Raw genomic sequence first — 144179 nt, 5'->3', positions numbered from 1 at the left:
GCTAGTGTTGCCGCCGGGGTAAGTGGGGGACCTTCACCTCCCGGCTTCAGGGACCCCAGGTCACATGAGCTATTCCTATCCGCCTTAAAGAGGGGAGAGAGGTCGGTCACTATAGAGGGTGAAAAGCGCGACCTATCCTTTTGGATAGATAGGTTTGGCACAGGGGCCTTCCGAGAGCAAAGGCAGGGAGAAGAGGCATGGTCGCTTCCTACAGCCGGGCAGGGGGGGTCCAGAAGGAATGTGGTTCGTCTCCGATGGGGAGGCAGTGAAGCCTGCCCTAACCGTGCTAGGGTGGTGGAGCTTCTCCTCGGGATGGAATTCAGGGTGAGTGACATCTTTGCCCTGATCCACCCCTTTGGGACCTCCCTGTTTGATGTTGGCTTCGTGAGACCAGAGGGGCTCGAGCTCTTCTGGTCAAAATACGAGCTGGCTCAGACGGAGCCCGAGTGGCGGGATTTTGCAGTTCAAGCAATTACCCGCCAGAATGACACTAAGAGAGTGACCGTTCTGACTAGTAACGAGTCTCTCTCTTATGTTGACATCATGACCTGGATAGGCAGGTATGGGGAGATTCTCCATCCTCCCCAGAAAAACAGGGACGCACACGGTATCTGGTCAGGGGCCTGGACTTTCATGGTAAAGTTGAAACGTGCAAGTAATTCCGTTACCCACATCCCTTCTTCTGCGTTCCTGGGAAGGGACAGGATTCTGGTTTTCTACCAGGGGCAGCCGAAGGTCTGCCACAGGTGCGGGGACCCCACACATTTCAGCGCACAGTGTAAGGTGCTGGTGTGTGCGCTGTGTGGGGGCAGAGACCACCCATCCTCCTCCTGTGGCAGCATTCGGTGTAACCTGTGTGGTGCTTTAGGGCACCCATTCAGTCGTTGTCCCTTATCCTGTGCCAACATCGGCCGAGCCCAGTCAGAGGGCCAGCGGGCCCGTCGCTCCGGGGGCGAAGCTGGTGGCAGCAGGGAGGAGGAAGAGCTACGGGGTCTCGGCGGGGTTCCTGGCCAGCCAGGGCAGGAGGGGAGTCGAGCTGCTGAGGCCCCAAGGGATAGCGATGTGGATGAGGAAACCAGAAGGATGGAGAGAGAAGAGGTGGCTGCCAGTTCTGCCGGATCCTCCCGTGAAGAAAGTGCGGACGAGGAAAGCGAGAAATGGCAAAAGCAGAAAAAAAAGGGTAAGGGAAGAACAAGAAAGAAAAACAGGGGTTCTTCCTCTCTAGAGTGGGATGACTCGGTCCCACTCACTCTGGTGCAGATACCAAAGGAAGGCCCCATCAGTTCCCTTACGGTCGACCTCTCTAACCGGTACCAAGCTCTCAATAACACCTCCTCTTCCCTGCCAGAGGGAGAGGCTGGGGGTGAGGTACCGGAGGTGGTGGCGGAGATAATTGAGGAAGGAACCCCGGGGGACGCTGGGTCTCTTTCTGTGGGGGACCCGGTTTCTTCCGGGAAGGGGGCCACCCTGAAGCTGGAAGGTGAAGGTAAGGATGAGTGTGGTGATATGGATGTTTCAATTTCATTAAAAAGAAATAAAGGAGAGACCTCTTCTTCCGACAGGGAGGAGGGGGAGAGTAAGAGGAAAGCCATCCAGCTCGATCACCAATGATGGCGGCACTCACCCTGTTGACGCTGGCATCCATTAATGTTGCCAGCATTAAGTCAGATGCGGCTAGGTTTGCGGCCTTTGATTTTCTCAGCCGAGTTGAAGCTGACATTTTATTTTTGCAAGAGACCAGGCTGACAGATTTGTCGGTCATGAACCAAGCCAAGCGTGAGTGGAGGTGCGGAGCCTTCTATTGGTCTCTTGCGGCCGAGCCGTATAGCGGGGTGGCGGTCCTTTTTAAGACCGCACAGGTAGAATGCAGACGGGTTATCGAGCTGGAAATGGGGAGGTGCCTGATCTTGGATATTCTTATGGGAGGTCAAGAGTTGCGTCTTATTAACATCTATGGACCCCAGTCAAAGGAGGGGCGCAAAGACCTCTTTATGAGAATTAAGCCTTTCCTTTTTACAAGCCGGCAAGTGGTCTTTGGAGGAGACTTTAATAATGTCACGAGGCTCTGTGATAGAGGAGGTTCCAATAACCAGCCAGGCTATGATAGCGTCGCGTTAAATAGAGTAGTTAGTGAGGCACGCCTTGTGGATGTCCACGTTCGGCACACCCCAGGGCACACGGGATTCACTTGGTTTAGAGGTAGTTATTGCAGGTCTAGGATAGATAGGTTTTATTTAAAGGAGGAAGCCGTCTCCTCACCGTTATCGGTGGTGGAGGTGGAGTTCTCCGACCACTGTATGATTCTTTTTTCTCTGAATGTCACAGAGACCCCTCGGATGGGCAAAGGTTTATGGAAGTTGAATTCGTCACTCCTGGAAGAAGCGGAAATAAGACGGTCCTTTGAGGATTTTCTTCAGAGCCAGGAACCACTACTGGGCCTATGCAGCAGTAAGTCAGAGTGGTGGGAGATGTTCAAACATCGGGTAAGAAGGTTCTTCCGACAGATCTCCAACCTCAGAAGCCTGAACAGAAAGCGTATGTATCAGAGCCTGAGGAGGAAACTCGAGCATTTGGTCTCGACTGGAGGTAGCCGCGAGGAGATCTCCAGAGTGAAATCCTTGCTCAAGAGATGTCAGTATGATAGGCACGCATCTTTGGTTCTTGAGAGGGACTTTGGGAAGTACCGCTCGCCTGACCCCTACAAGAACTGTAAGATGTCAGTGAGTTGTAAATTGGTTACGGGTCTGCTAGACAGTACAGGCTCCCTGAAAAGGTCCAGATCAGGGATCCTGGAGGTCGTCAGATCCTTCTACTCACATCTCTTGGGCGGGAAAGAACTTAATCGGCACGGAATCTCGACTTTCCTGGCAGAAACCGTTCCCGAACCAGGAGTAGACCCCTCTTTTGGCGTTTTGACAGAAGCAATTACGGAAGATGAAGTCGGACTGGCGATTGATGGGCTCCGGTCCAAAAAGTCGCCAGGCCCAGACGGCTTAACATCTGAGTTTTATAAATCCTTTAAGGAAGTTTTAGTTCCCCTCTTGACCGAGGTTTTTAATGAATGTCTATCCTTGGGCGTTCTGCCAGAGTCAATGAGGAAGTCGGCCCTAATAATTCTGTCAAAGGGTAAAGATCCGCTCCGTATTGAGAATTGGCGTCCCATAGCGCTCCTCAATACGGACAGAAAGATTCTGGCAAAAGTGCTGTTCAGTAGGTTGGTGAAATTTGCACCCCAGCTCCTTTCTGGGGCTCAGCACTGCTCTGTTCCCGGTCGAAGCACGTTTAGCGCCGTGCTGAGTGTCCGGGAGGCTGTGGAACGGGGCAGGGCGGGTCTCTGGAAGGGGTTTTTACTTTCCCTGGATCAGGCTAAAGCTTTTGATCGAGTAAACCACGAGTACCTTTGGTCTGTCCTTTTGAGATACGGTCTGCCGGTGGGGTTCGTAAAATGGTTAAAAACATTGTATTCAGGGGCTGAGAGTTTCCCGCTCGTGAACGGTTGGGTTGGCCGTCCTTTTGTAGTCGGGTCTGGAGTTCGTCAGGGATGCCCTCTGAGCCCCTTGCTTTACGCGTTCGCTGTCGATCCCTTCCTCAGAAGGGTAGATGGGGGACCGTTGGCGGGGGTGAGGATGGACCCGGGGGTCCCGGACCTGGCCTTGAGGACAGTGGCGTACGCTGATGACGTTACTATCTTTGTCTCCTCTCAGGAGGAGGCGGGGTGGGTGATGTCGGAAGTTGTCCGCTACTCGGAGGTCTCCGGGTCAAAGATCAATCGGGAAAAGTGTGAGAGTCTCTGGCTGGGAGGGGGAGATCCTGCTTTTGATCTTCCGGACGCTCTCCCAGAACCCCAAGATTCAGCTAAAATTTTAGGCATCGATTTCGACCAAGGGAATTATCCCGAGAAAAACTGGGAAGGCAGATTGAGGAATGCCGCTCAAAAGGTGGATCAATGGAAAGGGTGGTCTTTGACCCTGAGAGAAAGGGTTTGCTTGATCAAGACTTACCTGCTCCCTTTGTTAATGTACCTGGGAAGTGTTTGCATTTTGCCAGAACCTCTTTGGTCACGGGTCTACAGCCTGTTCTTCCAGCTGTTATGGGGGAATAGGCTGAACCCAGTCAAGAGGGAGGTTACTTACCGTACGAGGAGACTAGGCGGGTTGGGTATGGTCAACCCAGTGGTATTCCTCGTGAATACATTTTTGAAAGCTAATATCGCAAACCTCTGGAAAGAGAGGGCTCCTCCGTGGGTATCCTCCTGTAAGGGATGGTTTCGGCCGTTCTTCCAGGAGTGGGAGACAGGAGGGCGTGTGAAGGACTTTCGTACACCGCACGGACATCTTCCGGCTTACGTTGCACCGGTTCTGAAGGTTTTACGCCAATGGGGGCTGACCGTGGGGGAAGTCAGGACGCTGGCCAGGCGTGTGCTGGACCAGAGGGTCTTGGCAACCCACTTTCAGAATCCATTGGCCCTCAGAGACTGCCCAGGTGGGGATTTGAGGGTGGGTTTGTCTCTTTTAAATTCGGTAAGAATCCCCTCAAAGTATTGGGACTTGACCTGGCACTGCTTCCATGGTAAGCTATATGTGGGGGACAACTTGAAGCACAAGAACACCGAGGACAGAGGTTGTCCCCGGGAGGCATGTGGCAATACTCTGGAGAGCATGGACCACTTCCTGCTTCATTGTCCCTTCAATATAGAGGTATACAAGAGGGTAGGGGCTTCCATCGGTTGGCCTCGGCTGGCTGACCTTACCTACGCTGAGTGGTGTTATGGAGCATTCAGAGATCTGGGTGGCAGGGACCGCTGCACTTTATTTTTAGTAAGTCTAGTGGTTAGGTATCACACGTGGAGCGCACGGTGTGTAGTATCGACGCAGCATAAAATCCTCCTCGAGGACGAGGTAAGTAGGAATATTCTCGGTGACCTGGTGAAGGTGCGTTCTCTGGAGTTTGAAAGGTTGGGTAGGCCTCGAGCAGCCTTCCTTTGGAGGGGTTTTTGCTTTGGGGTTCCCTAGCCTGGAGAACTGTTTCCCGGTGGGGGGCTGGATTCTTTCACCCTAGCTTTTTGTTTTGTTTTAAGTTAAAAGTTGAATAAAAGGCTTACGGGACCCGAACCAGGGCTGGAGGTAATGGTTATATTTTTGTTATTTATATATTTTTCTGTATATTTAGGCTGTGGATTATTATACATTATATGGGTTTGTGGGTGGTATTATGTTTGTTTGTTTTTTTTCGTGGGTGGTTTCATGTTTCATGGGTGGTATGTGTTTTCGTGGGTGGTATCTTTATGGGTGGTATTATGAGTTTTTGTGGGGGATTAGTATTACGTTCTGTGTATTTACAAAAAAATAAAAAAAAAATAAAAAAATTAAAAAAAAATTAATAAATAAAAAAAAAAAATGTATGTATATATATATATATATATATATATATATATATATATATATATATATATATATATATATATATATATATATATATATATATATATAGGTATGTATGTGTATATGTGTATATGTATATGTTCATAAGCATGATTGGCAGGTATTGGCAGCGGACCAGGGGATGGGTAGAGGGTAATGTGTGTGTAGTTTAGAGGGGAGGGGGGGAATAAATAATAATAAAAAATAAATAAATAAATTAAAAAAAAAAAAATTTAAAAAAATAAATAAATAATAAAATTAAAAAAAAAAATTTTTTTTAAAAAATAAATTAAAAAAAAATAAATTAACATTTAAAAAAAAAAAAAAAAACATTTATATATATTCTTGTTTTACTAATGTGTGTTTTTTTTTCTCTGTTTAGTAGGTTGGACTATGCAGCACCACGGGATTATGGAATAGGTTGTCTAGTTTTTGTTGTGATATGTTTTCTTATGTCAATTTGGTAGTGTAAATGGGACGTGTGAGATTGGGGATGCGGCCAGACCGGTAAATTTTCACTCCTCTACAGGTTTTTGTAAAAAAAAAAAAAAATTTTGTAAATATGAATATGTATTATTTCTTGCAAATATTTCTGTTAATTTCTGTTATTTTTGCAAATGTGTGTGTATATATGCTTCTCGTGATTGTATTTGGCTAATTTTTCTGTTATTTTGCTATTTTTGTTATTACGCCCTGTAATGTTTTTTACTTTTATAATAAAAAGATTATCACTGTGTTATCTGTGCTTTGACATAGGACTGCAGAATTTATTTGCAAACGTTTCTTATCTGTACAGTACCTACATTTTGCAGTACAGTGGGGATTCAGGAGGCAGGCAGCGTTCAGCCGGCACTTTGGGGATTCAGCTGCTGTAATGTGTCAGGAGGCAGGCAGACACAGCAACGTTCAGCCGGCACTGTGCACTGTGGAGAGGGGAGGAGTAGGCACGCACTGATGCAGGAGAAGCAGGAAGTGACCGGCGTCAGCTGTGCGCCCGCTCACTGAGTGGCGCCCGAGGTCATGGAGCAGTCGGCACCCTTACCTGAGGAATGCAACTTTATTTGAGGCACCGCCGCTGCCCTGACACATCAACTTAAGTTGAAAACAGTGTAACTTAACCCTTTCCAATCCACTGTCTGACGTCTAAAGACATTCTGATTGAAGGCTGCACAGCTTCCGATATCGGAAGACGTCCGGCAGGGTATTCTTACTGTATATTACTGGCGGCTCTGTAGTTGGGGGGCCTCTCTAGCATGTCTAATTCCGCAGTACTGGCTCTAGCTAGTAGGTGGTACCATTGTATAATGGCAGAAAGAGAAAACCCCCTAGAAAACCCTGAATCCCAAAATTGGATTGCAAAGGGTTAAGAGCAATGCTACTCAAGGTTTACTGTACTCCATTTGACAATCTCTTAGCCGTATTTTTGGCGTTGGCATTTTTATTTTACAAGCCACACCTTTAGGTAGGAGGAGGTCTATGCAAACCAACAATCTCCAAAACACCTGCCTTTGGTAGCTGTATGCAGTCAATCTGCAGTCACAGGCCCCTCACTAGCCAAGCCAGGATCCTACTGCACACTGATAAGGGGGGAAAACCCCAAAACAGCTGTCTGTTTATGGATTCTGGCTTGGATTTCAATTTCCAATCATTGCTCTACAGACCTACAGGGCCAAGCATTGATTTGCAGGAATGCTGCCATGCAATAGGTGGCGCTGCAGAGGTATTGTTCTTATTTGCATATTAACCAGAGGAGCATGGATGGCATTATAAGTCTCTTCACTCACCTTCTTGGTGCTCTCCCTAAGGAAAGATGTTATCCCTCCTGGTCTGCAGTCACTGAAATGAATAGTCTGGCCCCTAGCAAGGAGGTACATTGTCCAAATGGCCTGGGTTGTGACAGGTGTGTACCATGCAGCTCAGTACAAACTGGGTCGCAGCAGTGTTGAACCCTGGGGCAATTCAAACGGAAGACACTGTGCCACACATTACCTCCTTAGATAATGGGTTTACTCTTGGCTCACGTGTGACATCATGGAATAGAGCGTGCGGGGAAAGCACAAAAGTTTATCCTTCATCCATACCCAATCAATGTTCTGTTCACTCTTCTTTCTTCTGACAGTCTTCCTTGTCTCCCTTTGAGCCCAGTTCCTGCATATAATAATCTTTATTTATATAGCGCCAACATATTCCGCAGCGCTTACAAAGACAGGGGGACTACAGAAAGACAAAAGTACAAAAATTACAGAACCACGGTTACATGTTGTAACTAATTTAAGGAAACAATAGGGGTGAGGGCCCTGCTTCAACGAGTAGGGGTGATACAGAAGGCAAAAGGGGCTGGAGATATGCATGGTATGGCGAGGTGGAGAGTGAGTGAAGCTATGCACATAGACAATGGTCAGACATTAAGCCATGTGGATATCCCTATGTTGCATATTAAGCAACATAGGGATATCCACACCTGCTTTGAGTGCAACCAGGTTAACAGCCGTTACCTTAGTTAAGGGCAGTCAGGCTGCTGCATCTACTCTCCGATTCTTTAGAGTCTCAAGAGTTACATCCTGGGTGTGAGCTTGGCGGACCTTGATAATAACTACCTGTGTGGAAAGATCCAAAGCCTGGTACAAAAAATGGATTATACCTACCTGATAATCAGGGTATCAGGAGTCTCCTCGACAGCACCAATTGAGATTGCCTCCTCCTGATAGGACAGGAACACACTGAGAGGTTAAAAGCTCCCCCCCTTCCCCACTTTCCTCAGTGGATTCTAATGAATTGCCGGGGTAGGAGCTCAACTTAAATTTCTTCCCTTAACCGGGGTTTTTTGTTGATTATAAAATTATATTATATTATATATTTATTTGTTTTTTTATATTATATTCTATAGTTTCTTTTCTATCCATTTAGGGGGGGAAGGTACGGGTGCTGTCGTGGAGACTACTGGAAACCTGATTATCAGGTGGGTATAATCCACTTTTTCCCCAGTCGTCTCCACGACAGCACCAATTGAGATGTACCAACTAAAGTTTATTAGGGTGGGATTGCTGCCGAGAGGACTTTGCGGCCGAAGGCCATGTCCTCGTCCTGCTGCACTTTACCCTATAATGTTTAATGAACGTGTGGGGTTTTTTCCAGACTGCGGCCTTGCATATCTGCTCGACCGAAGCTGAGCTATGTTCAGCCCATGAGGATGCTACTGCCCTTGTAGAATGGGCTTTAAGAGCTAAGGGGATTTCCTTCCCGAGGGCCTTATAGGACTCTATGATGGCCAGGCGGATCCACCTGGCTATGGAGTTTTTTGCCGCTTTGTTCCCTTTATTTGGGCCACTGAACTGGATGAACAGGTTGTCGTCCCGTCTCCAGTGGCTTGTCGCATCTATGTAGCCTAGGGCTGCTCTCCTGACGTCCAGGCAGCTTAGGATTTTTTCTTCCTCGTTTTTAGGTTTGCTAAAGTATGAGGGAATTATTACGTCCTGGGACCTATGAAAATGTGATGCCACCTTTGGCATGAAGGCAGGGTCCGTTTTAAATACTAATTTGGAGTCCGAGATTTTTAGAAATGGGTGGCGAATGGACAAAGCCTGAAGCTCGCTAACCCTCCTCGCAGACGTGATGGCTACTAGAAAAACGGTCTTGATCGTAAGCATTTTTATCGGTAGTGCTTGGATCGGCTCGAATGGTTCCGCTGACATGGCCCTTAGAACCCAATTAAGGTTCCAGTCTGGAACAAGTTTTATGGGTCTAGGTCGTAATCTAGCTGGGACCCCCACCGGTTGGTCAGGATTCTGAATGCCTCCAGGGAGAGAGACCATTCTCCTGGGTCTATCTGCCTCCTGCTGAGGAAGTCCGCTTTTTGGTTTAGCGTCCCTTTTAAGTGTGTTGCCATGATCGAAAGGATCCGGCCCTCTGCCCAGTGGAAGATTTTCTGCGAAATGGTTTGCAGGGCAGGAGACCTTGTGCCCCCCTGGTGCCGAATATGGGCGACCGTGGTGGTATTGTCCGACAGTATCTTTATATGCTGGTTCCGTAGCGAGTTTCCTAACTGCTGTAGGACCCGCCATACGGCCTGTAGCTCTCTGTAATTGGAGGATTGTTCTTTTATCCTTTGGGACCACGGGCCCTGAAAGAACTGGTTCCCCACATGCGCTCCCCATCCCCAGGCGCTTGCGTCCATTGTGATGTGCGTGGCTGGGTTTTGTAGCCAATGAACCCCTTTCTGCAGGTTCGCTGGGGATGTCCACCAACGCAGGGATGTTTTTACTGTGTTTGGGATATACATTTTTGTCCCTAGCGAGGACTGCTTTTTGTCCCATGTGGATAGGACGGAGGCCTGTAGAGCTCTGGTGTGAGCCTGGGCCCATGCTACTCCGGGAATGCATGACGTAAGGCTTCCCAGGAGAGACATGGCTTCCCGAATTGTGCATGATCGTTTCTGTAGGAAGGATCTGACCAGCCTTTGGATTTTTTGGATTTTTTCCTCGGGCAGGCAGGAGCATTGTAATTCTGAGTTGAGCGTTATGCCCAAAAACGTCTTCTTCCTGTCGGGGTCTAAGCTGGATTTTTCCCAGTTTATGATCTATCCTAGAGACTGGAGGAGTTCTAGCACTATCTCTAGGTGCTTTGTTAGTAGTTTCCTGGACTCTGCTATTATTAAAATATCATCCAGGTAGGGTATTATTAGGATCGACTTTTTCCTCAGGTAGGCAGCTACCTTTGCCATAATTTTGGTAAAAATTCTGGGTGCTGAGGAGATCCCGAAAGGCAGGCATCTGAATTGGTGGTGCTCTATTCCTATGCCCATATCCACTGCGAACCTTAGGTATCTTTGGGACCCCTCGTGGATCGGTACTTGGAAATAAGCGTCTTTCAGATCGATGGATGCCATGTAGGCCCCTTTGGGAATCAACTTTATCGTTGAAGAGATGGACTCCATTTTGAATTTTCTGTACTTGACACAGGTGTTCAAAGGCTTCAGATTCACTATCATCCGCTGTTTCCCGCAGGGTTTTCTTACTAGGAAGAGCCTGGAATAATGGCCCTGAGTTTCCTCGTTTTGCGGTACGGGGGATATTGCGTTTAGATGTTGCAGGTCCCGAACGCTCTGCCTTAAGTAAGTGTAACTGTTGCCCTCCTGTGAAAATGAATTTCCTTCTGGGGAGGGACACCAGTTCTATCCGGTATCCCTGCTGTAGGATCTTTGGGATCCATGGGCCTTCGCAAATTGCGGCCCATTGGTCCACAAAGTTCCCCAGCCTTACCCCTACGGAGCTGGCGTCAGGGTCTCTGCTTGGGCTCCCCCTGGTGGGGATTAAAGAGGATATTTCTCCCTCTTCCCCCCTTGGGGTAACTCCAGCGGCCTGTCTTGCCCTTGCCTCGGTAGGCCTCGGGCTGTTGCCCTGGGGTTCGGAAGAAGGTCTTCCCTCTCTGCGGCTTTTCTTCCGGGAATCCCTTCTTTTTGTCGGCTGCCTTCTCCAGGATTTTGTCTAGGTCTGGTCCGAACAAAAACTGACCGTAGAACGGGAGGGCGCATAGTTTATTTTTTGAGGGTAGGTTGCCTGACCATGATTTCAGCCATAGTACTCTTCTGGCTGAGTTAGACCGGGCTGTAGCTTTTGCCGAGAGTTTAACCGTTTCGGCCGCAGCATCCGCTAGGAAATTTGTTGCCATACGCAGGATAGGTAGGGAATTTAGGATCTGTTCCCTTGGCGTTTTATTGGTTAAGTGTAGCTCCAGCTGTTCGAGCCATACCCCCAGAGTGCGCGCTACGCAAGTGGCTGCGATCCCTGGCCTAAGTATGTTTGCCGCTGCCTCCCATGATTTTTTTAGAAGGCCTTCGGCTTTGTGATCCATGGGATCTTTTAATTGTGCGGCGTCCTCAAAGGGCAGGCTCGTCCTCCTAGCTACTTTGGCCACTGGGACGTCTACCTTGGGTATCTCTTCCCAGCTTGCACAAACTTCCTCCTCGAATGGGTACCTTTTTTTTACCCCTCTAGCGGAGAAGAAACCGGCGTCTTGTTTCTTCCACTCCTTTTGGATAATTTTAATGATGTTTTTGTGGACAGGGAAGGTATGTTTACGTCTCTCCCCTAGTCCCCCGAATATCTCATCTTGCAGGGTGCGTGGTTCTCTGGGCTCTTCCATTTTTCATGTAGCCCTGACTGACTTAATCAATTCTGTTAAGTCGTCCTGATGGAAAAGGTATCTTTTGTAGTCCTCATCGTCTGAGGACTCCTCGGCCGCCTGTTCCTCTTGTTCCGATCCGATAGAACTCTCGGAGTCGGAAGGCTTGTCGGGAACATACGCCTTTTTCTGGCGTTTCTCTGGCGGCGCCAGCTGTGACGTTAGGGCTGATCGAACCTCCTCCTTCACCAGCTTCCTAACGTCATCCATGAATCCCCCCGATTCCTCTTTGACTAGCCTAGCTACGCATGCCTTGCATAGAGGCCTCTGGTACGTAGCTGGCAGTCTCGTCCCGCACTCCACGCATTTTTTGGGTTTTGTTCTGGGGGGGATGTCTTTTTTTATCCCCCTGACAAAAAAAGGGAAAGTATTTTTTGCGGGTAAATATGCAATTTTTCCATATACAATACATTGGATTTTGCATTTTGTATTTTTTGCCGCACTGGCTACTTACGGCTGCTGAGGCTGAGGTTTCAGCTATCTCTGGGGCTGGAGCACTCATTACTGTACCGGTGCTGCAGACACCCTGCGACCTGTAGTCCTGGTCCACCTTCTGGCTTCTCTCAGGTTCCTTATTTTGAATTTTCGTGCTCCTGCGCTAAGCCCCGCCCCCTCCATGTGGCTCCTGATGCGAGCGTGATGACGTCACCACGCTTGACACGTGACGCGACGCCTCGCCCCCCCCCCACCATCAAAGGGCTTCCTGGAGCGCCGCGTTGTGACTATACAAGGAGGAGGAGGGGGACTGAGGCTCCCGCTTTGTACCCCCCATGGGCCGCCGCGGGAGGAACCTGGCCCGGGGGTTACCACCCCATGTGGCGTCCCGGGAGTCGTCTGGCTGGAAAGGGAGGACAGACTGACCCACTGCCCTCCGATCCACCCGTGAGTATGCTTTGGCTGGCTTCTCCACCAGCCCCTCTCAGAGATCCTGCCTCCTGGCAGGACAGGAAGACACTGAGGAAAGTGGGGAAGGGGGGGAGCTTTTAACCTCTCAGTGTGTTCCTGTCCTATCAGGAGGAGGCAATCTCAATTGGTGCTGTTGTGGAGACGACTGGGGGAAAAAGACACTGCTTCTGTGTTCTGGATTGGTTTACCAGATGATCCAACAAAATTTCCACTGGGTCACAAGGGTGCAAAATCGAATGCGATACCAAAAGCGTACCTTGAGTTGTTGCAGACAAACCAGTCTACACATTGTAGCGAGCGCCATCATCTCCGAGCCTCCTGAGTATAGTCTCAGGAAGGGAGTATATCTTTCCTATGATTACCAATATTGGTAATATCAATGCACCATCATGATATCTGGAAAAATCTACAAAAAAAACTTAAAATCTTCATTAGGAATTGGTTCATCTTTAACATGGTCAAATGCAATCATGTTGACCTAGGACATCGTGTTGTTCTGTGGGCTCTATTGATTTAAAATCTAAAATATTTTTAGGCTGCTCAGTGTTTACTGTGTCCTTTTTTCCCCCTTAGAAACTACGTTGATATATTACTTTTGCTTGGATTCACTTATGGCCACAGCCCGTAGTAAGGCGTGAATTGTTACTTCAATGGCTGCCTCTTGTGTGGGGTTTAAGGGGTACTGAAGCATGCGAGGAAGCACAGTCCCTTCTTTGAGCTTGACCAAAACAGATGGGACCAGAAGCTTCCCCATTTCTGTCTTGCTAGTCTCCCATAATGTCTGTGGAACTTGAGTAAAGGCCCATTTAGATGCACAGTTAATCTTTCAAACAATTGTTTTAGCAATCTTTTTGCATAAAGTGTTCGTGGCCACTGATGGCGATTAACACTTTATCATCTTCATTTGAATGTAAAAGGGCCTTCATGACCTGTTTGCAGATCCCAGGGTGTGATTAATCACACGCCCAGCTGTGCACACAGCTGCATTATTCTCGTCGCGGGTATCGGCAGAATACAATGTTAACTGCCGGCTACCCAAGAAGATAATAGCCTGTGGTCTGCTAACAGATAAAGGTGTTTGCTTTATCTCCAGTAGCTGAAGGAAGGATTTTAAGTTCACCTTAAAATCATTATTCAATAATTTGTCAACATCGATCATAATAAGCCCAGCCTTAATTGTGTTGTGTTTTACTTGTTTTACTTATCAGTTTCTTCTTTAATTTTGCTATCCAAAGTATTTTATTGTGTTTCACAAATATATGATTATGCCTATGCTTACAAATATGTATACTCAAATGTAAATCATATGTAACCTGTCAATCTCTCAAATTTTTTCAATAAAAATTTAATGTTCAAAAAAAAAAAATTATTATTCCGAAAAGTGCCCACGTTTACATGTAACTTAAATTCAGTCGTTTAAAGGAGTTTTGAGCGATAATCGTTGTGTGTAAATGGGCCTTAAACTGGGCTACATCTGCAAGGGGTATGGACTTATTAGCTTTTTTCAAGAAGACAAAAACTTTAAACAACCAAATTAACTGTTCATTCGCCTCAGAGCTGATGTCTTTCAATCACACACACATTGGATGTTATTGAAAGACATCTAACTGAACAATCAAGAAACAGAACTATATACAAAGACATTTGAAACAAGGCTAAGACACGCCTCACTTGTAAGAATAATAATTTACTAGCGTACCCGTCGCACGTTGCTGCGAAGACAGACATACATACATACATTCGTTTTTATATATCTAGATGACAGCAGCAGCGACCAATGAGATTTTGTAGGCCGCTGCTTCCGTTGTGTGGAACATCCAATTTATCCGGCTGCTGTGGCTTCTTGGGAAGATAGCCTAGTACATGTTTGCCCACTTCCAACTCCAATGGAGACTGACTGTAAATGGCTGGCGTGCTCTAGTATTTATGGTTCCAAGCTGTACGTGTCATTGCATACAGTCTATCTATCTATCTATCTATCTATCTATCTATCTATCTATCTATCTATCTATCTATCTATCTATCTATCTATCAGGGTTATTGCATACAGTCTATCTATCTATCTATGACATCAGGAAATGAGAGAATTAGATTCCGTACGTAAAATTTGAACGCTAATTCTTTGGCGCTTTGAATTGAATAATCAAGTTGGGACCCATTAGCTTTTCCCATTTATGACATAATCAATGCTCATGCCAAATTTCAAGTTTCTATGACATTGGGAAGTGAGAGAATTAAATTCCGTACATAAAATTTGGACGCTAATTCTTTTGCGCTTAGAATTGAATAATCGAGTTGGGATGAGACATAAGGCCTTGCCCATAAGCATTCCCCAACCTCCAAGAACTGAACCTACCTACCTGAATGAGATTTTGTAGGCCGCTGCTTCCCCCTTGCGGGCTGAATAAAATAGCCGTTGGGTGGAACATACAATTTATCCGGCTGCTGTGGCTTCTTAGGAAGATATCCTAGTACTTGTTTACCCACTTCCAACTCCGATGGTAATTGGCTGGCGTGCTCTAGTGGTTCCAAGCTGTACGTGTCATAATAGAGCCTTAATGACATCACAATGCAGCTTTATAGAACATGTTGGGGCATGTTCAAGGGCGTCCGATGTTGATGACATCAGTGATGACATCACAATAGCAGGTGGCTTACTTATTCGATCTACGTGGGGGGGTTGTAACTTTCGACGACGCTCGCGCGCGCGCCATTTATCGTAGGATAGTTGTACTATGCCTATAATCTTCCCAGGAGTGTACTCAACAACTTCCCAAAGTTTCATGGCGATCGGATGAATGGTGTAGTAGCGCATAAAGGACAAACAGACACACACACAGACAGACAGACAGACAGACAGACATACATTCAATTTTATATATATAGAAGAAGATTTGTTATCACTGGTTATTAAAGTTTAACAAAGCAGTGATGTCTTAGTTAGAGGCAAGATTTCTCTCCAGCCAATTGGAATGAAGTGTAATGAGACTTCTGTGAAATGGCCTTGAGGACGGCCCTTCATTCTTGTAACAGGACAGAAATATGAGCTAAAGAAAGTCAGTGAATAGCTGTAAAAAGAGCAGGTTACAAAACATAAACTGGAGGACCGGAAATCTTATAGTTTCCCTCACACTACCATACAGTGTTACTATGAAAGAAACAGACACTTTCATTGTTTTCTAGAAACCAAAGTCTTATTGATTTAGCCCAAACACTTCCTGGTCTTTGGTACGTGTCTGTACGATCCGTGTGTGAGCCTTCTCATGATCCACTTGTCTCTGCACCGGAGTCTCCTAGAACTTTTCCCTTCTTGCCCCCCGGGCACTCACATGATGCTGACGTCACGAAAAGCTGCAGTCACAGTAAGGCTGGGTTATCACACTGTGTATTCCCAGCGGAAATGTTGCGGTTCAGCTGCAGCGAAAAACTGCGAGATTTCTGCCAGGAAAGCGCAGCTTCAAAATCGGCGGGACCTAGCTGTGGGTTTTGGAGCTGCTTGGCTGTACACTTTTCCATTGCGGCCAGCGCTCCCATAGAGAAGAGCGCGGCCAGAATTTCCGCTGCAAATCTGCCCTGTGTGAACCCAGCCTAAACAAAGAAGCTAAATAGATGTAAAAAAATGCACAAACTCAGTGTTTTTCATGGACCAAAATTCCATATGCGTGTGTGAACGAGCCTTTAGGGATGTAGTACATATTGGGGTGCAGGCACCCTCAGTTCTCAGTGGTGTTCTCAGATGGATAGATGAAGGGAGGCAGCATCTGTTATGTCTGCCTTCTTTTTCTTTACCTCTCAGTCTGCACTGTATGTGAGTCTTCATCGCTCTCTTGGTCTCATTAGTCAGGGCCTCTATGAGTGCAGTCTGTACTGCGTTGTCTTCTCATCCATCAGTATACTGAAGGACAGCAGTCTTTCAATGCAAATATAGATGCTTCAGATGTGGAAGATACATGACTATGGGGGTGGCCATCTTGTCTGTATATAACTGTGGGTTGGCTTTCTTGTTGGCACATAACTATGGGGGTGGTCATCTTGCCTGAACATTACTATGGGGGCGGTCATCTTGTATTTTCATGACTATAGAAGCAGCCATCTTGTCCATACATGACTATGGGGTGGGCCATCTTGTCTATGCATCACTATGAGGGCGGCCATGTTGTCTATGCATGATTATGGGGGCGGCTATCTTTCCTGAGCTACATTTGCAGCGTCCTAGAGCAGGCCTTCAGCCAAGGAGACAGCAGGGTAGAGAGATAACCTTGTCACGGGGCTCTACCGTCTCCTCTCTAAGGATAGCTCGAGACCTGAACTCGTTACTTCTGGGGGAATTCATGGGGATAGTAACCATGGTTACCTAGAGTCCAGTTTTTGTAACTCGCGACGCCAACATTCCATCCTCTGCGGTGGATCACTCTGACATCCATTCCGGGAATAAAATAGTCCACGCACAAACTATAGTTTTCTAAGTAAGAACGGGGAAAGTTCAGTTCTACCCATTTACTTAACTTCTCTTCATGGCAAATGAGCAATGCAACAGTCTGAACATTAAAACAGCACTTCTGAGAAATGTGCTGGAACAGAGAGGCTTCTCTGGGGATTAACTCAGCTGAAGTCTTAGTTATCTGCCGGTTCTCTCTCTCTCTCCACTGTCAGTCACTTACACGTCTCGCGCTAAGGCCTGTATCTGCACGGGCGACAGCAATATCGCTGCTATGTTCACGCAATTTTGTATCATCAGTGATGCTTTTTTCTTGTTAAAATGGAGCATTGTGTCCCTGCTACACACAATTTTCTCACATGACAAAATCGCATGATTTTGTAGCAAGAAAGTTAATAGGATTTTGTAATGTGACTTTCATGCTATGCAATGCAATTTTAACAAGTTCGTACTAGGCGATACGATAAACAAAGAGGCTTCATAGGGAAACATTGGCTACAAAACATAGCAAATCGCAAGCATGCCGTGATTTTGTAGTCTCGCACTGTAGCAGGCTATAAAATATCGCTCATGTGGATAAGCTCATAGGAAGGTATGGGCTCTACCAGGGACGTACCTAAGGGCTCAGGGGCCCGGGTGCAAAAGCTCAGCTCTGGGGCCCCTCCTGGGCCTCCACCCCACACTCCCCCATACCCATAACTAGATCGTGTTGCAAACATAATCTAGCCCCTTGGCGTAATCTTTCGAAACATGACGCGTTTCCTGCACATGAAAATTCGTAGCCCCGCAGGCCACTCTCTCTCACACACACACACACACATACACACACACACTGCTTTTTACCGCTATTAGCGCGGTGTCCCGAGCGCCATACTAACCGCGGTACAACACTTCCATAGATTTTAAGGAGCTTACTCAAATCCGTGCTCAAACATGGTGTTTCTAACGCTGTGATTTTCGAGAGTTGGCTGTTCTATTTTTGCATTTTCGTGATTTTTAACACATCTCATCACCTATCACAATGATGGGGTGCATTAAAAAGCGCTGTCAAATGCTGTAACCTGTGTAGAAAATGCTGCTCGAAATTCCAGTAAAAAATGCCACAATTTTGAAGCTGCACTTTCTGAACACATGTGTGAGAGCGGCCTTAGGGTGGTTCATCTTTTTGTTGCACTTTAGAACCACAATGAAGAAAAACACATAAAAAACCTGCATGCAGTATTTAAAGACCACATACGTTACTAAGGAACTGCAGACACAATTAAAAACCGCATTTGTGTGTAAAGTGTGCAAACAAATACAGTAAATCCAGAGAGATGTATAACTTATACCAGAGAGATAGATTAGATAGATAGATAGAGACGCAATGCTACATTTTTACCAAGAAACAAAGATCATTGATGCTAAAAAATTGCGTGTACATAGCTACTTTGTAGCAGCGATATTCCTGTCGCCCGTGCGGATACAGCCTAGGCGGGAAGCAATATCGCTTCTATGTACACGCAATTTTTTAGCATCAGTGATGCTTTTTTCTTGTTAAAAAATGTAGCATTGCGTCACTGCTACTAGAGATTTTACAAAATTACACACATTTTTCGCAAGAAAGTTAATAGGACTTACTAATGTTAAAATCGCATCGCATAAAAGTCACAAGTTCGTGCTGTATGATGGCTCCATAGGGAAACATGGGCTACAAAACATAGCAAATCACAGCTGTTTAGAGCATGCCGCAAAATTGTAGTCTCACAATGTAGCAAGCTACAAAACATCCGTCATGTAGATGAACTCATAGGAAAGCGAGGGCTCTATAAACGTGAGATTGAAAGCGATATTGCATCGCTACAAAATCGCCCGTGCGGATACAGCTTTACAATGATGCTTTGCTGTTCCCAGAATGCACAGGGGATATGCAAATCCACTTCCTGCAGCTCCCATCTCAGGTTTGGCAATGTTCTCCGAGCAGCTCTATATACATGCGATTTGTAGCACTGTCACATCGCTACAAAAGAAGGCTGAGAGGAGACTTAATAGCGGTCTACAACTATCTGAACTATCTAAAACTATCTGTCACAATGCAGAGGGATCAGCCCTATTCTCATCTGCACAAGGAAAGACTAGAAGCAATGGGATGAAACTGAAAGGGAGGAGACACAGATATTAGACAGGGTGATCAATGAGTGGAACAGGTTACCACGGGAGGTGGTGAGGGTATTAGTGTATCTTGACGCCACCAGGAAGCTAGAGGTTTGACAGGGAGACCGCCCTTGTCACACCCCCAGCTCCCGATAGGCCCAAGAGACAAAGGTCGTTGCATTGATGACTGGCTGCCCTGCTTCCGTAGGCTGACGGTGACTTCAATGTTACCTGTCTAAGCTGCCAGTATTCACATAATACTGTACGCCTAAGATTGGAAGTAATCGACAGCCTAAGGCAGCAGGGTAGCCAGTCATCAATGCAGACGCTGCAGCAATCACTGTGAGCGGAGCGCCCGTCCCCAGCAGACGGCGCCACAGAGCTGAGTAGCGGCAGCCGGTGCAGCACCTCTGCTCCCTGACGGCCGCTCACCAGCATGTTGCCGCTGGTGCTCCGCCAGCGGCACGGCGGACGGAGGCTGACTGCTGCGGCCCAGCAGACGCCGCAGGCTTACTGTTCTGTGAGGGCTGATCCACCCCCTCAACATTGACAAAGTAGCCGCTGGCCATGCATCTGCTGCTCCGCTGGGCGCACAGCCGGCCGGCCGCCCCTTCGCTGCTTTGTCCCGCTAGCCGCTGCAGCCTCTGTGTTTCTTGCCGGCTACTCACCGGTGCCAAACTTGCCACTGGCCACGCATGTGCTGCTCCAGCGCTGGGACAGCCGGCCAGCCCACTGCCTTCTCCTCTTTGCAACGTCCCGCCTTCCATCCTGGATTCATGGTTAGTGGACTTGCAGGACCTACTGCCCAAGCACATAAGCAGCCAATCACTGACAGGGGGCGTCACCCCCCCTGTCAATCTTGACTCCACTTCCTGGTGGCGTCAAAATACACTAATACCAGTGGTGAGTTCTCCTTGAATGGAAGTGTTCAAACAAAGCCTGGACAAATATCTGTCTGGGATGATTTAATGAATCCTGCACTGAGCAGGGGGTTGGACCCGATGACCCCGGGCGACCCTTCCAACTCTACCATTCTATAAACTTGTGTTACAAAATCACTTGTGCAGATATTGCCCAGCAATTACTCTTCCCACAATACACAGGGAATATATAAATGGTCTTCCCGCAGTTCTCAACTCAGATTTAACAATGTTGTGCAAGCAGCTAGACCCACCTACTCCCAGCAATCTTCTCGCTTACAGTGATTCTTTGCTCTACCCAGAAAGCACACGGAAGATACAAATAATCTTCCTGCAACTTCCATCTCTGGTTTGGCGATGTCCTCTGACAGCTAAACCGTACTTATCCCAACAAACTACCTGCTTACAAAGATTCTTTGCTTTTTCCACAATGCACAGGCTGTATCCGCACTAGCGACAGCAATATCACTTCCATGTATATGCAAATTTGTAGCGTTAGTGATGCTTTTATCTTGTTAAAAATGTAGGATTGTGTCGCTGCTACTAGCGATTCTGTAGCAAGAAGGTTAATAGGACTTTGTAATGTTAAAATCGCATCACATAGCATGAAAGTCACAAGTTCGTACTAGGCGATACGATAAACAATGAGGCTTCATAGGAAAAAATGGGCTACAAATCGTCCCTCATGTAGATGAACCCATAGGAAAGTATGGGCTCTACATACATGCCATTTGTAGCACTGTCACATCGCTACGAAAGAAGGCTGAGAGGAGACTTAAAGGGGTTGTCCCACCGCCCAAACTGAATTGTTTTCCTATTAATGCCCTGTAGAGTAAAAAGCATTACACATAAAAAAATGATATTTTGCTCACATTTTTGTTCTCCTCAGCGGGCACGCTGTCTGACGCTGGTCACATGACTGGAATACCGACGTCATTATAGAGACGCACGCTGTCATGGAGAGAGCGATATCGGGCTGTAAGTGATGGCCCGATATAGCTCTCCCCCTCCGGGAGTTTCTTCACTGCTTTGAGTGGAGTTGGCAGCCTCCCGGCCCTATTCAAAGCAATGAGAGAGCAGGGTGACCTCCTGCTACTGCTGTGACAGCTGTAGCAGGAGATTCCTTCATCTCTCCGGCATGTCCCCTCATCACTGGACACTGGGACAATGATGCGTCAGTGTCCAGTGATGAGGGGACATGCTGTGGGGATGAAGGAATTTCCTGCTCCAGCTGTCACAGCAGTAGAGGAGATCGTGATCTCTGTCATTGAAAGTTAAAGTACAACAAAACATGTGCCCACACACACGTCCCCACAGTGTCCCCTACATATAAGCCCCCCCCACAGTGCCCCCCTCCAGTACCACCCCCCAGTGCACCCTCCCACAGTGCCCTCCACAGTACCCTCCTACACAGTTCCCTCACAGTGCCCTCCAAAGTATCTCCCCTCAGTGCCCCCGTCTACATGCCCCCACAGTGCCCCGCTCCTCCACACTGTCCCTCCACAGTCCCCCCCCCTCAACAGTGCCGCCCCAAAGTGCCCTTCACAGTCTCCCCCCAGTGACCCCACCCCACAGTGCTCCCCTCCACATGCCCCCCACAGTGCACGCTCCCACAGTATTCCCTCCACAGTGCCCACACACAGTGCTCTCCACAGTACCCCCCTACACATGGCCCCATACAGTCCCCACCATAGTGCCCGCACCCCCTCAGTGCCCCCCACATGCCCGCCAGCCCTCCCCTCCACAGCATCCCTCCACAAACCCCCCACAACAGTGCCTCTCCCACAGTACCCCCCAGTGAACCCCCCGCACAGAGCCCTCCAAAGTACACCCTTCAGTGCCCCCCCCACAGTATACCACTGTACAGCGCCCCCCCCCACACTGTCCACACACAAGTACACTAACAGTAATGCCTCGCCACTCCACCCTACAAGTACAGTGAAACCTATAAATAGATAACACAGGAACCACCATTTACAACAGACACAGCTCACCTCCTCCCTCCCTGCACAGGCAGGATTACACCGTGTGTGATAAATTACTGTGACAACCCCCCTGGTCAACCCCCCCAGCACGACAAATTACTGTCACAGCCCCCCCTCCCATCCGACCTGACAAATTACTGTGACAACCCCCACTCCCCCCCCCCCCCGCTCTTCACCCGGCAACAAGTCTATGTGACAGCCCCCCCCCCAGCTAGAAGTCTATGTGACAGAACACTCCACAGCGACAAGTCTATGTGACAGCCCCCCCACCCCGACAAGAAGTCTATGTGACAGCACCAAACAGTGACAAGTCTATGAGACAGCACACTCCACAGCGACAATTCTATGTGACAGCACACTCCACAGCGACAAGTCTATGTGACAGCACACCCCACCGCGACAACTCTATGAGACAGCACACCCCACAGCGACAACTCTATGTGACAGCACACCCCACCGCAACAATTCTATGTGACAGCACACCCCACCACAACAAGTCTATGTGACAGCACACTCAACAGCGACAACTCTTTGTGACAGCACACTCCACAGCGACAAGTCTATGTGACAGCACACCCCACAGTGACAAGTCTGTGACAGCATCCCCACACCCCGCAAGAAGTCTATGTGACAGCACAAAACAGTGATAAGTCTATGTGACAGCACCCTACGGTGACAAGTTTGTGTGACCCCCGTCCCGGCCAATACATTATCAATGCGTTCCCACCCACCCCCCTCCGCCGCCGTCAACCTGACGTACACTTTGAGAGCCCCAACACCCCCTGACAGTGCCTCCTCCCCCTCTCCGCAGGGTCACCCGTCCAGCACAGTGACAGCCCCCCTCCACCCCTCAAGGCACCCGACCAGAATAGTGACAGTCCCCCTCCCCAAGGCACCCAACCAGCAAAGTGTCAGCTCCCCCCTCCTCCCAGGCACCTGACCAGCATAGTTACAGCCCCCCCCCTAAGGCACCCGACCAGCACAGTGACAGCCCCTCCCCCTTCCCCATTACACTCACCCTCCTTGACAGCTGGGCACTTGCAATCCTCACTGCAGCAGACCTGGGCTGCAGAAAGCTACTGGGCATGCGCAAAGAATATCAGGCTCATCCACAGTAGGAGGATCATCTACTGCGCATGCACGACTACTGGAGAAGACGGCTGGAAGAACTAGTCGTAGCCAGGGAGACGGGACGGTCAACACAGGGTTGGGGCACCCGTGTGGGTGAGTACATAACCTCTGTATGGCCAATTTACAATGCACAATGTATATTACAAAGTGGATTGTAATGGCCATACAGGAGTGCACACACCTACTTCACACATTGGGACAACCCCTTTAATAGCGGTCTACAAATATCTGAAGGGTTGTCACACTTTAGAAGGCTCAGCCCTATTCTCATTTGCGCAAGGAAAGACTAGAAGCAATGGGATGAAACAAAAGGGAGGAGACACAAATTAGATATTAGACAGTGAGGGGGATTAATGAGTGGAACAGGCTGCCACGGGAGGTGGTGAGTTCTCCTTCAATGGAAGTGTTCAATTCAAATAAAGGCTGGACAAATATCTGTCTGGGATGATTTAGTTAATCCTGCACTGAGCAGGGGGTTGGACCAGATGACCGTGGAGGTCCCTTCCAACTCTACCATTCTATAAAATTGTGCTACAAATTCACTTGTGCAGGTACAGCCTGCTGGCAAATGTTTACTTTTCTCACAATGCATAGAGAAGATGCAACTGATCTTTGTGCAGCTCCCAACTCAGACCTGACAATTTCTTCCCAGCAGCTAAACCCTCCTACTCCCAGCAATCTTCTCGCTTACAGTGATTCTTTGCTCTACCCAGGAAGCATACGGAAGATACAAATAATCTTCCTGCAACTTCCATCTCCGGTTTGGCGATGTCCTCTGGACAGCTAAACCTGACTTATTCCAGCAAACTACCTGCTTACAAAGATTCTTTGCTTTTCCCATAATGCACAGGGAATATGCAAATCACCTTCCTGCAGCTCCCATCTCAGGTTTGGCGATGCCCTCCAAGCAGCTACACTCGGCTAATCCCAGCAATCTTCCCGCTTAGGCTGTATCCGCACTAGCGACAGTAATATTGCTTCCATGTATATGCAAATTTGTAGCGTAAGTGATGCTTTTTTCTTGTTAAAAATGTAGGATTGTGTCGCTGCTACTAGCGATTTTGTAGCAAGAAGGTTAATAGGACTTTGTAATGTTAAAATCGCATCACATAGCATGAAAGTCACAAGTTCGTACTAGGCGATACGATAAACAATGAGGCTTCATAGGAAAAAATGGGCTACAAGCCATCCCTCATGTAGATGAACCCATAGGAAAGTATGGGCTCTATATACATGCCATTTGTAGCACTGTAATATCGCTACAAAAGAAGGCTGAGAGGAGACTTAAAGGGGTTGTCCCACCGCCCAAACGGAATTGTTTTCCTATTAATGCCCTGTAAAGTAAAAAGCATCACACACTACAGCATTACACATAAAAAAAATTATATTTTGCTCACCTTTTTGTTCATTTTCTTCCCTTTATAAAGCTGGCTTGAAGAATTTTTTAAAGATGGCGCCACTGAATAGTTCCCATGATGTACTGCTGCCTCTCTCTCCTCAGCGTGCGCGCTGTCAATGACACCGGTCACATGACTGGAAGACCGACGTCATTATAGAGACGCACGCTGTCATGGAGAGAGTGATATTGGGCTGTAAGTGACGGCCCGATATAGCTCTCCCCCTCCGGGAGTTTCTTCACTGCTTTGAGTGGAGTCGGCAGCCTCCCGGCCCTATTCAAAGCAATGGGAGATCAGGGAGAGCAGGGTGATCTCCTGCTACTGCTGTGACAGCTGTAGCAGGAGATTCCTTCATCTCCCTAGCATGTTCCCCCATCACTGGACACTCTGACAATGATGTGACAGTGCTGTCAGTGTCCAGTGATGAGGGGACATGCTGTGGGGATGAAGGAATTTCCTGCTCCAGCTGTCACAGCAGTAGTAGGAGATCGTGATCTCTGTCATTGAAAGTTAAAGTAAAGTATAACAAAACATGTGCCCACACACACATGTCCCCACAGTGCCCCCTACATATAACCCCCCCACAGTGCCCCGCTCCAGTACCCCCCCCCCCCACAGTGCACCCTCCCACATTGCCCTCCACAGTACCCTCCTACACAGTTCCCTCACAGTGCCCCCTATATATAACCCCCCCACAGTGCCCCGCTCCAGTACCCCCCCCACAGTGCACCCTCCCACATTGCCCTCCACAGTACCCTCCTACACAGTTCCCTCACAGTGCCCTCCAAAGTATCTCCCCTCAGTGCCCCCCTCTACATGCCCCCATAGTCCCCACTCCTCCACAGTGTCCCTCCACAGTCCCCCCCTCAACAGTGCCCCCCCCCAAAGTGCCCTTCACAGTCTCCCCCAGTGACCCCACCCCACAGTGCTCCCCTCCACATGCCCCCCACAGTGCACGCTCCCACAGTATCCCCTCCACAGTGCCCACACACAGTGCTCTCCACAGTACCCCCTACACATGGCCCCACACAGTCCCCAGCACAGTGCCCACACCCCCTCAGTGCCCCCCCACATGCCTCCCAGCCCTCCCCTCCACAGCATCCCTCCACAGCCCCCCCCAACAGTGCCTCTCCCACAGTACCCCCCAGTGAACCCCCCCAGTGCCTACCACGCCTAGAGCCCTCCAAACTACACCCTTCAGTGCCGCCCCCACAGTATACCACTGCACAGCGCCCCCCCTCCCACACTGCCCACACACAACTACACTAACAGTAACGCCTCGCCCCTCCACCCTACAAGTACAGTGAAACCTATAAATAGATAACACAGGACCCACCATTCACAACAGACACAGCTCACATCCTCCCCTCCCTGCACAGCAGGATTACACAGTGTGTAATAAATTACTGTGACAACCCCTCTGGTCAAACCCCCAGCGCGACAAATTACTGTCACAGCCCCCCTCCCATCCGACCTGACAAATTACTGTGACAAACCCCTCCCCCCCCTCTTCACCGTGCAACAAGTCTATGTGACAGCCCCCCCAGCTACAAATCTATGTGACAGCACACTCCAAAGCGACAAGTCTATGTGACAGCACACCCCACAGCGACAAGTCTGTGACAGCACACCCCGCAGCGACAAGTCTATGAGACAGCACACTCCACAACGACAACTCTATGTGACAGCACACTCCACAGGACAACTCTATGTGACAGCACACCCCACAGCGACAATTCTATGTGACAGCACACCCCACCGCGACAATTCTGTGACAGCACACCCCACCACGACAAGTCTATGTGACAGCACACTCAACAGGTACAACTCTATGTGACAGCACACTCCACAGCGACAAGTCTATGTGACAGGACACCCCACAGTGACAAGTCTATGTGACAGCATCCCCACACCACGCAAGAAGTCTATGTGACAGCACAAAACAGTGATAAGTCTATGTGACAGCACCCTACGGTGACAAGTTTGTTTGACCCCCGTCCCGGCCAATACATTATCAATGCGTTCCCACCCCCCTCCCCCTCCGCCGCCGTCAACCCGACCTACACTTTGAGAGCCCCCAACACCCCCTGACAGTGCCTCCTCCCCCTCTCCGCAGGGTCACCCGTCCAGCACAGTGACAGCCCCCCTCCACCCCTCAAGGCACCCGACCAGAACAGCGACAGCCCCCCCTCACAAGGCACCCGACCAGCACAGTGACAGCCCCTCCCCCTTCCCCGTTACACTCACCCTCCTTGACAGCTGGACACTTGCAATCCTCACTGCCGCAGACCTGGGCTGAAGAAAGCTACTGGGCATGCGCAAAGAATATCAGGCTCATCCACAGAAGGAGGATCATCTACTGCGCATGCACGACTACTGGAGAAGCCGGCTGGAAGAACTAGTCGTAGCCAGGGAGACGGGACCGTCAACACAGGGTTGGGGCACCCTTGTGGGTGAGTACATAACTTCTGTATGGCCAATTTACAATGCCCAATGTATATTACAAAGTGGATTGTAATGGCCATACAGGAGTGCACACACCTACTTCACACATTGGGACAACCCCTTTAATAGCGGTCTACAAATATCTGAAGGGTTGTCACACTTTAGAAGGATCAGCCCTATTCTCATTTGCGCAAGGAAAGACTAGAAGCAATGGGATGAAACAAAAGGGAGGAGACACAAATTAGATATTAGACAGTGAGGGGGATTAATGAGTGGAACAGGCTGCCACGGGAGGTGGTGAGTTCTCCTTCAATGGAAGTGTTCAATTCAAATAAAGGCTGGACAAATATCTGTCTGGGATGATTTAGTTAATCCTGCACTGAGCAGGGGGTTGGACCAGATGACCGTGGAGGTCCCTTCCAACTCTACCATTCTATAAAATTGTGCTACAAATTCACTTGTGCAGGTACAGCCTGCTGGCAAATGTTTACTTTTCTCACAATGCATAGAGAAGATGCAACTGATCTTTGTGCAGCTCCCAACTCAGACCTGACAATTTCTTCCCAGCAGCTAAACCCACCTACTCCCAGCAATCTTCTCGCTTACAGTGATTCTTTGCTCTACCCAGGAAGCATACGGAAGATACAAATAATCTTCCTGCAACTTCCATCTCCGGTTTGGCGATGTCCTCTGGACAGCTAAACCTGACTTATTCCAGCAAACTACCTGCTTACAAAGATTCTTTGCTTTTCCCATAATGCACAAGGAATATGCAAATCACCTTCCTGCAGCTCCCATCTCAGGTTTGGCGATGCCCTCCAAGCAGCTACACTCGGCTAATCCCAGCAATCTTCCCGCTTAGGCTGTATCCGCACTAGCGACAGTAATATTGCTTCCATGTATATGCAAATTTGTAGCGTAAGTGATGCTTTTTTCTTGTTAAAAATGTAGGATTGTGTCGCTGCTACTAGCGATTTTGTAGCAAGAAGGTTAATAGGACTTTGTAATGTTAAAATCGCATCACATAGCATGAAAGTCACAAGTTCGTACTAGGCGATACGATAAACAATGAGGCTTCATAGGAAAAAATGGGCTACAAGCCATCCCTCATGTAGATGAACCCATAGGAAAGTATGGGCTCTATATACATGCCATTTGTAGCACTGTAATATCGCTACAAAAGAAGGCTGAGAGGAGACTTAAAGGGGTTGTCCCACCGCCCAAACGGAATTGTTTTCCTATTAATGCCCTGTAAAGTAAAAAGCATCACACACTACAGCATTACACATAAAAAAAATTATATTTTGCTCACCTTTTTGTTCATTTTCTTCCCTTTATAAAGCTGGCTTGAAGAATTTTTTAAAGATGGCGCCACTGAATAGTTCCCATGATGTACTGCTGCCTCTCTCTCCTCAGCGTGCGCGCTGTCAATGACGCCGGTCACATGACTGGAAGACCGACGTCATTATAGAGACGCACGCTGTCATGGAGAGAGTGATATTGGGCTGTAAGTGACGGCCCGATATAGCTCTCCCCCTCTGGGAGTTTCTTCACTGCTTTGAGTGGAGTCGGCAGCCTCCCGGCCCTATTCAAAGCAATGGGAGATCAGGGAGAGCAGGGTGATCTCCTGCTACTGCTGTGACAGCTGTAGCAGGAGATTCCTTCATCTCCCTAGCATGTTCCCCCATCACTGGACACTCTGACAATGATGTGACAGTGCTGTCAGTGTCCAGTGATGAGGGGACATGCTGTGGGGATGAAGGAATTTCCTGCTCCAGCTGTCACAGCAGTAGTAGGAGATCGTGATCTCTGTCATTGAAAGTTAAAGGAGATGTCCCGCGCCGAAACGGGTTTTTTTTTTTTTTAAACCCCCCCCCCCCCGTTCGGCGCGAGACAACCCCGATGCAGGGGTTAAAAAAACCACCCGCACAGCGCTTACCTGAATCCCGGCGGTCCGGCGTCTTCATACTCACCTGCTGAAGATGGCCGCCGGGATCCTCTGTCTTCATGGACCGCAGGGCTTCTGTGCGGTCCATTGCCGATTCCAGCCTCCTGATTGGCTGGAATCGGCACGTGACGGGGCGGAGCTACACGGAGCTACACGGAGCCCCATAGAGAAGAGGAGGAGACCCGGACTGCGCAAGCGTGGCTAATTTGGCCATCGGAGGGCGAAAATTAGTCGGCACCATGGAGACGAGGACGCTAGCAACGGAGCAGGTAAGTATAAAACTTTTTACAACTTCTGTATGGCTCATAATTAATGCACAATGTACATTACAAAGTGCATTATTATGGCCATGCAGAAGTGTATAGACCCACTTGCTGCCTCGGGACAACCCCTTTAAAGTAAAGTATAACAAAACATGTGCCCACACACACATGTCCCCACAGTGCCCCCTACATATAACCCCCCCCACAGTGCCCCGCTCCAGTACCCCCCCCCCCCCCACAGTGCACCCTCCCACATTGCCCTCCACAGTACCCTCCTACACAGTTCCCTCACAGTGCCCCCTATATATAACCCCCCCACAGTGCCCTGCTCCAGTACCCCCCCCACAGTGCACCCTCCCACATTGCCCTCCACAGTACCCTCCTACACAGTTCCCTCACAGTGCCCTCCAAAGTATCTCCCCTCAGTGCCCCCCTCTACATGCCCCCATAGTCCCCACTCCTCCACAGTGTCCCTCAACAGTCCCCCCCTCAACAGTGCCCCCCCCCAAAGTGCCCTTCACAGTCTCCCCCAGTGACCCCACCCCACAGTGCTCCCCTCCACATGCCCCCCACAGTGCACGCTCCCACAGTATCCCCTCCACAGTGCCCACACACAGTGCTCTCCACAGTACCCCCTACACATGGCCCCACACAGTCCCCAGCACAGTGCCCACACCCCCTCAGTGCCCCCCCACATGCCTCCCAGCCCTCCCCTCCACAGCATCCCTCCACAGCCCCCCCCAACAGTGCCTCTCCCACAGTACCCCCCAGTGAACCCCCCCAGTGCCTACCACGCCTAGAGCCCTCCAAAGTACACCCTTCAGTGCCGCCCCCACAGTATACCACTGCACAGCGCCCCCCCTCCCACACTGCCCACACACAACTACACTAACAGTAACGCCTCACCCCTCCACCCTACAAGTACAGTGAAACCTATAAATAGATAACACAGGACCCACCATTCACAACAGACACAGCTCACATCCTCCCCTCCCTGCACAGCAGGATTACACAGTGTGTAATAAATTACTGTGACAACCCCTCTGGTCAACCCCCCCAGCGCGACAAATTACTGTCACAGCCCCCCTCCCATCCGACCTGACAAATTACTGTGACAAACCCCCCCCCCCTCTTCACCGTGCAACAAGTCTATGTGACAGCCCCCCCAGCTACAAATCTATGTGACAGCACACTCCAAAGCGACAAGTCTATGTGACAGCACACTCCACAGCGACAAGTCTATGTGACAGCACACCCCGCAGCGACAAGTCTATGAGACAGCACACTCCACAGCGACAACTCTATGTGACAGCACACTCCACAGCGACAATTCTATGTGACAGCACACCCCACCGCGACAATTCTGTGACAGCACACCCCACCACGACAAGTCTATGTGACAGCACACTCAACAGGGACAACTCTATGTGACAGCACACTCCACAGCGACAAGTCTATGTGACAGGACACCCCACAGTGACAAGTCTATGTGACAGCATCCCCACACCACGCAAGAAGTCTATGTGACAGCACAAAACAGTGATAAGTCTATGTGACAGCACCCTACGGTGACAAGTTTGTTTGACCCCCGTCCCGGCCAATACATTATCAATGCGTTCCCACCCCCCTCCCCCTCCGCCGCCGTCAACCCGACCTACACTTTGAGAGCCCCAACACCCCCTGACAGTGCCTCCTCCCCCTCTCCGCAGGGTCACCCGTCCAGCACAGTGACAGCCCCCCTCCACCCCTCAAGGCACCCGACCAGAACAGCGACAGCCCCCCCTCACAAGGCACCCGACCAGCACAGTGACAGCCCCTCCCCCTTCCCCGTTACACTCACCCTCCTTGACAGCTGGACACTTGCAATCCTTACTGCAGCAGACCTGGGCTGAAGAAAGCTACTGGGCATGCGCAAAGAATATCAGGCTCATCCACAGAAGGAGGATCATCTACTGCGCATGCACGACTACTGGAGAAGCCGGCTGGAAGAACTAGTCGTAGCCAGGGAGACGGGACCGTCAACACAGGGTTGGGGCACCCTTGTGGGTGAGTACATAACTTCTGTATGGCCAATTTACAATGCCCAATGTATATTACAAAGTGGATTGTAATGGCCATACAGGAGTGCACACACCTACTTCACACATTGGGACAACCCCTTTAATAGCGGTCTACAAATATCTGAAGGGTTGTCACACTTTAGAAGGATCAGCCCTATTCTCATTTGCGCAAGGAAAGACTAGAAGCAATGGGATGAAACAAAAGGGAGGAGACACAAATTAGATATTAGACAGTGAGGGGGATTAATGAGTGGAACAGGCTGCCACGGGAGGTGGTGAGTTCTCCTTCAATGGAAGTGTTCAATTCAAATAAAGGCTGGACAAATATCTGTCTGGGATGATTTAGTTAATCCTGCACTGAGCAGGGGGTTGGACCAGATGACCGTGGAGGTCCCTTCCAACTCTACCATTCTATAAAATTGCGCTACAAAATCACTTGTGCAGATACAGCCTCAGGCAAATGTTTACTTTTCTCACAAAGCATAGGGAAGATGCAATTGATCCTCCTGCAGCTCCCAACTCAGCCCTGAGTTTTTCTTCCAAGCAGCTAAACCCACCTACTCCCAACAATCTTCTCGCTTACAGTGATTCTTTGCTCTACCCAGGAAGCACACAGAAGATAAAATAATCTTCCTACAACTTCTATCTCCTGTTTGGCGATGTCCTCTGGACAGCTAAACCTGACTTATTCCAGCAAACTACCTGCTTACAAAGATTCTTTGCTTTTCCCATAATGCACAAGGAATATGCAAATCACCTTCCTGCAGCTCCCATCTCAGGTTTGGCGATGCCCTCCAAGCAGCTACCCCCGGCTAATCCCAGCAATCTTTCCGCTTAGGCTGTATCCACACTAGCGACAGTAATATTGCTTCCATGTATATGCAAATTTGTAGCGTTAGTGATGCTTTATCTTTTTAAAAATGTAGGATTGTGTCGCTGCTACTAGTGATTCTGTAGCAAGAAGGTTAATAGGACTTTGTAATGTTAAAATCGCATCACATAGCATGAAAGTCACAAGTTAGTACTAGGCGATACGATAAACAATGAGGCTTCATAGGACAAAATGGGCTACAAACCATCCCTCATGTAGATGAACCCATAGGAAAGTATGGGCTCTACATACATGCCATTTGTAGCACTGTCACATCGCTACAAAAGAAGGCTGAGAGGAGACTTAAAGGGGTAGTCCCACCGCCCAAACTGAATTGTTTTCCTATTAATGCCCTGCAGAGTAAAAAGCATCACACACTACAGCATTACACATAAAAAAAATTATATTTTGCTCACCTTTTTGTTCATTTTCTTCCCTTTATAAAGCTGGCTTGAAGAATTTTTTAAAGATGGCGCCACTGAATAGTTCCCATGATGTACTGCTGCCTCTCTCTCCTCAGCGTGCGCGCTGTCGATGACGCCGGTCACATGACTGGAAGACCGACGTCATTATAGAGACGCACGCTGTCATGGAGAGAGCGATATCAGGCTGTAAATGACGGCCCGATATAGCTCTCCCCCTCCGGGAGTTTCTTCACTGCTTTGAGTGGAGTCGGCAGCCTCCCGGCCCTATTCAAAGCAATGGGAGATTAGGGAGAGCAGGGTGATCTCCTGCTACTGCTGTGACAGCTGTAGCAGGAGATTCCTTCATCTCCCCGGCATGTCCCCTCATCACTGGACACTGGGACAATGATGCAACAGTGCTGTCAGTGTCCAGTGATGAGGGGACATGCTGTGGGGATGAAGGAATTTCCTGCTCCAGCTGTCACAGCAGTAGTAGGAGATCGTGATCTCTGTCATTGAAAGTTAAGTAAAGTATAACAAAACATGTGCCCACACACATTTGTCCCCACAGTGCCCCCTACATATAACTCCCCCCTCCAGTACCCCCCCACAGTGCACCCTCCCACAGTGACCTCCACAGTACCCTCCTACACAGTTCCCTCACAGTGCCCTCCAAAGTATCTCCCCTCAGTGCCCCGCTCCTTCACAGTGTCCCTCCAAACCCCCCCCCTCAACAGTGCCCCCCCCAAAGTGCCCTTCACAGTCTCCCCCCAGTGACCCCACCCCACAGTGCTCCCCTCCACATGTCCGCCACAGTGCACGCTCCCACAGTATCCCCTCCACAGTGCCCACACACAGTGCTCTCCACAGTACCCCACTACACATGGACCCACACAGTCCCCACCACAGTGCCTGCACCCCCTCAGTGCCCCCCAGCCCTCCCATCCACAGCAGCCCCAACAGTGCCTCTCCCACAGTACCCCCCAGTGAACCCCCCCCCCAGTACCTACCACGCACAGAGCCCTCCAAAGTACACCCTTCAGTGCCGCCCCCACAGTATACCACTGCACAGCACCCCCCCTCCCACACTGCCCACACACAAGTACACTAACAGCAACGCCTCGCCCCTCCACCTTACAAGTACAGTGACAGCCGTCCTCCACTCCGCAAGGCACCCGACCAGAACAGTGACAGCCCCCCCTCCCCAAGGCACCCAACCAGCACAGTGACAGCTCCCCCCTCCTCCCAGGCACCCGACCAGCATAGTGACAGCCCCCCCTAAGGTACCGGACCAGCACAGTGACAGCCCCTCCCCCTTCCCCTTTACACTCACCCTCCTTGACAGCTGGACACTTGCAATCCTTACTGCAGCAGACCTGGGCTGAAGAAAGCTACTGGGCATGCGCAAAGAATATCAGGCTCATCCACAGAAGGAGGATCATCTACTGCGCATGCACGACTACTGGAGAAGCCGGCTGGAAGAACTAGTCGTAGCCAGGGAGACGGGACGGTCAACACAGGGTTGGGGCACCCATGTGGGTGAGTACATAACTTATGTATGGCCAATTTACAATGCACAATGTATATTACAAAGTGGATTGTAATGGCCATACAGGAGTACACACACCTACTTCACACATTGGGACAACTCATTTAATAGCGATCTACAAATATCTGAAGGGTTGTCACACTTTAGAAGGATCAGCCCTATTCTCATTTGTGCAAGGAAAGACTAGAAGCAATGGGATGAAACAAAAGGGAGGAGACACAAATTAGTTATTAGACAGTGAGGGGGATCAATGAGTGGAACAGGCTGCCACGGGAGGTGGTGAGTTCTACTGCAATGGAAGTGTTCAATTCAAATAAAGGCTGGACAAATATCTGTCTGGGATGATTTAGTTAATCCTGCACTGAGCAGGGGGTTGGACCAGATGACCGTGGAGGTCCCTTCCAACTCGAGTATTCTATAAAATTGTGCTATAAGATCACTTGTGCAGATACATCCTTCTGGCAAATGTTTACTTTTCTCACAATGCATAGAGAAGATGCAAATGATCTTTCTGCAGCTCCCAACTTGATCCAAGCAGCTAAACCCACCTACTCCCAGCAATCTTCTCGCTTACAGTGATTCTTTGCTCTACCCAGGAAGCACACAGAAGACACAAATAATCTTCCTACAACTTCCATCTCCGGTTTGGCGATGTCCTCTGGACAGCTAAACCTGACTTATCCCAGCAAACTACCTGCTTAGAAAGATTCTTTGCTTTTCCCACAATGCACAGGGAATACGCAAATCACCTTCCTGCTGCTCCCATCTCAGGTTTGGCAATGTTCTCCGAGCAGCTACACCCGGCTAATCCCAGCAATCTTCCCGCTAAGGCTGTATCCACACTAGCGACAGTAATATCGCTTCCATGTATATGCAAATTTGTAGTGTTAGTGATGCTTTATCTTGTTAAAAATGTAGGATTGTGTCGCTGCTACTAGCGATTCTGTAGCAAGAAGGTTAATAGGACTTTGTAATGTTAAAATTGCATAACATAGCATGAAAGTCACAAGTTCGTACTAGGCGATACGATAAACAATGAGGCTTCATAGGAAAAAATGGGCTACAAACCATCCCTCATGTGGATGAACCCATAGGAAAGTATGGGCTCTACATACATGCCATTTGTAGCACTGTCACATCTCTACAAAAGAAGGCTGAGAGGAGACTTAAAGGGGTTATCCCACCGCCCAAACTGAATTGTTTTTCTATTAATGTCCTGTAGAGTAAAAAGCATCACACACTTCAGCATTACACATAAAAATGATATTTTGCTCACCTTTTTGTTCATTTTCTTCCCTTTATAAAGCTGGGTTGAAGAATCTTTTAAAGATGGCGCCGCTAAGTAGTTCCCATGATGCACTGCTGCCTCTCTCTCCTCAGCGTGCGCGCTCTCGATGACGCCGGTCACATGACTGGAAGACCGACATCATTATAGAGACGCACGCTGTCATGGAGAGGGCGATATCAGGCTGTGAATGACGGCCGATATAGCTCTCCCCCTCCGGGAGTTTCTTCACTGCTTTGAGTGGAGTCGGCAGCCTCCCTGCCCTATTCAAAGCAATGGGAGATCCGGGAGAGCAGGGTGATCTCCTGCTACTGCTGTGACAGCTGTAGCAGGAGATTCCTTCATCTCCCCGGCATGTCCCCCCATCACTGGACACTGGGACAATGATGTGACAGAGCTGTCAGTGTCCAGTGATGAGGGGACATGCTGAGGGGATGAAGGAATTTCCTGCTCCAGCTGTCACAGCAGTAGTAGGAGATCGTGATCTCTGTCATTGAAAGTTAAAGTAAAGTATAACAAAACATGTGCCCACACACACATGTCTCATAGTGTCCCCCTACATAACCCCCCCCCCCACAGTGCACCCTCCCACAGTGCCCTCCACAGTACCCTCCTACACAGTGCCCTCCAAAGTATCTCCCCTCAGTGCCCCCCTCCACATGCCCCTAAAGTCCCCTCCTCCTCCACAGTGTCCCTCCACAGTCCCCCCCACAGTGCCCTTCACGGTCTCCCCCCAGTGACCCCACCCCACAGTGCCCCCCTCCACATGCCCCCCCCACAGTGCACGCTCCCACAGTATCCCCCCCACAGTGTCCCTCCACAGTGCCCCCTCCTACAGTGCCCACACACATGCCCTCCACAGTACCACCCTACACATGGCCCCCCACAGTCCCCACCACAGTGCCACCCACAATGCCCTCCAAAGCACCCCTTCAGTGCCCCCCACATGCCCCCCAGCCCTCCCTTCCACAGCATCCCTCCACAGTCCCCCCCCAACAGTGCCTACCCCACATCCTTCCCCGCACAGTGCCCTCCAAAGTACACCCTTCAGTGCCGCCCCCCACAGTATACCACTGCACAGCGCCCCCCCTCCCACATTGCCCACACACAAGTACACTAACAGCAACGCCTCGTCCCTCCACCCTACAAGTACAGTGACACCTATAAATAGATAACACAGGACCCACCATTCACAACAGACACAGCTCACCTCCTCCCCTCCCTGCAAAGGCAGGATTACACCGTGTGTGATAAATTACTGTGACAACCCCCCTGGCCAACCCCCCCAGCGCGACAAATTACTGTCACAGCCCCCCTCCCACCCGACCTGACAAATTACTGTGACAACCCCCCTCTCCCCCCCCCTCTCCCCCCCCCCCTCCCCTCTCTTCATCCGGCAACAAGTCTATGTGACAGCCCCCCTCAGCTACAAATCTGTGTGACAGCACACTCCACAGCGACAAGTCTATGTGACAGCACCACCACCCCCGACAAGAAGTCTATGCGACAGCACCCAACAGTGACAAGTCTATGTGACAGCACACCCCACCGCGACAAGTTTATGTGACAGCACACTCCACAGCGACAAGTCTATGTGACAGCACACCCCACAGTGACAAGTCTATGTGACAGCACCCCCACGCCCCGCAAGAAGTCTATGTGACAGCACAAAACAGTGATAAGTCTATGTGACAGCACCCTACGGTGACAAGTTTCTGTGACCCCCGTCCCTGCCAATACATTATCAACACGTCCCCCTCTCCGCCACCGTCAACCCGACCTACACTTTGAGAGCCCCAATACCCCCTGACAGTCCCCCCTCCCCCTCTCCGCAGGGTCACCCGACCAGCATAGTGACAGCTCCCCCCTGAGGCACCCGACCAGCACAGTGACAGCCTACCCCCTTCCCCGTTACACTCACCCTTCTTGACAGCTGGACACTTGCAATCCTCACTGCAGCAGACCTGGGCTGAAGAAAGCTACTAGGCATGCGCAAAGAATACCAGGCTCATCCACAGAAGGAGGATCATCTACTGCACATGCACGACTACTGGAGAAGCCGGCTGGAAGAATTAGTCGTAGCCAGGGAGACGGGACGGTCAACACAGGGTTGGGGCACCCGTGTGGGTGAGTACATAACTTCTGTTTGGCCAATTTACAATGCACAATGTATATTACAAAGTGGATTGTAATGGCCATACAGGAGTGCACACACCTACTTCACACATTGGGACAACCCCTTTAATAGGGGGTCTACAAATATCTGAAGGGTTGTCACACTTTAGAAAGATCAGCCCTATTCTCATTTGCGCAAGGAAAGACTAGAAGCAATGGGATGAAACAAAAAGGAGGAGACACAAATTAGATATTAGACAGTGAGGGGGATCAATGAGTGGAACAGGCTGCCACGGGAGGTGGTGAGTTCTCCTTCAATGGAAGTGCTCAATTCAAATAAAGGCTGGACAAATATCTGTCTGGGATGATTTAATGAATCCTGCATTAAGCAGGGGGTTGGACCAGATGACCGTGGAGGTCCCTTCCAACTATACCATTCTATAAAATTGTGCTACAAACTCACTTCAGATATAGCCTTCTAGCAGCTTTTTACTCTTCTCACAATGCATAGAGAATATGCAAATGATCTTTCTGCAGCTCCCAATGACTTTCAAGCAGCTAGACCCACCTACTCCCAGCAATCTTCCCGCTTACAGTAATTCTTTGCTTTACCCAGAAAGCACACGGAATATAGAAATAATCTTCCTGCAACTTCCATCTCCGGTTTGGCGATGTCCTCTTGACAGCTAAACCTGACTTATCCCAGCAAACTACCTGCTTACAAAGATTCTTTGCTTTTCCCACAATGCACAGGGAATATGCAAATCATCTTCCTGCAGCTCCCATCTCAGGTTTGGCGATGCCCTCCAAGCAGCTACCCCCGGCTAATCCCAGCAATCTTCCCGCTTAGGCTGTATCCACACTAGCGACAGTAATATTGCTTCCATGTATATGCAAATTTGTAGCGTAAGTGATGCTTTTTTCTTGTTAAAAATGTAGGATTGTGTCGCTGCTACTAGCGATTTTGTAGCAAGAAGGTTAATAGGACTTTGTAATGTTAAAATCGCATCACATAGCATGAAAGTCACAAGTTCGTACTAGGCGATACAATAAACAATGAGGCTTCATAGGAAAAAATGGGCTACAAACCATCCCTCATATAGATGAACCCATATGAAAGTATGGGCTCTACATACATGCCATTTGTAGCACTGTCACATCGCTACAAAAGAAGGCTGAGAGGAGACTTAAAGGGGTTGTCCCACCGCCCAAACTGAACTTTTATTTTTTTTCCTATTAATGCCCCGTGGAGTAAAAGCATCACACTCTACAGTATTATACATAAAAAATGATATTTTGCTCACTTTTTTGTTCATTTTCTTCCCTTTATAAAGCTGGCCTGAAGAATTTTTTAAAGATGGCGCCGCTGGGTAGTTCCCATGATGCACTGCTTCCTCTCTCTCCTCAGCGTATGCGCTCCCGATGACGCCGATCACATGACTGGAAGACCGACGTCATTATAGAGACGCACGCTGTCATGGGGAGAGCGATATCGGGCTGTGAGTGACAGCCCGATATAGCTCTCCCACTCTGGGAGTTCCTTCACTGCTTTGAGTGGAGTCGGCAGCCTCCCGGCCCTATTCAAAGCAATAGGAGAGCAGGGAGATCTTCTGTTACTGCTGTGACAGCTGTAGCAGGAGATTCCTTCATCTCCCCGGCATGCTCCCCCATCACTGGACACTCGGACAATGATGTGACAGTGCTGTCAGTGTCCAGTAATGAGGGGATATGCTGTGGGGATGAAGGAATCTCCTGCTCCAGCTGTCACAGCAGTAGCAGGAGATCATGATCTCTGTGATTTAAAGTAAAGTAAAACAAAACAAGTCCCCACACACACGCCCCCACAGTGCCCTCCTACATATAACCCCCCACAGTGCCCCCCTCTCCAGTACCCCCCCCCAGAGTGCAACCTCCCACAGTACCCTCCTACACATGCCCCCACAGTGCCCCGCTCCTCCACAGCGTCCCTGCACAGTCCCCCCCTCAACAGTGCCCCCTCTCACAGTGCCCTTCACAGTCTCCCCCCAGTGTCCCCACCCCCCAGTGTCCCCCTCACAGTGTCCCTCCACAGTCTCCCCTACAGTGCCCACACACAGTGCTTTCCACAGTACCCCCCTACACATCACCCCCCCCCACAGTCCCGACCACAGTGCCCCCCCCAGATCAGCATCTCTGTCATTGAAAGTAATTGAAAGTTAAAGTAAAGTATAACAAAACATGTCCCCACACACACATGTCCCCACAGTGCCCCTCTACATATAACCCCCCCACAGTGCCCCCCTCCAGTACCCCCCCACAGTGCACCCTCCCACAGTGCCATCCACAGTACCCTCCTACACTTGCCCTCCCACAGTCCCCTCCAAAGTATCTCCTCTCAGTGCCTCCCTTCACATGCCCCCATAGTTCCCCCGCACCTCCACTGCGTCCCTCCACAGTCCCTCCCTCAACAGTGCCCCCCCACAGTGCTCCCACCCCACAGTGCCCCCCTCCACATGCCCCCCCCACAGTGCACGCTCCCACAGTTGCCCCCTCACAGTGTCCCTCCACAGTCCCCCCTACAGTGCCCACACAGAGTGCCCTCCACAGTACCCCCCTACACATGGCCCCCCAGCCCTCCCCTCCACAGCGTCCCTCCACAGCATCCCTCCACAGCGTCCCTCCACAGTCCCCCCGTCAACAGTGCCTCCCCCCAGTGCCCTCCAAAGTACACCCTTTAGTGCTGCCCACCAGAGTATACCCCTTCACAGTGCCCCCCCTCCCACAGTGCCCACACACAAGTACACTAACAGCATCCCCCCCGCCCCTCCCCCCTACAAGTACAGTGACACATATAAATAGATAACACAGGACCCAACACAACAGACACAGCTCACCTCCTCCCCTCCCTGCACAGGCAGGATTACACCGTGTGTGATAAATTACTATGACAGCCCCCCAGCGCGACAAACTACTGACACAGCCCCCCTCCCACCCGACGTGACAAATTACTGTGACAACACCCCTCCCCTCTTTTCCCCCAGCGACAAGTCTATGTGACAGACCCCCACAGCTACAAATCTATGTGACAGCACACTCCACAGCGACAAGTCTATGTGACAGCACCCCCACCCCCGCCCCTGGCAAGAAGTCTAGGTGACAGCACCCAACAGTGACAAGTCTATGTGACAGCACCCGACAGTAACAAGTCTATGTGACAGCACATTCCACAGCGACAAATGTATGTGACAGCACACTCCCCAGCAACAAGTCTATGTGACAGCACACCCGCACCACCACCCCCACCAAGAAGTCTATGTGACAGCCCCCAACAGTGATCAAGTTTATGTGACAGCACCCCCACCTCCGACAAGAAGTCTATGTGACAGCACACTCCACAGCGACAAATCTATGTGACAGCACACTCCACAGCGAAAACTCAATGTGACAGCACACCCTACAGTGACAAGTCTGTGTGACAGCACAGCCCACCGCGACACGTCTATCTGACAGCACACCCCACCACTGCAAGTCTATGTGACAGCACACCTCACTGTGATAAGTCTATGTCACAGCACCCTACGGCGACAAGTTTGTGTGACCCCGTCCCGGCCAATACATTATCAACACGCCCCCCCCCCTCCTCTCAGGTCAACTCGACCTACACTTTGAGAGCCCCAACACCCCCTGACAGCCCTCCCTCCCCCTCTCCGCAGGGTCACCCTACCAGCACAGTGACAGCCCCCCTCTCCCCTCCTCAAGGCACCCGACCAGCATAGTAACAGCCCCCCCTCTGTCCAGGCACACGACCAGCACAGTGACAGCTCCCCCCCCCCCAAGGAACCAGACCAGCACAGTGACAGACCCCCCCAAGGCACTTGACCAGCACAGTGACAGCCCCCCCTTCCCTGTTACACTCACCCTACTTGCAATCCTCACTGCAGCAGACATGGGCTGAAGAGAGCTACTGGGCATGCGCGAAGAATACCAGGCTCATCCACAGAAGGAGGATCATCTACTGCGCATGTACAACTACTGGAGAAGCTGTCTGGAAGAACTAGTCGTAGCCAGTGAGATGGGATCGTCAACACGGGGGAGGAGGGGGGGGGACACCCGTGTAGGTGAGTACATAACTTCTGTATGGCCAATTTACAATGTACAATGTACGTTACAAAGCTCATTGTAATGGCCATATAGAAGTGCACACACCTACTTCACACATTGGGACAACCCCTTTAATAGGGGTCTACAAATATCTGAAGGGTTGTCACAGTGCAGAGGGATCAGCCCTATTCTCATCTGCACAAGGAAAGACTAGAAGCAATGGGATGAAACTGAATGAGAAGACACAATTTAGATATTAGAAAAAACTTTCTGGTAGTAAGAGGGCTCAATGAGTGGAACAGATTCCACGGGAGGTGGTGAGTTCTCCTTCAATGGAAGTGTTCAAACAAAAATGCTGGACAAATATCTGTCTGCGATGATTAAGTGAATCCTGCATTGAGCAGGGGGTTGGACCCGATGACCCTGTTTCTATAAAATTGTACTACAAAATCACTCATGCGGATACAGCCTTCTAGCAAGTTTTTACTCTTCCCACAATGCACAGGAGAATTTGTAAATGATCTTTCTGCAGCTCCCAACTCAGATCAGGTTTAGCAGTGTCTTCCACAGCAGCTAGACCCACCTACTCCCAGCAATCTTCCCGCTTACAGTGAGTCTTTGCTCTACCCAAAAGCACAGGGAATATGCAAATCATCTTCCTGCAGCTCCCACCTTAGGTTTGGCAATGTCCTCCAAGCAGCTACACCCAGCTAATCCCAGCAATCTTCCTGCTTAGGCTGTATCTGCACAGGCGCCAGCAATATCGCTGCTATGTTCACGCAAATTTGTAGCATTAGTGATGTTTTTTTCTTGTTAAAAATGTAGCATTGTGTCGCTCCTACTAGCGATTCTGTAGCAAGAATGTTAATAGGACTTTCTGATATAAAAATCGCATCACATAGCATGAAAGTTACAAGTTTGTACTAGGCGATGTGATAAACAAAGAGGCTTCATAGGAAAAAATGGGCTATAAAACAGCAAATCGCAGCTGTTTAGAGCATGCCGCGATTTTGTAGTCTCACAATTTAGCAAGCTACAAAACATCCCTCATGTGGAGGAACCCATAGGAACTTATTGGCTCAATATACATGCGATTTCTAGCTCTGTTATATCGCTACAAAATTACTCATTCAAATACAGCCCTATAGTGAATCTTTACTTTTCCCACAATGCACAGGGAATATGCAAATAACCTTCCTGCCACTCCCAACTCTGGTTCACCGACATCCCCCGAGCAGCTATACCCAGCAATCTTCCCACTTACAGTGATCTTTTGCTCTTCCCATACAGCACAGGGACCATGCAAATGATCTTCCCACAGCTTCCATCTCTGATTTGGCGATGTCCTCCCAGCAGATAAACCCAGCTATTCCCACCTACAATGATTTTTTGCTTTTCCAAAAATGCACAGGGACTAGGCAAATGATCCTCCTGCAGCATCCATTTCTGGTTTGGCAACCATCTCCGAGCAGCTAGACCCAACTATTCCCAGCAATCTTCCCGCTTACAGTGATTCTTTGCTCTTCCCAGAATGCACAGGGAATATGCAAATAATCTTCCTGCAGCGCCAATCTCAGGTTTGACAATGTTCTTCGAGCAGCTACACCCGGCTAATCCCAAAAATCTTCCTGTTTAGGCTGTATCCGCACGGGCGACAGCAATATCGCCTCCATGTATACGCAAATTTGTAGCGTCAGTGATGCTTTTTTCTTGTTAAAACTGTAGGATTGTGTCGCTGCTACTAGCGATTCTGTAGCAAGAAAGTTAATAGGACTTTGTAATGTTAAAATCGCATTACATAGCATGAAATTAATAATAATCTTTATTTGTATAGCGCCAACATATTCTGCAACGCTTACATTGACAGGGGGAATACAGAAAGACAAAAATTACAGAACCAACGTTACATAGTAATCAGTTGATGAATACAATAGGGGTGAAGGTCCTGCTCCAACGAGCTTACATACTACAAGTAATGGGGTGAGACAGAAGGTAAAGGGCTGGAGATGTGCACGGTATGGCGAGGTGGAGAGTGAGCGATGCTATACACATTGACAATGGTCAGACATTTAGCCGTGTGACAGCAGAATCGGTATGACTGCAGGAGCGGTTTATGATGGCTAGCAGGGATTGCAGTCAGTAGGTCAGGGAGCATGTTATCAGGTGTCATACAGAGAAGTTAGTTTAGGGTATGCAGTATGCCTCCCTGAAGAGGTGCGTTTTTAGAGCACGCCTGAAGTTCTGCGAGTGCTGGATTGCCCAGGTAGCCTTTGGTAGTGTGTTCCAGAGGACCGGTGATGCTCTGGAGAAGTCTTGGAGGCGGGAATAAGAAGTTCCAATTAGAGGGGTGCGCAGTCTAGTTTCGTTAGCAGAGCGGAGAGCCCGGGCTGGGTGATGGACTGAGATGAGGGAGGCAATATAGAGGGGGCGCTGCGCTGTGGAGGGCTTTGTGGATGAAGTTAGCGAGTTAAAATTGAATTCTGTATTTAACAGGCAGCCAGTGAAGTGACTGGCACAGGGCAGAGGCGTCCGAGTAGCGGCTGGACAGGAAGATGAGTCTGTTGGAGGAGCGCCCGGGATCAGTTCTGGAAGGAGTTTACAGCTGCCCCGCGCAGTGGCTCCTCCGGAAAAAGAAAGAGGCCCGACAATGGGAACACGAGGGTAAGCTTCCCCTTGCAGTGCTTGTTTTACAGGGAAGTACTATTAGGGACCTTTCAGCATAGGTCCCTAATAGAGATGAGCGAGCACCAAAATGTTCGGGTGCTCATTACTTGAGCCGAGCTTTTTGTAATGCTCGAGAGCTCGTTTCGAGTAACGAACCCCTTTGAAGTCAATGGGAGACCCGAGCATTTTTCAGGGTGACCAATGCTTGGTAGCTGCCTGACTTGTTTTCAATGGAGCCGCAGCGGCTAATCCCAGCAATCTTCCCGCTTAGGCTGTATCCACACTAGCGACAGTAATATCGCTTCCATGTATATGCAAATTTGTAGCGTTAGTGATGCTTTATCTTGTTAAAAATGTAGGATTGTGTCGCTGCTACTAGCGATTTTGTAGCAAGAAGGTTAATAGGACTTTGTTATGTTAAAATCGCATCACATAGCATGAAAGTCACAAGTTCGTACTAGGCGATACGATAAACAATGAGGCTTCATAGGAAAAAATGGGCTACAAACCATCCCTCATGTAGATGAACCCATAGGAAAGTATGGGCTCTACATACATGCCATTTGTAGCACTGTCACATCGCTACGAAAGAAGGCTGAGAGGAGACTTAAAGGGGTTATCCCACCGCCCAAACTGAATTGTTTTCCTCCTAGTAGTGAAAATAAGAATCTCAGCAGCATCTAAGGTGCAAATCCATAAACAGATTCATTCTCCCATCACAAAAGAACAGCGACGTTTCGGACCGTAGCTTGAAAAAGGCTGGCAATTTTGGAGCGCAATATTGTAGCGATGTGACAGTGCTACAAATGGCATGTATGTAGAGCCCATACTTTCCCATGGGTTCATATACATGAGGGATGTTTTGTAGATTGCTACATTGTGAAACTACAAAATCGCGGCATGCTCGCGGCATGTATTGTAGCTAGAGATGAGCGAATGTACTCGTCCGAGCTTGATACTCGTTCGAGTATTAGCGTGTTCGGGATGCTCGTTACTCGTAACGAGTACCACGCGATGTTCGGGTTACTTTCACTTTCATCTCTGAGACGTTAGCGCGCTTTTCTGGCCAATTGAAAGACAGGGAAGGCATTACAACTTCCCCCTGCGACGTTCAAGCCCTATACCACCCCCCTGCAGTGAGTGGCTGGGGAGATCAGGTGTCAACCGAGTATAAAAATAGGTCCCTCCCGCGGCTCGCCTCAGATGCGTTGTGAGATAGCTGAGGGACAGTGCTGTTGGTGCCGGAGCTGCTATAGGGAGAGTGTTAGGAGTTAGTGTAGGCTTCAAGAACCCCAACGGTCCTTCTTAGGGCCACATCTAACCGTGTGCAGTAGTGTGGAGGCTGCTTTTAGCAGTGTTGCACATTTTTTTTTTTTTTGGTATATCGGCCGTGCAGAGCATTGCGCCCTGCAGTAATTGTCCAGGGACAGAAGTGTGGAGGCAGGGAGAGCGTTAGGAGTTATTGTAGGCTTCAAGAACCCCAACGGTCCTTCTTAGGGCCACATCTAACCGTGTGCAGTAGTGTGGAGGCTGCTTTTAGCAGTGTTGCACATTTTTTTTTTTTTGGTATATCGGCCGTGCAGAGCATTGCGCCCTGCAGTAATACTCCAGGGAGAGAATTGTGTAGGCAGGGCCAGAAGACATATATTATAGATTAAATATACGCAGTGGTCCTTTTGAAAAAAATATAGGAAAAAAATCTATTTGGCCTGCCTGTCACTGTGCTCAGTGTTCTGGGTCCGTGTTTGCTGGGGGTAGTAGTTCTCCAAATAAATACGCAGCCAGCTAAGTGTTACAGCAGGCTTGAGCCAAATTATTTCCTGGCTCTGAAATCACCGGTCTGTTGCAGTTAATAACAGTGCAACACTGCAGTTCCGTGACACACACATCAGGGACAGAATTGTGTAGGCAGGGCTGGAAGACATATATTATAGATTGAATATACGCAGTGGTCCTTTTGAAAAAAATATTGGAAAAAAATCTATTTGGCCTGCCTGTCACTGTGCTCAGTGTTCTGGGTCCGTGTCTGCTGGGGGTAGTAGTTCTCCAAATAAATACGCAGCCAGCTAAGTGTTACAGCAGGCTTGCGCCAAATTATTTCCTGGGGTTCCGTAAACGAAGTCAGCCTCCAACCAAGGGCCAATAAGCGGCACATTTAATTACAGCGTTCTGTTTCTGCACTACTGCTAATACACCATGCTGAGGGGTAGGGGTAGGCCTATAGGACGTGGACGCGGGCGAGGACGCGGAGGCCCAAGTCAGGGTGTGGGCACAGGCCGAGCCAGTGCGGTGGCCAGGGGTAGAGGCAGGGCCAGACCGAATAATCCACCAACTGGTTCCCAAAGCGCCCCCTCGCGCCATGCCACCCTGCAGAGGTCAAGGTGCTCTACGGTGTGGCAGTTTTTCACAGAGACGCCTGACGACCGACGAACAGTGGTGTGCAACCTTTGTCGCGCCAAGATCAGCTGGGGAGGCACCACCACCAGCATGCGCAGGCATATGATGGCCAAGCACCCCACAAGGTGGGACGATGCCCGTTCACCGCCTCCGGTTTGCACCACTGCCTCTCCCCCTGTGCCCCAACCTGCCACTGAGATCCAACCCCCCTCTCAGGACACAGGCAGTACCGTCTCCTGGCCTGCACCCACACCCTCACCTCCGCTGTCCTCGGCCCCATCCAGCAATGTCTCTCAGCATAGCGTCCAGACGTTGCTAGCGCCACAGTTTGAGCGCAAGCGCAAGTACGACGCCACGCACCCGCACGCTCAAGCGTTAAACGTGCACATTGCAAAATTGATCAGCCTAGAGATGCTGCCGTATAGGCTTGTGGAAACGGAGGCTTTCAAAAGCATGATGGCGGCGGCGGCCCCGCGCTACTCGGTTCCCAGTTGCCACTACTTTTCCCGATGTGCCATCCCAGCCCTGCATGACCACGTCTCCCGCAACATTGTACGCGCCCTCACCAACGCGGTTACTGCCAAGGTGCACTTAACAACAGACACGTGGACAAGCACAGGCGGACAGGGCCACTATATCTCCCTGACGGCACATTGGGTGAATTTAGTGGAGGCTGGGACAGAGTCAGAGCCTGGGACCGCTCACGTCCTACCCACCCCCGAATTGCGTGCCCCAGCTCGGTGGTGGTATCTGCGGGGGTGTATGCTTCCTCCACTAAACCACCCTCCTCCTCCTCCTACGCAACCTCTGTCTCGCAATCAAGATGTGTCAGCAGCAGCAGCACGTCGCCAGCAGTCTGGGTCGCGCGGCGTGGCAGCACAGCGGTGGGCAAGCGTCAGCAGGCCGTGCTGAAACTACTCATCTTAGGATAGAAGAGCCACACGGCCCACAAACTGCTGCAGGGTCTGACAGAGCAGACCGACCGCTGCCTTGCGCCGCTGAGCCTCCAACCGGGCATGGTCGTGTGTGACAACGGCCGTAACCTGGTGGCGGCTCTGCAGCTCGGCAGCCTCACGCACGTGCCATGCCTGGCCCATGTCTTTAATTTGGTGGTTCAGCGCTTTCTGAAAAGCTACCCCCACTTGTCATACCTGCTCGGAAAGGTGCGCCAGCTCTGCGCACATTTCCGCAAGTCCCACACGCACGCTGCCACCCTGCGGACCCTGCAACATCGGTTTAATCTGCCAGTGCACCGACTGCTGTGCGACGTGCCCACACAGTGGAACTCTACGCTCCACATGTTGGCCAGGCTCTATGAGCAGCGTAGAGCTATAGTGGAATACCAACTCCAACTTGCGCGGCGCAGTGGGAGTCAGCCTCCTCAATTATTTATAGAAGAGTGGGCCTGGTTGGCAGCCATCTGCCAGGTCCTTGGAAAATTTGAGGAGTCTACCCAGATGGTGAGCGGGGATGCTGCAATCATTAGCGTCACCATTCCTCTGCTATGCCTCTTGAGAAGTTCCCTGCAAAGCATAAAGGCAGACACTTTGGAATCAGAAATGGAGGCGGGGGAAGACAGTATGTCGCTGGATAGTCAGAGCAACCTCATGTCTATATCTCAGCGCGTTGAGGAGGAGGGGGAGGAGCATGAGGAGGAGGGGGAAGAGACAGCTTGGCCCACTGCTGAGGGGACAGATGCTGCTTGCCTGTCATCCTTTCAGCGTGTATGGCCAGAGGAGGAGGAGGAGGAGGAAGGGGAGGAGCATGAGGAAGAGGGGGAAGAGACAGCTTGGCCCACTGCTGAGGGTACAGATGCAGCTTGCCTGTCATCCTTTCAGCGTGTATGGCCAGAGGAGGAGGAGGAGGATCCTGAAAGTGATCTTCCGAGTGAGGACAGCCATGTGTTGCGTACAGGTACCCTGGCACACATGGCTGACTTCATGTTAGGATGCCTTTCTCGTGACCCTCGCGTTACACGCATTCTGGCCACTACGGATTACTGGGTGTACACACTGCTCGATCCACGGTATAAGGAGAGCCTTTGCACTCTCATTCCCGAAGAGGAAAGGGGTTCGAGAATGATGCTATACCACAGGACACTGGTGGACAAACTGATGGTAAACTTCCCATCCGACAGCGCTAGTGGCCGAAGGCGCATTTCCGCGGCCCAGGTAGCAGGGGAGGCGCAGAGATCAGGCAGCATGTACAGCGCAGGCAGAGGAACACTCTCTAAGGCCTTTGACAGCTTTATGGCTCCCCAGCAAGACTGTGTCACCGGTCCCCAGTCAAGGCTGAGTTGGCGGGAGCACTGTAAAAGGATGGTGAGGGAGTACGTAGCCGATTGCAGCACCGTCCTCGGTGACGCCTCTGCCCCCTACAACTACTGGGTGTTGAAGCTGGACACATGGCCTGAACTCGCGCTGTATGCCCTAGAGGTGCTTGCTTGTCCTGCGGCTAACGTCTTGTCAGAGAGTGTGTTTAGTGTGGCTGGGGGAATCATCACGGATAAGCGTACCCACCTGTCAACCGACAGTGCCGACAGGCTTACACTCATCAAGATGAACAAAGCCTGGATTTCACCAGACTTCTCTTCTCCACCAGCGGACAGCAGCGATACCTAAACAATACGTAGGCTGCACCCGCGGATGGAAGCATCGTTCTCTATCACCATCCAAAACGGGGACCTTTTAGCTTCATCAATCTGTGTATAATATTCATCCTCCTCCTCCTGCTCCTCCTCCTGAAACCTCACGTAATCACGCCGAACGTGCAATTTTTCTTAGGCCCACAAGGCTCAGTCATATAATTTTTATAAACAATTTTTATACGTTTCAATGCTCATTAAAGCGTTGAAACTTTCACCTCAACCAATTTTTATTTTAACTGGGCTGCCTCCAGGCCTAGTTACCAATTAAGCCACATTAACCAAAGCCATTAATGGGTTTCACCTGCCCTCTCGGTTGGGCATGGGCAATTTTTCTCAGGTACATTAGTACTGTTGGTACACCAATTTTGGTGGGCCCTCGCCTACAGTGTAATCCAATACATTTTTGGCCCACCTGCATTACAGCTGACATAACATCAGCTGTGATGGGCAATGCAATGGGATATATTTATGTACCGCCGGTGGGTTCCAGGGAGCCACCCATGCTGTGGGTCCAGAGGGAGTTGTAACTACATGTGTCCACTTCTAAAGAACCCCAGTCTGACTGGGGCATGCAGTGTGGGCCGAAGCCCACCTGCATTACACATGACATTACTACCTCAGCTGTGTTGGGCAATGCAATGGGATATATTTATGTACCGCCGGTGGCTTCCTGGCACCCACCCATGCTGTGGGTCCACAGGGAGTTGTAAATGCATCTGTTTCCACTTCTAAAGAACCCCAGTCTGACTGGGGCATGCAGTGTGGGCCGAAGGCGACCTGCATTAAACATGACATTACTACCTCAGCTGTGTTGGGCAATGCAATGGGATATATTTATGTACCGCCGGTGGCTTCCTGGCACCCACCCATGCTGTGGGTCCACAGGGAGTTGTAAATGCATCTGTTTCCACTTCTAAAGAACCCCAGTCTGACTGGGGCATGCAGTGTGGGCCGAAGCCCACCTGCATTAAACATGACAATACTACCTCAGCTGTGATGGGCAATGCAATGGGATATTTTTATGTACCGCCGGTGGGTTCCAGGGAGCCACCCATGCTGTGGGTCCACAGGGAGTTGTAAATGCATCTGTTTCCACTTCTAAAGAACCCCAGTCTGACTGGGGCATGCAGTGTGGGCCGAAACCCACCTGCATTAAACATGACATTACTACCTCAGCTGTGTTGGGCAATGCAATGGGATATATTTATGCACCGCCGGTGGCTTCCTGGCACCCACCCATGCTGTGGGTCCACAGGGAGTTGTAAATGCATCTGTTTCCACTTCTAAAGAACCCCAGTCTGACTGGGGCATGCAGTGTTCTGTACAGCATTGTGGGCTATCGCCCCACCCCTTTTAAAGAGGGTCGCTGCCTAGCCGTGCCAACCCTCTGCAGTGTGTGCCTGCTTTTCCTGTGGCAGACGCACTTATAAATAGACATGAGGGTGGCGTGGCATGAGGGCAGCTGAAGGCTGGGCAGGGACAGTTCGGTGTGCGCTGTGGACACTGGGTCGTGGGGGGGGGGGGGGGGGATTTGGCAGCATGTAACCCAGGAGAAGTGGCAGTGGAGTGTCATGCAGGCAGTGATTGTGCTTTGTTGGAGGTAGTGTGGTGCTTAGCTAAGGTATGCATTGCTAATGAGGGCTTTTCAGATGTAAAAGTTGTTGGGGGGGCCACTCTTGCTGCTATTGTGGCTTAATAGTGGGACCTGGGAACTTGAGATGCAGCCCAACATGTAGCCCCTCGCCTGCCCTATCCGTTTCTGTGTCGTTCCCATCACTTTCTTGAATTGCCCCGATTTTCACAAATGAAAACCTTAGCGAGCATCGGCGATATACAAAAGTGCTCGAGTCGCCCATTGACTTCAATGGGGTTCGTTACTCGAAACGAACCCTCGAGCATCGCAAAAAATTAGTCTCGAGTAACGAGCACCCGAGCATTTTGGTGCTCGCTCATCTCTAATTGTAGCCCATTTTTTCCTATGAAGCCTCTTTGTTTATCGCATCGCCTAGTACAAACTTGAGACTTTCATGATATGTGATGCGATTTTAACATTAGAGAGTCCTATTAACTTTCTTGCTACAAAATCATGCGATTTTGTCGTGTGAGAAAATCGCTAGTAGCAGTGACCCAATGCTACATTTTTAACAAGAAAAAAGCATCACCGACGCTACAGAATTGCGTATACATAGCAGCGATATTGCTGTCGTCCGTGCAGATACAGCTTAAGCGGGAACATTGCTGCGATTAGCTGGATCTAGCTGCTTGGAGGACATTGCCAAATTAGAGGTGGGAGCTGAAGGAAGATTATTTGCATATTCCCTGTGCATTGTGGGAAGAGCAAAGAATTACTGTAATAATATAATGCCGTTTGCAGAAACTGTAGGGCAGGTGTCAGAAAAGCTAATAATGAATTGAGGCTTGCAACAGAGGCCAAAAGCAATAAAAAAGGATTTTGGGGGGTATGTCAAAAGCAAAAGAAAAGTCAAAGATGCTATTGGATACTTTCAAGATGAAAATGGGGAATTGGTTAATGACGTTGAGAAGGCCGACTAGTCATGCCAGACTAATTTAATTTCGTTTTATGATAGTATCACCGACTGGGTTGATCAGAGAAATGCGGTGGATATAGTTTATCTTGACCTTAATAAAGCATTTGACAAAGTATCTCATACTATACTTATTGAAAAAATGACCAAATCTGGGATTGACAAGGCAAATGTTAGGTGGATTCACAACTGGCTGAGTGATCATACTCAAAGAGTGGTCATAAATGGCTGCACATCCAAGTGGAAGAATGTATCAAGTGGGGTACCACAAGGCTCTGTCCTAGGCCCAGTGTTGTTCAACATTTTTATAAATGATCTGGAGGAGGACATTGATAGGAAACTGATCAAATTTGCTGATGACACAAAGCTAGGAGGGGTAGCTAACACTAGGGAAGAGAGAGAGAGAGTATTCAAAAAGATCTAGAAAAGCTTGGACAGTGGGCGGCAACTAACAGAATGGTATTTAACAAGGAGAAATGCAAAGTCCTACATCTGAGCAAGAAAAATGAAAAAAGCGCATACAGAATGGGAGAAATTGGCCTAAAAAGCAGCACATGTGAAACAGACTAATAGATCATAGACTATAGCTTCTATGCCAGCTCATATCACATGTATCCAAGCTAGGAGAAGACCAACAGGGTACTAGAGCCTCCATGCGGACCGTATCACATAGACAAACTGGAGCAAGTTCAAACGGGAGCAACTGAACATGAGTTAACAATGTGATGCAGCAGCCAAAAAGGCAAACACAATTCTGGGATGTATTAAGAGAAGCATAGAGTCTAGATCACGTGAGGTCATTATCCCCCTCTACTCTTCCTTAGCCAGATCTCATCTGGAATACTGTGTCCAGTTCTGGGCACCCCGTTTTAAAAAAGACATAGACAAACAGGAGCAAGTTCAGAGAAGAGTTACCAAGATGGTGAGCGGTCTGCAAATCATGTCCTATGAGGAACGGTTAAAGGATCTGGGAATGTTTAGCTTGCAAAAAAGAAGGCTGAGAGGAGACTTAATAGCTGTCTACAAATATCTGAAGGGCTGTCACAGTGTAGAGGGATCAGCCTATTCTCATTTGAACAAGGAAAGACTAGAAGCAATGGGATGAAACTGAAAGGGAGGAGACACAAATTAGATGTTAGAAAAAACTTTCTGACAGTGAGGGTGATCAATGAGTGTAACAGGTTACTACGGGAGGTGGTGAGTTCTCCTTCAATGGAAGTGTTCAAACAAAGGCTGGACAAATATCTGTCTGGGATGATTTAGTAAATCCTGCACTAAGCAGGGGGTTGGATCCGTTGACCCCTGGAGGTGCCTTCCAACTCTACTATTCTATGATCTCAGCGCAGATATACAAATGATGAGCGTTGTGGTGATTAGATGAAAAGTTTTGTCACCTGAGGCCCTAAAGGTGGTTCCCCCTTGGCCTATAAAAGGCTCCCAGAGGCTCCTTGAGTGTAGGGACCTCTTCTTCCTCTTGTGAAGAGCTTGTTGACCACTAGACGCCTCTACAATGCAGAGAAGAGATTTCGCCCCATTACCAGAATCTGAGAGGGGGCGCATTATTGTGATGTGTAATGCTGGATGGTCGTATCGATGAATTGTCCACATCTGGGCCATTCTGACCAACTGTTACGAGGGGTTGGGACTAGTGGTGGGCACACACACAAGGCAACCGGGCCCAGGATGCCCTCGACAGATGATCAGAAAAGATCGTCTGATCAAAGCGTCAAGCACCAGCAATTCCAACTGTTTCACTGTCCACCAATCAGAGATAGGTGGCACCATTGTTACAGGCCACTGTGTCAGTCGGAACCACTTCCAGGCACTTGGCTGAAAGACATTTGGCTTCAGTGCCATTGCATGTGTGGCCTTTGACACCCACCGTGGTCTCAGTTTCATGTGGTGCTGTGAATGATGAAACTGGAGTGCTACGGAGTGGAACCACATCACATCTTGTCTCCAAGCTAAAAGCAGCCCAGCAGGAAACTAGAGCCTCCATGCTTGACCATATTACATCTTGTATCCAAGCTTAAGGCGGCCAAACAGGGTAATAGAGCCCCCATGCCGCACATATCAAATGTTGTATTCAAGCTAGAGGTGGCCAAACATGGTACTATAGCCTCCATACACGCTCATATCACATCTTGCATCCAAGATAAAGGTGGCCCAACAGGGTACTGGAGCCTCCATGACTGTCGGTATAACATCTTATATCCAAGTAAGAGGCGGCCCAACAGGGTACTAGAGCATCAATGCTATCTCGTATCACATCTTGTATCCAAGCTAAAGATGGCCAAACAGGATACTAGAGCCTCCATGCCGGCCAGTATCACATCTTGTATTCAAGCTAGAGGTGGCACAACAGTGTACTAGCTCCTCTATGCCCACCCGAATTACATCTTGCATCCAAGCTACAAGTGTCCCAACAGGGTACTGGAGCCTCCCCGACTATCGGTTTCACATCTTGTATCCAAGCAAGAGGCAACCTAACAGGGTAGTAGAGCTTCCATGCCAGCCTGTACCAAATCTTGTATCGAAGCTAGAGGTGGCTCCACAGGGTATTAAACCCTCCATGGCACCCGCATCTAATCTTGTATCCAAGCTAGAGGCGAGCAAACAGGGTACTATAGCCTCCAAGCCTGCCTATATCACATCTTGTACCCAAGGCAAAGGTGGTCCAATAGGGTACTAAAGCCTCCATGCCCACCCATATCCCATCTTGTATTCAAGCTAGAGGTGAACCAATAGAGTACTAGAGCCTCCATGCTTCCCTTATCACATCTTGTATCCAAGCTAGAGGCGGCCTAACAGGATCTTACAGCCTCCATGCCCCCCCTATCACATGCCTCCATGCGCTGCCCTGTGCCAGTCACTGCACTGGCTGCCCGTTAAATATAGAATTAAATTTAAGCTCACCACCCTCATCCACAAAGATCTCCACAGCAATGCGCCACCCTACATTTGCTTCCCTCATCTCAATTCACCACCCAGCTCGCGTTCTCCGCTCCGCTAACGAAACCAGATTAAGCACCCCTTAATTAAGTGAACCTCTCATTCCCGCCCCCAAGACTTCTGCAGAGCAGCAACAGTCCTCTGTAATGCGCTAACCCCATACTATCCGGGCACTCCCCGAAACACCAAACTTCAGACGTGTTCTAAAAACACACCTCTTAAGGGAAGCATACCATATCTCCTAAACCAAGCCCCTCTTTATTCTGCCTGATAACATGCTCTCTGTCCTATTGATTACAATCCCTGCCAGCCGCAATCAACAGCCCCCTGCAGTCATACCGATTCAGCCTCTATACAGCTCAATTTTGACCATTGTCTGTGTATAGCATCTCATACTCTCCACCTCGCAATATCTTGCACATCTCCAGACACTTTACCTTCTGTATTACGCCATTACTTGAAGTATGTAAGCTCATTGGAGCCCGGTACTGGTGCATTATGTCTCCACCCTCCAAGTGTGGGTTGAGACATGCATTAGCTGGGTTGACATGCAGATAATGCCTACAGGTGCTGATTGGATGCTGGACGCTTGGACTTTCCAGGCTGGGCTCCCATGTCAGCTCCAGAACTGCAGACACATGTAGTTCCCTTTAGGTCCACTCCCAACCCCGCTGTCACTGTCCCCGCCAGCCTCCCATTTTTGCTTCCCTCTGCACTGCCCCTGTTTTCCCTGGCGACCTCCCATGTCATCTCCCGGCTCCACTGTCACTGTTCCTGTGGCCCTACCATCTCTGATGTCGGACCCCCTGTGACTGTCTTCGCCGCCGCACTCCCATCTGAGCTCCCACCTACGCTCTGCTTCTGCCCATCGGCCTCCCGTATGCGGCCCTGGGTCGGCTGTCACTGTCTCCGGTGTTGGCCTCCCATCTGCTGTCCCGGGCCGGCTCTCATTGTCTCTGCCGGCCGCACAAGTCCCTTTGTGCGTCACTGTCCCTTGTCCTCTCCTGCACTGTGAGTCTCGGCTACAGGTGGTACAGGTGGGGCAACTCAAGTATCCGCCTCCCTCTGTCCCACTACGGCCGGTCATGCTTCTGCTTGGCCAGCTCCTGAAGCTGACTCTGTCAGTTCCATCACTGCTACTTCTGTAACCCTTACACTAACACTAACCCTAACCCTCCAGCCATGAGAAACCCCAGTCCCGATGCTGCAGGGCACTAGAGCCTCCATGCCAATGAGTATCACATATTGTATCCAAGGTAGAAGCAGCCCAACAGGGTACAAGAAGCCCCATAGCCACCCCGTACCACATCTTGTATCAAAGCAAAAGGTGACACAGCAGGGTACTGAGCCTCTATGTTGCCCAGATAGATGCAGACCAAGAGGGTACTAGAGCCTCAATGGCCGCCGGTATTGCATCTTGTATCCAAGCTAAAGGTGGCCCAACAGGGGACCAGAGCCTCCATGCCATCCGTATTGTATCTTGTATCTAAGCTAGAAGCGGCCAAAAACAGTACTACAACCTCTATGCCCACAGGTATCGCATCTTGTATCCAAGTAAAGAAACATTTACACAGGACGAATGTCGGGCAAACGATCCTGTGTGCCCAGAGCTAGAAGCGCTGGCTTGCTTACAGAGTGGCCAGCAGGGGGGCGGGGCAGCTACAGGAGATTTATCTCCTTGCGCTCCCCCAGCTGTCTGCATTGACATAACATAGCGGCCGTTCAGAACTGAACGGCTGCTATTTACACTGAGCAATCAGCTCAGCGCCCATCGTTTATGCAGCATAAACGATGGACAATGGGCAGATTGCTGATCGCTCAGTGTAAATAGCAGCCATTCAGTGCAGCCACTATGTTATGTCAATGGAGAGGGGTGGGGGAGCGTGAGGAAAGAAATCTCCTTCAGCCTCCCCACTGTGAACTAGCAATACTAGCTCCTGTGCAGCAGCACGGGAGCTAGTATTTGTGGGGACGAGTGTGGGGCATTATTTGCCCGAAACTCGTCCCATCTAAATGGGCCTTTAGATGCGGCCCAACAAGGTACTTGAGTCTATATCGCCTCCTTTAGCACATCTTGTATCAAAGCTAGAGGCGACCCAACAGGGTACTAGAGCCTTCATGCTGACCATATTTCATCTTGTATCAAAGCTAGAGGCAACCTAACAGGGTATTAGAGCCTTCATGCTCGCCCGTATCACATCCTGTATCGAAGCTAAAGGCAGCCAAAACGGGTACTAGAGTCTCTATGTCACCCATATCATATCTTATATTCAAGCTAGAGGCAGCCAAGACCTTCAGCATCCATGGCCGCCTGTATCACATCTTGTATCCAAGTTAGAGGCAGTCCAACAAGGTACTACAACCTCCATTCTATCTCATATCAGATCTTGTATGCAAGCTAAAGGTGGCCCAACAGGTTACTGCCCACTCAAATCACATCTTGTATTCAAGCTAGAAACAGCCCAAAAGGGTACTTGCAGACCGCTTACCATCTTGGTAACTCTTCTTTGAACTTTCTCCAGTTTGCCTATGTTTTTTTTTTAAATGGGGTGCCCAGAAGTGGACATCCCAATTTGCTGCTGCTTAGTCCAATTCCTCTCATTCTGTATATACTTTTTTCATTTTTCTTGCCCAGATGTAGGACTTTGTTAAATATCATTCTGTTAGTCGCCACTCACTGCTCAAGCTTTTCTAGATCTTTTTGAATACTCTTTCTCTAGTGTTAGCTATCCCTCCTAGCTTTGTGCCGTCGGCAAATTTAATCAGTTTCTCATCAATTCCATCCTTCAGATCATTTATAAAAATGTTGAACTACACTGGGCCTAGGACAAAGCCTTGGTATTAGTGTATCTTGACGCCACCAGAAATGTGGGTAGTGACAAGATACACTCAGGTTGACAGCTCGGCCAGTCCCCCCTCTCAGGTCCTGCAATTCAGTAAAGTGTGCTTACCAGGCGAGGGAACGTCGGCGGCACAGCGCCTTCCCCGCCGGGCTGCCTGCACTAGGCAGCGGTGGCGGACAGTAATGGAGCGGCAGCGCAAGACAATTGTCGCCGGCGTCCTGCCTCTACTGGTCTGTGGCTGTGGACTGTGAGCAGTGCAGGACAGTGACGGAGCGGCACACACCTTTCCCCGCCGACCAGGCTGTACTGCGCTGTGGCGGCGAACATTGAGGGATCCCTGCCGCCCACCCTGCACTCTGGATTGGCGACTGAGACTGAGGAAGCGCTGGCAGCACAGCGCGTTCCACGGCCGCCTCAAAGTAGCTACCAGGGAGAGCGGCAGGTGAACACTACTCTGGCATTGCTGCGGGAACAGGGTACAGCAGCATGGGTGCCAGCGTAACTATACTGTGCCGGGGAGCGACGAGGGACGGTCAGCTGTGAGGCATAGGCAAAGCACCGTCCGGCAATTTGTGGCAGGGATGGAGGGTTAGGGTGAGGGGTACGTGTAAGAACCTTATATTATATCTATAAGACTAACAGTTACACTTTGCCCTCATCCTAACCCTCCATCCCTGTCACAAATCACTGCAGCTGCTTGACTTTAGTGGGGTGCGAGGACCTGCAGCCCATCGAGCTCTGCAGCCAATCATGTACGGGGGCGTCACCCCCCTGTCAATCTTGACTCCACAAGTTCTTCCAAGATACACTAATACCCAAAGCCTTGTAGTACCCCACTTGATACATTTTTCCACTATGTGTATATACTGAGGAGAATCTACCTCACCTCTCTGTGTATATACTGAGGAGTATCTACCTCACCTTAATGTGTATATATTGAGGAAAATCTCCTTTAACTCTTTTTAAATATACTGAGAAGAATCTACCTGGTGTGTTAGGCCCAATGCACATGAGTGTATTTGCATTGCGGAATCTAGAGCTGGCATCCGCCTCTGGATCTGCAGCAGATACTGTCCACAGACATGCTATTGAAAATCGCATTTCCATGTCCACAACCAAAAATCAATTGCGATTTTCTGCTCGCGGAAGGAAAGTCGCAGCATGTTTTATTTCAGCGTGGATTCCACATGGACAGCTGCCATTGAAGTAAATTGAAGCCGTCCGATCTGTGACAGCTTTTACTGCGGAAGGGCCACGGAATCCACGTCTTCACCTGGCGACGTGCATACTGTCATACTGTGCATGTGCGCCAGGCCAGCACATCCGCAGCAAAGATGAAAAGACAATGGACAGGTACGCAGGGGTCACTGGCTGGGCAACGAATCAGATTCTGCTGCGGGATCCAGCATGTGAAATTTGACCCAGTCGGGTGCATTCGGCCTTACATTGAGAAGAATCTACCTTAAATTTCTGTGTACGTACAGAGGAGAATCTACCTCACTTCTATGTGTATATACTGAGGAGAATCTACCTCACAACTCTAAGAATATACACCAAGAGATAAGATAGATTCTCCTCAGTATATACACATAGAGGTGAGGTAGGTTCTCCTCAGTATATACACATAGAGGTGAGGGAGATTCTCCTCAGCCCTCACTGACTGACTAACTCACGACTAATTTTTTAACTTCCCGGTGTCGTACAAGCATGACATTTGGCACGACCATTCTTTAGATCCTAAATATGAAAAGTAAAGGGGATACAACACAATTCGCGAAACATTAAATCGTTCTTTTCTCAAAAACCATAAAGCCCAACTAAATGATTTTTTGCACACGCTCTACCTTGGAGGCATACTTAGCAGGACTTCTTGAGTCATTGTCTAACAGTGATAATTCGCAAATCTTGCAAATTCAATATGGAAATAGGGAAAGTAAAGAGGTCGCAACTTTAATATATCTACCTGACCTCTCTGAGTATATACTAAGGAGAATCTACCTCACCTCTGTGTGTATATACTGAGAAGAATCTACCTCTCCTCTATGTGTATATACTGAGGAGAATCTACCTCTCTATGTGTATATACTAAGGAGAATCTACCTCACCTCCATGTGTATATACTGAGCAGAATCTACCTAATCGTCACTGGGGCTTAAAAGGCTGTAGTTGCCAGGGAGTCAGTGTCTATCATGCTGAGGAGGAAGCAGCAGCAGCAGCTTATTGCACAGACCTGAGCAACCTGTGTGGTGCACTTGCTACTGTTTGAAAGGACATTTGCTGTTTTGCGTTGTTTGGAGTTGATCCAAAATAAAACTGGGAGTAAGTTTTATTGATCTTTGAGTCCAGTGTGTCTTTGCCGTCCCACCCCTGAAAGAACTTGTTACATTTGGTGTTTCAAATGTGGGCAGCAATCCCGGCTATGGAGGGCAACGGCAAAGCACCTGGTGAATGTCCTGGGTGAAACCGGGAAACACTATGCAAGCGCCCACCCCAGCCATGGAGGAGCTATTGGTGAGGATGGACCGGCTAACCAATGTCCTCCTAAAACATCCTACTTTGAGGAGGGACGGAGCTCTGACGATGACCAGGTCCAGAGAAACGGTACAAAAATTCCTACAAAAGATGACGCCTAATGATGACATCGATGCCTATCTAACGGTGTGTGAGAGAACTGCCGAACGTGAGAAACTCCCCAAGGCTGAGTTGGCCGAGGTTCTAGCACCGTTCCTCATGAGGGAAGCGCAGAAGGTGTACCATGATCTCAGTGTCCATGAGGTAAGCGACTACGCCCGATTAAAGGCAGAGATCCTGGATCGGCTGGGGGTCACAGCAGCGGTCCGGGCGTTAAGAGTGCATAAGTGGAGCTACACAGCCAACCAATCAGCCAGGTCGCAGATGTTTGACCTATATCATCTGGTTAACAAATGGCTGGAGCCGGACATTTGCACACCCGCCCAGATGGTTGACAAGGTCATGGTGGACCGTTATACCCATGCCCTGCCGGCAGACCTGCAGCTCTGGATTGGCCTTGGGGGGCCTAAGGATGCTAACCAGCTGGTAGAACTGGTTGACAGCTACACCGCGACTGAAAACTACCTCCGGGACGTCCACTCCGTCCAGACCCCCATTACGAGTTCAAGGCCTGCAAGGGGTAAGAGACCACCGGATGCCGGAGGGAAGCTGTGGCCTGGCGGTAAGGAGGTCGGGCCCCCAGAAAGGGCACCACTGGAGTCGAGGGGCTCGACCAGTCTCCTAAGCCGGGGAAACCCGGGCCTTTGAGGTGCTGGAGGTGCCAGGGGCTCGGACATGTGTTGGCTCAGTGCCCCGTAGCCAATGAGCCTATGGAGTGTGATGGTGCTTGACGCCGGTCCCTGTTCGCAAGGCCTAGTTGCGGTGCCTCCCAGAGACTAGAGTCAAAGCCACAACTGTATCGGTTAAGTATAAACCGCTATTCTGTGGAGGCGCTATTGGACTCAGGGGGCCTAGTCACCTTAGTGCATTCTAGTCTGGTGGCAGAGGGCTTCATACCAGGGAAGCACATCAATGTGGTGTGTATACACGGTGACACAAGGGTGTATCCTATGGCACGTTGTGACTTTGAGGCCCATGTCGGAACTGTGACCTACGATGTAGGTGTGGTCAAAGGGTTAATGCACAGTGTAATTGTGTGACGTGATTTTCCTGTGTTCTGGGACTTGTGGAGGAAGATGATATCCCCTTCTAAAGAGACTGGCACAAACCCGGCTGATCTTACCTCTCCGCAGGATAGCGGGCTAAATGTGGACATTGAACCAGGAGATGTAACCTTTTCCTTACAGGTCTTGGCTGGAGATGATGTTGACGAGGGAGTTCACTCCTCGGTTCCGGATGTGTCCGATCTGGAGGATGCGCCTGAGAACATTGGGAAAGCCCAATTAAGGGACCCCACTCTAGTTAACCCCTTCCCGCTCCAGGACGTACATTTACGTCCTGGAGCGTCGGGATATGTATGCAGAGAGGTCTCGGGGCGACCTCTCTGTATACAGCGTGGGTTTCAGCTGTTTACTACAGCTGACACCCGCGGGCAATAGCCGTGATCGGCCGTTCGAGGCTATTAACCCTTTAAATCTTTAGTACCGACTGGGAGAGTCACCTAGGGAAGATACAGGCGGTCATGGATGCCATAAAAGGGGCAGGTTTAACCTTAAACCCTGGGAAATGTGCAATGGCCTTGGAAGAAGCCAAGTACCTTGGCTATGTTATTGGCCATGGCGTCATTAAACTCCAGGTCAACAAGGTAGAGGCCATATAGGCATGGCCTAGACCTTTAACAAAAAAACAGGTCAGAGCCTTTTGAGGAATGCCCGGGTACAAGCGTAGGTTTGTGCCTAACTTTGCCTCCATGGCAGCACCACTTACGGACTTGACGAAAGGGGGTAGGTCGGTAATGGTGGCATGGACAGCCGAGGCCAAGCAGGCCTTTCAAAATTTAAAGTAGGCCAGACAGTGTTGATAACGGCAAACTTCTCAAAAGAGTTTATTATGCAGATGGATGCTTCTAGTGTAGGGTTGGGTGCAGTGTTGTCTCAGTCCATAAATGGGGAAGAACATCCAGTATTGTATTTAAGCCGAAAGCTATTTCCTGCGGAGAAGAATTACGCTATTGTTTAACGGGAATGTTTAGCGGTAGCACCATGAGCACCCTGCGCGGTGCACTTGCTACTGTTTAAAAGGACATTTGCTGTTTTGCATTGTTTGGAATTGATCCGAAAAAAAACTAAGAGTAAGTTTTATTGATCTTTGAGTCCTTTGTATCTTTGCCGACCCACCCCTGAAAGAACTTGTTACAATATATATATATATATATATATATATATATATACACATACACACACACCATGCTCGGAGCACAGATCTCACAGAGCAATATATATACACAGTGCTCAGTGTACAGACTTCACAGAACTGTATGTGTGTGTATGTATATGTATACATATCACATCATGCTCAGTGTACAGACATTATAAAGCTATATATATAGACTAAAAGCCTGGGAGGGAGGTATACTCCATCCACAACTTCACCCTTTAAATGCCTAATATATATATATATATATATATATATATATATTGTGAGAATGTGACCGGCAAAGTGCTGGAGGGCATATATATTTCGCCTAGGATGCTCTCCTATGAGGTTTTGGGGAGCACTTGGCCAGGTACGTGCCACCGAGCAGCCTGGGCTCGGTGGAGGAAGCCGGCAGTATGGTGTCAGTAGCATTAAGTTACTGACACGGTGTAGTAAGTAAGTGGCTCCAAGCCGCATAATCCGGGACGGCTTTTCCTGGAGTGACCAAAGTGAAGGGTGGGATGGTCACTCCCACGTACCAGGTGGGGCTGGTACCAGGCCATATAAAGCCTGGGCCTACAGGGCCTAGGGAGAAGGCGTCTGGCTGAGAGCCAGAGAGAGGGCTCTGTGGAGCAGGAGCCCGGCTAGCCCAGCGTGTGGGCTGAGAGAGCTGAGACCTTTGCAGGTCTGAGAGGCCTGGCTGGCTGTGTGCAGGAGCCATTTTGTTACCACTGTGTAGACAGGGACGCTACCTGTATAGTAAGTGCTGAGACGAGCAGGATTTACTTTGTGTTTGCCTGATGTTAAGGCCTGTATTTCGTTTTGTTTGCTTGGAAATAAACCCAGGCAAAGCCTGGACTAAAGACTTTATCGCAAGTGTCACTGTCTCTGACTGCGTATGCCCAGGTTGCTACCGATCCTAAACGCTAATCCCTCACATATGGTGTTTGGATGCGGGCAGCGGTCTTAAAGAGACATACACCAATTAATGGACATTTTGCTGCAGCAGCTGGAGAACCGTTGCTAAGGGCAACCGCCTAACTGAGATTGACGGGAGAGTGCTGTAACCCCCAGGTCCTGGGTGAAAGCTGCAGCGGCACAGCCATCAGATACTGCCAAGATGGAGGAACTGATAAAGCAGCTGGTACAAATGACCTTGCAGCAACAGCAAGCATTGGCCCAGCAGCAACAAGCGACGGCGACCCAGCAAAAGGTCCATGAGGAGGCCATGAGTGCTCAGGCCGAGGCTAATGCTCAACTCAGGAGCCTCATCGAGAGGTATAAAGCCGAGGAGGACTTACTGAGAGCCGTGCCTCCTGGACGTTCCAACCCCAGGAACAGCAAGTCGGCTGGAGCCCCTGATAAGACTGTTCCGTATGCAAGGGGTGTCAAAAGTGTCCCAAGGGGAGGCGGCTCAGAGGGGGATCGTTTGGGGCAGAGGAGGAGCCCCAAATGGACATTCGGGTCCCGGGTAGAACCCCAAGGAGACCGGGCCTCCATACGATGTTGGCGCTGTCATGAGCCCGGGCATCTTGCTGCCAACTGTTCACTTACCGTGGAACCAATGGACTGTGACTCTGCCCGGCGGAGATCGATGTTCGCACGGCCAGTGTGTTCTGCAGAGACTGCGTCAGAGACTGATCGACCATTATGTCACCTAAAGGTGAATGACTTTGCGGTGACAGCTCTACTGGACTCAGGGAGCTTGGTTACGCTGGTGCACTCCAGCCTGGTCGATCCCACAACCTTCACCGGCCGTCGCATGGAGGTTGTGTGTGTGCATGGGGACACCAAGGAGTATCCTATTGCCCTTGTAAGACTTGAGACTCCGTGTGGACTTGCCACCCATGAGGTGGGCGTCGTAAAATCCCTAATGCACACCGTGATCCTCGGGAGAGACTTTCCCCTATTTTGGGACTTGTGGCGACACCGAGGGTCGTCTGCAAATAAGGTTCATGATAATGCGAATGTGTATGATGTGTGTCCAGAACCGTTTGACCCTGAGGGTACGGTTCCAGCAGTAGGGGTGACCCAAGAGAATGGGGATAACTTTCCCTTAACAGTACTAGCGGGTGAGACGGAGGTACAGGACGAAGTGGTTGCTATGCCTGACTTAGAGGTCTCACGTGCCAATTTCGGAACTGAGCAGCTCCGAGACCCCACCTTAGTAAAGGCCGGGGAAAATGTTAAAGTACTAAATGGGGAGCCTCAATTCCCAGTCGCTGATACTGTGTTTCCACACCTGGCAGTCAATCAAGAATTGTTGTATCAGGTTGACAAGGTCCGTGGGGAGGTTGTGGAACAGCTGGTGGTACCTCAGTCTTATCGTAGGATGGTCTTAGACCTGGCGCACCAGCATGTGCTGGGAGGTCATCTCGGGAGCGAAAAGACTAGGGAACGCATCCTTCAGCGTTTTTTCTGGCCTGGGGTACATGGTGATGTAAAACGTTACTGTGAATCGTGCCCGGAGTGTCAAATAACAGCTCCTATGCCCCATTACCGGAGCCCCTTAGTGCCCTTGCCCATCATAGAGGTGCTGTTTGAGCGGATCACTATGGACCTAGTTGGGCCCTTGGTAAAATCTGCCCGGGGTCACCAACATATATTAGTGGTTGTAGACTATGCCACCGTTACCCCGAAGCCGTTCCTTTACGCAATACGCCATCCAAGGGTATTGCAAAGGAACTACTTCACAGGTTCTCCCGCACGGGCATACCAAAAGAGATCCTGACAGACCAAGGAACCCCCTTTATGTCAAAGGTCATGAAGGAATTGTGTAAGCTGCTGAATATTAAGCACTCACGGACGTCGGTGTACCACCCACAAACGGATGGTCTGGTTGAGAGATTTAATAAGACCCTAAAAAGCATGCTAAAAAAGGTAGTCAATAAGGATGGGAAGGACTGGGACTGTCTGCTGCCATATTTAAAGGGGTTGTCCCGCGCCGAAACGTTTTTTTTTTTTCAACCCCCCCCCCCCGTTTGGCGCGAGACAACCCCGATGCAGGGGTTAAAAAAGAACACCGGAGAGCGCTTACCTTAATCCCCGCGCTCCGGTGACTTCTTACTTACCCGGTGAAGATGGCCGCGGGGATCTTCTTCCTTGGTGGACCGCAGGGCTTCTGTGCGGTCCATTGCCGATTCCAGCCTCCTGATTGGCTGGAATCGGCACGTGACGGGGCGGAGCTACACGGAGCCCCATTGAGAAAAGCAGAAGACCCGGACTGCGCAAGCGCGTCTAATTTGGCCATTAGACGGCGAAAATTAGACGGCAACCATGGAGACGAGGACGCCAGCAACGGAGCAGGTAAGTGAAAAACTTTTTATAACTTCTGTATGGCTCATAATTAATGCACAATGTACATTACAAAGTGCATTAATATGGCCATACAGAAGTGTATAGACCCACTTGCTGCCGCGGGACAACCCCTTTAATGTTCTCAATCCGTGAAGTCCCACAATTCTCCACTGGGTTCTCTCCCTTTGAATTAGTTTATGGTAGACATCCCCGAGGGCTCCTTGATGTAGCTAAGGAGACCTGGGAGCACGAGCCCCCCCCCCCCCTACAGGAGTGTTATTGAACACATCTCCCTCATGCAAGATCGAATTGCGGCGGTCATGCCCATTGTTAAAGAACATTTACAGCAGGCTCAAGAAGCCCAAAGCCGGGTATATAACCGGTCCGCCAAGGTGAGAACCTTCAACCCTGGGGATCGGGTACTAGTGTTGGTGCCCACCCTAGAAAGTTAATTCCTAGCAAAATGGCAAGGGCCCTACGAAATAATTGAGAAAGTCGGAGAGGTAAATTATAAGGTATACCAGCCGGGTAGGCGGAAACCAGAACAGTTGTACCATGTAAACCTAATTAAGCCATGGTGAGGTCCCAGAGGTGTGTGTATCAGGGTCCCTGTCCAGATCCCAACAGCAAGAGTCTAGAGAATTTATACGACGTAATTCAGCTGTGTTCTCCGATATACCAGGGCGTACTGGTGTCATAAAACGCAGGGCAGGAAAACTACAGTACAATGCCGATGCCTTGTCAAGGACGCATTGTATGGCGGCTAAAGGTGTCCGACCCCACAGGCTCGAACAGAGGGGGAGGGTATGTGAGAAGGTGACCGGCAAAGTGCTGGAGGGCATATATATTTCGCCTAGGATGCTCTCCTATGAGGCTTTGGGGAGCACTTGGCCAGGTACGTGCCACCGAGCAGCCTGGGCTCGGTGGAGGAAGCCGGCAGTATGGTGTCAGTAGCATTAAGTTACTGACACGGTGTAGTAAGTAAGTGGCTCCAAGCCGCATAATCCGGGACGGCTTTTCCTGGAGTGACCAAAGTGAAGGGTGGGATGGTCACTCCCACGTACCAGGTGGGGTTGGTACCAGGCCATATAAAGCCTGGGCCTACAGGGCCTAGGGAGAAGGCGTCTGGCTGAGAGCCAGAGAGAGCATCTGGCTGAGAGCCAGAGAGAGGGCTCTGTGGAGCAGGAGCCCGGCTAGCCCAGCGTGTGGGCTGAGAGAGCTGAGACCTTTGCAGGTCTGAGAGGCCTGGCTGGCTGTGTGCAGGAGCCATTTTGTTACCACTGTGTAGACAGGGACGCTACCTGTATAGTAAGTGCTCAGACGAGCAGGATTTACTTTGTGTCTGCCTGATGTTAAGGCCTGTATTTCGTTTTGTTTGCTTGGAAATAAACCCAGGCCACGCCTGGACTAAAGACTTTATCGCAAGTGTCACTGTCTCTGATTGCGTATGCCCAGGTTGCTACCGATCCTAAACGCTAATCCCTCACAATATATATATATATATATATATATACAGATCTGCGAGGTATGTACACCCAGCACTGTGTGTGTGTATATAGCATCATAGAATGGTGGAGTTTGAAGGGACCTCCAGGGTCATCAGGTCCAACCCCCTGTGCAGTGCAGGATTCACTAAATCATCGCCGACAGATATTTGTCCAGCCTTTGTTTGAACACTTCCATTGAAGGAGAACTCACCACCTCCTGTGGTAACCTGTTCCACTCATTGATCACCCTCACTGTCTAATATCTAATCTGTGTCTCCTCCTTTTCAGTTTTATCCCATTGCTTCTAGTCTTTTTCTTGAGCAATTGAGAATAAGGCTGATCCCTCTGCACTGTGACAGCCCTTCAGATATTTGTACACAGCTATCGTCTCCTCTCAGCCTTCTTTTTTGCAAGCTAAACATTCACAGATCCTTAAACCATGCCTCATAGGTCAATGATTTGCAGACCGCTCACCATCTTTGTAGCTCTTCTCTGAAGTTGCTCCAGTTTGTCTATGTTTTTTTTGAAAGTGGGGTGCCTAGAACTGGACACAGTATTCCAGATAAGGTCTGACTAAGGAAGAGTAGAGGGGGATAATTACCTTATCTAGATTCCATGCTTCTCTTAATAGATCCCAGAATTTTGTTTGCCTTTTTGGCTGCTGCATCACATTGTTGACTCATATTCATTCTATGATCTATTAGTATACCCAAGTCTTTTTCACATGTACTGCTTAGCCCAATTCCTCCCATTATGTATGTGCTTTTTCATTTTTCTTGCCCAGATGTAGGACTTTCTCCTTGTTAAATACCATTCTGTTAGTCGCTGCCCACTGTCCAAGCTTTTCTAGATCCTTTTGAATACTCTCTCTCTTCCCTAGTGTTAGCTATCCCTCCTAGCTTTGTGTCATCAGCAAATTTGATGTTTCCCATTAAAGGGGTTGTCCCGCGCCGAAACGTTTTTTTGTTTTTTTTTTTAACCCCCCCCCCCCCCCGTTCGGCGCAAGACAACCCCGATGCAGGGGTTAAAAAAACAAACCGGAGAGTGCTTACCTGAATCCCGGCGGTCCGGCGTCTTCATACTCACCTGCTGAAGATGGCCGCCGGGGTCTGCTCCCTCCGTGGACCGCAGCTCTTCTGTGCGGTCCATTGCCGATTCCAGCCTCCTGATTGGCTGGAATCGGCACGTGACGGGGCGGAGCTACACGGAGCCGGCATTCTGCACGAGCGGCCCCATTGAAGAACAGAAGAAGACCCGGATTGCGCAAGCGCGGCTAATTTGGCCATCGGAGGCCGAAAATTAGTCGGCACCATGGGAACGAGGACGCCAGCAACGGAGCAGGTAAGTGAAAAACTTTTGATAACTTCTGTATGGCTCATAATTAATGCACAATGTACATTACAAAGTGCATTAATATGGCCATACAGAAGTGTATAGACCCACTTGCTGCCAGCGGGACAACCCCTTTAATTCCCTCCTCCAGATCATTTATAAAAATGTTGAACAACACTGGGCCTAGGATAGAGCCTTGTGGTACCCCACTTGATACATTCTTCCACTTGGATGTGCAGCCATTTATGACCACCCTTTGAGCATGATCACTCAGCCAACTGTGAATCCACCTAACAGTTGCCTTGCCATTTTTTTTCAAAAATTATGGTATGAGATACTTTGTCAAATGCTTTCCTAAAGTCAAGATATACTATATCCACCGCATTATCCTGATCAACCCAGTCGTGATTCTGTCATAGAAAGAAATTTGATTTGTCTGGCATGACTTGTTACAAACCCATGCTGTCTCTGGTTAATTACTCCCTTTTTATCCAAGTACTTGCATACATGCTGTTTAATAATTTGTTCCAAGATCTTTCCATGTATAGAAGTCAGGCTCACAGGCCTGTAGTTTCCTGGATCCACCTTCTTCCCTTTTTTTTTTTTTGGAAGACAGGGACAACATTTGCCCTTTTCCAATCTTCTGGGACTTCTCCTGTTCTCCAAGAATTTTCAAAGATTATGACGAGTGGTCCAACAATTACCACTACTGCTTCCTTTAGTATCCTAGGATGTAATTCATCTGGACCTTGAGACTTTTAAGTTAGCTATGTGTTCCCTCACCATTTCTCTGCTTATAGACAGCCTGCATTCTTTTATTCCCCCAATAGTACAGGGAAGATCAGTTGATGTCCCATCTATTTTCTGAGAGAAAACAGATACAAAATAGGAATTTAAAAGTTCGGCCTTCTCAACATCATTCTTAACCAATTCCACATTCCAATAGCATCTTTGACTTTTCTTTTCCTTTTGACATACTCCCCAAATCCTTTTTTATTGCTTTTGGCCTCTCTTGCAAGCCTCAATTCATTATTGGCTTTAGCTTTTCTGACACTTGCCCTACAGTTTCTGCAGACTGCATTATATTCTTCTTTAGATATCCCCCTCTTTCCATTTGATAAACATATTTTTCTTACTCTTTAACATGTGTACAAGTTCTGTGTTCATCCATCCTGGTCTATTTAAATGCTTCCCATTCTTCCTTATTTTAGGGGTTGTTAACAATTGTGCTTTGAAAATCTCATTTCGCAATATTTCCCAACCTTCTTGGACATTTCTGTCCTTAAGAACATCCAGCCATTGGATTCTTCCTATCCTCTTTCTGAGTTCATTAAAATCTGCCTTTCTGAAATCCAACCTTGAGGTCTGAGTTTTCTCAGGTCTTCCTCCCCTTTTTAGCCAAAATTGAAGGATAGCATGATCACTGCCTCCTAAGGTCCCAGCCACCCTTACTTCCTCAACCATTCCCTCCCAGTTGGTAAGCATTAGGCCTAAGATAGCAGATCCCCATGTTTTCTCCTCTACCTTTTGGAAGATAAAGTTGTCAGCAAGAGCGGATCAGAATTTGTTGGATCCATTACTGTTACCTGAGAGAGATTCCCAACAAATGTCTGATAGGTAAAATCTCCCATAATCACTATGTTGTGCTTATTTGAGAGCTTGGCTATCTGATGTATAAAGAGTTCATCCATATATTCTGCTTGTCCGGGTGGCCTATATAAATGCCTACAATGGGGTCCTTTGTGTTGTTCTCTCCTTGTATTCTTACCCAAACAGTTTCTACAGAACTCCCATGCTTTGAAGCTTGAATCTCGGTGGAGATGAATGTTTTCCTAACCTACAACACAACACCTCCTCCCCCTTTTTTTGGTCTGTTTCTTATAAATAAGTTGTAACCTTCAAGCCTTGTATTCCAATCGTGTGTATCATTCCACCAAGTTTCTGCAATGCCTATGACGGTATTAGTGTATATTGACGCCACCACCAGCTAGGGTTTTGACAGGGGACTGCCCCTGTCACACCCCTAGTCCCAAAGGTCCTTGCAGCAGCGTCCAACAAGCTCCACTGCTGACTCAGCGCTCCCGAGCCCGCTCACCACCGCTGCCCAGTCTGAGGCTTTCCTCCCGCACCGCTGCGGGAAATAATCTCCTGACACTGTGCTCCCGGCACCGCTCTCCACCTGTGCCCAGTGTTGCCCTTTGCTCCCGCGCTGCTGCGGTCAAGCAGCTCTGCTGCTGACACTGCGCTCCGGGCCCCGCTGAACACGGGTCCACACTGAAGTCCTGCGGCTGTCACCTTCATGAACGGCCAGCGCTGACCACTGGCGAGAGGCTGCTCTGTACTTCCTGCACGGCCAACGCAGATACATGGCGACCAGCAGATGTCAGGGGCCTTGACACATCCGTCAGCCACACTCAACGGAGGGAGCCCTACAAGCGCAGATAACTGCCGGCTGTCAAGGGCCACCACACAACCGCCAAGCACAGTCACCGGAGGGAGCGCAGACCATCAGTTCCACTGCTGCAGTGAGGCCGCCGACGTCCAACAGGACCTGTCAGGGTCTACACAGGGAGACAGGCAGTCAGCCAATCAGAAACAGGGGGCGTCAACCACCTGTGAAACACACTGTATCTTGACTCCACCACTACTTCCGGTGGCGTCAAGATACACTAATACCGCCTATAACATCATATTTCTCTTCCTATGTTAGGAGCTCCAGTTCTCCTTGTTTGTTTCCCAAGCTCCTGTGCATTTGTGTAAAAACATTTTAGTTTGTGATCCGTGTCTCTTGCTCCTCTACTTGCCTTCTGAATTTTTTGTCTTTGTTCTTTCTTTCTAATAATAAGCTTCTCAAATGTATTAATTAGCTGTATATTTTTGCCTGGCCTTTCACTTCCCTTCCCATATTGTTCTAGTTTAAATATATACCGCTCTGTAAGGTCTGTACACCGTACTACAGAATATATATATATATATATATATATATATATATATATATATATATCACAAAGTGAGGTCTGTACACCACACTCCAGTATATATACATATATATACCGCCCTGTGGGGTCTGTACACCAAGCACTGTATATACATACACACCGCTCTGTGAAGTCTGTACACCGTATTCTAGTAAATATATACCGCTCTGTGAGGTCTGTACATCGAACTCTAGTATATACATATCGCTTTGTGGGGTCTGTACACTGTACTCTGGTATATATACACCGCTCTGAGAGGTCTCCACACCATGCTCTAGTATATGTATATATATATATATATATATATATATATATATATATATATATATATACCGCTCTGTAAGGTCTGTGCACTGTACTCTAATAAGTATATATTACACCACTCTGTGAGGTCTGTACATATACTCGTCTTTCACTCCTTACGCTCAGAGCCGCCGCTTGAAGCATTTAGAACAAGCCTACATTTCCCAGAATGCTTTAGGATGCGTGACGTCAGAGTCCCCGCCCTTCGTAAAACCCCGGGTGTCTCCGCCCACGTCGCCATTTTGCGCACTGAGCGCCGGCTCAGTCCCGCTCAGTGGATGGTCAGCCCCCGCCCGGTCCCGGCACGTACGTCACGGTACACCCACCTAGAGGCGCCCGCTCCCCGCCCTCTACACTTCAGCGGATCTTTACCTGTTCCCGAGCCGGATGGCCACGGATTGAGGCCGCTGTGCGGAGCCCCGGACTGGACCAGACACCGCGCAGGTGAGTCTGAGACAAGATGGCGGCCGAGGGGCAGAGTGTATAGAATGTGTATGGATAGAGAACCGGACATGTGTGTATAGTGTATTAATACAGAGGGCGGCCTGGAGGAGAGTATATAATGTATAGAGACAGGGGGACTGGAGGAGGGTATATAATGTATAGAGATGGGGGGGGGGGGGGGTGGTGACTGGAGGAGGGTATATAATGTATAGAGACGGGGGGACTGGAGGAGGGTATATAATGTATAGAGACGGGGGGACTGGAGGAGGGTATATAATGTATAGAGACGGGGGGACTGGAGGAGGGTATATAATGTATAGAGACGGGGGGACTGGAGGAGGGTATATAATGTATAGAGACGGGGGGACTGGAGGAGGGTATATAATGTATAGAGACGGGAGGACTGGAGGAGGGTATATAATGTATAGAGACGGGGGACTGGAGGAGGGTATATAATGTATAGAGACGGGGGACTGGAGGAGGGTATATAATGTATAGAGACGGGGGGACTGGTGGAGGGTATATAATGTATAGAGACGGGGGGACTGGAGGAGGGTATATAATGTATAGAGACGGGGGGACTGGAGGAGGGTATATAATGTATAGAGACGGGGGGACTGGAGGAGGGTATATAATGTATAGAGACGGGGGGACTGGAGGAGGGTATATAATGTATAGAGATGGGGGGACTGGAGGAGGGTGTATAATGTATAGAGACGGGGGGACTGGAGGAGGGTGTATAATGTATAGAGACGGGGGGACTGGAGGAGGGTGTATAATGTATAGAGACAGGGGGACTGGAGGAGGGTGTATAATGTATAGAGACGGGGGGGACTGGTGGAGGGTATATAATGTATAGAGACGGGGGGGACTGGTGGAGGGTATATAATGTATAGAGACGGGGGGACTGGTGGAGGGTATATAATGTATAGAGACGGGGGGGGCTGGAGGAGGGTATATAATGTATAGAGACGGGGGGGCTGGAGGAGGGTATATAATGTATTGAGACGGGGGGACTGGAGGAGGGTATATAATGTATAGAGACGGGGGGACTGGAGGAGGGTATATAATGTATAGAGACGGGGGGACTGGAGGAGGGTATATAATGTATAGAGACGGGGGGACTGGAGGAGGGTATATAATGTATAGAGACGGGGGGACTGGAGGAGGGTATATAATGTATAGAGACGGGGGGACTGGAGGAGGGTATATAATGTATAGAGACGGGGGGACTGGTGGAGGGTATATAATGTATAGAGACGGGGGGACTGGTGGAGGGTATATAATGTATAGAGACGGGGGGGGGGCTGGAGGAGGGTATAGAATGTATAGAGATAGGGGGGGCTGGAGGAGGGTATAGAATGTATAGAGATGGGGGGGGGCTGGAGGAGGGTATAGAATGTATAGAGATGGGGGGGGGGCTGGAGGAGGGTGAAAAATGTATAGAGATAGGGGGGGACTGGAGGAGGGTGAAGAATGTATATAGAGACGGGGGAACTGGAGGAGGGTATAGAATGTATGTAGATGGAAGGGGGACTGGAGGAGGGTATAGAATGTATGTAGATGGAGGGGGGACTGAAGGAGAGTATATAATGTATGGAGACGGTGACTGAAGGAGGGTATATAATATATAGAGACAGGGGGGCTGGAGGAGGGTATATAATGTATATGGAAACGGGGGACTGCAGAAGGGTATATAATGTATATTGATACGGGGGACTGGAGAAGGGTATATAATGTATATAGAGACGGGGACTGGAGGGGGGTATATAATAGATGGGGGGCTGGAGGAGGGTATATAATAGATGGGGGACTGGAGGAGGGTATATAATAGAGATGGGGACAGGGTATATAATGTATATAGCAAGAGGGGACTGAAAAAGGGTATGTAATGTATATAGAGATGGAGGACTGGAGGAGGGTATAGAATGTATATAGAGACGGGGGACTGGCGGAGTGTATAGAATGTATATGGAGACGGGGGCGACTGGAGGAGGGTATAGAATGTATATGGAGACGGGGGGGATGGAGGAGGGTATAGAATGTATATAGAGACCGGGGGGAATGGAGGAGGGTAAAGAGTGTATATAGAGACCGGGGGGACCGGAGGAGGGTATAGAATGTATATAGAGATCGGGGGGACCGGAGGAGGGTATAGAATGTATATAGAGACCGGGGGGACCGGAGGAGGGTATAGAATGTATATAGAGACCGGGGAGACCGGAGGAGGGTATAGAATGTATATAGAGACCGGGGGGACCGGAGGAGGGTATAGAATGTATATAGAGACCGGGGGGGACTGGAGGAGGGTGTGTAATGTATATAGACATTGGGAACTGGAGGAGGGTATGTAATGTATATTGAGGAGGGTATATAATGAATATAGAGAGAGGACTGGAGCTGGGTATATAATGTATATAGCAAGGGGGACTGGAGCAAGGTATATATTGTATATAGAGATGGGGGACTGGTAGAGTGTATGTAATGTATAGAGACAGGGGAATATATAATGTATAGAGACACGGGGGACTGGAGGGGGGTATTTAATGTATAGAGACGGGGGACCGGAGGGGGGTATAAAATGTATGTGGAGGGGGATATAGAATGTATGTAGACGGGGGGGGGGGGGGGGGGGGGGACCGGAGGGGGATATAGAATGTATGTAGATGGGGGGGGGACCGGAGGGGGATATAGAATGTATGTAGATGGGGGGGGGACCGGAGGGGGATATAGAATGTATGTAGATGGGGGGGGGGGGGGACCGGAGGGGGATATAGAATGTATGTAGATGGGGGGGGGGGGGACCGGAGGGGGATATAGAATGTATGTAGACGGGGGGGACCGGAGGGGGATATAGAATGTATGTAGACGGGGGGGGACCGGAGGGGGATATAGAATGTATGTAGACGGGGGGGGGGGGACCGGGGGGGGGGGTATAGAATGTATGTAGACAGGGGGGCATAGAATGTATGTAGATGGGGGGGGGGGACCGGAGGGGGATATAGAATGTATGTAGATGGGGGGGGGACCGGAGGGGGATATAGAATGTATGTAGATGGGGGGGGGGGGACCGGAGGGGGATATAGAATGTATGTAGATGGGGGGGGGACCGGAGGGGGATATAGAATGTATGTAGATGGGGGGGGGGGGACCGGAGGGGGATATAGAATGTATGTAGATGGGGGGGGGGGGGACCGGAGGGGGATATAGAATGTATGTAGATGGGGGGGGGGGACCGGAGGGGGATATAGAATGTATGTAGATGGGGGGGGGGGACCGGAGGGGGATATAGAATGTATGTAGATGGGGGGGGGGGGACCGGAGGGGGATATAGAATGTATGTAGATGGGGGGGGGGGGACCGGAGGGGGATATAGAATGTATGTAGATGGGGGGGGGGGGACCGGAGGGGGATATAGAATGTATGTAAGATGGGGGGGGGGGACCGGAGGGGGATATAGAATGTATGTAGATGGGGGGGGGGGGGACCGGAGGGGGATATAGAATGTATGTAGATGGGGGGGGACCGGAGGGGGATATAGAATGTATGTAGACGGGGGGGGACCGGAGGGGGATATAGAATGTATGTAGATGGGGGGGGACCGGAGGGGGATATAGAATGTATGTAGATGGGGGGGGGGGGACCGGAGGGGGATATAGAATGTATGTAGATGGGGGGGGGGGGGACCGGAGGGGGATATAGAATGTATGTAGACGGGGGGGACCGGAGGGGGATATAGAATGTATGTAGACGGGGGGGGGGGGGACCGGGGGGGGTATAGAATGTATGTAGACAGGGGGGCATAGAATGTATGTAGATGGGGGGGGGGGACCGGAGGGGGATATAGAATGTATGTAGATGGGGGGGGGGGACCGGAGGGGGATATAGAATGTATGTAGATGGGGGGGGGGGACCGGAGGGGGATATAGAATGTATGTAGATGGGGGGGGGGGACCGGAGGGGGATATAGAATGTATGTAGATGGGGGGGGGGGGGACCGGAGGGGGATATAGAATGTATGTAGATGGGGGGGGGGGGACCGGAGGGGGATATAGAATGTATGTAGATGGGGGGGGGGGGGACCGGAGGGGGATATAGAATGTATGTAGATGGGGGGGGGGGGACCGGAGGGGGATATAGAATGTATGTAGATGGGGGGGGGGGGGGACCGGAGGGGGATATAGAATGTATGTAGATGGGGGGGGGGGGGACCGGAGGGGGATATAGAATGTATGTAGATGGGGGGGGGGACCGGAGGGGGATATAGAATGTATGTAGATGGGGGGGGGGACCGGAGGGGGATATAGAATGTATGTAGATGGGGGGGGGGGGGACCGGAGGGGGATATAGAATGTATGTAGATGGGGGGGGGGACCGGAGGGGGATATAGAATGTATGTAGATGGGGGGGGGGGGGACCGGAGGGGGATATAGAATGTATGTAGATGGGGGGGGGGGGGACCGGAGGGGGATATAGAATGTATGTAGATGGGGGGGGGGGACCGGAGGGGGATATAGAATGTATGTAGATGGGGGGGGGGGGACCGGAGGGGGATATAGAATGTATGTAGATGGGGGGGGGACCGGAGGGGGATATAGAATGTATGTAGATGGGGGGGGACCGGAGGGGGATATAGAATGTATGTAGACGGGGGGGGGGGGACCGGAGGGGGGATATAGAATGTATGTAGACGGGGGGGACCGGGGGGGGGGGTATAGAATGTATGTAGACAGGGGGCATAGAATGTATGTAGACGGGGGGGGGGGGGGACCGAAGGGGGGTATAGAATGTATGTAGACGGGGGGGACCGGAGGGGAGGTATAGAATGTATGTAGACGGGGGGGGGACCGGGGGGGGGGGGTATAGAATGTATGTAGACGGGGGGGACCGAAGGGGGGTATAGAGTGTATGTAGACGGGGGGGGGGGGACCGGAGGGGGGGTATAGAATGTATGTAGACGGGGGGGACCGGAGGGGGGGGTATAGAATGTATGTAGACGGGGGGATCGGAGGGGGGGGTATAGAATGTATGTAGACGGGGGGACCGGAGGGGGGGGTATAGAATGTATGTAGACGGGGGGACCGGAGGGGGGGGGGTATAGAATGTATGTAGACGGGGGGGACCGGAGGGGGGGGGGTATAGAATGTATGTAGACGGGGGGACCGGAGGGGGGGTATAGAATGTATGTAGACGGGGGGGCCGGAGGGGGGGGGGTATAGAATGTATGTAGACGGGGGGACCGGAGGGGGGGGTATAGAATGTATGTAGACGGGGGGACCGGAGAGGGGGGGTATAGAATGTATGTAGACGGGGGGGACCGGAGAGGGGGGGTATAGAATGTATGTAGACGGGGGGACCGGAGAGGGGGGGTATAGAATGTATGTAGACGGGGGGACCGGAGAGGGGGGGTATAGAATGTATGTAGACGGGGGGACCGGAGAGGGGGGGGTATAGAATGTATGTAGACGGGGGGGACCGGAGGGGGGGGTATAGAATGTATGTAGACGGGGGGGACCGGAGGGGGGGGTATAGAATGTATGTAGACGGGGGGGACCGGAGGGGGGGTATAGAATGTATGTAGACGGGGGGACCGGAGGGGGGGTATAGAATGTATGTAGACGGGGGGACCGGAGGGGGGGTATAGAATGTATGTAGACGGGGGGGGGACCGGAGGGGGGGTATAGAATGTATGTAGACGGGGGGGGGGGGGACCGGAGGGGGGTATAGAATGTATGTAGACGAGGGGGGGGGACCGGAGGGGGGTATAGAATGTATGTAGACGGGGGGGGGGACCGGAGGGGGGTATAGAATGTATGTAGACGGGGGGGGGGGACCGGAGGGGGGTATAGAATGTATGTAGACGGGGGGGGGGGGACCGGAGGGGGGTATAGAATGTATGTAGACGGGGGGGGACCGGAGGGGGGTATAGAATGTATGTAGACGGGGGGACCGGAGGGGGGGGGGGTATAGAATGTATGTAGACGGGGGGACCGGAGGGGGGGGGGTATAGAATGTATGTAGACGGGGGGACCGGAGAGGGGGGGGTATAGAATGTATGTAGACGGGGGGGACCGGAGAGGGGGGGTATAGAATGTATGTAGACGGGGGGGACCGGAGAGGGGGGGTATAGAATGTATGTAGACGGGGGGACCGGAGAGGGGGGGTATAGAATGTATGTAGACGGGGGGGACCGGAGGGGGGGTATAGAATGTATGTAGACGGGGGGGACCGGAGGGGGGGTATAGAATGTATGTAGACGGGGGGATCGGAGGGGGGGTATAGAATGTATGTAGACGGGGGGGACCGGAGGGGGGGTATAGAATGTATGTAGACGGGGGGACCGGAGGGGGGGTATAGAATGTATGTAGACGGGGGGGGGGGGTATAGAATGTATGTAGACGGGGGGGGGGACCGGAGGGGGGTATAGAATGTATGTAGAGGGGGGGGGACCGGAGGGGGGTATAGAATGTATGTAGACGGGGGGGGGGGGGGGGACCGGAGGGGGGTATAGAATGTATGTAGACGGGGGGGACCGGAGAGGGGGGGTATAGAATGTATGTAGACGGGGGGACCGGAGAGGGGGGGTATAGAATGTATGTAGACGGGGGGGGACCAGAGGGGGGGTATAGAATGTATGTAGACGGGGGGATCGGAGGGGGGGTATAGAATGTATGTAGACGGGGGGACCGGAGGGGGGGTATAGAATGTATGTAGACGGGGGGACCGGAGGGGGGGTATAGAATGTATGTAGACGGGGGGGGACCGGAGGGGGGGTATAGAATGTATGTAGACGGGGGGGGGGGGGGGACCGGAGGGGGGGTATAGAATGTATGTAGACGAGGGGGGGGGGACCGGAGGGGGGTATAGAATGTATGTAGACGGGGGGGGGGACCGGAGGGGGGTATAGAATGTATGTAGACGGGGGGGACCGGAGGGGGGTATAGAATTATGTAGACGGGGGGGACCGGAGGGGGGTATAGAATGTATGTAGACGGGGGGGACCGGAGAGGGGGGGTATAGAATGTATGTAGACGGGGGGACCGGAGAGGGGGGGTATAGAATGTATGTAGACGGGGGGACCGGAGAGGGGGGGTATAGAATGTATGTAGACGGGGGGACCGGAGAGGGGGGGGTATAGAATGTATGTAGACGGGGGGGACCGGAGGGGGGGTATAGAATGTATGTAGACGGGGGGGACCGGAGGGGGGGTATAGAATGTATGTAGACGGGGGGATCGGAGGGGGGGTATAGAATGTATGTAGACGGGGGGACCGGAGGGGGGGTATAGAATGTATGTAGACGGGGGGACCGGAGGGGGGGTATAGAATGTATGTAGACGGGGGGGGGGGTATAGAATGTATGTAGACGGGGGGGGGGACCGGAGGGGGGTATAGAATGTATGTAGAGGGGGGGGGACCGGAGGGGGGTATAGAATGTATGTAGACGGGGGGGGGGGGGGGGACCGGAGGGGGGTATAGAATGTATGTAGACGGGGGGGGACCGGAGAGGGGGGGTATAGAATGTATGTAGACGGGGGGGACCGGAGAGGGGGGGTATAGAATGTATGTAGACGGGGGGGACCAGAGGGGGGGTATAGAATGTATGTAGACGGGGGGATCGGAGGGGGGGTATAGAATGTATGTAGACGGGGGGACCGGAGGGGGGGTATAGAATGTATGTAGACGGGGGGACCGGAGGGGGGGTATAGAATGTATGTAGACGGGGGGGGACCGGAGGGGGGGTATAGAATGTATGTAGACGGGGGGGGGGGGGACCGGAGGGGGGGTATAGAATGTATGTAGACGAGGGGGGGGGGACCGGAGGGGGGGTATAGAATGTATGTAGACGGGGGGGGGGACCGGAGGGGGGTATAGAATGTATGTAGACGGGGGGGGACCGGAGGGGGGTATAGAATTATGTAGACGGGGGGGACCGGAGGGGGGTATAGAATGTATGTAGACGGGGGGGACCGGAAGGGGGGGGTATAGAATGTATGTAGACGGGGGGGACCGGAGGGGGGGGGGGTATAGAATGTATGTAGACGGGGGGGACCGGAGGGGGGGGGGGTATAGAATGTATGTAGACGGGGGGACCGGAGGGGGGGGGTATAGAATGTATGTAGACGGGGGGGACCGGAGAGGGGGGGGTATAGAATGTATGTAGACGGGGGGGACCGGAGAGGGGGGGTATAGAATGTATGTAGACGGGGGGACCGGAGAGGGGGGGTATAGAATGTATGTAGACGGGGGGACCGGAGAGGGGGGGGTATAGAATGTATGTAGACGGGGGGGACCGGAGGGGGGGTATAGAATGTATGTAGACGGGGGGGACCGGAGGGGGGGTATAGAATGTATGTAGACGGGGGGGATCGGAGGGGGGGTATAGAATGTATGTAGACGGGGGGACCGGAGGGGGGGTATAGAATGTATGTAGACGGGGGGACCGGAGGGGGGGTATAGAATGTATGTAGACGGGGGGGACCGGAGGGGGGGTATAGAATGTATGTAGACGGGGGGGGGGACCGGAGGGGGGGTATAGAATGTATGTAGACGGGGGGGGGGGACCGGAGGGGGGTATAGAATGTATGTAGACGGGGGGGGGACCGGAGGGGGGGTATAGAATGTATGTAGACGGGGGGGGGGACCGGAGGGGGGTATAGAATGTATGTAGACGGGGGGGACCGGAGGGGGGTATAGAATTATGTAGACGGGGGGGACCGGAGGGGGGTATAGAATGTAGGTAGACTGGGGGGACGGGACGGAGGGGGGTATAGAATGTATGTAGACTGGGGGGACGGGACGGAGGGGGGTATAGAATGTATGTAGACGGGGGGGAAGGGGACGGAGAGGGGTATAGAATGTATGTAGACGGGGGGGGGACCGGAGGGGGGGTATATAATGTATGTAGACGGGGGGGGGGGACCGGAGGGGGGTATAGAATGTATGTAGACCAGGGGGGGGGGAACAGAGGGGGGTATAGACTGTATGTAGACGGGGGGCCTAGAATGTATGTAGACGGGGGGGCCGAAGGGGGGGCATAGAATGTTTGTAGACGGGGGGGACCAAAGGGGGGTATAGAATGTATGTAGACGGGGGGGACGGAGGGGGGTATAGAATGTATGTAGAGGGGGGGGGACGACCGGAGGGGGGGTATAGAATGTATGTAGACGGGGGGGGGGACCGGAGGGGGGTGTAGAATGTATGTAGACGGGGGGGGGACCGGAGGGGGGTATAGAATGTATGTAGACCAGGGGGGGGGGGGGAAACAGAGGGGGGTATAGACTGTATGTAGACGGGGGGCCTAGAATGTATGTAGACGGGGGGGGGGGGCCGAAGGGGGGGCATAGAATGTTTGTAGACGGGGGGACCAAAGGGGGGTATAGAATGTATGTAGACGGAGGGGGGTATAGAATGTATGTAGAGGGGGGGACGGAGGGGGGTATAGAATGTATGTAGACGGGGGGGGGGCCGGAGGGGGGTATAGAATGTATGTAGACGGGGGGGGGGACCGGAGGGGGGTATAGAATGTATGTAGACGGGGGGGGGGACCGGAGCGGGGTATAGAGTGTATGTAGACGAGGGGGGGGGGGACCGGAGGGGGGGTATAGAATGTATGTAGACGGGGGGACCGGAGGGGGGGTATAGAATGTATGTAGACGGGGGGGGGGGACCGGAGGGGGGTATAGAATGTATGTAGACGGGGGGGGGACCGGAGGGGGGTATAGAATGTATGTAGACCAGGGGGGGGGGGAACAGAGGGGGGTATAGACTGTATGTAGACGGGGGGCCTAGAATGTATGTAGACGGGGGGGCGAAGGGGGGGCATAGAATGTTTGTAGACGGGGGGGACCAAAGGGGGGTATAGAATGTATGTAGACGGGGGGGACGGAGGGGGGTATAGAATGTATGTAGAGGGGGGGGACGGAGGGGGGTATAGAATGTATGTAGACGGGGGGGGGCCGGAGGGGGGTATAGAATGTATGTAGACGGGGGGGGGGACCGGAGGGGGGTATAGAATGTATGTAGACGGGGGGGGGACCGGAGCGGGGTATAGAGTGTATGTAGACGAGGGGGGGGACCGAAGGGGGGTATAGAGTGTATGTAGACGGGGGGGGGACCGGAGGGGGGGGGGTATAGAATGTATGTAGATGGGGGGACCGGAGGGGGGTATAGAATGTATGTAGATGGGGGGGGCCCGGAGGGGGATATAGAATGTATGTAGATGGGGGGGGGGCCCGGAGGGGGATATAGAATGTATGTAGATGGGGGGGGACCGGAGGGGGATATAGAATGTATGTAGATGGGGGGGGGACCGGAGGGGGATATAGAATGTATGTAGATGGGGGGGGGACCGGAGGGGGATATAGAATGTATGCAGATGGGGGGGGGACCGGAGGGGGATATAGAATGTATGTAGACGGGGGGGACCGGAGGGGGATATAGAATGTATGTAGACGGGGGGACCGGGGGGGGGGGGCATAGAATGTTTGTAGACGGGGGGGACCAAAGGGGGGTATAGAATGTATGTAGACGGGGGGGGGGGGGGAACGGAGGGGGGTATAGAATGTATGTAGAGGGGGGTGACCGGAGGGGGGTATAGAATGTATGTAGACGGGGGGGGGGGGACACCGGAGGGGGGTATAGAATGTATGTAGACGGGGGGGGGGGGACCGGAGGGGGGTATAGAATGTATGTAGACGGGGGGGGGGGGACCGGAGGGGGGTATAGAATGTATGTAGACGGGGGGGGGGGGGACCGGAGGGGGGTATAGAATGTATGTAGACGGGGGGGGGGACCGGAGGGGGGTATAGAATGTATGTAGACGGGGGGGGGGGGGGGACCGGAGGGGGGTATAGAATGTATGTAGACGGGGGGGGGGGGGGAACGGAGGGGGGTATAGAATGTATGTAGACGGGGGGGGGGGACCGAAGGGGGGTATAGAGTGTATGTAGACGGGGGGGGGGACGAAGGGGGGTATAGAGTGTATGTAGACGGGGGGGGGGGGAACCGGAGGGGGGGTATAGAATGTATGTAGGCGTGGGGGGGGGGCCGGAGAGGGGTATAGAATGTATGTAGACGGGGGGACCGGAGGGGGGTATAGAATGTATGTAGACGGGGGGACCGGAGGGGGGTATAGAATGTATGTAGACGGGGGGGACCGGAGGGGGGTGTAGAATGTATGTAGACGGGGGGGGGGGGGACCGGAGAGGGGTATAGAATGTTTGTAGACGGGGCGGAGGGGGGTATAAAATGTATATAGAGATATATTATATACCTCCCTCTATCTCTGTATACACATTATATACCGTCCTCCAGTCCTCCATCCATGTATCTGCATGTAATGTATACTCTATATCTATGCACATTATATACCCTCCTCCATCTCTACATATACAGGTTTCATACACATCATGGAACACCTGTAAATGTTTTGTTTTTGTTTTTTGTCATGGAGATTCTTGTGTGCTTTAGATATTTTTATCCAGAACAACCTCTTTCTTCCATTAAAGTCTAGTATTGTGTTTAGTAGCAGAGGCCAAAGGAATAAAGGAACAGTTTGGGATAAACAGAACTAAAGACACACAAGAATCTCGAACTCAGTCTTGAAAATACCAAAAAATATTTCAGACTTTGAAGTGCATTGAAGTTTAGTTCTCATCGGCCGCTCATGTAAATAGCGTGACGTACAGGGTGAGTCTTAAACCGCCTGCAGAAGGGTGGGATTTCCGCCGCTGCAAGCCTGCAAACGCAATCCTAGGCAGAAAGCCGCGGTTTGGCTCCTTGAAATCTCGCGCGGTAAACAAACCGTGGCATGTGCTATTTCTGTGCGGAGCTCGCAGAGCCCCGCACAGAAACGTCACTCACCCACCGCCAGCTCCAGTCTGCGCATGCGCCGGCAGCCGGCACGTGAAAGAGCCGGGGGCGCGGGTGAGTACGCGCTGCTCTCTGCAGGCGCTCGGGTCGGGTCCCACGGCGAGAATTCTCGCTGCCGGATCCGACCCAGCCGTCTGCAGGTGGCATTATTGTATATAAAAAAAACTAGCGTACCCGTCGCGCGTTGCCGCGAAGACAGACATACATACATACATTCGTTTTTATATATCTAGATAACAACCAATCACAGCGCAGCTTTCAAGTTACCTCAGCGGTATAATATATAACAACCAATCACAGCACAGCTTTCATGTTACCCCAGCGGGATAATATATAGCAAACAATCACAGCACAGCTTTCATGTTACCTCAGCAGTATAAGAAATTGCAACCAATCACAGCACAGCTTTCATTTTACCTCAGCATTCTCAATATCCAGCAATTGTCTTGCGAAACGTTCGGCGGATGCATCATTTTGTAGTTGAACACTCATCCCGTTGCTCGTAATGCCTTTTGCTTTTGTGCTTGAGATGGAAATCAAAGATCTTTGTCTGGGGGGCATAACTGTCGACGATGCTCGAAGGATAGTTGTACTATGCCAGTAATCTTCCCAGGAGTGTACTCAACAACTTCCCGAAGTTTCATGGCAATTAGATGAATGGTGTAGTAGCGCAAAAAGGACAGACAGACATACATTCCTTTTTATATAAATAGAACATCAGGAAGTGAGAGAATTAGATTCCGTACGTAAAATTTTGGACGCCAATTCTTTGGCGCATAGAATTGAATAATGGAGTTGGGACCCATTAGCTTTTACTATTTATGACATAATCAATGCTCACGGCAAATGTCGAGTTTTTATGACATTGGGAAGCGAGAAAATTAGATTCCGTACGTAAAATTTGGCCGCTAATTCCTTTGCGCATAGAATTGAATAATCGAGTTGGGACCCATTAGCTTTTCCTATTTATGACATAGTCAATGCTCGTGCCAAATTTCATGTTTCTACGACATCGGGAAGTGAGAGAATTAGTGGCAATGATGGAAATCGAACGATCTACGTGGCTCTGTACGTGTCATAATAGAGCCTTAATGACATCACAATGCAGCTTTAACTGTCAGACATCCAGTGATGGAAATCAAACGATCTACGTGGGGGGGGGGGGGGGGGGCGTAACTTTCGACGACTTGTTTGCCCACTTCAACTCCAATGGAGATTGACTGTAAATGGCTGCCGTGCTGTAGTATTTATGGTTCCAAGCTGTACGTGTCATAATAGAGCCTTAATGACATCACAATGCAGCTTTATAGAACATGGTTGGGCATGTTCAAGGGCGTCCGATGTTGATGACATCACAATGGCAGTGATGACATCACAATAGCAGGTGGCTTACTTATTCGATCTACGTGGGGGGGTGGTAACTTTCGACGATGCTCGCGCGCCATTTATCGTAGGATAGTTGTACTATGCCTATAATCTTCCCAGGAGTGTACTCAACAACTTCCCAAAGTTTCATGGCGATCGGATGAATGGTGTAGTAGCGCATAAAGGACAAACAGACAGACAGACACGCACGCATACAGACATACATTCAATTTTATATATATAGACAATGAGGGTGCCTTCACACTTTCTGGAAAATTGTGTATTTTTTTAGCAATGCGAGAGTGAATGAAACCGCAGAATTATGAAACTAATGATTTTCAATGGTTTCCTTCACATTTGAGATGTTGCAAGAAAAAAAATCACGGCATACCCTATTTTTCTGCGTTTTTTTAAAATCTCCCAGGTTTCCCTATGGAGCCTCCTTATCGCACCACACAGCGGGGACTTGTGTTTTTCGTGCAATCCGTTTTTTTCATTAGAAATGGTTATTGACTTTTGTGCTAAAAAATTGTGATAAAATCACAATGTTTTTGCGAGAAAAAGCAGTTACGACACTCCAAAATCGCAGGAAAAACGTTTTGCCACGATTTTCACGCAGTGGGTATCCCGATCTCTAGTGTGAAGGAACCCTAAACCTTTGACTGCGTGTATTTCGAGTTCTGTGAGTGTCATTGAAAGTCAAGATTTTGTCATGGAAATTTTTTTTTTAAAACCTCTATGAACCCTGATATACATTATATACCCTCCTCCAGTCCTACATCTCTATATAAACATTATATACCCTCCTCCAGTCTTCCATACTGGAGGAGGGTGTATAGTGTGTGTGTATGTATATAGAGATTGAGGAGTATATCCATAGAGATGGGTATGTGTATTTGTGTATAAAGATAGATATATATGCAGGAGGGTATAATTTGTATAGAGATTGCGGACTAGAGGAGGGTATATAATGTGTGTGTATATAGAGATGGCAGACTAGAGGGAGGATATTTAATGTGTATATATAGACATGGGGCATCGGAGGAGGGTATATAATGTGTATACATAGGGTTGGAGGATCGGCGAAGGGTATATAATTTGTATAAAAAAGAGATTAGGGTTCGAAGGAGGGTATATAATGTGTGTATATATAGAGATGGTGGGACTGGAGGAATGGTATAAAATGTGTATATAAAGAGATTGGGGTTTAAAGGAGGGTATATAATGTGTATATAGACATGGTGGGACTGGAGGACAGTATGTAATGTGTGTATATATAGAGATGGAGGAACTGGAGGAGGGTATATAATGTTTATATAGAGACGAAGAACTGGAGGAGGGTATATAATGTGTATATAGAGACGGAGGACTGGAGGAGGGTATATAATGTGTGCGTGTGTGTATGTATATATGTAAATAGATAGATATAGAGATAGATGGGGTAGTATATATAGCGATGGAGGAGGGTATGTAGTTTGTGTGTGTGTGTATATAGAGATGGAGGACTGGAGGAGGGTATATAATGTGTATATGTAGAGATGGTGGATTGGAGGAGGGTTTATATAGCGATGGAGGGTATTATTGTATCTTGTCACCACCGGAAGCTGGGGGTTTGACAGGGCTTCCATGGAGGAACGCCCCTAGTTCCCGATTGAGTGAATAGTGGAAGGTCCTTGAAGGGGTTTGGATGGATTTTTGCCTGGCGTGTGACTCTCCTCCCCAGCTTTTGTGTAAGTTGCGTGTGCCTGCGGTGGGTGTCACTCACTGTTTACCAGCGCTGTGGCCTCCCTGCTGTCCTCCTGCAGTGTGCGGCTGGCTGCAGTGATTCACTGTCCCCCTGCACTGTGGACTCTCGGTGGTGTCGTCCTCCACTGTGCGGCCACCGGCACTGACTGAGTGTCCTCCGGCGCACTGTCCTCCCCCTGTAGTCTGCGGCCGACAGCTGTCAGTGTGTCTACCCCGGCGCTTTGGCCTCTCTGCTGGCAATCACGCTGTGCTGTTCGGGGAAGTCGCTTCATGGCACTGTGGTGTCCCTGCTGCCGACTTTCCACTCCACGGTGAAAGACAGAGTGAAGGGGCCGCCTTCTGCGCAAGCGGCCGGGAAGCCGCTTCCAGCTGTAGCGCGAAGGAATGCAGTCCTTGCTGGCGACCCCCTCCTTCTGTGGTGAAAGACAGAGCGGGGGGACGCCTTCTGCGGCGGGGAGGCCTCTTCCAGCTGTGGGCCGAAGGAGGGTCCAGGGGATATTAAGTGAGATGGCCAGCAAGCTCCTAGCAGCGTGGATTGCCTGCATGCAATACACATGCTGCTAAGACCTTCAATAATTCCAACAATCAGGAGCTAGGGCTGTGACAGGGGCGTTCCTCCATTGAAGCCCTGTCAAACTCCTAGCTTCTGGTGGTGACAAGATACAATGATACCGCGATGGAGGACTAGAGGAGGGTTTATTTTCATGTGTATATATAGAGATGGAGGACCGGAGGAGGCTATATAATGTGTGTATAAATGGGGATGGAGACTGGAGGAGGGTATATAATGTATATGTAGAGATGGAGGCGGGTTAAAATGTTTATGTAGAGATTTGAAGGAGGGTATGTAATGTGTGTGTGTGTGTATATATGGGGGGAACGAGGTGTATATATAATGTATATAGAAATGGGGGATCAGAGGTAGGTATGTAATGTGTGTATATAGAGATTCGGGAACAGAGGAGGGTATATGTTCCCCCTGTCTATGTAAGCACTGCGGAATATGTTGGCGCTATACAAATAAAGTTTATTATTATATAATGTATAAAGAGATGACTGAATCAGACGATCGTTTAAAGTGTGTGTGTGTGTGTGTGTGTGTGTGTGTGTGTGTGTGTATATATATATATGTATGTATGTATTTGTGTGTATATAGAGAGAGGACTGGAGGAGGGTATGTAATGTATATAGAGGAGGAGTACTGGAGGAGGGTTTATTTTTGTGTGTGTATAAATAGGGATGGAGGACTGGAGGAGGGTATATAATGTATATAGAAATGGGGGATTGGAGGTATGTAATGTGTATATAGAGATTGGGGAACGGAGGAGGGTGTATAATGTATAAAGAAATGGGGGGGATCGGACGATAGTTTAAAGTGTGTGTGTGTGTGTGTGTATAATATATATATGGATTGAGGAGGGTATATAATGTTTATATAGAGATGCAGGACTGGAGGAGGGTATATAGAGATGGAGTGTGTATAGAGATGGAAACTGGAAGAGGGTATATAATGTGTATATAGAGATGGAGGACTGGAGGTGGGTGTATAGAGATGGAGGAGGGTACATAATGTGTATATAGAGATGGAGAACTGGAGGAGGGTATATAATGTTTAAATAGAGATGGAGAACTGGAGGAGGGTATATAATGTGTACATAGAGATGGAGAACTGGAGGAGGGTATATAATGTGTATATAGAGACGGAGAACTGGAGCGGGGTATAAAATGTGTATATAGAGACGGAGGACAGGAGGAGGGTATATAATGTTTATATAGAGATGGAGGAGGGTACATAATGTGTATATAGAGATGGAGGACTGGAGGAGGGTATATAATGTTTATATAGAGATGGAGAACTGGAGGAGGGTGTATAGTGTGTGTGTATGTATATAGAGATTGAGGAGTATATCCATAGAGATGGGTATGTGTATTTGTGTATAAAGATAGATATATATGCAGGAGGGTATAATTTGTATAGAGATTGCGGACTAGAGGAGGGTATATAATGTGTGTGTATATAGAGATGGCAGACTAGAGGGAGGATATTTAATGTGTATATATAGACATGGGGCATCGGAGGAGGGTATATAATGTGTATACATAGGGTTGGAGGATCGGCGAAGGGTATATAATTTGTATAAAAAAGAGATTAGGGTTCGAAGGAGGGTATATAATGTGTGTATATATAGAGATGGTGGGACTGGAGGAATGGTATAAAATGTGTATATAAAGAGATTGGGGTTTAAAGGAGGGTATATAATGTGTATATAGACATGGTGGGACTGGAGGACAGTATGTAATGTGTGTATATATAGAGATGGAGGAACTGGAGGAGGGTATATAATGTTTATATAGAGACGAAGAACTGGAGGAGGGTATATAATGTGTATATAGAGACGGAGGACTGGAGGAGGGTATATAATGTGTGCGTGTGTGTATGTATATATGTAAATAGATAGATATAGAGATAGATGGGGTAGTATATATAGCGATGGAGGAGGGTATGTAGTTTGTGTGTGTGTGTATATAGAGATGGAGGACTGGAGGAGGGTATATAATGTGTATATGTAGAGATGGTGGATTGGAGGAGGGTTTATATAGCGATGGAGGGTATTATTGTATCTTGTCACCACCGGAAGCTGGGGGTTTGACAGGGCTTCCATGGAGGAACGCCCCTAGTTCCCGATTGAGTGAATAGTGGAAGGTCCTTGAAGGGGTTTGGATGGATTTTTGCCTGGCGTGTGACTCTCCTCCCCAGCTTTTGTGTAAGTTGCGTGTGCCTGCGGTGGGTGTCACTCACTGTTTACCAGCGCTGTGGCCTCCCTGCTGTCCTCCTGCAGTGTGCGGCTGGCTGCAGTGATTCACTGTCCCCCTGCACTGTGGACTCTCGGTGGTGTCGTCCTCCACTGTGCGGCCACCGGCACTGACTGAGTGTCCTCCGGCGCACTGTCCTCCCCCTGTAGTCTGCGGCCGACAGCTGTCAGTGTGTCTACCCCGGCGCTTTGGCCTCTCTGCTGGCAATCACGCTGTGCTGTTCGGGGAAGTCGCTTCATGGCACTGTGGTGTCCCTGCTGCCGACTTTCCACTCCACGGTGAAAGACAGAGTGAAGGGGCCGCCTTCTGCGCAAGCGGCCGGGAAGCCGCTTCCAGCTGTAGCGCGAAGGAATGCAGTCCTTGCTGGCGACCCCCTCCTTCTGTGGTGAAAGACAGAGCGGGGGGACGCCTTCTGCGGCGGGGAGGCCTCTTCCAGCTGTGGGCCGAAGGAGGGTCCAGGGGATATTAAGTGAGATGGCCAGCAAGCTCCTAGCAGCGTGGATTGCCTGCATGCAATACACATGCTGCTAAGACCTTCAATAATTCCAACAATCAGGAGCTAGGGCTGTGACAGGGGCGTTCCTCCATTGAAGCCCTGTCAAACTCCTAGCTTCTGGTGGTGACAAGATACAATGATACCGCGATGGAGGACTAGAGGAGGGTTTATTTTCATGTGTATATATAGAGATGGAGGACCGGAGGAGGCTATATAATGTGTGTATAAATGGGGATGGAGACTGGAGGAGGGTATATAATGTATATGTAGAGATGGAGGCGGGTTAAAATGTTTATGTAGAGATTTGAAGGAGGGTATGTAATGTGTGTGTGTGTGTATATATGGGGGGAACGAGGTGTATATATAATGTATATAGAAATGGGGGATCAGAGGTAGGTATGTAATGTGTGTATATAGAGATTCGGGAACAGAGGAGGGTATATGTTCCCCCTGTCTATGTAAGCACTGCGGAATATGTTGGCGCTATACAAATAAAGTTTATTATTATATAATGTATAAAGAGATGACTGAATCAGACGATCGTTTAAAGTGTGTGTGTGTGTGTGTGTGTGTGTGTATATATATATGTATGTATGTATTTGTGTGTATATAGAGAGAGGACTGGAGGAGGGTATGTAATGTATATAGAGGAGGAGTACTGGAGGAGGGTTTATTTTTGTGTGTGTATAAATAGGGATGGAGGACTGGAGGAGGGTATATAATGTATATAGAAATGGGGGATTGGAGGTATGTAATGTGTATATAGAGATTGGGGAACGGAGGAGGGTGTATAATGTATAAAGAAATGGGGGGGATCGGACGATAGTTTAAAGTGTGTGTGTGTGTGTGTGTGTGTATAATATATATATGGATTGAGGAGGGTATATAATGTTTATATAGAGATGCAGGACTGGAGGAGGGTATATAGAGATGGAGTGTGTATAGAGATGGAAACTGGAAGAGGGTATATAATGTGTATATAGAGATGGAGGACTGGAGGTGGGTGTATAGAGATGGAGGAGGGTACATAATGTGTATATAGAGATGGAGAACTGGAGGAGGGTATATAATGTTTAAATAGAGATGGAGAACTGGAGGAGGGTATATAATGTGTACATAGAGATGGAGAACTGGAGGAGGGTATATAATGTGTATATAGAGACGGAGAACTGGAGCGGGGTATAAAATGTGTATATAGAGACGGAGGACAGGAGGAGGGTATATAATGTTTATATAGAGATGGAGGAGGGTACATAATGTGTATATAGAGATGGAGGACTGGAGGAGGGTATATAATGTTTATATAGAGATGGAGAACTGGAGGAGGGTATATAATGTGTACATAGAGATGGAGAACTGGAGGAGGGTATATAATGTGTATGTAGAGATGGAGAACTGGAGGAGGGTATATAATGTGTACATAGAGATGGAGAACTGGAGGACAGTATATAATGTGTATGTAGAGATGGAGAACTGGAGGAGGGTATATAATGTGTATATAGAGATGGAGAACTGGAGGAGGGTATATAATGTGTACGTAGAGATGGAGAATTGGAGGAGGGTATATAATGTGTACATAGAGATGGAGAACTGGAGGAGGGTATATAATGTGTACATAGAGATGGAGAACTGGAGGAGGGTATATAATGTGTACGTAGAGATGGAGAACTGGAGGAGGGTATATAATGCGTACGTAGAGATGGAGAACTGGAGGAGGGTATATAATGTGTATATAGAGATGGAGAACTGGAGGAGGGTATATAATGTGTACGTAGAGATGGAGAACTGGAGGAGGGTATATAATGTGTACGTAGAGATGGAGAATTGGAGGAGGGTATATAATGTGTACGTAGAGATGGAGAACTGGAGAAGGGTATATAATGTGTACATAGAGATGGAGAACTGGAGGAGGGTATATAATGTGTATATAGAGATGGAGAACTGGAGGAGGGTATATAATGTTTATATAGAGATGGAGGACTGGAGGTGGGTATATAATGTGTACGTAGAGATGGAGAATTGGAGGAGGGTATATAATGTGTACGTAGAGATGGAGAACTGGAGGAGGGTATATAATGTGTATATAGAGATGGAGGACTGGAGGTGGGTATATAATGTGTACATAGAGATGGAGAACTGGAGGAGGGTATATAATGTTTATATAGAGATGGAGGACTGGAGGTGGGTATATAATGTGTACGTAGAGATGGAGAACTGGAGGAGGGTATATAATGTGTATATAGAGATGGAGAACTGGAGGAGGGTATATAATGTGTATATAGAGATGGAGGACTGGAGGTGGGTGTATAATGTGTATATAGAGATGGAGGACGGTATATAATTGTATATATAGATGGAGGACTGGAGGTGGGTATATAATGTGTATATAGAGATGGAGGACTGGAAGAGGGTATATAATGTGTATATAGAGATAAAGGACTGGAGGTGGGTGTATAGAGATGGAGGAGGGTACATAATGTGTATATAGAGATGGAGAACTGGAGGAGGGTATATAATGTGTATATAGAGATAAAGGACTGGAGGTGGGTGTATAGAGATGGAGGAGGGTACATAATGTGTATATAGAGATGGAGAACTGGAGGAGGGTATATAATGTGTATATAGAGATGGAGGACTGGAGGTGGGTATATAATGTGTACATAGAGATGGAGAACTGGAGGAGGGTATATAATGTGTACATAGAGATGGAGAACTGGAGGAGGGTATATAATGTTTATATAGAGATGGAGGACTGGAGGTGGGTATATAATGTGTACGTAGAGATGGAGAACTGGAGGAGGGTATATAATGTGTATATAGAGATGGAGAACTGGAGGAGGGTATATAATGTGTATATAGAGATGGAGGACTGGAGGTGGGTGTATAATGTGTATATAGAGATGGAGGACGGTATATAATTGTATATATAGATGGAGGACTGGAGGTGGGTATATAATGTGTATATAGAGATGGAGGACTGGAAGAGGGTATATAATGTGTATATAGAGATAAAGGACTGGAGGTGGGTGTATAGAGATGGAGGAGGGTACATAATGTGTATATAGAGATGGAGAACTGGAGGAGGGTATATAATGTGTATATAGAGATAAAGGACTGGAGGTGGGTGTATAGAGATGGAGGAGGGTACATAATGTGTATATAGAGATGGAGAACTGGAGGAGGGTATATAATGTGTATATAGAGATGGAGGACTGGAGGTGGGTATATAATGTGTACATAGAGATGGAGAACTGGAGGAGGGTATATAATGTGTACATAGAGATGGAGAACTGGAGGAGGGTATATAATGTTTATATAGAGATGGAGGACTGGAGGTGGGTATATAATGTGTACGTAGAGATGGAGAACTGGAGGAGGGTATATAATGTGTATATAGAGATGGAGAACTGGAGGAGGGTATATAATGTGTATATAGAGATGGAGGACTGGAGGTGGGTGTATAATGTGTATATAGAGATGGAGGACGGTATATAATTGTATATATAGATGGAGGACTGGAGGAGGGTACATAATGTGTATATAGAGATGGAGGACTGGAAGAGGGTATATAATGTGTATATAGAGATAAAGGACTGGAGGTGGGTGTATAGAGATGGAGGAGGGTACATAATGTGTATATAGAGATGGAGAACTGGAGGAGGGTATATAATGTGTATATAGAGATGGAGGACTGGAGGAGGGTATATAATGTGTACATAGAGATGGAGAACTGGAGGAGGGTATATAATGTTTATATAGAGATGGAGGACTGGAGGTGGGTATATAATGTGTACGTAGAGATGGAGAACTGGAGGAGGGTATATAATGTGTATATAGAGATGGAGGACTGGAGGTGGGTGTATAATGTGTATATAGAGATGGAGGACGGTATATAATTGTATATATAGATGGAGGACTGGAGGTGGGTATATAATGTGTATATAGAGATGGAGGACTGGAAGAGGGTATATAATGTGTATATAGAGATAAAGGACTGGAGGTGGGTGTATAGAGATGGAGGAGGGTACATAATGTGTATATAGAGATGGAGAACTGGAGGAGGGTATATAATGTGTATATAGAGATGGAGGACTGGAAGAGGGTATATAATGTGTATATAGAGATAAAGGACTAGAGGTGGGTGTATAGAGATGGAGGAGGGTACATAATGTGTATATAGAGATGGAGAACTGGAGGAGGGTACATAATGTGTATATAGAGATGGAGAACTGGAGGAGGGTATATAATGTGTATATAGAGATGGAGGAGGGTACATAATGTGTATATAGAGATGGAGGACTGGAGGAGGGTGTATAGAGATGGAGGAGGGTACATAATGTGTATATAGAGATGGAGAACTGGAGGAGGGTATATAATGTGTATATAGAGATGGAGGACTGGAAGAGGGTATATAATGTGTATATAGAGATAAAGGACTGGAGGTGGGTGTATAGAGATGGAGGAGGGTACATAATGTGTATATAGAGATGGAGAACTGGAGGAGGGTATATAATGTGTATATAGAGATGGAGGACTGGAGGAGGGTATATAATGTGTACATAGAGATGGAGAACTGGAGGAGGGTATATAATGTTTATATAGAGATGGAGGACTGGAGGTGGGTATATAATGTGTACGTAGAGATGGAGAACTGGAGGAGGGTATATAATGTGTATATAGAGATGGAGGACTGGAGGTGGGTGTATAATGTGTATATAGAGATGGAGGACGGTATATAATTGTATATATAGATGGAGGACTGGAGGTGGGTATATAATGTGTATATAGAGATGGAGGACTGGAAGAGGGTATATAATGTGTATATAGAGATAAAGGACTGGAGGTGGGTGTATAGAGATGGAGGAGGGTACATAATGTGTATATAGAGATGGAGAACTGGAGGAGGGTATATAATGTGTATATAGAGATGGAGGACTGGAAGAGGGTATATAATGTGTATATAGAGATAAAGGACTAGAGGTGGGTGTATAGAGATGGAGGAGGGTACATAATGTGTATATAGAGATGGAGAACTGGAGGAGGGTATATAATGTGTATATAGAGATGGAGGAGGGTACATAATGTGTATATAGAGATGGAGGACTGGAGGAGGGTATATAATGTTTATATAGAGATGGAGGACTGAAGGTGGGTGTATAGAGATGGAGGAGGGTACATAATGTGTATATAGAGATGGAGAACTGGAGGAGGTTATATAATGTGTATATAGAGATGTAGAGATGGAGGAGGGTACATAATGTGTATATAGAGATGGAGGACTGGAGGAGGGTATATAATGTTTATATAGAGATGGAGGACTGTTGGAGGGTACATAGAGATGGAGGAGTGTGTATAGAGATGGAGAACCGGAAGTGGGTATATAATGTGTATATAGAGATGGAGGACGGTATATAATGTGTATATAGAGATGGAGGACTGGAGGAGGGTATATAATGTGTATATAGAGGTGGAGGACGGTATATAATGTGTATATATAGATGGAGGACTGGAGGAGGGTATTTAATGTGTTTCTAGAGATGTGGGATTGCAGGAAGGCATATAATGTATACAGAAATGGGACTGTAGGAGCGTATATAATGTGTATTTATAGAGATGGTGACTGAAGGAAGGTATAATATGTATCTATAGGTGGAGGCTGCTGGAGGTGGGTATATATTGCATCTGGGCCAACTTGGTGTTTATCATTGTACTGCACCACCACCGTGTGGGAGCGCTGGGCCGTCTCCGTACATGGGGCAAATTAAGTTTGATCCTGTTTTTCTGGTTTGATTTTGTGCCACCAGGTGACCCCGCATCTGGGCTTGGTGAAAGTACTTGGGTTCTTATCAACCTGATTTTGGCCATTAAGATGAATGATGGACGGACCAAGTACAGCCGTTCTCCTGAGACCCCCTTTAGCCTATGCCCGCTGTGGCCCTTTCTGGTTTCTTTTTTTTCCTCCCGACGCTCAAAAATCGTAACTTTTTGTAATTTTCTGGTGCCCGCTGCATGAGGGTCTATTTTGTGCTGGCTGAGTTGTATGTCTCAGTTGTGCCATAGCTGTACAGTGCCATAGAACTTGTTGGCACTAAGTGGGGCAAAATGGAAAAAACACGCAGTTGCTCCGTTTAGGATTGGTTTTATTTTTATAGCGTTCAGCTTGCAAGAAATATGACAGTATGACTACAGCGACTACTAAATTTATATCTAGGTCTAGGGGAGACCAAAATAGTGCAATTCTGTCATTGTGTATATACTTTTCTGACTGCAGGATTAATAATGTGGTGTTTTAATAATTGGACTCTTTATGGACACGGCGATGTTCCTTTTTTACTTTATTTTTAAAGGGCAGAGGCGTCCGAGTAGCGGCTGGACAGGAAGATGAGCCTGGCTGCTGCATTCAGGATGGATTGGAGGGGGCAGAGTCTGGTGCAGGGGAGGCCAATCAGTAACAAGTTGCAATAATCAAGCTGAGAGTGAATGAGGGCAACAGTGAGCGTTTTTAGCGTGTCCACAGTGAGAAAAGAGCGGATTCTTGCGATGTTCTTGAGGTGCAGCTGACATGTTCGGGCGAGAGATTGGATGTAGGGGATGAAGGGAAGATTGGAATCAAGTATGACCCCAAGGCAGCGGGCATGCTGTCTGGGAGTTATGGTGGCGCCACACACTGAGATGGAGATGTCAGTATGAGGGCGGTTAGTGGAGGGTGGAAATACCAGCAGGTCAGTTTTAGATAGAGAGAGGACATAGTGTTAGAGATAGCGAGGTAGATTCTCCTCAGTATATACACACAGAGGTGAGGTAGATTCTCCTCAGTATATACACATAAAGGTGAGGTAGATTCTCCTCAGTATATACACATAGAGGGGAGGTAGATTCTCCTCAGTATATACACCTAGAGGTGAGGTAGATTCTCCTCAGTATATACACATAGAGGTGAGGTAGATTCTCCTCAGTATATACACATAGAGGTGAGGTAGATTCTCCTCAGTATATACACATAGAGGTGAGGTAGATTCTCCTCAGTATATACACATAGAGGAGAGGTAGATTCTCCCTCAGTATATACACATAGAGGTGAGGTAGATTCTCCTCAGTATATATGCAGAGACGTGAGGTGAATTCTCCTCAGTATATACGCACAAAGGTGAGGGGGATTCTCCTCAGTATATACGCACAGAGGTGAGGGGGATTCTCCTCAGTATATACGCACAGAGGTGAGGGGGATTCTCCTCAGTATTTACGCACAGAGGTGAGGGGGATTCTCCTCAGTATATACGCACAGAGGTGAGGGGAATTCTCCTCAGTATATACGCACAGAGGTGAGGGGGATTCTCCTCAGTATATACGCACAAAGGTGATGGGGATTCTCAGTATATACGCACAGAGGTGAGGGGGATTCTCAGTATATACGCACAGAGGTGAGGGGGATTCTCCTCAGTATATACGCACAGAGGTGAGGGGGATTCTCCTCAGTATATACGCACAGAGGTGAGGGGGATTCTCCTCAGTATATACGCACAGAGGTGAGGGGGATTCTCCTCAGTATATACGCACAGAGGTGAGGGGGATTCTCCTCAGTATATACGCACAGAGGTGAGGGGGATTCTCCTCAGTATATACGCACAGAGGTGAGGGGGATTCTCCTCAGTATATACGCACAGAGGTGAGGGGGATTCTCCTCAGTATATACGCACAGAGGTGAGGGGGATTCTCCTCAGTATATACGCACAGAGGTGAGGGGGATTCTCCTCAGTATATACGCACAGAGGTGAGGGGGATTCTCCTCAGTATATACGCACAGAGGTGAGGGGGATTCTCCTCAGTATATATGCACAGAGGTGAGGGGGATTCTCCTCAGTATATACGCACAGAGGTGAGGGGGATTCTCCTCAGTATATACGCACAGAGGTGAGGGGGATTCTCCTCAGTATATACGCACAGAGGTGAGGGGGATTCTCCTCAGTATATACGCACAGAGGTGAGGGGGATTCTCCTCAGTATATACGCACAGAGGTGAGGGGGATTCTCCTCAGTATATACGCACAGAGGTGAGGGGGATTCTCCTCAGTATATACGCACAGAGGTGAGGGGGATTCTCCTCAGTATATACGCACAGAGGTGAGGGGGATTCTCCTCAGTATATACGCACAGAGGTGAGGGGGATTCTCCTCAGTATATACGCACAGAGGTGAGGGGGATTCTCCTCAGTATATACGCACAGAGGTGAGGGGGATTCTCCTCAGTATATACGCACAGAGGTGAGGGGGATTCTCCTCAGTATATACGCACAGAGGTGAGGGGGATTCTCCTCAGTATATACGCACAGAGGTGAGGGGGATTCTCCTCAGTATATACGCACAGAGGTGAGGGGGATTCTCCTCAGTATATACGCACAGAGGTGAGGGGGATTCTCCTCAGTATATACGCACAGAGGTGAGGGGGATTCTCCTCAGTATATACGCACAGAGGTGAGGGGGATTCTCCTCAGTATATACGCACGGAGGTGAGGGGGATTCTCCTCAGTATATACGCACGGAGGTGAGGGGGATTCTCCTCAGTATATACGCACGGAGGTGAGGGGGATTCTCCTCAGTATATACGCACAGAGGTGAGGGGGATTCTCCTCAGTATATACGCACAGAGGTGAGGGGGATTCTCCTCAGTATATACGCACAGAGGTGAGGGGGATTCTCCTCAGTATATACGCACAGAGGTGAGGGGAATTCTCAGTATATACACACAGAGGTGAGGGGAATTCTTCTCAGTATATACGCACAGAGGTGAGGGGAATTCTCAGTATATACACACAGAGGTGAGGGGAATTCTCCTCAGTATATACGCACAGAGGTGAGGGGAATTCTCCTCAGTATATACGCACAGAGGTGAGGGGAATTCTCCTCAGTATATACGCACAGAGGTGAGGGGAATTCTCCTCAGTATATACGCACAGAGGTGAGGGGAATTCTCCTCAGTATATACGCACAGAGGTGAGGGGAATTCTCCTCAGTATATACGCACAGAGGTGAGGGGAATTCTCAGTATATACGCACAAAGGTGAGGGGGATTCTCAGTATATACGCACAAAGGTGAGGGGGATTCTCAGTATATACGCACAAAGGTGAGGGGGATTCTCAGTATATACGCACAGAGGTGAGTGGGATTCTCAGTATATACGCACAGAGGTGAGGGGGATTCTCAGTATATACGCACAAAGGTGAGGGGGATTCTCAGTATATACGCACAAAGGTGAGGGGGATTCTCCTCGGTACATACGCGCACGGAGGTGAGGGGGATTCTCCTCGGTACATACGCGCACGGAGGTGAGGGGGATTCTCCTCGGTACATACGCGCACGGAGGCGCTGGGGATTGCCCTCGGTACATACGCGCACGGAGGCGCGGGGGATTGTCCTCGGTACATACGCGCACGGAGGCGCGGGGGATTGTCCTCGGTACATACGCGCACGGAGGCGCGGGGGATTGTCCTCGGTACATACGCGCACGGAGGCGCGGGGGATTGTCCTCGGTACATACGCGCACGGAGGCGCGGGGGATTGTCCTCGGTACATACGCGCACGGAGGCGCGGGGGATTGTCCTCGGTACATACGCGCACGGAGGCGCGGGGGATTGTCCTCGGTACATACGCGCACGGAGGCGCGGGGGATTGTCCTCGGTACATACGCGCACGGAGGCGCGGGGGATTCTCCTCAGTATATACGCACAGAGGTGAGGGGGATTCTCCTCAGTATATACGCACAGAGGTGAGGGGGATTCTCCTCAGTATATACGCACAGAGGTGAGGGGGATTCTCCTCAGTATATACGCACAGAGGTGAGGGGGATTCTCCTCAGTATATACGCGCACAGAGGTGAGGGGGATTCTCCTCAGAATATACACACAGAGGTGAGGGGGATTCTCCTCAGTATATATGCAGAGACGTGAGGTGAATTCTCCTCAGTATATACGCACAAAGGTGGGGGGGATTCTCCTCAGTATATACGCGCACAGAGGTGAGGGGGATTCTCCTCAGTATGTACGCGCACAGAGGTGAGGGGGATTCTCCTCAGTATATACGCACAGAGGTGAGGGGAATTCTCCTCAGTATATACGCACAGAGGTGAGGGGAATTCTCCTCAGTATATACACACAGAGGTGAGGGGAATTCTTCTCAGTATATACGCACAGAGGTGAGGGGAATTCTCCTCAGTATATACGCACAGAGGTGAGGGGAATTCTCAGTATATACGCACAGAGGTGAGGGGAATTCTCCTCAGTATATACGCACAGAGGTGAGGGGAATTCTCCTCAGTATATACGCACAGAGGTGAGGGGAATTCTCCTCAGTATATACGCACAGAGGTGAGGGGAATTCTCCTCAGTATATACGCACAGAGGTGAGGGGAATTCTCCTCAGTATATACGCACAAAGGTGAGGGGGATTCTCAGTATATACGCACAAAGGTGAGGGGGATTCTCAGTATATACGCACAAAGGTGAGGGGGATTCTCAGTATATACGCACAGAGGTGAGTGGGATTCTCAGTATATACGCACAGAGGTGAGGGGGATTCTCAGTATATACGCGCACAGAGGTGAGGGGGATTCTCCTCGGTATATACGCGCACAGAGGTGAGGGGGATTCTCCTCGGTATATACGCGCACGGAGGTGAGGGGGATTCTCCTCGGTACATACGCGCACGGAGGTGAGGGGGATTCTCCTCGGTACATACGCGCACGGAGGTGAGGGGGATTCTCCTCGGTACATACGCGCACGGAGGTGAGGGGGATTCTCCTCGGTACATACGCGCACGGAGGTGAGGGGGATTCTCCTCGGTACATACGCGCACGGAGGTGAGGGGGATTCTCCTCGGTACATACGCGCACGGAGGTGAGGGGGATTCTCCTCGGTACATACGCGCACGGAGGTGAGGGGGATTCTCCTCGGTACATACGCGCACGGAGGTGCTGGGGATTGCCCTCGGTACATACGCGCACGGAGGTGCTGGGGATTGCCCTCGGTACATACGCGCACGGAGGTGCTGGGGATTGCCCTCGGTACATACGCGCACGGAGGTGCTGGGGATTGCCCTCGGTACATACGCGCACGGAGGCGCGGGGGATTGCCCTCGGTACATACGCGCACGGAGGCGCGGGGGATTGCCCTCGGTACATACGCGCACGGAGGCGCGGGGGATTGCCCTCGGTACATACGCGCACGGAGGCGCGGGGGATTGTCCTCGGTACATACGCGCACGGAGGCGCGGGGGATTGTCTTCGGTACATACGCGCACGGAGGCGCGGGGGATTGTCCTCGGTACATACGCGCACGGAGGCGCGGGGGATTGTCCTCGGTACATACGCGCACGGAGGCGCGGGGGATTGTCCTCGGTACATACGCGCACGGAGGCGCGGGGGATTGTCCTCGGTACATACGCGCACGGAGGCGCGGGGGATTGTCCTCGGTACATACGCGCACGGAGGTGCGGGGGATTGTCCTCGGTACATACGCGCACGGAGGCGCGGGGGATTGTCCTCGGTACATACGCGCACGGAGGCGCGGGGGATTGTCCTCGGTACATACGCGCACGGAGGCGCGGGGGATTGTCCTCGGTACATACGCGCACGGAGGCGCGGGGGATTGTCCTCGGTACATACGCGCACGGAGGCGCGGGGGATTGTCCTCGGTACATACGCGCACGGAGGCGCGGGGGATTGTCCTCGGTACATACGCGCACGGAGGCGCGGGGGATTGTCCTCGGTACATACGCGCACGGAGGCGCGGGGGATTGTCCTCGGTACATACGCGCACGGAGGCGCGGGGGATTGTCCTCGGTACATACGCGCACGGAGGCGCGGGGGATTGTCCTCGGTACATACGCGCACGGAGGCGCGGGGGATTGTCCTCGGTACATACGCGCACGGAGGCGCTGGGGATTGTCCTCGGTACATACGCGCACGGAGGCGCGGGGGATTGTCCTCGGTACATACGCGCACGGAGGCGCGGGGGATTGTCCTCGGTACATACGCGCACGGAGGCGCGGGGGATTGTCCTCGGTACATACGCGCACGGAGGCGCGGGGGATTGTCCTCGGTACATACGCGCACGGAGGCGCGGGGGATTGTCCTCGGTACATACGCGCACGGAGGCGCGGGGGATTGTCCTCGGTACATACGCGCACGGAGGCGCGGGGGATTGTCCTCGGTACATACGCGCACGGAGGCGCGGGGGATTGTCCTCGGTACATACGCGCACGGAGGCGCGGGGGATTGTCCTCGGTACATACGCGCACGGAGGTGTGGTAGAATCTAATTCAAAATTACTACCTTCATCCATAAATCTCTCCATCGCACTGCGCTTCCCTACATTGCCTCCCTTATCTCAATCCACCATCCAGCCTGCGCCCTTCGCTAACGAAATCAGACTAAGTGCCCCTTTAATTCGAACCTCTTATTCCTGCCTCCATGACTTCTCCAGAGCATATGTAGCTTTTCTGAGCTGCCGTCAAAGAAAGGCTGACGCCGGCCAGGTATGGAATGGGTCTGACTCCCGAGCTCGCTCCATGTACCGCCGCTCATCGGTTGTAGGACACTGTAGGTGAAGTACACGGCCACAGTCTTATCTGTAGAGACTTTTTTTCATATTTTTTAGGGTGCATTCACACGGGCGAGTGCAGTATCCATCCAAGAAACTCAGACTGGAATCGCACTTGTAAAACTCTGATGTCCACTGCTAGTGCGCTGCAATTTGTGACAACATCACATCGCTGAATTTGTGTGTGAAAACTGCATTTATTTTGAATTTAAAAAAATCGAAATCTCGTCACTTTCGCTTGAAACGTACATGTACACACAAGTGTGATGCGACTTCTTTCTATTTTCTCACCCATTGCAAACAGTGGGCAAGATTTCTGCGGAAACGCAAAAAAATAGGTCATGCTGCAACTTTTCTATCTCATTGCTGCGAGACAAAATTCGCACATGTATGTAAACTCGCCCGTGCAAAATGCACCCTTACTCATCATGTCCTCTCCATGTTGCTGGCACCGATTTTCTCATCTTCTATCTTCCGTGTTTTTTCTTGCAGCGCTTTAAGCGAGTCTGAAGGCCCAGACTGGAGAGTCTGGCCCAGGATGAGGCAGCAACCCAGCATGCACTGCAGCGAGTTACAATCCCCTTATTGGAGTATCGAGAGAAAGAAGAGCCTACTGGACACACCACAATGGAGCCCTGTCCTTCTCGGAGGCAGATGCCGGTGGGTAGCACATTGGTTGCTGGGTGAGTGGGTGGGTTTTGATGAAGGCCTCAGGGGCCCCTGTTATTGACGATTCTCTCCCACAGGCATCGGACATATTGACCAGCAGCAACCCCCCCATGTCTCCAGACTCGAGCGGGGAGCTGTCTCCATTTGACCTTTCAGGTGACATAGGGGATATATGCCCCTGCTCCCCCACAGATGACGGACTGGATGGAAATCAACCTGACAGTTCAGCAGGACAGAAATGGGACAATCACACAGAGATTGCAGAGCAGGCGAAACATGTGAGTGTCCTGTCCAGGGCTTAGCTCTGCCGCACACCTTGGGGCACGCTTATCCAAGGCTTGCTTTTCATGCCGCAGGACGACAATGCACCAAGTGTAATAAGAGGTTCAAGCCCTGTAATGCATTTGACGCATCTCAGGCTACCCTTGTACCACAATCTGATGTCTGCGAGCTAAGAACTGTCATTTCAGCTATAATTTATGCCAGTTTCCTTTATAAAATCTAGTCAATTTGACAGTTCGCAGTCGGACGTGTTTTCTGCGACTAAGACTTGTCCATTTTGTTAAAGTGGCATAGTCAGTGTAAAAAAAAAAAATTATTTGCAAATTTTTAAAAATAGGAATCTGGTGCAGGTTTTATGTTACATTCCTTCCTTGATTCTCCAGCTGCCATTATGTCTTCTCATTGTCTTTCTCTATTTCTTGAGCAGGAAGCAGAGATTGAGAATAGAATAGCAGAGCTGCGTAAGGAGGGATTCTGGACCCCGCGACGTCTTTCAAAGTTTCCAGAACCCACTCGGCCAAAAGTACACTGGGACTATTTGTGTGAGGAGATGCAATGGCTCTCTGCGGACTTTGGCCAAGAGCGGCGCTGGAAGAGGGGCGTAGCCAGACGGGTGAGTGATATGGGAGAAATATCTGTAATATTAGTGACACCATTCTCCTGCTGCAGGACAGACCGTGTCGATCACACACACTCCTGCTTGTCGTCTCTGTGATAATTCTGTTGCTCGTGTCCTGCAGGTTGTGCGGATGGTGGCTCGTCACCATGAAGAGTTGAAGCAGAAGGAGGAGAGAGCCCGAAGAGAAGAACAGGCTAAGCTGAGACGAATTGCTACCTCCATTGCTAAGGAAGTGCGCCAGTTCTGGAGCAACGTGGAGAAGGTGGGCTTCTAGTTCTGAGCTTCCTCCAGGCGTCTTGCATTCGGCGGCTCCGTCCTTGCACTCCTGGCCTTGAGCTCTCTCCCTCTCACTGTGTGCAGTTCTCTTCCCTAGACCTGCTATGAGCCAAGCTGAGCCGCTGTCTGTGTTTCAGGTGGTGCAGTTTAAGCAACAGTCTCGTCTGGAGGAAAAGAGAAAGAAGGCTCTGGACCTGCAGCTGGACTTTATTGTTGGCCAGACTGAGAAATATTCAGACCTTCTCAGCCAGAGTCTAAATGAAGCTATTCCTGTCAGCAAGACCAGCTCCTCATGTGTTGGCTCATCTCAGGGAGGCTCGCTGAGGACCAGTCCAGCCCCGTCCATTTGCCAAAAAGGTATCCATCTACACAGTATTGAATAGTGCACTGATAAAACAGGTCCCTGCCTGGCTCTGTAGGCTTGGATTTGGTAGCTGGTGCCATAAAAAGTTCTCTTCATTGTGGTAGTGTCCTTTCTGGTGACACTGAGACACGTGGAGAGGGACACGTGTCTACCGATGGTGGCATTACTGAAAAGGGGTGACCTGCACAGGTGGCTTTGGATAACTCCAGACTCTCTGCTCTACAGTGGCAAAAGGAGATGGAGACTTTCTCCCTCATGAATCTGCAGACGAAGAGGAGGATGATGAGGAGACCATAGAAATAGAAGAGCAGCAGGAGGGAAATGATGCTGAGGCTCATCGTTTGGAGCTGGAACTTCTCAAACGAGAGAGCGAGCTTTCCCTGGATGAGCTGCTGCAGAATCTGCCCCCAGAGATCCTGCAGGAGGACTCTCTCACGCAGGTAAGTAGTCACAGTGAAACCTCTCTCAGATGGCTTAAGTTGTGGAAAAATTACATTTGAGTCTTGTATGAAAGACTACCAATGTGCTTCAGTGTATGAGAATTGGAAAGTATACGCCTGCAAAAGCACATTTTACCCCACCACTCTGGTAATGTGAGCTGACTTTTATATATAGTGGGGTGATGAAAAAATTACCAGTTTCCCTTTAAGTTTGTCTTAGTAAAGTCAGATCAACTTTTGAAATCGTTTCAAGTGAAAAGTTCATAACCAGAGGTTCATGAGTAATCTGTTGCCTTCCTCCATTGTTTCTCCTAAACACTGGTGGTGATCTCCTGGCATTCCCCATGAAAATGTGCGTGCCCCCTCTCCTCTCTGTCCTCGTGTCGCTATGTGTGCCGTTTCTTTACTGTCCTCGTGTTATCTTGCTGTGTGTTCGCCCTCTCGTAGTGTTAGTTTACCTATTTGTGTATATCCCTCATGTTAGGGGTACTGCTCCCGCAGCAATTGGGCCAGTTTCTGCCCACCTGTAGAGCGAACGTTCATCTGCATTATGCATGGCCATGGACTCAGCTGGAGATGACTGGCCGCCTGTTGATCTTTTTTTTTTTTTTATCATTAGGAACCTATTTCCAGTGACGAAGAGTCGGAGCAGGAGGAAGAAGAGGCAGAACAAGAGGACAAAGTGGGGGAGGAAGATGATGAATTCACAGCGAATGAGGATGATGGTGAGTCCTGCCATCTTACTGCTTGCTTGGCTGTCCCCAGATCACCCATGTATCCCAGTGGCCACACACAACCTTGGACGTTTTATCCCCACCCATCAAATGGCATTTGTAGTTGTGTCACATACAACGTTGTAATATATTTGGCCTGTTAGAAATGAGCTGAGGAGAGTGTAGCCAGTGGTCCCTCGTTGCGGCATGTGGCCCGCAGTTGATCTAGTCTATGACAACACTAGTTCTATACACTTCTGGAAATCCTGCTCTTTCTAACGATCCTGTAAGTGATGGTCACAGTGCTGACTGTATATTGTCTGTGCAGCTGAGGATGAGGAGGACACCATCGCAGCAGAGGAGGAGATGGCGGGGCAGCAGGATCATGTCGAAGAGCTTTCACAGCTGGCTAGAGAAGGTAGGTGTGAAAAGACATACCCTCCATAAGCCCCATGTGTGGCAGGGCCATCCCATGAGGAGCACAGCATCAGTTCACTTGCTATGGTAGCCATGGGCCTTGTGAAGGCTCCTAGGCCTACCATGGATTTCAGTCTATTAAGCCCTGCTTGTGACCTGTGGCTAAAAGGGATTGTACCAAAATCAGCTTTTATCACCTGTCTATAGGATAGTTGATAAGTCTGATTAGTGGAGTTCTAACTGCCTAGACTCCCACTGATCCTGAGAACTGGGCTCCCGTATCCCCTCTTCTCACCGCTGTGGACTTGCAGTGTCGTAGAGATTGAATTGGAGCAGTAGGCGCACGTGCGCGGTGCCGCACCTCTCATTTTATTTGGGTCAGACGGAAATAGAGGAGTACAAGCACTTGGTTTTCTCTGGCAGTAACATTTAAGATGCATGGAATGGCATTCACGTGCTTGACCACTGCTGCATTCAATCTTCTCCTTACTGCGGGGGATTCCTGCAGTGAGGGAGGACCCCATTGATCAGACTTCATCACCTAGCCGTAGAATATTTTGGTACAACCCCTTTCATAGGTTGATGGTAAATGTTCAATATACTGTAATAATGTAGTGTAGTATATTGCATAAGTAATTGACCGATTAGTGTTATAATATGAAAGTTAAATATTACGTTGGGTGCCCAGAACTGGACACAGTATTCCAGATGAGGTCAGACTAAGGAAGAGTAAAGGGGAATAATGACCTCATGTGATCTAGACTCTATGCTTCTCTTAATACATCCCAGAATTGTATTTTCTTTTTTGTTTGCTGCATCACATTGTTGACTCATGTTCAGTCTATGATCTATTAGTGTACCCAAGTCTTGTTCACATGTGCTGCTGCTTAGCCAATTCCTCCCATTCTGTATGTGCTTTTTTTCATTTTTCTTGCCCAGATGTAAGACTTTGCATTTCTCCTTGTTAAATACCATTCTGTTAGTCGCTACCCGCTGTGTAAGCTTTTCTAGATCTTTTTGAATACTCTCATGTTGCGAGATAAATAGGAAAAAGGAAGGAATAACAACAACTGGCCATGCCCTCAAGGCATATTGCCGAGCGCTTAAACTCTCTTTGGCAATTCCTGTTGAAGTGAATTGAGCAGTGGCACACATGTACGGCTGATGCTGTCAAAATTTAGGGATGTGCTGTGGAAGATATCTAGATCAGTGGCGGTCCAGGCGGTCAGACTCCCGCTTATCAGCAAGTTCTTTCCTATCCTGTGGGTAGGGGACAACTTGCTGAAGTAGTAATATACTACCCCTTTTAATAAAGAACACATTGCTTCTCTTATGAATCTCAACAGTATCGACACATAACAATGTAATTTCCACAGGGGAGATGTCCTTAGAGGAGCTACTACTGAAATACTCTGTGCTGCCATCAGAGCAAGAAAGTGCTAGTGTGAGTGAGCATGACAGTGCGGGACATCAGGAGGACTATGGTGAGTGGTTCCACATGAAGGGCCTGGTGGGATGGGGCATGGTTAGAGGATGTTTCTGTCTCACGATTCTTTCTTTTCAGACTCTTCAGACTGTGAATCTGAAGGCGTGGAGTTTCTTGTCAAACAGGATGACGATGACCCTGGAATTGACCGCCTGCAGCGAGAACCTCCGGAGCCGAAGAAAGAAATCACTGACATTGCAGCTACCGCTGAATCTCTGCAGCCAAAGGGATATACGTTGGCCACCACTCAGGTACCTCACCATTTACCTTCATCGCATCCTCTTGCCCACAGTGACCATGCAGTGCATGCAATTTAGGCCCCAACAAATCAGATCATCTTGTACCTAGCATTGCGGTATTATGCAGCAGACCTCTGTGCTTCATCTTACTAGTAGAGCGCTATAGTGGAGTGGACCTCGTATGATGGAGTGGACCTCTTGTGCTTCATGTAACTAGTTGTATAATGGAGCAGAACTGTATGAGTAGTCCTCAGTGCCTCATGTAACTACCATGTTTCCCTGAAAATAAGACCCTGTCTTATTTTCGTTTTGCCACAAAAGAGGCACTAGGTCTTATTTTCAGAGGATATCTTAGACTCGGTCCACGTGCCTACGGCTGCCACACAGAGCTCCAGCAGGCTTTCTGCAGTCCTCGGCCGCCCACAGAATATCGCTTCCTGGTTACGGGATTTATAAATCCTGCCTCCAGGAAGCGATTGCTCTGATAGGTTCTCGAGCGCTGCTCAGCCAATCACAATCGATGCAGCGCTGGATGAAGCAATCACAGCTATCGCATTGGTTCATAAAGTGCTGCACTGATAGGTTCTCGAGCGCTGCTCAGCCAATCAGTGCAGCACTTCATGAACCAATGCGATAGCTGTGATTGCTTCATCCAGCGCTGCATCGATTGTGATTGGCTGAACAGCGCTCAAGAGCCAGCCATCGCATTGTGGAGGCGGGATTTATGAATTGACTGAGCTGCGGCATTGACTGACCAATTCATAAGTCCCGCCTCCACAATGCGAACCAATCAATGCAGCACTGGATTAGCCAATCACAGCCATCACGTTGGTTCATAGAGCGCTGCGCTCAAGAGCCAATTAGAGCCATCGCTTCCTGGAGGCCTGATTTACGAATCTCATATTCGGGAAGCGATTTTTCTGTGGGCGGCCGAGGACTGCGGGAAGCCTGCCGGAGCTCCGGAGAGCTGAGGTAGGGACGTGCTACATAATGGGTTTTTTTTTTTAGCTTTTTTTTTTAATGTCATGCTGCTAGGGCTTATTTATTTTTTTATTTTGAGGGATTTGGGGGGGAGTTGGGCCTACCCAAAAATTGGGGTAGGTCTTATTTTTGGGGAAGCCGGGTAGCAGAACTGTAAGTTGGAGCAGACTTCATGGTAACCAGCAGAGTATATCTCCTTGCTTTAGTTAGTTTCTTTTACTCCTTGCGTGACAAAGTCTGCGGTTTTGTCTTCGGCCTTCATCATTGTGACCTGTTGTGTCCTCCTCTTCCAGGTGAAGACAGCTGTTCCCTTTCTACTACGTGGGGAGTTGCGGGAATACCAGCACATTGGCCTAGAGTGGCTCGTAACTATGTATGAAAAGAAGCTGAATGGGATTCTTGCAGATGAGATGGGTCTTGGGAAAACCATTCAGACAATCTCCCTCCTGGCTCATCTGGCCTGTGAACGTGGTGAGTTTCATGAAACATTCTATACATGTAATTGTATATACTCCAGCTCCGCTACATTTCCTTATTGTGTCTTTTAGGTAACTGGGGCCCACATCTGATTATCGTTCCCACCAGCGTCATTCTAAACTGGGAAATGGAGCTAAAGCGTTGGTGTCCCAGTTTTAAAATACTTACCTATTATGGTTCTCAGAAAGAGCGTAAACTTAAAAGACAGGTACGTGGAGGGCTGGCGGCAGCTCTCCTACTGATGCTGCAACAGCTGTACTTACTTGTCTCTTGTTCTAGGGATGGACGAAAGCCAACGCTTTCCATGTGTGCATCACCTCTTATAAGCTGGTCCTACAAGATCACCAGGCCTTCCGCAGAAAGAACTGGAAGTATCTCATCCTGGATGAGGCTCAAAACATCAAGAACTTCAAGTCCCAGCGTTGGCAGAGTCTCCTGAACTTCAACAGGTGAGTGGAGTGTGAATGCTGTGCAAGTCTTCATCCGCCACCGCTGCTGCCTGTTGTTCTGAGTTTGATGTTCTCCCCAGTCAGAGGCGGCTGCTGCTCACCGGGACGCCGCTGCAGAACTCTCTGATGGAGCTGTGGTCACTCATGCATTTCCTAATGCCTCACGTCTTCCAGTCCCACCGAGAGTTTAAGGAATGGTTCTCTAACCCCTTGACTGGCATGATCGAAGGGAGTCAGGAGTATAACGAGGGTCTAGTGCGCAGGCTGCACAAGGTTTGAAAGCTAAAGGAGCTTACATTTGCTTTACTCAGAATGTTGCGTCACAAGCTGAGCTTTTTTTCTAATTTGTCCTCAGGTGTTACGGCCATTCCTCCTTCGTAGAATCAAGAACGATGTGGAAAAGCAGATGCCCAAAAAATACGAGCATGTCATCTACTGCCGTCTGTCCAAACGTCAACGCTTTTTATATGACGACTTTATGTCACAAGCAGCGTAAGTCAGATTACTTTGAGGACTTGCTACCTCACTGATGGACTGTTCCTCCCTCCACACCTTTGTATGGTATGACCGCTGACAAAAGATTTTCCATCTCTCTTCATAGGACAAAGGAGACTCTGGCCAGTGGCCATTTCATGAGTGTGATTAACATCCTTATGCAGCTCCGCAAGGTGTGTAATCATCCCAATCTGTTTGACCCACGTCCGATCCATTCACCCTTCATTACCAGCGGCATCTGCTATACAGTCCCATCCTTGGTTCTTCAGGCTTTGCAGCGCCACCCACTCGAGGCAGGTACAGGGCCCGGAGGGTGGGGACTAACAGCATCAATGGTGCCAGAATTCTGGGGGCTACAATGGTTTCTCTCCCTCTCTATCCCCAGCATATAGACATGTCTTTGTTTGACCTCATTAACATGGAGGGGCGAGTTAGTAGATATGAGCGGGATGTTTTCCTGCCCCAGTACAAGCAGTCGTGCTCCCTGATCCAGGAGATTGCAGAGTCGCCAGAGCCGCCTCCTAGACCTCGGCCACTCAAAATGAAGGTGAACAGGTGTGTTTAGCTCCTTACCATAATTTTCATCACATATTTAACATCTTTTGTGGTCAGCTGACTCATTTCTCTTTCATCCAGGATGCTGCAACCGGTGAAGCCAGATCCACGCTCTGTAGTGGTAGTCAACAATTCTCGGCCGCTTCAGAAATGCCAGGATGTGCTCCCTTCCACCACCCCCCAGCCAGCGACTCCACCATCACTGACCTCAAGTAATTGTGCTTTACCAGCTCCGATGCCACCTGCCCTGAAGGGTGAGAGGACTTGCGCTCTTGTTGCCTAGGGCTCAATATGTTTTCCATTGGCTCTAGTGTTAATGACAATTCCATTTTTTTCCAGCTCCGCTCCCTGTCCAGTCATGTCCAGCTGCTACCACATCTGTGACTCCAGTGTCCAACGGGGCAGGGAAGTCTGTTCCAATACAGAACCCTCAGCCTGTGTGCAGTGCCCCCCAGAGGCTTGTACTAACCCCTGACATGCAGGCACGGTTGCCTTGTGAGTAACTGTGGTAACGTCTTTGTTACATAAGACTTCTAAGCTTCTTCACCTGCCTTAAAACACTTGTTTGTTTTTAGCTGGAGAAGTAATCAGCCTGGGACAGTTGGCATCTCTTACTGGTCGTCCCCTACAAAGTCAGGCTGTCGCAAAACCACTTACTCTACAGCTACAGGGCACCAAACTCACATTAAGTGGTGCTCCGGTGCGGCCGCTCGGAGTGAGTCAACCCCGACCAATGCAGGGTGAGCTTACAAATGTGTGTTACCAGCTGTGTCCAGACTTGTTGTGTTGTACACAGTTGACTTTGTTCTGTCACAGGTAATGTGCTTCACCTCGTCTCTTCTGGTGGACAACATCATCTGCTTAGCCAGCCTGCCCAGCTCGCTCTCATCCAAGCATTGGCACAGCAGGCAGCATCGCCCGCCCAACCAGTTTCTCAGTTGGTACAGAATAATGTTTCAGCGCAGGTTGGGGTGCAGACCGTGTCGATGCAGTCTCTTCAGCACACACTGTTGAACAGTACCAACCTTCCAGCAGCTTCTCCTGGACAAGGTGAGGGGGTCTACTAAGGCTAGAGGTATCGGAGCCTGCTCCCGGGCATGTTCTTTATACCCTGCCACACACATCTTTGTCTTTTCCTAGCACCAGCCCCAGGTGTGGTGAAGATTGTGGTAAGACAGTCTACCAGAGAGATTCCAGGGTCTTCTCAGCGCCATCCTGTGGCCCCACCGGTGCGCCCGCTTCTCAGAGTTGTTTCTAGTCAATCTGCAGAACAGTCTGTCCGAGATGGAACTGCGGAGCAGCGAGCAGGTATGCACTGGACTCAGACATCACTGTGTCCTATTCAAATAGAACTGAGGCCTGACTACGGTTTCTACTTTTATGCAGCTCCAGTTGTTTCCACCTCCACGTTGACTATGGCATCCAGCCCTCTACTTATGATGTCGAGCCCAGCGCTGACCACAAGGCTCCCTTCTCCCACTCCTGCTCAGCCTAGTATAGAGGAGTCCTTGGGCCCCACTGTGTCTGGTGTGGCCCTTCGACTTCTGACAACCTCTGCAGCAGTGCAGCTGACAAACCACCACTCGCCGCCTCCTAGACACACACACAGCCCTGCTCTTCCCAACTGCGCTCCTGCTCCCAATCAAAACTCCAGCATCTCCAACTGCACCTCCATGCACACTGTATGTCCAGACACGGCCCTTTGTCCTGCCATCTTAAAACCTGTGCACAATGCCGATGGCAATGTTGGCGCTCTGGACACGCAATCTGTACAAAATGGTAATGGAACGGCTGTGCATGTCTCGCAGTCTGTCACGACCCCAGCAGTATCTGCAGACCGTGCCCTGTATGTGAATCTTCTTCCAAACCCTCCATCTCCTCCAGTTTCTAGCATCCCCAAAATGGCTCCTGCTGCTCCCACATACAACCTGAGCTTAGTGCCTGCCCTTCTAGCAAACTCTGCTCCCACCACAGTGTCCAGCTCCTATCCCATCCCAGCTCGTTTCCTGACCAGTCCAGTATCTCTATTGGCTCTTTCCCCTCTATCCTCAAGCAACAGTGGGCCCACCCCTGTCCTCTACACCCCACCTAGTGCCGCAGCGTTCCCTGCAGCCTCAGTGTCTGCCTCTTTACCATTACTAGCAACACCTATGTCTTTTACAACCCCTCTGGCCGTGTCCTCCGCTACCCAAAGTTCTCTGGCTGAGGTTGCCTCCCAGCATCCGCGGACAGTTATGTCTACTCCCTCACCCATAATGCCTGTACCAGGACCTGGTAATCTACCCACTTCCATAGGCTCCCCCCTCCCCTTGTTATCTGCCCCTGTGCCATTGCCTGTCTCAGCTCCTGCCGCTGTTTCCCACCCTGTGCTGTCTGCCCCGGCTCCTGCTGCCCTGTTAACAGCCACAGCTTCTATACTGGAGGCAGCAGGTAACCAGCCGCTAATACTGTCCTCAGACTCTGCGCCTCTGCTAGAAGCCTCTGCATCAGATTCATTGCCTCCTCTGGTACTTAATACAGCTCTAAAGTTGCCCTCTGTGGCATCATCTCCTATGCCCTTGTTGTCTGCCTCTGCTACAGTTCCTCTCTTGGCAGCAACATCTGCAAAGGTGCCCATACCTATAGTTAATGCTGCGTCAGCTCCATCCCCAACCATTTCCCAGTCCTCATGTGTGCTCCCGGTGTCTCAGGCATCTTCCCTTCCTTTGTTGGCCACTGCTAGCACACCCTGTGAACCTGTTTCATCACACTCCATACTGATACCTGACCCTATAGCCCTGGCGTCACTGAGGCATTCTGCATCAGTTACCTCACTAACATTTACCACTTCAGGTTCTGTCAGTTCGATAGCTTCATCTCCACTGTCCTCCACCTCTACGTCTGTGCCTGCTGTGGTAACAACGATAACTCTGCCCTCTGTCCAAGCCGAAGTCCAGGCCCCACTATCAGCTGATGCCCAGGCCCTTTTGCCCCCTGCATCAGCTGATACCCAGGTCAACTTGCTTACTGCTTTGGAGCCAACTGCTGTGTCTCCATTGGTGTCGCCTATGCAGCCAGTCATATCTGGCTTGGCTCGATCTCCTCTGCCTTGTCTTTCTCTCAGGATTCCAGCTCCACAACCCTCTTTGCCAGTGTCCACGCAGTCCCCATCAATGTCGACATCTGCACCAGCGCCCATGCCTTCATTGCCTGCCTCCACCCCTATTCCGTTGCCCCTGTTGCCCGCCTCCACACCTGCTCCTATGTCCGCACTACCAGCACCTTCCTTAGACCCGGCTTCTTTGTTACTGGTGCCTGCTCCAACCCCTGACTTGTCCTCCATTTCAACTGGTGCGCCAGTTGTAGACTCTGCCCCTACGTCCATGCTGCCGCCTCCTTCAGCCACCCATCCCCTGGTGATCTCGTTTTCTGCTCCACTGACATTGACTGCTTCTTCCCCTACGTTAGGTGTTTCTGCTCATTCTCATATTCCTCTGCTCTCTGCTTCAGTGCTCTCTCCTCAGGCATCGGCAGTGGCTGTGCAGCCCACACTCTCACCCAAGCCTGTCCCATTGGCATCCTGTGTGGTGCCCACCACTGCAGCAGATAGTGTACCATTCTCTGCCTCCACTACAGCAGCTTCTCTCACAACAGACACCAAGCCCACCATCTCCAGTTTTGTCAGTAGCCTTCTTCCAGCCAGTGCACAAGAACCATCTTTGTCCCTCTCTGTTGCGGACCCACCCACAGTTAGCGTGACCCTCGACACCGCGGCAGAGTCTTACAGCACAATAGAAGATGACCTTCGGCCATTGCACAATGCTTTGGCATCGACATATGTAAGACCCCGACGTCAGCTGCCGGCTCCCCCTCGGTCTCCTTTCTACTTGGTAAGTGAAATCTTTCTGAATGTAGTGTGGGGCATGTCCATAGTACTTGTGATGGGGAACCAGAGGCTCCTTAGGACTCTTGTCATTATTGGGTGTCTTCTCTGGGCAGGAGCCTCTAGAAGAACGACGTAGAAAACAGAAATTGGAGCGACTAGAAAGGATTTTTCACCTAAATGAGAGAACAACAAACCTGACTCCAATATATGGGACAGAGGTGCTCCAGTTCTGCACGGTGCAGCCTGCCGGACAGCAGACTGGTTCTTTACGGCGGCACCTCTTTACCGCAGAGCAGCGCTTGGAGCAGCTGGCTCCCATCATTGAGAGGTAAGGTGCAAGATGAATTATGGGAACACTTGAAAGCAGTTAGCTGTCTTTCTAAACTGCATCTACTATTTCCCTAGGTTTATATTTGCTATGCCTCCTGTGGAGGCCCCACAGATAACTCTCCACACTTCTCACCCTCCACCCTCCTTGGTCCTGGAAGAGTCGGTCTTTAAGGATACACTGTCCCAGGAGCTGACTCCACACACACGCTGCCTTCATCGCATCATCTCTAACATGAGGACCCAGTTCCCTGATCTTCGTCTCATACAGTATGACTGTGGTGAGTGTGAGCATGCGTGTATTAAACCAGAGCCACATCTGTTGTCTAGAACAGTGTTCTCCAACTCCAGTCCTCAAGGATCGCCAACAGGTCATGTTTTCAGGATTTCCTCAGTGTTGCACAGGTGATGTAATTATTGTCGGTCCTCAGACATTACCACAGGGGTTCTTACCTTAGGAAATCCTGAAAACATGACCTGTTGGTGGTCCCTGAGGACTGAAGTTGGGGACCCCTGGTCCTGTGTCCCAGTCCTGTGAATGTAATAATATGGCTGCTTTTATACTTTGATATTGGCCTCTGTCAAATCAATATCCCTTTAGGGTCTTAACTAGAGATGAGCGAGCACCAAAATGCTCGAGTGCTCGTTACTCGAGTCGAACTTTCTGTGATGCTCAAGAGTTCGTTTCGAGTAACGAACCCCATTGAAGTCAATGGGCGACTCGAGCATTTTTGTATATGACTGGTGCTCCGCTAAGGTTTTCATTTGTGAAAATCTTAGCAAATCACCAAAGTCATGTAAAAAACACAGAAATGGATAGGGCAGGCGAGGAGCAACATGCAGGGCTGCATTTCGGGCTCTGAGGTCTCACTATTAATAGTGGCAAGAGTGAGCCCCCCCCCCCCCCCCCCCCGCACTGTCAGCATAAAGATCGTTCTCCTCTGCCACAGCTGTAACAGCTGTGGCAGAGAAGAATGATGTTAACCCATTGAATTCAATGGAGCCGGCAGTACAGCCGGCTCCGTTGAAAGCAATGGGCTGCCGGCGAGCGCGGGATGAATTTTCGGGAAGGGCTTAAAAATATAAGCCCTTACCTGAAAATCATCCTAAAATGTGTAAAAATAAAAATAACAAAATGTATACGCATCTTTCTGCTGCAGCCGGAGTTCAGCCGCGTCTGGCCGGCAGTTCTCCTGAACTGCTTTCTGTAGTATTCAGCAGGTGGGGATTTAAAATCCCCGCCTGCTGAATGAGCTGCTTCTGATTGGTCCCTGCGCTGAGCCAATCAGAGGCAGCACTCACTCACCCATTCATGAATGGGTGAGTGAGAGCTGCCTCTGATTGGTGAGGCTGTGACCAATCAGAGGCAGCTCATTCAGCAGGCGGGGATTTTAAATCCCCGGCTGCTGAATACTACTCACAGCAGTTCAGGAGAACTGACTGCCGGCCGCGGCTGAACTCCGTCTGCCGGGACATGGTGAGTATTTTTTTTTTTACTTTTTACACATTTCTGGATGAATTTCAGGGAAGGCTTATATTTTTAAGCCCTTCCCAAAAATTCATCCCGCGCTCGCCGGCAGCCCATTGCTTTCAATTGCCGGCTCCATTGAATTCAATGGTCAGTGCTCGTTTAATCGCGTGGTGCTCGTCTCGAGTAACGAGGATCTCGAGCACCCTAATACTCGAACGAGCATCAAGCTCGGACGAGTATGCTCGCTCATCTCTAGTCTTAACCCTTTCTAATCCACTGTCTGACGTCTTCAGACATTCTGATTAAAGCCTGTACAGCTCCGATGTCGGAAGACGTCTGGCAGGGTATTCTTACTGTATATTACTGGCCGCTCTGTTGTTGGGGGGGCCTCTCCAGCATGTCCCATACTGCAGTGCTGGCTCTAGCTAACAGATGGCGCCATTGTATAATGGCAGAAAGAAAGAAAAAACCTAGGAAACCCTGGATCTAAAATTGTATTGCAAAGGGTTAATGCTATCTGCACACAGTTGCCATTATGACTGTCTTTTGAAGGTAAGGTTTAGTCAGTAAATAAATTATATTCAAATGTTATGCTGATATACATAATCCTGTAGTCTCCACTCCGACCTCACAATAAGTTGACTCCTATGGAGATCACTTTTCGGCAGTCATCTCATTGTCATAAGAGGGTGGCATTACAGTGACAGGTAACACTTTCATTATAATGCTGAAGACAGATAAAGGATTCACCATTCACAGTAGATGATGGTCAAAGCTCACCTCCTGCTGCCTGTGGAATGACCTCTGCACAGGTCACAGAGCATGCCTAATAATACAATCCCAATAGGTTCCCCTCTTCCTCCTATTTCTTTACGGTGACCTCGGGGCATATCACAGAACAGTGCTTGCAACACTCCTACAAAAGTGAATACGTGTTGGGGTCAGATCACCACCTCCTACTTCCAGCATAATGACCTTACAGGTCAGAGTATTCCCACAACACACTTCATTAGAAGTCAGTAGCACCACTCCCTTTTTCTTCAAAGTGACATTTGTACTTACCACATAGCATGCTCAAGACACTTAAAGGGGTTGTCTCGCGAAAGCAAGTGGGGTTATACACTTCTGTATGGCCATATTAATGCACTTTTTAATATACATCGTGCATTAAATATGAGCCATACAGAAGTTATTCACTTACGTGCTCCGTTGCTGGCGTCCCCGTCTCCATGGCTCCGTCTAATTTCGGTGTCGTCTTGCTTTTTTAGACGCGCTTGCGCAGATGGGTCTTTTCCCTTCAGCTCCGCTCGGCGGCAGCGGCGTTTTGGCTCCGCCCCTTGTACGTGTCATCGTGTAGCTCCGCCCCGTCACATGTGCCGATTCCAGCCAATTAGGAGGCTGGAATCGGCACACGTCATGGGGCGGAGCCAAAACGCCGCTCGCTGCTGCCGAGCGGAGCCGAAGGGAGAAGACCCATCTGCGCAAGCGCGTCTAAAAAAGCAAGAAGACACCGAAATTAGACGAAGCCATGGAGACGGGGACGCCAGCAACGGAGCAGGTAAGTGAATAACTTCTGTATGGCTCATATTTAATGCACGATGTATATTACAAAGTGCATTAATATGGCCATACAGAAGTATATAACCCCACTTGCTTTCGCGAGACAACCCCTTTAACTGTGGAGGTGTACAGGTGATGGACACAGCTCTCCACCTTCCCCTCCCTGCACAGTGATGTCTGTACATTTCACAGAACATGCTTTCTAGACACTCGTCATACAAGGTCAATAAATAATGTAGACAGCTCACTTCCCCCTCCCTGCACAGTGATCTCTACATATCAGAGTATGACCGCAACACTCTCCCATAGAAGTCAATTGGTGATAAATTCAGCGCAACATCACCTCTGTAAAGTTACCTCTGTACACATTGCAGAGCATGCCCACTACACTCCTATAGAAGGAAATAGGGGATGGACATGACGTTTTGCAGAGCATGCCCACTACACTGTTCAACAGAAGTCAGTAAGTGACAAGGACAGCTCACCTCCTCCCATCCTTGCACAGTGACCTCTGTACATATAACACAGCATTTCAGCTATGCTCTTATATACTGTCATCAAAATCGGATTAAAAAAAAAATCTCAATATATAGTTTTTATTTAGAAAAAAAAAAGCATTCCCTTGTAAAAGACTTTTCCCATTACTTAAAACTGTTCCACATCCACTCTGTCCTTCCTGGTTGCTCCTGACCAGGACATGTGACTGCTGCAGCCAATCACTGGGCATAAAAGGTCACTGCTGTGTCCAGTGATTGGCTGCAGCAGTCACATGTACTGGTCAGCAGCAACCATGAAGGACTGAGTGGATGCGGAACAGTTTAAGTAATGGAAAACCCCTTTTAAGGGTTTTTTTCTTACAATGTCTACTAATGACTATGCTCAGAACAGATAGCTCTGACCACTGTGTAGGGACTGGCGCTGGTGTCGTGTTTCCTCGATAATAAGACCCTGTCTTATATTATTTTTTTGCCCCAACAGACACTAGGTCTTCTTTTCAGGTGATGTCATATTATACTTACCTAGCAGGCTCTGTTCAGGTCCCTCCCACTGCTCTCCATATCTCCGACACACTGAGCTGCGGCTTTGATTGACCAGTTCAAAAATCCTGCCTCCACAGGGCGATGACTGTGACTGGTTCTTCGATCTCTTCTCAGCCAATCAATGCAGCGCTAGATGAACCAATCACAGCCATCACATTGGATCCTGAGCGCTACTCAGCCAATTCAATGCAGCTGTTGATGAACCAATCAGAGACATCCCTTCCTGAAGATGGGATTTATGATTGATTTTATTTATAGCTGCGCCACCCACTAAGCGGGTCAGAGCTATCTTCTACTCCATACATTGTTTTGATGGTGACGGCAGGCGTCCAAAGGACTGAGTAACATAGTATGTTGGGCCGAATGAAGACAATGTTCATCTAGTTCAGCCTATTTAACCTCCTTGTTGATCCAGAGGAAGGCAAAAAAAAACCAAGAGGCAGAAGCCAATTAGCCCTAGTGGCTAGGATCCCAAGCAGTAGACCCAAGTTGATCAACTATTGATGACCCCTCCTGAGGATAGGTCTTTAGAACCCCCAAAGAAGCTCCTTTAACCCCTTGAGTGGCGGGTTTCCTACCACCCTGTCGGACCCACCAGGGCAGGTTTTTTAAATGGTCTAATCATTGAATTTCAACTAATTTTGCAGTTGTGTTCCAAGAGTCATAACCTTTTCATTTTTCCATTGACACAGCCATATGAGGGCTTGTTTTTTGCGGGACAAGTTGTACTTTTTGATGGCATCATTTTTGGGTATATATAATGTATTGCATAACTTTTGTAAAAACATTTGTAGGGAGATTGGGGGAAAAAAAAGAAATTCTGCCATTTGTTTTTTGGATTTCATTTTTACAACGTTCAACATGCAGAATAAATAATGTGATAACGTTATTCTCTGAGTCAGCACAAATCCGGCGATACCAAGTTTATACAGTTTTTATGTTTCGCTTTTTTTGTACATTTTAAGTATTTATTTTGTTTGTTTGCTTTTGTGTCGCCACATTCCAAGAGCCATATTAATTTTATTTTTCCATTGCTGGCGCTCTAGAAGGCCTTGTTTTTTGCAGGATGACCTCCAGTCTTCATTTATGTATTTTTTTGGAACATGTAAAATTTTGATCGCTTTTTATTCCATTTTTTCTAGTGGCAAGATTAACAAAATCTGTAATTATGAAATGTTTTTTATTTTTATTTTTCACTGCATTCTCTGAGCAGTATAAATCATGTATTAAAGTAATTCTACAGGCCAGTACGATTATGCCAATACCAAATTGTAATAGTTATTTTTATTTTTCATGACTTTTTCACACTTTAAAAAAAAAAGTAATAAAAGTTTAACTCAACCTCCTTTTGCCATATCTATATATATAAAATTGAATGTATGTCTGTCTGTGTGCGTGTCTGCGTGCGTGCGTGCGTGTCTGTTTGTCCTTTATGCGCTACTACACCATTCATCCGATCGCCATGAAACTTTGGGAAGTTGCTGAGTACACTCCTGGGAAGATTATAGGCATAGTACAAATATCCTACGATAAATGGCGCGCGAGCGTCGTCGAAAGTTACGCCCCCCCCCCACGTAGATCGAATAAGTAAGCCACCTGCTATTGTGATGTCATCACTGATGTCATCAACATCGGACGCCCTTGAACATGCCCCAACATGTTCTATAAAGCTGCATTGTGATGTCATTAAGGCTCTATTATGACACGTACAGCTTGGAACCACTAGAGCACGCCAGCCAATTACCATTGGAGTTGGAAGTGGGTAAACAAGTACTAGGATATCTTCCTAAGAAGCCACAGCAGCCGGATAAATTGTATGTTCCACCCAACGGCTATTTTATTCAGCCCGCAAGGGGGAAGCAGCGGCCTACAAAATCTAATTCTCTCATTTCCTGATGTCATAGATAGATAGATAGATAGACTGTATGCAATAACCCTGATAGATAGATAGATAGATAGACTGTATGCAATGACACGTACAGCTTGAAACCATAAATACTAGAGCACGCCAGCCATTTACAGTCAGTCTCCATTGGAGTTGGAAGTGGGCAAACATGTACTAGGCCAGTGATGGCGAACCTTTTAGGGACCGAGTGCCCAAACTACAAATGTATCGCAAAGTGCCAACACGTCAGGGGGCGGGGCTTATCACAACATATGATTTTACCCCCGTCGTTCTAAAAAGGACAAGGCTGTTTCAGATTAGACCGGGTGCAGATTCTGACTGCTTTTTGGACGCGGAAATACTGCAGAATGTCCTCAGCGGAGATTTCTGTGGAAAATTCTGCAGCATTTCCGCATCTAAAAAGCAGTCAAAATCTGCACCCGGTCTATTCTGAAAGAGCCCTGCCCATTTCTGCCACATGTACACATACCCCAGCGGTAATAGTGACACCTTCACCCCAGCGATAATAGTGACATCCCACAGCAGTAATAATAGTGACACTCCCCCCATTAGTAATAAGAGTGACATACCCCAGCGGTCCCCCAGCAGTAATAATGCCCGCTCCCCCCCCCCCCCCCAGCGGTTCCCCCAGCAGTCATAATACCCCCCCCCCCCCAGTGGTCCACCAGCAGTCACAATGCCACCCCCAGCTGTCCGCCAGCAATAATAATGCCCCCCTCCCCCCAAGCGGTTCCCCCAGCAGTCATAATGGCTCCCCCCCAGCGGTTCTCCTGGCAGTCATCATGCCCCCCTTCCCCCACAGAGATTTTCTTGGCAGTCACCATGCCCCCCCTCCCCCCAACGATTCTCCCAGCAGTCATGCCTCCGCTCCCCCACCAGCGATTCTCCCAGCAGTCAGAATGTCTCCCCCCCCCCAGCGATTCTCCCAGCAGTCAGAATGTCTCCCATCCCCCCCCCCCCAGCGATTCTCCCAGCAGTCAGAATGTCTCCCATCCCCCCCAGCGATTATCCCAGCAGTCAGAATGTCTCCCACCCCCCCCCCCAGCAATTCTCCCAGCAGTAAGAATGTCTCCCCCTCCCCCCCCAGCAATTCTCCCAGCAGTAAGAATGTCTCCCCCCCCAGCGATTCTCACACAACGGCTATTTTATTCAGCCTGGAAGGGGGAAGCAGCGGCCTACAAAACCTCAGTGGTCGCTGCTGCCGTCATCTAGATATATAAAAACGAAGTATGTATGTATGTCTGTCTTCGCAGCAACGCGCAGGTAGGTAGGTTCAGTTCTTGGAGGTTGGGGAATGCTTATGGGCAAGGCCTTATGTCTCATCCCAACTTAATTCTCTCACTTCCCAATGTCATAGAAACTTGAAATTTGGCACGAGCATTGATTATGTCATAAATAGGAAAAGTTAATGGGTCCCAACTCGATTATTCAATTCAAAGCGCCAAAGAATTAGCGTTCAAATTTTACGTACGGAATCTAATTCTCTCATTTCCTGATGTCATAGATAGATAGATAGACTGTATGCAATAACCCTGATAGATAGATAGATAGATAGATAGACTGTATGCAATAACCCTGATAGATAGATAGATAGATAGATAGATAGACTGTATGCAATGACACGTACAGCTTGAAACCATAAATACTAGAGCACGCCAGCCATTTACAGTCAGTCTCCATTGGAGTTGGAAGTGGGCAAACACGTACTAGGCTATCTTCCCAAGAAGCCACAGCAGCCGGATAAATTGGATGTTCCACACAACGGCTATTTTATTCAGCCTGCAAGGGGGAAGCAGCGGCCTACAAAACCTCAGTGGTCGCTGCTGCCGTCATCTAGATATATAAAAACGAATGTATGTATGTATGTCTGTCTTCGCAGCAACGCGCGACGGGTACGCTAGTCTATAATAAAAAAATCTAAATCCTAAAAGAAAAATACAAATTTGGTATCGCCGCGTCCATAAATGTCCGATCTATCAAAGTAGTGCATTATATACCCCGCACGGTGAACGTAGTCCGAAAAAAATAAATAAAGAACGCCACAAATGCACTTTTTCAGTCACCCTGTTTCCCTGAAAAAAATGCAATAAAAGCAAACAAAAAGTCGTATATATTCTGATTGGTACCAACGTAAACTACAGGACATCCGCAAAAAAGAGCCCTCACTTAACTACGTCGACGGAAAAATAAAGTTATTGCGTGCAGAAGATGCAGCAGAAAATAATTTTAAAAAATTAATTTACCGTCTTTGAAAAAAAATACAAGTACTACAGCAAAAAAAAAAGAAAAAGCTCTACAAGTTTGGTATCGTAGTAATCGCACTGACCCATTGAATAAAGTTATCAGGTCATTTTTGTTGCAGTTTTTGCGCCGTAGAAACAAGACGGACTGAAAGATGGCGGAATGTCATTTTTTTTTTTCATTTTACTCCACTTAGAATTTTGTAAAAGTTTTTCAGTACATTATATGGTACACTAGCGTACCCGTCGCGCGTTGCTGCGAAGACAGACATACATACATACATTCGTTTTTATATATCTAGATGACGGCAGCAGCGACCACTGAGGTTTTGTAGGCCGCTGCTTCCCCCTTGCAGGCTGAATAAAATAGCCGTTGTGTGGAACATCCAATTTATCCGGCTGCTGTGGCTTCTTGGGAAGATAGCCTAGTACATGTTTGCCCACTTCCAACTCCAATGAGACTGACTGTAATGGCTGGCGTGCTCTAGTATTTATGGTTTCAAGCTGTACGTGTCATTGCATACAGTCTATCTATCTATCTATCTATCTATCAGGGTTATTGCATACAGTCTATCTATCTATCTATCTATCTATCTATCAGGGTTATTGCATACAGTCTATCTATCTATCTATCTATGACATCAGGAAATGAGAGAATTAGATTCCGTACGTAAAATTTGAACGCTAATTCTTTGGCGCTTTGAATTGAATAATCGAGTTGGGACCCATTAACTTTCCTATTTATGACATAATCAATGCTCGTGCCAAATTTCAAGTTTCTATGACATTGGAAGTGAGAGAATTAAGTTGGGATGAGACATAAGGCCTTGCCCATAAGCATTCCCAACCTCCAAGAACTGAACCTACCTACCTGCGCGTTGCTGCGAAGACAGACATACATACATACTTCGTTTTTATATATCTAGATGACGGCAGCAGCGACCACTGAGGTTTTGTAGGCCGCTGCTTCCCCCTTCCAGGCTGAATAAAATAGCCGTGTGTGAGAATCGCTGGGGGGGGAGACATTCTTACTGCTGGGAGAATTGCTGGGGGGGGGAGGGGAGACATTCTTACTGCTGGGAGAATTGCTGGGGGGGGGGGGGTGGGAGACATCTATATATATAAAATTGAATGTATGTCTGTCTGTGTGCGTGTCTGCGTGCGTGCGTGCGTGTCTGTTTGTCCTTTATGCGCTACTACACCATTCATCCGATCGCCATGAAACTTTGGGAAGTTGCTGAGTACACTCCTGGGAAGATTATAGGCATAGTACAAATATCCTACGATAAATGGCGCGCGAGCGTCGTCGAAAGTTACGCCCCCCCCCCACGTAGATCGAATAAGTAAGCCACCTGCTATTGTGATGTCATCACTGATGTCATCAACATCGGACGCCCTTGAACATGCCCCAACATGTTCTATAAAGCTGCATTGTGATGTCATTAAGGCTCTATTATGACACGTACAGCTTGGAACCACTAGAGCACGCCAGCCAATTACCATTGGAGTTGGAAGTGGGTAAACAAGTACTAGGATATCTTCCTAAGAAGCCACAGCAGCCGGATAAATTGTATGTTCCACCCAACGGCTATTTTATTCAGCCCGCAAGGGGGAAGCAGCGGCCTACAAAATCTAATTCTCTCATTTCCTGATGTCATAGATAGATAGATAGATAGACTGTATGCAATAACCCTGATAGATAGATAGATAGATAGACTGTATGCAATGACACGTACAGCTTGAAACCATAAATACTAGAGCACGCCAGCCATTTACAGTCAGTCTCCATTGGAGTTGGAAGTGGGCAAACATGTACTAGGCCAGTGATGGCGAACCTTTTAGGGACCGAGTGCCCAAACTACAAATGTATCGCAAAGTGCCAACACGTCAGGGGGCGGGGCTTATCACAACATATGATTTTACCCCCGTCGTTCTAAAAAGGACAAGGCTGTTTCAGATTAGACCGGGTGCAGATTCTGACTGCTTTTTGGACGCGGAAATACTGCAGAATGTCCTCAGCGGAGATTTCTGTGGAAAATTCTGCAGCATTTCCGCATCTAAAAAGCAGTCAAAATCTGCACCCGGTCTATTCTGAAAGAGCCCTGCCCATTTCTGCCACATGTACACATACCCCAGCGGTAATAGTGACACCTTCACCCCAGCGATAATAGTGACATCCCACAGCAGTAATAATAGTGACACTCCCCCCATTAGTAATAAGAGTGACATACCCCAGCGGTCCCCCAGCAGTAATAATGCCCGCTCCCCCCCCCCCCCCCAGCGGTTCCCCCAGCAGTCATAATACCCCCCCCCCCCCAGTGGTCCACCAGCAGTCACAATGCCACCCCCAGCTGTCCGCCAGCAATAATAATGCCCCCCTCCCCCCAAGCGGTTCCCCCAGCAGTCATAATGGCTCCCCCCCAGCGGTTCTCCTGGCAGTCATCATGCCCCCCTTCCCCCACAGAGATTTTCTTGGCAGTCACCATGCCCCCCCTCCCCCCAACGATTCTCCCAGCAGTCATGCCTCCGCTCCCCCACCAGCGATTCTCCCAGCAGTCAGAATGTCTCCCCCCCCCCAGCGATTCTCCCAGCAGTCAGAATGTCTCCCATCCCCCCCCCCCCAGCGATTCTCCCAGCAGTCAGAATGTCTCCCATCCCCCCCAGCGATTATCCCAGCAGTCAGAATGTCTCCCACCCCCCCCCCCCAGCAATTCTCCCAGCAGTAAGAATGTCTCCCCCTCCCCCCCCAGCAATTCTCCCAGCAGTAAGAATGTCTCCCCCCCCAGCGATTCTCACACAACGGCTATTTTATTCAGCCTGGAAGGGGGAAGCAGCGGCCTACAAAACCTCAGTGGTCGCTGCTGCCGTCATCTAGATATATAAAAACGAAGTATGTATGTATGTCTGTCTTCGCAGCAACGCGCAGGTAGGTAGGTTCAGTTCTTGGAGGTTGGGGAATGCTTATGGGCAAGGCCTTATGTCTCATCCCAACTTAATTCTCTCACTTCCCAATGTCATAGAAACTTGAAATTTGGCACGAGCATTGATTATGTCATAAATAGGAAAAGTTAATGGGTCCCAACTCGATTATTCAATTCAAAGCGCCAAAGAATTAGCGTTCAAATTTTACGTACGGAATCTAATTCTCTCATTTCCTGATGTCATAGATAGATAGATAGACTGTATGCAATAACCCTGATAGATAGATAGATAGATAGATAGACTGTATGCAATAACCCTGATAGATAGATAGATAGATAGATAGACTGTATGCAATGACACGTACAGCTTGAAACCATAAATACTAGAGCACGCCAGCCATTTACAGTCAGTCTCCATTGGAGTTGGAAGTGGGCAAACATGTACTAGGCTATCTTCCCAAGAAGCCACAGCAGCCGGATAAATTGGATGTTCCACACAACGGCTATTTTATTCAGCCTGCAAGGGGGAAGCAGCGGCCTACAAAACCTCAGTGGTCGCTGCTGCCGTCATCTAGATATATAAAAACGAATGTATGTATGTATGTCTGTCTTCGCAGCAACGCGCGACGGGTACGCTAGTGTACCATATAATGTACTGAAAAACTTTTACAAAATTCTAAGTGGAGTAAAATGAAAAAAAAAATGACATTCCGCCATCTTTCAGTCCGTCTTGTTTCTACGGCGCAAAAACTGCAACAAAAATGACCTGATAACTTTATTCAATGGGTCAGTGCGATTACTACGATACCAAACTTGTAGAGCTTTTTCTTTTTTTTTTGCTGTAGTACTTGTATTTTTTTCAAAGACGGTAAATTAATTTTTTAAAATTATTTTCTGCTGCATCTTCTGCACGCAATAACTTTATTTTTCCGTCGACGTAGTTAAGTGAGGGCTCTTTTTTGCGGGATGTCCTGTAGTTTACGTTGGTACCAATCCAGAATATATACGACTTTTTGTTTGCTTTTTATTGCATTTTTTTCAGGGAAACAGGGTGACTGAAAAAGTGCATTTGTGGCGTTCTTTATTTATTTTTTTCGGACTACGTTCACCGTGCGGGGTATATAATGCACTACTTTGACTGCTGGGAGAATCGCTGGGGGGGGGGGGATGGGAGACATTCTGACTGCTGGGAGAATCGCTGGGGGGGGAGACATTCTGACTGCTGGGAGAATCGCTGGTGGGGGAGCGGAGGCATGACTGCTGGGAGAATCGTTGGGGGGAGGGGGGGCATGGTGACTGCCAAGAAAATCTCTGTGGGGGAAGGGGGGCATGATGACTGCCAGGAGAACCGCTGGGGGGGAGCCATTATGACTGCTGGGGGAACCGCTTGGGGGGAGGGGGGCATTATTATTGCTGGCGGACAGCTGGGGGTGGCATTGTGACTGCTGGTGGACCACTGGGGGGGGGGGGGTATTATGACTGCTGGGGGAACCGCTGGGGGGGGGGGGGGGAGCGGGCATTATTACTGCTGGGGGACCGCTGGGGTATGTCACTCTTATTACTAATGGGGGGAGTGTCACTATTATTACTGCTGTGGGATGTCACTATTATCGCTGGGGTGAAGGTGTCACTATTACCGCTGGGGTATGTGTACATGTGGCAGAAATGGGCAGGGCTCTTTCAGAATAGACCGGGTGCAGATTTTGACTGCTTTTTAGATGCGGAAATGCTGCAGAATTTTCCACAGAAATCTCCGCTGAGGACATTCTGCAGTATTTCCGCGTCCAAAAAGCAGTCAGAATCTGCACCCGGTCTAATCTGAAACAGCCTTGTCCTTTTTAGAACGACGGGGGTAAAATCATATGTTGTGATAAGCCCCGCCCCCTGACGTGTTGGCACTTTGCGATACATTTGTAGTTTGGGCACTCGGTCCCTAAAAGGTTCGCCATCACTGGCCTAGTACATGTTTGCCCACTTCCAACTCCAATGGAGACTGACTGTAAATGGCTGGCGTGCTCTAGTATTTATGGTTTCAAGCTGTACGTGTCATTGCATACAGTCTATCTATCTATCTATCTATCTATCTATCTATCTATCTATCTATCTATCTATCAGGGTTATTGCATACAGTCTATCTATCTATCTATCTATGACATCAGGAAATGAGAGAATTAGATTTTGTAGGCCGCTGCTTCCCCCTTGCGGGCTGAATAAAATAGCCGTTGGGTGGAACATACAATTTATCCGGCTGCTGTGGCTTCTTAGGAAGATATCCTAGTACTTGTTTACCCACTTCCAACTCCAATGGTAATTGGCTGGCGTGCTCTAGTGGTTCCAAGCTGTACGTGTCATAATACAGCCTTAATGACATCACAATGCAGCTTTATAGAACATGTTGGGGCATGTTCAAGGGCGTCCGATGTTGATGACATCAGTGATGACATCACAATAGCAGGTGGCTTACTTATTCGATCTACGTGGGGGGGGGGGCGTAACTTTCGACGACGCTCGCGCGCCATTTATCGTAGGATATTTGTACTATGCCTATAATCTTCCCAGGAGTGTACTCAGCAACTTCCCAAAGTTTCATGGCGATCGGATGAATGGTGTAGTAGCGCATAAAGGACAAACAGACACGCACGCACGCACGCAGACACGCACGCAGACAGACATACATTCAATTTTATATATATAGATTAAATAGCACCATTGAAAAATACAACTCGCCCCGCAGAAAACGAGCCTTCATGCAGCGACATCGATGAATAAATAAAGGAGTTATGATTTTTTAAACGGTGGGATGAAAAAAAGAAATAAAGGGGCCATGTCATTAAGGGGTTAAATAATGTACCAACTTCCTTCTCTGGGTCATTACGACGCACGGATACCACATGTGTAATTTCATTTTTAATTTTTTACAAAGTAAAGGGAGACTTTTATTTTTATTTTTTTTATAATTTTTTTACTTCTTTTTTTTTTTTTTTTTTTTTTACTTTTGTTCCTTTGGGGGACTTCCACAGGGACCTATCAGGACCCCCTGATCACTTTCCGGGGGTCCGATGGTGACAGCCCTTGACATGCTGCAGTGACAGCCCTTTACATGCTGCAGTCACATAGACTGCAGCATGTAAAGGGTTAACACAGCAGAGATCGGAGGTTTTCTCTGATCTCTGCTGTAAGAGCTGGTGCCTGGCTGTACTCTGACAGCTAAGCACCAGCTCTCCCTGCCACAGAGACCATCGGCTTGCTTCTGACAAGCCGATGGTCTCTATGGCAACCTGTAAACAAAGCAGGAGATTGCCGGCATATCGGCAATATCTTCTGCTTCTGTTGTTCAAAGCCCTTGCTTTGTTCTCTGTGGGTCTGTGCAGGCAGAGCACACTGCCACAGCTTGTAGCATTGTGCTCTGCAGCTCCCATAGTGATACAGAGCTCGGAAATCTTCTGGGCTATATCGCTATCGGCAGTGGAGCTCGTCCCGGAAAATTTCCGGGCGTGCCAACCAAGGGGTTAAAGTTGAGAATTTTACTGCACTTAGTGGAAATATGAATACTGTCTAGATATTGGTGTCTGTACATGTGAGTATTGTCTTTACATTAGCCTGTGCATATACTCGATGTTCAGTGGTATAGTTAAGAATCCTCATACTGAACGCTATTGTGCGCAGGAAAGCTACAAACCATGGACCGTCTGTTGCGTCAGCTGAAATCTGGCGGCCATCGCGTTCTCATATTCACTCAGATGACGCGGATGTTGGATATCTTGGAGCAGTTTCTGAATTATTATGGACATATATATCTGCGCCTTGATGGTTCAACCCGTGTGGAGCAGAGACAGGTAATTTGGCCATCTCCGTAGTCTGGAGCAAGACCGCTACTAGGTGAGCGCAGTGAAGGAAGAGCGCGGTTGCTTTATTCCCATTCTCGCTCATTTCCAGGTGCTGATGGAACGGTTTAACATGGACAAGCGCATTTTCTGCTTCATACTTTCTACACGTAGTGGAGGGGTCGGCGTGAACCTAACCGGGGCAGATACTGTTATCTTTTATGACAGTGACTGGAATCCCACAATGGATGCTCAAGCTCAGGACCGCTGTCACCGCATTGGGCAGACACGGGACGTACACATATACAGGTGTGTCAATCAGTCTTCCTCCAGTCCTGTCATTTTTATGTAGCCTCTTCTGCATGACTTATGCCCTCTGTGTTGCAGGCTAGTCAGCGAGCGAACAGTGGAAGAAAATATTCTGAAGAAAGCCCAGCAAAAGCGTATGTTGGGAGACATGGCCATCGAGGGTGGAAACTTCACAACCGCTTACTTCAAACAGGTTAGGCTGGGTTAATTTCTGTTCGACATTTCGGTTTTGTTGCCCAGTTATGGGAGCTGGAAAATGAAATCCCTCCTTGATCAGATCTTTCTGTAATGGAACTAAACAAGACCCTCTTGACTATAATGTGGTCAATCCAGCTTCCTTTATGCTGTCTGGCATTTTCCCAGACGAAATGGCTCCGAATTGTTTATTTGATTTTTTTTTTTTTTTATTGATTATTTTGTCTGGGATTTTTGGATTTGTGCAGGAGGCCCTAAATGGAACTTCTGACACAGATGTGACAATAGCCTTTCATGTACTCCCTGTTCCACAGCAGAGTGCCCTTGCTTGGGAGAGTAGAGCCTATAGCAGCTTGCCATGGGCATCACTGTGTCCACTTATATTGATGTAAAATGTGCCCTATGTTGATACTGTACAGTGGCATGGATGTACACACAGTCTCCTCTGCCCTGTCGGAAGCTAAGATTGCCATTTTTCTTTTTTTTTTTTTTAGCAAACTATCAGGGAGCTGTTTGATATGGAGGATATATCTCGCAAAGAAGCTGAAGTCCGCAATGCATCCCCAGACCCTAGCACAGAAGATGGGGCAACATCTCGACAAGCCCATATACTGGAACAGGTAAGTACTGCTGCTACAGCAACAAATGACTTGTAGAATGTCCATGGCACCCTGTTCATATTCCTACATATGAGCCTGAACACAGCTGACGAAAGGAAACGTGTCAGCAGAAATATCAATGTACATCTGCTGCTATAGCATTGGTCTGCTTGTGTTACGCAAGTCACATACCTTTTTGTAGAAAAGCGACCTATTGGCTTCACCTCCCAAATCTTCAGCACCTTGTACCCTGTTTCCCTGAAAATAAGACCTACCCCGAAGATAAGCCCTAGCATACTTTTTCAGGAATTTTGACGATGCAGAATGATTTTTCAGGATTTTTAAGGCTGCTTGAACTGTAAGCCCTACTCCAAAAATTAACCTTAGATAGTTAATAAAAAAGGCAATTTAAATAGTGACCAGGCAGCTATACCTGTAAAAAAATAAAATCTTCTGAAGCAAAAATTAATATAAGACCCTGTGTTATTTGCGGAGAAAATGCATGCAAATTCGCCATCTCAAGTCACACAGGCGGTACCCTCCATTGCTCAAAGTAACGGTCAGAGACTCCCACCCTCTCCTCCTGCGCACTGCCTCCCAATTTTTAAAATCCGCACTTTTAGTGCTGCAACCCAGTACATACGCATTATATCTGTTTTATGTTCTCCGGCACAGTGTGCCGGTGAAGCCTGGGTTTAGGCTTCACAGACTTCACCGGTGCACTGCGCATGCGCCCGGAGGACTCGAGCAGAGAGATGCATGGCGGTGCTGCAAAATTTCAGCGTTACATGCATTGACATCAAGAATCGGGGGAGGTGGCGAACGGGAGGAGAAGTCAGGTTTCTCTGACACGGGGACTTAAAGCAATAGACGGTACCTCCTGTGTGCCTTTGATGCCAAATTTGCATACAGGGCGCTCAAAATTTGGGGGTGAAGCTAAAAGGCTGCATTTATACAGAAACGTGTGACCTGGATATCACATGTTGAATAGTGCTATAGCAGCAGATTTGCATTGATATTTCTGCTGACAGACTCCTTTTAAACTGCAGAGATGATGAGGAGCCAATGTTTAACCCACTCATGGCCCTGTCACCTGTAGCATCTTAACGGGGTTCAGCTTTCATTTTCCCAGAGTAGTGTAAAAATTGTAGCTTGACCGCTTGGTTGTGCTGGGCATCAGGGCCCATTTCTGCCCCTCTGTGTGTTAATAGTTTTGTGCTTTTTACTAAAAGAAGCCCTTTAAAACTGTGTCTGGAGTGGCACTTGCTCACTGCCATTGTGTGTCCATGGCTCCTGCAGGCGCTGTGTGGAGCAGAGGACGAGGAGGATACCCTGGCTGCCTCTTTGGTTCGAGCTGAGCAGGTTGCAGATCTTGCAGAGTTTAATGAAAATGTTCCTTTGGAGCCAGAAGAAGAGGAGCAAAGCCGCGCTGAGCAGGAAATATCCGCGTTAGTCGAACAGGTAAGACTGGATGGAGATGGAGGCCTGGCTGTGATGAATTTAAAACAGAAGTGATCAGTAACACATGTATGTCTCTCCTTCCTCAGCTGACGCCTATTGAAAGGTATGCTATGTACTATTTGGAGGCTTCATTAGAAGAGATCAGTAAAGAGGAGCTAAAACAGGCAGAGGTAAGTGACTGCAACACATCTCAACCGGGCCTGTTTGGTACGTTTCTTCCTAATCTCTCCATCATCTTAATGGGCATTTTTCACTCTTTCCCCTTAGGAGCAGGTGGAAGCTGCCCGTAAAGACCTTTTCCTTGCTAAAGATGATGTAGGATTGATGACTGAAGAGAAATGGGATGAAGAAACCAGAAGAAGTCGTAAAGTGAGAACTCCAGTGCCCAACAGAACCCAAGAACGTGTTGGGGTTCGCATGAGTGAAAGGCTAAGAGGAAGCAGACCTACTGAAAGTTTGGACCACACAGAGAGTCTGACCATTCCAGACACTGTACCCCCATCCCAGGAACAGGAGGTTGTGCAGGACAGTCCATCACCCACCCGTAGCAATGAAGCCACTCCAGAACCAGACGTTCCCTGTCCAAGTGTAGAGACCATGGATGGCTCTACTGTTGCAGTGGACCTGGTATCCACTACATTGCCTCCTAGTGGTTCATCTGAGAAGGACACTGTTCCCGGAATTGAACCTGAGAAGGAAGGTGCTGAGGTCATTGTGACGGAAAATGCAGCCGATACAGGGTCTGTGCCAGGCAGCCCCGTGAGTGCGGTGCCAGGCAGCCCCACGGGTGCTGTTTCTGGTGAATCTGCATTACCCCGCACACCTCGCAGGAAAGTCTTTGCAGACTGTGAGATTACACTTGCTGGGGCTACAGAGACTTCACCTACTGCAAAAGTGCTGAGACGGCTGCCAGGACGTCTCATTACTGTGGTACAAGATCGGCTTCCCGTTCCCCGCCGCCAAATCAAAGGGAGGGGGCACCAGCCAGTTGCTGAGAATAACTGTCAGAACCCTAATATGCCTTGTCCTCCTAGCCCTCCCCATGAAAGCTTATCTGAAGAGACTTCTGAGACAGGGAGTCCTCCACCAAAGCGAAAAAGAGGGAGGCCCCCTAAAACAAGAGCAGACATGTCGCCAGCCAGTGGCCCTATTGATATGCTCCCTGTGGACTCCTCTCCCCACCTTTCTCCAGACCATGGCATTGCTCCTCAAAGATCAACAATGGACTTGGTACCTACTCCTGAAGTAGCCCAGACCCCTGTCAGTCCAAATCGTTGCTTTAAGTTAATTTCTGACAGTGAAGGTGGATCCCCTATTGAGAAAAGAAAGAGAGGGCGACCACCTAAAAGGCGCGAAGTGTCTCCTATTGTTGCCTCCCCTGTGTCACCTAAAACACTTGAAGCACCTCCCAGTGTTGCTTCACCAGCATCCCCCAAAGCACGTGAAGAAGTTGCTTCACTATCGTCCTCCAAAAACTGTGAAGAGCCTGTGGATACGTCACTCGCTTCATTGATGTCTGCTCGTCAGGACTCTGCGCCGCAAATTCATACGTTGGACACAAAACAAAGAAATTGTTCTCCAGTGTCTGCCCCCAGTAAATCTGGTCACGAACAGAGAGATTTGTCGTATGGTCCCTCGGCTGATTCCATCATTCCCAGTGTATCTTCCAACATTCCCATGGTGCCCATTGAGGGTACAAGCAGCAGTGGTGTTGAAGAGCCTTCGTCCCCACCAAAGCGTAAACGTGGCCGCCCACCCAAGTCTCGTCCTGTACTTAAAATCAACTCCAAGTTGCTAAATGACACGTTGGAGAGTTCTCCAGAAAGTTCCCCCAGCCCTCAAGTCCCACGGACTTCTCTGCAGAGAAAATGCAAACCACTTACGGCTGAAAAAACCCTGGATACGAAGGAGCAGAACTCCTCCCTTGCAGACACTGAGGACTCCTCTGATGAGGAGGTCACTGTAAGGACCCCACTGACACGTAGTGCCAGGACTAGACTACAGACCACAAGCCAGATACCTCCTGCAAGCTTTCAGAACTCTGCTGTATCTTCCAAACTCCTCCGTGGACGCTCTCCTCGTCCTGCTGCCGTCAAGGAAAAACCTCCCGCTAGAAAACGGAAGCCTCCCAGTGTGAGGTCTCCCAGCCCATCTTCCTCCTCTCCACATGGCAGCTCCAGTGAGGGCAGGAAGCGTCCTTGTGCCCTCGCAGAGCGTATTTTGCGCAGCTCCCTTACTGCCAACCCAGCCAGTAACACTCGGTCATCACGTTCCCCTTTCCTTAATTCTCCCAATAGCCACAGAGGCAGAAAGGCCAAAACGTGAGTTACTGCACTCTGTAGTGGCCAATGTGTTTTCTTTGGTGACAAGCCTCCTTTACAAATAACTTGGGGGTCAGGAGAAACAACACCTAACATTGACCCTTGATTTGTTTTGGGACTGGCTGAGTGTTGGCTGTGTAAGTGCAGCGCCGGTACTGAGAATCACAATCTATGCAAGAGGATGGAATGAACGGGACTTCATTTCATTGCAGAGGGATCAGGCACTACATTCTCACCCGCGTTCTGGGTTGTCGGGCCCTGTAGTTTTAGGCAGGTGTCGCTTGGGGACTTGGCATGTCATGGGCACTCACAGCCTCAAGGCTCTGGACTTGTTTCTACAGAAGTTCCTGTATTTCTTTCATGAAAATAAAGTGTTGAGTAAAGTGCATTGTGTGTAACGAGGCCCCTCTGTCCGGGTGATTGGATGGCGTCTGTATCTTGCTAAAGGGAATCTATCATGAACTGTATTGTTTTACTATTAGCACAGTCTGATGGGATTCCTACAACTAGCAATGCACATAAAATTCTATATTTTTGTCTGTTGTACCATTAGAATAAAGTTGTTGATTGTGTCGCCTTCCTCTCCCTAATGTCATTGCTGCGTACTTTGTTCAGACCTAATGGGGCGCTGCACGTTGGAATTGCAGCATTTTAGTGACCGGAGTGAGTTGTACTGTAACTTATGGCTCCCAGAGATTGTTATAGGGAAGCCGAAGACGCTGCACACAACCGCAAGGAGTTGAAAAGCCAAGCGCTGCAGAGCGTAAAATGTGCTTCGGGGTGCATGCAACGTTGGGTACGATACCCTCTTGGGAAGGACGTGGTGTGCTCCTGGCTCACAACCTCAGTATTGTTCACCTGGTTGTAGTAGGAGATCATCCAATGCTTCCTTCATGATAGATTCCCTTTGCTCATCATTCTATTGTAGTGTTTGCTAGCTTCATGCGTTACTTTGCATTGTCATATCAGTCTTTCCTGCAAATTATGGACCGTATTATGTAGCAAGTTAGGTCTGTTTTAGGTTATAGCTGATTTATAGTATCTGGACTCTGACTACAATACCTTGGTCAGTCTTACGGTTCTACTCAACCATACGTGGATCACCTATTGTGACTGGCCGATGAGGTTTTGAAGTGAGGTCACACAGTGTATGTAGCAGGTCAGTCTGATGTCATAGAAAGGGCAATGCGGTCACAGTTTTTCTCTTGCACAATGTTATGTTAAATCTTCACTTAATACTAAGTGGGGATTTATTAAGACCCAATGTTTCCAAGCCAGTCTTAAAGGGATTTTCTGACCTTTTTTTTTATCTGATCGCCTATCCCCCAGATTGGTCATCAGTAGTTGATGTATGGAGGGGTACGCAGCTCGAGACCCCGTCCAACAGCTGATTGTACGGCTCACTATCCAGTGAAGCGAGCCAGATGTTGTCATCGCTGGTCAGAGGAGGAAGTCGGAGTGCCAGTTTCACTCCTATTGAAATTAGTGGTGGCTCTGTGCTAAAACTTTCTGCTGAGGGCAGGATGATGAAGAGACAAAAATTAGTCGCATTGCAGCATCTTCATGCGCCTAGACAGTAGTCTACGCCTGCTGGCAGCCGGAGTAGATTTCTGGTATAATTTATGCCAGTTTCGGGGTGGTCACGCTCCCCTCCCACCAAGCCTCTTTTCTAAAAAGGTAGCATCAGTTTGCATATTTGGGAAAGAGATTGCAAACGTTTTGCGCAAGCTTTTGCCAAATTTTGCTACTCTTGTACAGCTTTTTTATCTGCATTATTTTGTCTTGTAGTTATTGGGCGTTGGTGATTTTTCTCTAGTCACATCCAGACTGCAGTAATTTGTAGTCCATCATTCCTCAATACACAGTGTTACTAGATTATAGGCTTGTTCACACTAGTACTAAAGGGTTTCATTTTCCTGCTCCATGATGGGCGTAATGAAAAATGGCACCTTCTGGCTGAACAGAACAGTCATGTGATGGTTTTTGGTTTTTTTACTTTAAAGGATGAAATAGCACAGCATGTGACGCTATTTAGTCCTGTTTCACAATATTCATTGACTGAGGTTTCAAACAGGACTTTGTATGCTGATGTGAATGAGCCCTCACTTTCGTAAAACGCTGCATAAGATGATTGGAGGGGCATTTTGTCCCCTTTCTGTAAACTGAATGGTACACTTACCACAAAGCAGACGGCGGAGCCTGTGCTGCTACTAGTGTGGTGGTGGGGGGGGGGGGGGGGGGGTAGCCATGAGCTGTGAAGTCCTGCAGCCTGGGAACTAGCAGGAAACCATAGCACACAATGTTGTAGAGGTTGTACCAATACGGAAACTATTGATTTGGATGGGAATATTATGTTGCCTACAGGCTCCAGAAAGGGAACATGGTTTCCATTTCATGGTTGTCCTATGGTAGCACAGGGGGTTTATAAAGCAATGACTAGGAAAGGAAGGAAGTAATTCAGGCTGCAGGCCAAACCCCCTGAAGAAAGACATCCAGACAGCAATGCTTATTGAAGGTGATGACCAGGTTTTGGCTTCACAAATTTTATCAGGGTTTTGTAGAGTGCGCCTTAATGTGTAGTGGTGAGTCCAGATTTTCCAAAGCAATAACCATCCTTAATAAGATCCCTAACCATCTTGCTGCGGAGGACCGCTGGCTCTTTTACCCTTGTTTGGCCATAGAATTGCAGAAAGAGAGCCTCCCACTGTTCTCTAGCATCCAACAAATAAAAGGTTTTTACAGAATTTTTTGCCAGATTGCAGATATGAAACCAAAAAATGATGGTGCTGGTTTTAATGGAAGACCCTTTGATGAGGAGTCCAGTTGGGATTCTTAAAACTGAAGTGTCTGAACTGTTAAGGCTCCTTGCACGATAAGAGGGACCCGGAGCTCACGGATTCTTCTAGCAGAAGTTATATCTAAGAATAGAGTCTTTAAAGTAGTTTATTTTTTAACCTGCATCTTGGGGCTCGTTCACACCTGCATTTGTTATTTCCATTTTCAATTCCATTCGGCTGTCCCATTTTTGGAGAAGAAAAACTAAATTCAATCAGAAAATAAACATTTCTAGTTTTTGTCCATTGATTTCTATGGGTTTAAAAACAAACATGCTTTCCATTTGATTCTGTTTAGTTTAAAAAATGGAGAGCATTTTTTTAAGCCAAAAATTAAAAAACCTTATTTTCAGTTTGAATTCAGCTGTTCTCCAACAATGGAACATTCAACCGGAAATGAAGCGAAAATAGCCAATGTAAGTGCGAATGAGCCCTTAGAGCAGTGTTATTCAACCTCGTCCAAAAAATTTAATCTCGCAGCACCCCCGCATAATAAAAAAATATATACCTCTCTCCTTCCTGCAGGTTTCCTTGGCAACTTATCCCAGCACACAAGTGTGCCAAATCCCTGGTTGGAGATGGCTGTGTTTGGCTGCTCGCACACGGGCATTGGTAAAAAAGCAGAAACCTTTTTCAAATGCATTTAACAGCGGTTTTTAACCTACCCCATCATTATAATGGGTGATGAGTTGCGGTAAAAATCGCTGGCATGCACTAAAATACACCAGACGTTTGAAAATTGCGATGTTAGAAACACCATGCTCAAACACTCGTCTGAGAAGCCCCATTGAAGTCAATGGAGGTGTTGTACAGCATTTAGTGCAGTGTTTGAAAAGAATCAAAACGCCTCTGTGAGGGGCCTTAGAGGTTTGCTTGAGTGACAAAACTTATAACTGATTAATCCAAATAAGGAACTGGATCATGAAAAGATGGTCTTTGGGTCCTGTAATGACCCTGAAAGCTATAGGCCAGTAAGTCTTCTGTTGTGGGTAAAATGTTTGAAGAGTTTCTAAGAGATGCCATCCTGGAAGACCTCAAGGAAAATAGCCGTATAACTCTGTATCAGCATGGGTTTGTTAGAGATTGCTCCTGTCACACCAACCTTATCAGCTTCTACGAGGAGGTAAGTTCTAAATTGGAGTGGGGAGAGTCAGAGTCTTGTATATCTGGACTTTTCCAATGTATTGGATGGCAGTATTCCTGCAAATCGATGTCCAATGATTGTTCCAAAGACCTGTATAGGGGGTCGGATATTGATTTGCAGGAATGCTGCAATCCAATAGGTGGTGCTGCAGAGGTATTGTTCCATCTTCCTTATTTGCATATATTTCCCAGAGGAACATGAATGGTCAGCTCACTCATCTAAGTGAGGAGGAGGGCATATGGGACACCTGAACATCGGTCGGGGCCATTAAATGCCACTGGTGGCATTTAAAGGGTTAACAGCTCTGAGGAGCAGTGGTGCTTATAGGAACAGTTGTGGATGAGTGTGATCCCCTTTCATACATACCGCAAAGTTGCAGGATGTAACTGTTGTTTTCCTGTAGCGTTAAGGTGCTAAGGAGTGACGATAGGTGTGTAACTGGGCAAGTAACTGGTTGGTAATAGGGGGGGGGGGGGGGTGTTATAAATGGTACATACTCAGAACCTACTCAGTGCCTGGATTGGCCCAGCTATCAAGTCCGAACTGATTACATCCCTGGGTCCACTCACCCCACTAGTAGGTAACCCAGAACTACCGGCTTTCCTAAAGGGCACACCCCTGACAGCTGGGATGACAGACTCAATCCCCAGGATAAGGGACATTCTGACGGACACAAGGCTAAAGAGCTTGCGAGAGTTATTGGAGGGAAGAGGTTCCCCAGCCAAAGCATGGTTCCAATACCTACAGCTATGCCACTATGTTAAGTCTATGGGCCGCCCGCAACAACTGAGACCAATCACGGCTTTTGAAAAGATATGTATGTCTAAACCAGAGACCCCACAGGCTATCTCCTCACTATATAGCTCCCTTTTAGAGAAAGACACATCAGGGGGAAATAGGACCCTAGAACTGACCTGGGAGAGAGAAATAGGAATAGAGTTTTAGGCGGAGTCCTGGGAAAAGGCTTATGTAATGACCCATAAATTAAGCGTCTCCAGCAGACTACAGGAGCTTAATTATAAGATTCTGACCCGATGGTACAGAACCCCGGCGGGAATGGCCAGAATATACCCCCAGTATCCGGATCTCTGTTGGAGGTGTCTCAGCGAACGGGGGACCTATGTTCACCTACGGTGGTCATGCGCACAAATCCAACCACTATGGCGTGAGGTGGAAGCTCTATACACAGTCGTTTGCAAAGGGCCGCTTAACCTCACCCCTGAGGCGGCACTCATCCATGCTCCCAGGGTCAGTGTCACGAGCAAAGGGCTCCTTACTGCGCTTTTTCCTACTGGCTATGAGACAGATCATTCCCAGGAGGTGGAAATCGGCAACCCCCCCCATCACGATTGATGTGGCTGGAAGCTATGGATAATCTAAAGCAAATGGAGGAACTCTGTGCCAAGGATGAACTGAGGTACTCTAAATTTTACAACACCTGGGCAGTGTGGCTGCAGTTTCGGGCCTCACCTAGACTAGACACGTGGTTGGGTGGTGGCGTTGCTGCTCTCTAACGCTTCAGATCACCCTCAAGCATAAACAATGAATCTTGCATTTTTGACTAATCTATATATAGGTGGTTATAGACCGGACAGGCATCCTCATCATATTCTCTCTTCTCCCTCTCTTCTCTTTTCTCTATTCTCTCTTTTTTTACTCTTCCCCGCCCCCCAGTGTTCGCCCGGGTTAGCTATTGGGCCCAGGAGACCCCTACACCCTTCCAGTCCTCCAGACTAGGGATTTATAGCAATTTACAACAGAGGACTGTAGCCCATTTTGTTGTGTTATATTAGATTTCAATTTCTCAAATACCGTATATACCGGCGTATAAGACGACTTTTGAACCCCGAAAAATCTGCTCTGAAGTCGGGGGTTGTCTTATACGCCGGTAATACAAAAAAAAAAGTGTCAAAAAAAAAATCATTACTCACCTCCCCCGGCGTTCTGTCGCGCTCCGGCAGGATGTCGCTTGCTCCTCGTCCCCGCCGCAGCATTGCTTTCTGAATGCGGGGCTTGAAATACCCGCCTCCAGAAAGCTAATACACGCGCCGTCAGCCAGTTACAGCCATTCAATGACATCATTGAATGGCTGTGATTGGCTGAAGGCGCACGTGTGTTAGCAATCACACCCATTCAATGATGTCATTGAATAGTGTGATTGGCTGAAGCCACGTGTGTTTTAGCCAATCACAGCCATTCAATGATGCCATTGAATGGCTGTAACTGGCTGACGGCGTGTGTATTAGCTTTCTGGAGGCGGGGATTTCAAGCCCCGCATTCAGAAAGCAATGCTCTGCCGGGGACCAGGAAGAAGCGACAGCCTGCCGGAGCGCGACAGAACGCCGGGGGAGGTGAGTAATGATTTTTTTTTTCTCCACTGTATTACCGGCGTATAAGGTGAAAGTTGGGGGGTCATCTTATACGCCCCGTCGCCTTATACGCCGGTATATACGGTAAATAAAAATGGCTGGGACAATAGGTGCCGGAGGAATTATCAGAGAGTAGAGTCTGTGGTTAGGTTTTGATTGTTGAATGACAAACCCTGCAATGATACCCTATTGTACTGTCCGTCACAGCTAATAAAATACTTTTTGAACCATAAATGGTACATACTCTGATTGGGTCACTCACTAACAGGACTCCAAACCTCCTACTCCTCAATTTTCCTAGACTTTGACTCCACAGCCTTTGAAGGAACATAAACTGAACTATTGATTTATGCAAAGTTTATTGAAATTTTAGGTATGTTTTTACTTGCCCTAATTTTGTCTTTCTGAGTTGAATGCAGGCATGCTCACTTCCCAGCGCCTTTTTCGTCTGGTCTGTAGAGGAGGAGCTTCACTATGTGCATGTGCAGAAAATAGGGACTTGGATAAACAACATAAACTGTATTAAAAAAAAATGACACCCCACCCCCACCCCTAAAGAAAGTTAATTTTGTTTCAAAACTTGGCATGCAGTTACATCTCAACCAGATATAGATTTGCTTAGAGTTGTGAAGTGATTGGATGAACAGTCTTGTCACCTGAGACACTTGGCCTCTGAAAGGCTCCTTGTGTGTAGTGACTACTTCTTGTGTAGAGCTTGTTGACCACTAGACACCTCTATAATGTAGGGATAAGATTCCACTCCATTACCAGAATTTATACATTATTAGGATGCAAAAAGCTGGATGGTCATATCAACGAATTGCCCACCACCTGCCCGTTTCGAGCAGACTGTTATGAGGTGTTGGGACCAGCGGATGTGTGAGGGCACACGAGGTGACCGGGCTCAGGATGCCCTCGCCGGAGCACCAGTAGCTCTAACTGTTTAAAGGGGTTGTCCCGCGGCAGCAAGTGGGTCTATACACTTCTGTATGGCCATATTAATGCACTTTGTAATGTACATTGTGCATTAATTATGAGCCATACAGAAGTTATAAGAAATTTTCACTTACCTGTTCCGTTGCTAGCGTCCTCGTTTCCATGGAGCCGTCTAATTTTCAGCGTCTAATCGCTAGATTAGACGCGCTTGCGCAGTCTGGGTCTTCTTTTATGAATGGAGTCGCTCGTGCCGGAGAGCGGCTCCGTGTAGCTCCGCCCTATCACGTGCCGATTCCAGCCAATCAGGAGGCTGGAATCGGCAATGGACCGCACAGAAGCCCTGCGGTCCACCGAGAGAGAAGATCCCGGCGGCCATCTTCAGCAGGTAAGTAAGAAGTCAACGGAGCTCGGGGATTCAGGTAAGCACTCTCCGGGTTTCTTTTTTAACCCCTGCATCGGGGTTGTCTCGCGCCGAACGGGGGGGGGGGGAGGGTTTGAAAAAAAAAAACCCGTTTCGGCGCGGGACAACCCCTTTAATTGTCCGCCATAGTTACACCCCTGTGTCTGTCTGAACCATTTCCAAGTGCTTAGCTCGAATCGGGTTGTCTTCAGTGATTAATCTAATTTTTGTTTGGGCACTGATGATGGCTGTATTTGTGTCTGGAGACCTAGGGGTGAGCACTTCAATCCTTCCTTTGCTGTGGAGCGGCACACTGCCCCCCATTGCTGGTGTGATTGTCTGGGAGGGCTATTGCATATAATTTTGCATGATCTGGAGGGCTCAGTTACATTACAGCAAATGTGGAGCGATATGCTGCTGAATACCATACTGATCCTGTATGCCTCCTTGCCCACCTATATCACATTTTGCATCCAAGATACAGATGTAATAGAGCTTCCATGCCCACCCGTATCACAGCTTGCTTTCAAGCTAGAGGCGACCCAACAGTGTACTAGAGCCTCCATGTCTGCCCGTATAACATATTGCATCCAAGCTACAGGGAACAGCCCAACAAGGTATTAGAGCCTCCATGCACACCTGTATTACCTCTTGTATCCAAGCTAGAAGCAGCTTAATAGTGTCTTACATCAGGCATTGAGTACACTGTTGGCAGCTAGGGAATTTACTGACAGTTACAGAACATTTTAAAACTTCAGAGATTTCTATGAAAGGAAATATGCAGCAAATTCTAAATTATATTTATAATGTATATATTTTTTTATAAGTGAAAGTTGGTTCACTTCTACCGCCTTCACAGCC

General features: G+C 49.0%; 1 protein-coding gene across 2 annotated transcripts; it reads left to right on the top strand.

Annotated features, from left to right (window-relative positions):
• The first annotated feature begins 72042 nt into the window (after nucleotides 1-72042).
• On the top strand, nucleotides 72043-136207 carry SRCAP (Snf2 related CREBBP activator protein). Of its 2 annotated transcripts, none has more exons than XM_066577125.1 (33): nucleotides 72043-72247; nucleotides 103627-103794; nucleotides 103881-104081; nucleotides 104513-104698; nucleotides 104826-104966; nucleotides 105118-105337; nucleotides 105570-105784; nucleotides 106404-106509; nucleotides 106826-106915; nucleotides 108291-108398; nucleotides 108479-108651; nucleotides 109914-110091; nucleotides 110169-110305; nucleotides 110377-110546; nucleotides 110627-110819; nucleotides 110902-111038; nucleotides 111148-111334; nucleotides 111427-111596; nucleotides 111678-111850; nucleotides 111936-112091; nucleotides 112172-112336; nucleotides 112413-112646; nucleotides 112743-112904; nucleotides 112983-115465; nucleotides 115575-115789; nucleotides 115867-116069; nucleotides 130593-130762; nucleotides 130863-131059; nucleotides 131138-131252; nucleotides 131749-131874; nucleotides 133153-133314; nucleotides 133401-133484; nucleotides 133582-136207. In XM_066577125.1, exons 2-33 carry the CDS (start codon nucleotides 103762-103764, stop codon nucleotides 135637-135639), a joined length of 9348 nt encoding a protein of 3115 aa, XP_066433222.1. In that variant the 5' UTR covers nucleotides 72043-72247; nucleotides 103627-103761; the 3' UTR covers nucleotides 135640-136207. The 2 variants fall into 2 exon arrangements, with proteins under 2 accessions (XP_066433222.1, XP_066433221.1); XM_066577124.1 differs by having other exon boundaries at nucleotides 112737-112904.
• The last annotated feature ends 7972 nt before the right edge of the window (nucleotides 136208-144179 follow it).

This window comes from Eleutherodactylus coqui, chromosome 8, assembly GCF_035609145.1.
Source record: "Eleutherodactylus coqui strain aEleCoq1 chromosome 8, aEleCoq1.hap1, whole genome shotgun sequence".
NCBI classification, from domain to species: Eukaryota; Metazoa; Chordata; class Amphibia; order Anura; family Eleutherodactylidae; genus Eleutherodactylus; species Eleutherodactylus coqui.
Note: the sequence above shows the minus strand (reverse complement) of the source record. Positions and strands in the feature narration are given on the sequence as shown.

Excerpts from the sequence above, each read along its gene's own strand:
- SRCAP (XM_066577124.1), top strand. The coding sequence starts at position 103,762 with ATGGAGCCCTGTCCTTCTCGGAGGCAGATGCCG. Across the intron at positions 106,916-108,290 it reads TTCACAGCTGGCTAGAGAAG|GGGAGATGTCCTTAGAGGAG; the intron begins GTAGGTGTGAAA and ends TAATTTCCACAG. Across the intron at positions 112,647-112,736 it reads AGCAGCTTCTCCTGGACAAG|CACCAGCCCCAGGTGTGGTG; the intron begins GTGAGGGGGTCT and ends GTCTTTTCCTAG.